Consider the following 102036-nt stretch of genomic DNA (forward strand, 5'->3'; position numbering starts at 1 on the left):
CTGAGGATACACTTCTCGTGAAATTGATTTCGTTGGTCCGCCAGTGCTTGAAGAAGGCGCTGAAGAATGCTGATGCACCTTTCCAGCAGCAGACGCAGCAGAAGAAGCAGACAAAGACGATGAGCCTCCAGCACCATTGGACGACAGCTAAGATGAAGCGGAGCCACACACAGGACTTCGTATCTTTGCCACATTCGAAGCGGCGTGTGCAGCCTCAGTAAATGACGATGGGGCAGACGATGCTGCTTGTGGGAATATTGTGTCGTCACTCATTCGGCGACTTGAGCTGTCTCTGCTGCCCTTCATAACAACCTGCCGGGAAACCTGCAATGTGGCTGCGAGGCCTTCTCCTTCTGAAGAAGAAGAAGAAGATGATGATGATGATGATGGAGCAGGTGATGCAGAGCTTGAGATTGATTTGGGAGTGTGTGCACGAACAGACGAGGATGATGCACCAAAAATGGCAGGCGGGCGTGCAGATGGTGGATTGGAAGATGAGACATTTGTTGTAACTCCCAATGCAATTGGCTTTGCACACATTTGAGATGCTTTGCTTTCAGGGAAGAACTAGTCGTCTTCACCCCCTGTGGATGATGAAGATGCATTTGATGCGCCTAAGCTTTGCATCTGAGGAGAAGGCGTTCTCCTATTTCTGTGGGCAGAGAGGGTGTGCATCGTTGTTCCTGGCGCGAGATAGGCAGGCGCAGGCAATGAAGACGAGGCAGAGGGCATTGTTGGTGTGGGAGAGTAGATGGAACCAGAACCAAGCGATGAAAAAGATGTGGCTGATGTCGACGAAAGAGGAGTGCTGAATGCATCGGATGAAGACGATGGCGAAGAAGATTTGCGTTTGGAGGAAATTGTTGAAGAGCCAATCGATGTGAATGAAGTGGCTGAGCTGACAGGCTGTGCTGGTGAGCGAGAAGAAGTCGACGACGAATGTCTCGATCGTTTGGATGCTTTGCTTTCGGGAAACATGTCTTCAGAGGCAAAAAAGACAAAAGGCATTGACGAGCTGAACAAACGAATAGAATAATTTGAATCAACAAACATGAAATTGAAGCAATCAAAAAGTTTTTTTAAAAAAGAAACATTGTAATAATTCGTTCATAAAATGAATGAATATAAAAACACACGTCTGAACAATCGTCACGTCTTTTTCTTTCTCCTGCAATTCCCTCATTTTCTACTCCACTTCCATCTGATGCTCGCTTTTCTCGACCTTCTTCCTTTTTCTTCTGGCAACTCTTTCGTCTCTTCTTCCTCCTCTTCCTCTCATCTTCCTCTCTCTCGTTCCGCTCTTTCCTTCTTTCCTTCCATTTGCAGACTTCCCCGTCTTGCTGCTTCTCCCAGCTGCTGGAGTCGTATCTTCCTCTTCTTCTTCATCGTCCTCTTCTTCCTCGTTCTCTTCCTCATCTGTTTCACTCTCCGCATTCCACATCGTACTTTCTGACTCTTCCTCTCTTTCGTTCATTCCAATCGGCTTCACAATCTCCCACTCGCTAACATTCTCACTGCTCTCTTCTCTTCCTCCTCTGCTAACAGCATTCTGCCTCGACAGCCCACCAGCTGAAGACTTCCCTTCTTTTCCTGCCATCTTCCTCTGCTCTGCCCCTTTCTCTCCTGCGTGCTAGTCGATGCTCTGCTTCATCAGATACTCCATTCCTTTCACGTTGATCACTGAAGGAAGAACAACATCTCCTCTATGCGCCTTCAGAAGAGTGAACTCGTCCTTCTCTGTATCATATACGGCCTTTCCTTCAATTTTCTTTTAATGCGAAACAGGAAAAATGTCTCCATAATGAACCGCATCTCTCGCATCTTCTGTTCCATCGCCTTGTTTTCGTAGAGCAGCTGCCGAATGTTCTCGTTCAGCTCTTCCTTCTCTCTCTCTCTCTCTGCATTCTCATTGATCTTCTGTATTTCTGTCTTCGCTTCCTCGAAGTCCCTTCACAATTGCCAAAGCAGTTTCTTCTTCATATCGAGCGAGTCCTGCAGCGACTTCGACTTCCCCACCCATTCCCGCTCCCTCTACTCTCTCTCCTTCATCTCCACTCTATGCTTTTCTCACAGCCATTTTATCTGCACTTCTTTCTCCTTTTCTTCTATCTCAATTGTCATCATCTCCCGTTCAGTCTGCTGCTCTTGCATCTCCTGTTTCATAATACTCAGCTCTTCCAACTTTCCAGATTGCATTTCATGTCTGTTTCATCATTTTCTCCTACCTTTCCTTCTTCTCCATCATCACCTCCTCCTTCTTTTTTCCTTTTCTTCACACCATACCTTTCCATTTCATCCCCCACCCCCTGAACATGCTGATGACAAATTAGATTCTTCTATATTCACATTCCCATTCACACACATCTCCACATTCAAACATCCTCCTCCTTCATTTCCACCTGTTACTTCCACTCCACTCACTTGGCTATTATTCATCTCCAATTCAACTCCATTCGAAATGACTATTGGTGACTTTCCGGTTATTCTCACTCCTCCTTCCATCGCAAATCCATTCACAACCAACCCTCCTCCCTCAATGCAAATCACATTGAATCCAATCATTTCATCATTTCCAAATGTGACTGAACTGCTGGTGATTGTGATGGTTGATGACAAGAAGTGGATTTATCCACTTCTCCTCCCATTCATTTCCTCGTTTAACACAAATGCCAAATTACACATCTCAAATGATTTTGTGCACTCAATAAGGTTATTCTGGGTTATCGATCCTTCATCCCTCACAACCACCCTCATCCCTTCTTCTTTTCCTGAAACACTCAAATCAAATGATTCCACTTTCATCTCATTCTTTATCCATGATTCTGAGGCAACTTCAATTTCATTCACATTGCTACGCGCACTCTTCCCAACACAATAGTCAATCGTCAAACACCCAAACTCCTCAAACCCACAATGGCTCTGATCCAATGCCCTCTCTCCTCTCCTATCAACTCTCAACTACGTCCCAATTGAGCAAAAAGAAATGTGAAGTGAAATCACTTCCCATTCTCTCACATTTTCACTTCCGCTCAATCATTTCATATCTGTAGGAATGAATCTTAAATCAAATAATTTTTGTGGAAAAAGATTCATTTTTGATTATAACATTATACAATCCAGAAACAATTTAAACATTCTTTGAAATTTAACTTTTTTTGTTTCTTTTCAGAAATCTTCGAAAACAAAAACTTAGATAATACTCTCTCCTTTTTTTTCATCTTTATTCAATTCTAACCTCCGTTTTCTTTTTTTTCCAAAACGAATCTTGCTCATCTTTGTTTTGCATCACAACATTTCAAGATGAATTGCGATTAGAATAATTATTTTCTTATATACGACTTTTATTTCAAAAGAAAATCATTTTTCAATGAGAAAAAATTTTAATATTGATAATGTGCATATTGTTAAAATCCATTGTTTCGAAACGGAGGCAAACATTTATAATTAATTTTCGACTTCAATTAATTAAACAAAAAGATTGAATGTCATTATCACAACAAAAAATGCAGTTCACATCATTAACCACAAAGATCAATATTAAGCCTTATTGTTCATCACTTCTTTGAAACAAAACGAAGTATTTCAAATGAACTTTTTCTTGAAATTTGTCTGAGCTTCTCATACATTCATTAATTTTTGTATCGAAGTCCAAATGTCTGGAAGGCGTGAAATATCATATTGCTTTTCCCAATCCATCAAAGCCGAAGAAAACATCCTCGTTTTTAAATATCTTGATGATCAGCGTTAATCGAATATCTGTTCGCAACTGCAAAACATTGAGCTTATGCAATGCCGCATTGAAAGATGCCTAAGTTAACACTCTGATAATGGTTGATTCGTTTTCCTTAACCTGGGCAGTGAATGTATTCATGCAATTGAAAAAGATCATTTCAGTGTTGCTTCGTATCTTCTTCAGTTGGTAAAGATGATGGCTGTTTTTTTTGCCTGAGCACAAATGCAAGTTTATTATTTTCTTTCTGTGTCATTCAATAAAAATTCTGGAAGACAGGGAAACGACTTGTTTGTTCAATCCCCAGAACTGAAGGAATCGATCACAAACGAAACGCTTCCTTTTGCTTATGAGCTTGGGCACGGCTCCTTTGATGATTTGCGCGGGTTCCTTGGAAATGATCACGAGCATTCGATTCCGTTGGTTCTGTTTCTGGAGAAAGTTGGGAGAACAGTCCATGTCAGAAGCAACGATGGGGCTGATACTGTGGTGTGTGGGTTCTCAGATTATCCGTGCCAGTCAGTTGATTATTGCGTGAAAAGACTGGCAGAATTAAGTGCAAAGACGATTGCTGTTATCGACTCAGCAACAATCAAAAACGAAATAAATCTGCATAATGTGAGCTTGAAATCATCAGATGCTTTGCAAGCTGGAATAACCTGTGCCAAGTCGCTGAATGCTCTGACTGGAAAAGTGATGTCAGCCACTGGGAATGTGTCAATCGATTCAATTTTTTTTTTTTTACTACCATCTTTGTTCGATGCTGAGATAGAAACATTGAAATTCTTGAATTCTGAGAGCAACCTTTCGCTGGTAAAGTGCGCATTCGATATGCAGGTGGGAGAGCTGAATCAGATGAGCTATTGGCTTTTTCAGATGTGCGGAGGAAGTCTCAATATGGACTACTGCCAATTGAGTTCAGCGAATCTTCAGCATGCGCCTGTCGCAGTGAAGGAGAGCACGGCCAGCACACAAACAACGGTTATTTCATTGAATGTGAAAACCGCAGACATTGGCAATCAACCTCTCATCTGTGTGATTCCATCGTCAACATCCAAACAGCTGAACGATGGTGCAACGAGCAGTGGGATCATATCTCTTGTGCAATGCTCTTTTGAAGGGATCACCAACGGCGATACAAACAGCGCTGTGCTAATTGCAACCTCAATTTCGAGCCAGGTTGAGTGTTTGCATTGGAACGTCACGAATGCCAAAGGCGCTCAGAGCATCGATGGAGGCTCAATGAAAGTTGATATCGAAGCTCAAGGGCAATTTACGATGGAAAACGCCACATTCACGAAATGCTGCGCGGAAAATGAAACAGCTGGAAAAGGAGGAGGCATCTATTTCGACTGCTCGGCTTCCAACGCGTTCTCCTTTTAGCAGATGGCTTTCGATCAGTGCTCTGCAAAACACGGGGAAAACATGTTCTTTCTTTCATCAGATCTGAATGTTTCCATTACAAAGCAGACATTGGCATTTGAAGTGAGTGAGACAGCAGGCGATACAAATCTGCTCGTCGGGAGCGACTCCACAAAAACAAACTTCGATCTTTGCCGATTTCTGATTGGATTTGCTTCTCAGGAAATCCATCTCAGCAGGAACAGCGGGTGGGATGTTCTTCGGTGTGGGAGTGGAGAAGAGCCATGTGCAACAATGGAGCATGGGCAGAAGCACTTTCGTGCTTTGGATGAGCCAGCGCAACAAAACATGAACACTTTTGTGATAATCGATGAAGCACAGGCGAACAGCGAGGTCGATATTTCAAACGTCACTGTGATTTCAGTTGATGCCAAGTCTCGCCCTGCCCTGACTTTTGGAGCAGCTATCTCTCCTCAGGCAGAAAAGCCAGAAGAAAGTGATTCTGTGTTTGCAAACGAAGGGAAATGTTCCTTCATGAACATTGAGATCTGCTGTGGGGATGGATCTGGATGGAAGCAAACGAAGCTGATAAGCACAGCTGGCAGCTCTTTTGCAGCTCAAGGCTGTTCCTTCACCAGCGCTTCTGAGGCAGCCATTCCTTATTGCATCATTACCTGCTTGTCGGGAGCATGCGAAATGTCATTCTGTTCGTTCCAATCCATCAAATGCAAAAGTCACATTCTGATGGCATCTCATGAGAGCAGCATTGACTTGACGAATGTCTCGATGAGCAACATGGAACCGATGGGCAAAAGCCTTGTGACAGTGTTGGCGCAGGCTGAGTGGGGAGGCGAGTCGCAGAGATTGAATGAAGGTGACAGTCCAACAGTGCAACTGAAATGCTGCACGCTCCATTCGCTTCTCCAAAATGCACCATCTGAGCCCTCCATCATCAGCTGCACTGGCAGTGAGCCTTGCAGCGTGTCTGTGCAAAACACATCGATGAAGAACTGTGGAAGCAGCCAAAGCGAGAAAGGTGGAGGAATGATCGTGAGCCTGATCGAAGGAGGCTTTTTCGAGTGCCGTTTTTCTGCTCTCTCGGGGTGTTTCTGCTCGGCGACTGGAAGAGGAGGCGCAATGTTCCTGGATTGCTCATCAATTGCAAGCGATGGGCTGCTTCCTTTCCTGCTGAAAAACACCACGTTCATGGAGAACAAAGCATTTGTGGGAAGAGACGTGTATGTGAGATGCACAAATATCAGATCTCAAATCAGCATTGAGCTCTTCCAGCTCGACTTCAGACCTCCGTTTGTTCGGGATCTTTCCATGTGGGTGTGCACAGCACAGAATTATTGTGACGAGGAAGATTTGTTGGAGCTGATTGTTGGGTATCAGAAGAGACAATATTTGCGTCTTCTTCAGCTGACAACGCCTCTGATACGCGCAAGTGCGGTGGGATGAGCGATCCTTGCATTTCGCTAAATGTTGCGTTGTCACACATCATTCCTTCAGTTTACAGCAACTTGCTGATTGACAAAAGCGCTGAGGTGACAGGGGAAGCAAGCGCTTGCGATGTCTCGATCAAGTCGCTGGATGCAGAAGGCGCCAGGGGGAGTGTTGTGCTGAACAGCAGCATCGGAAGCAAGACGAAAAGCCTCGTTTCGTGCTCGTCGAGAGTGAAAATGGAATCTCTTTCGTTTTTGTTTGGAAGCGCTTTTTCTTCTTCTCATTCAAGCTTGTTATTGCTGGCTGATGGCAGCTTGTCTATTGCAGATACAGCATTTGCTCAAGAAGATTGGATCAGAAACTCCGAAACGAGACTGAACTGCTCCATCGTTCTCGTGGAGAATGGCAGGCTATCGATCAACGGATGCACTTTTACTTGCCTTCGTCTCAGTTCTTCGTGCGTTGCAGCAAGAGGGGGACAATATTGCTCATTTATGAACTTGAACATTTCTGACATGAATTCAAGTGCGTTATTGGACTTCAGCAATCTTGCAAACCTGTCCATGAAGCAGTTGCTTATTTCCAGTTGCACACTTGAACAATTCTCCCTTCTCATTCACAACTGCAAAGACTCCCAGCTGCACTAGGTTCAATTCAGAAATGCAGAGAGCATAGCAAGCTTGATTGTGTTTTCCACAGATGGTTCAGGAGTCCATTCAAACATCCAATGCTATCATTCGTAATTCGATACCATTTCTGTGCTGCCTAGTTCTTTGCTTTCTGTTGAAAGCCAAGATTTAGATTTTGAGATGAATCTCTTGGCTATTTCAAACACACTGCTTAAGGATGTGTGTGCTGCGAACCTTGCATCTGTAAATTCCTCGTTAAGTATCAGGCAATCGTCGTTTCAAACCATAACCAGGAATTCGTTTGGACCAAGTTGTTTGGCTGCTTCTTCTTCATCTTCGTCTTTGTTTGTGGAATTGGAGAACTGCACCAGCCACAAATGCATCTCATCTTCAGATAAAGGAAGAATTGCAGCTCTGACAGATTTAACAGATGTTAACTTATCTTCATGTGCATTTGATGGAAAAACTGACTCACAATATCCAAGATCCAACGCAGATTCATTCAAGAATTTGTGCAAGTGGAATGGCTCCATGATCGATCTTCTCAATTGCTCGGGAGCAATAAAAGATACCACAATTGCCAATTCATCCAAGGGAGGGCCGTCAATCTCTGGTGGAAACAATTCCATTCAGTTTGGACTCTTTTCCGGCAACAATCCAAACGCAGCTGGATACCCATCCATCAGAAACAACTTCATCTTTTCCCACAATGCACTCCTGAACATAGTCAATCTCAAGGGAGGAGATGACGTTCTTCAAAACATCTCAATGTGGATTGCAGGCGATGATTGTACACTTGCGGGCTTGGCATCAGAAAGTCTGTACAAATTCATCAATATTGAGCTAACTTCAATAAAATTTTGAAACAAGTTAATGCTCTTTTTCGATATTTCATTGGTTCTTTGCTCCTTTCTTGCTGCTTGCGTATTTGCATTGATTCAATCGATGGTACCATCAGTTAGATCATAGCATATCTTCTCTCGGTAGAATATTTCTAAAACAAAACTGAAATCCGTGTAATAGTTCCAGCTTCAATAATAACTTCAGTGCCTGACACCTCAAAAGCGGCCGTAATCATCCTGTTTGGAAGCTCAAATGCTACAGTTTCAACGGTGCGATTTCTTTTGAAGAGCAGGAGCGAGATTGCGCAAAAAGAAGATGAAAGAATCACAAAAAATGGAAAAGAAGGAAAATCCACAAACTGATAATTACTATTGTATTAATGGCAATTCAGAAAATTGATTTTGTTGGGATTATTACGCTTTTTGTTAGATAAAGATGGCAAAAGAGAAGAATAGAGTAATTTGATGAGAGATTGTGAATAATTTTGATAAGCAGGCTCCGAAAATGTTTGAAAAGAAAACAATGAAGATATAACTAGAAGTGCATTGGAGGTTTAAAGAGAGGGAAGTGGAGAAGGAGAATGTTGAGTAATTTGATGAAAAGAACTGCAAAAATATTACAAAAACCACATTCAGTTAACTAAAAACATACTGAACGAAATAAATGTGACATACCATGTTTTCATGTTTGTTTGTGCAGAAATCTTCACCTAGTTGATGTAAATAACTTCACATGAATAAATATCAGCAAAATATTGCTTCAAATTCCAAATTACACAATGATCAAATGAACTATTATTTGAAATAATAAGATCGAAAAAATGATAATTAGTATTTTCAATCACATAATTTGTCTTTGGAAATTTTTTGAAAAAAAGTTCAAAAACAAATCACATATTTTGTGTGAGGTGAGTAAACTTTTTGCTATTACGCTTTTCATTTTAAATTTTTTCTCAAATACAAGCACAGAATGAAAAAATTTTAAAAATATGTGTGAATTCAGAATTGAATTCGTAACCTTTTCGAAAAGTTATTTGATTAATATTTTAATGAAATATATATATCCGCATCATATCAATATATTTCATTTTTCAGAATTAACAAAGAATGAACACTTCTTATTTATTGTCAAACATTAAAATACTGAAGTCTTTTTTTTATTTTCTTTCCAAAAAAATATTCAAGTGTCTAATAAAATGTTCTTTTTAAATAAATTGCACATAATAATGAAAATTTCGGTAGATTTTATTTAAAATTACAACTATTTTGGTTGTTGATTATTCAGAAAATTCAATCATTTTCCTTAGAGTTGGTTGAAAATAATATATTATTTCAATATTTTCAAAAGTCAACAGTTGATTAAATAATTGTCAGAAATGAACGTGATTGGAACTGTCACTTTTCTTTGTTCATTAACAAAATTAAAATACAAAATTGTCAAACAAAAATTTTCTCATGAAAATATCTGATATCAAATATAATCACCCTGTCATATGTTATTTGATGAAATAAAATTCAGTTTGATTGATGATACATTTTTTAAAAAAATAAAACAAAATAATTAACAAATATTGTAAATGTTGATATTTATTTGTGTTTAAATTGACTGTTTCAATATCACAAAATCCTTTTTTCCAATAAATATATGATGAACATTTTTAATTTCATATTCTTTCATTATTTTCCTTTCTTTTTCAAATATATTTTTTTTAATAGTAAAGTGATTTACAGAAAGTGCAAAAAAAAGAAATAACAAATATTTAACAATTCGTTTGCATTGATAATTTAATTCACAACATTGTTCCATCAAACACAATGAACATCACAAATGCATAATTTCCAAGCTTTTTCATTACTCTCAATAAATTTTTAATGATTTCAAAAATAATCACTCATATTATTGAAAGGAACTGACTTTTCAATTTTTCTTTCAGTTTCTCCCGATATCAAATACATTGAAACAAATGTGTAACAAAGTTATTTTATATTGTTTCAAACGAACAAACAGATGAATATTCAGCTTTTGAAAAACTTTTTTCTTTCAAAAATTTCTTTCAAAAAAAAGTGAAAAGAAAAAGTTCAATGCGGACTTCCAAGGTCAAAAAAGAATCAAATTGTGATTTTCCAAAATTGTCATCCAACACTTTCAAGATGTTTATTCTTGTTCCAAATAAGCATTTTGAAAAAGAAACAATTTTTAAAACTTAAAATAAATTCATTGAAAACAAAAACATGATAAAAATTTGTTAAAAATTTTTTCACCCATAATTCATTTTTTATTTTCATAAATAATATATCATCATATTCATTCATCGTTAAATTTCTTGTAACATTCTCAAAATGTCAAAAACTTTCAGATGAAATCCTCAAATGATGATGAATAAGAGTTCTGTGATATGTTTTTCTGTTGATTTGCATTTTTCCATCAGTTGAGTGATCTTCAATAATTCCAAACATTGTTTTGACTTGAAAACATTGATTCATGACCAATAGGCAATATCTGATGTTAGGGTACACTTTGCAAAAAATAACCTAGTTACACCTTTCAGAACATGGATGGCTTTCAACATATATATGATGAATTGTGTTGAAACAGAATAACCAAATGAACACATGACTTAAAACGTTTTGCAGACATGTTGTACTTATCTCACACGTGCAAAAAATGTTAGGGTTGCGGTCAGAAGAATAGACGCTGAAGATCTAACCCTAACCTAACCCTAACCCAGCACCAGGGGAGTAGAGGTTGATATGGGAGAGCGTGAAAAATAAAGCAGGAAGAGCACAAAAACAAGAAGCTGAGATTATAATGTTAATCGATCAAAAAACATAGCGAATATTTCACATCAAAAAAACGTTAAAAAAGGTGAAAGAAGGAAGAGCAGGATGATTTAAACAATGAATGAAAGGAGATTGCAGTTTATGAGGATGCAGTTGTTAAAAGGTACATACACTTCCACCGCCTCAGCCATTGCATATACAAGGGGTGTTTGAGAAGTCAGCATTGAAAAGGAGCAGCTTGACAAAAGCAGATTAGCTGAAAGAGAAGCGATAAAAGAGGGACTTAGTTTCTCTTTCAGCTAATCTGATAAAAAAAGATTTAAGAGATGAGAATGGTTATGTGACAGAAGTTTTTTAAGTTAAAAAAAGTGAAAATTCCCCAATTTCCTTATTTATTTATTATTTCATTGCAATTTTTTTTAACATTGTTTGATCAATTTTTTTAATAACTTCTTCAAAGTATTATTTGCTTTTATAGAAAAACAAACAGCAAACATTTGTGTATCTGATAAATATCTTGTTTAACTATAATCTTTTTCGATGTTAATTTTTGAAAATTGTTTATTTTTTACAAATGTTTTAAGATCTTCAAAATTAATTAAATAATTTCTTTGTAATAACATCATAAAACTAATTTTCATATTAAAAAATTATTGATTTCATTATGTTATTATTGTTTTCATGCTTCAAATACCAGTGAACATTTGTTTCGTACTGTTTGCTTCAGTTTTGTAATTTTTTGAATAAAAATTAATACTTTTTTCAAAATTTGTGATAAAATCAATTGGAAACAAATTTAAATCAACAAATAAATAATTATAATAATAATTTTTGCTATATATTCGTGAGATCATCACTTTCATTTTTCTAATCAACCCCACCCTTAATGGAAATTTTTTATGATCAAACTTCGTAATTTTTTATGATATCAAAAAAAATCACCCAATTGATAAAAACAGTTTCTGATTATGTTTCACGATGGCATGGAATTATAAACTGCGTGAGTTCAAGAAGTTCATCATTCCTTTGAGAATGAAGCAGAAGATTCAATGAAATTAACCAGAAGTTACAATACCGTTTCTGAATGTGAAGAATTTGTGAATGCGACACAGATCTATAACAAAAAAAGAGCAATGAATCAAAAAACAAAAATTATGATAATTAAAAAATTAAATATATAATTTTGAACATTCTAAATATTAATGAAGCAGTAAAAGCCCTTCTGAGAACGTATTTTCTTATATTCACATGCATACATCATATGTTTTTTTTCTTTTTTTAAAAAAAATAAGAAATCACATTCTCATAATAGTAATTTTATTTTTGAATGAACAATATCTCCAAAACTTTCGAAAAATACATATTTCAAAATTTTTTGGAATGAAATGAACACTAAAATAATTTCACATAAATTTCGGCCGAAAAAGTTAATATAAAAACAATTCAAAAATATCAAATAATAAACTTTCATTTAATTTTGAATTGGTTCAAAAATGTCTTATCAAGCGTTTGCCCTGGGAGGCTGATTCTGGACCCAAAGCCTTCAAGGGACTGTGCTGGACCGGTCACAGCACAGTCCCAGGACGGAATCAGCCTAGCCCCTTCATTTTCTGCACACAACAAAAAAAATCCGGGGTACTTTAATTTTTTTGGAAAAATATTCCAAAAAAATTGAAGCTTGAGCAACAAACAACTTGAAAAGTTCATTTTCGAAACAAAGACAAAATTATTTGAAAGCAGAAAACAACAAATCAAAAAACTTTTGCAAAACGAATTCAATAAACAACAATGTTTTTTTCTTTCAGTGAACAATTTTAACGTATTGCTTCCAATTAACTCAACTTGTGGAACAGACTCACGAATTGAAAATTGTTTTTTATTTTTTTCATCTCTCACCCTTTCCTCTTTAAAATTCATCTTGACATCCCCTCTTGAATTCGATGGAGAAGCAACAGATCTGTAAATATTTTCATTTCGCTTTTCGTAAAATAAGAAGGTTTTCACAGCATCTGCCTTCAGCTTTTTCCAAAGAATTTTATTGGAAGCGTTGTACCTGAAAAAATATGTTATTAAAAAATGAAAGAAGATCAACAATCATCAAAAGAAAAAATAAAAAAATATAACAACCTTAAAAAATACCGATATGTATTTTTTAGTTTATTAACGTCAAAATCATTCAGTGAATGAGAGTTGTGAATGATCTTATTGAAAAAATTAATTAGTTCATCTATATTATTTATTGAGATATCATTGTTCAATTCGTAATTTAGCAGACGTGTCAAACTCCCTAACTCCCCGTCACACTCACATTTACCATGTTTTTCACAAAAAAATGATAAAGTGGTGGTTTTATTTTTTGCAAATGAAGAATTATTAGACAAAAGGAAATGAAGGAGTTGTGAATTGCGAAAGTGTGGCCCATTGTCACACATGAAATTAAATTTGTTTTTTTGTTGAAGCATTGGCAATGAAAGAACGATTTGCAAACACTCAATGGTGAATCGATAATCATGAATGAGAATCTTCGAAAAGAGATTGAAAGCGTGTTTTGTTCTGTTATTTTTATCGTCCAAAACATAAACAATTACACAAAAGTGAGATGCACTTTCTTTGGAATAGAAATCTTTGCTCAGTTGATTTCTCCGAAGTGGAAAAGTCCAGTTTTCTTTGAAGTCAAATAGAATTAATGCTTCGTTTGGAGTTAAGTTGTTCTTCAAAAATCTGAAGTGACTTTGTTGATGAGATGCAAGAAGTCGATGATCTTCAATAAGTTGCATTGTTTCATTTTCTTTTTCTGAAAGATCAGAATTCTTTGATTTGAGGTTGTCTCGTTTCTTTTGAAGAGAGGAATACATTTCGCATAAATGGCATAAATCTGTTCGGCGCTTAGCCTGCTTTATATGTTTGGTTTTTTTATAGAAAGTGCTTTTGGACATTTTTATATGGGTTTCTTTAAATTTTTCAAACAACTTGGCTTTTGTCATGTTTATTATTCGAGTCGGAGGTTTTTTCATTTGAAAATCAATCTGCTTTTGATGATTCTGTGTGAAGTTCTTTTTGATTGAGGAGTTTCTTCGTTTGAAGCAATTTCTAGTTTCCGATGAAGATGTTGCATTATTAAAGAAAGTGCGTTGTTTTGAATGAATTGGCTGATGCAATGAAGTGGCTGAATATTGTTGAATTGATGAAGAAATTGAGTCATTTGCATGAGGAGTGTTGTTTGAAATGTTTGAAGAAATTGAAGTGAAACGGGAAGGTGATGATATGTAATTTGTCGTTGATGATAGGCACAAAGAATTTGTTCCTTCATCTTCACTGTTCTTCATGCTATTTGCTGCATGCTTCTCGAACGAATTAATTCTGATATCATCGTGATGATTTTGAGACAAGAAAATATCGCGTCCAATGTTAAATAAGTCGGGGGAGAATGGATTCTGAAGATTATTGAAGCGCTGTTTATTGTTACGAACGTAGACAAATAAAAATGGACGAGAACCACCATTTATTTGTCTATTTATTTCAGATTGCACATTTTGTCCAACCACCGAAATATTTTCATCGTTGCATAATAACCATTCATCATTCGACAAATGAACGTTGCCCTCTTTTTGATTCAAGCACAAAGAGAAAAAATGTCCAGATTCATTATTCCCTTGAAAAAACAATACAGAAATCAAACTGAAGTTACAAGCTCCCTAAACATGACAATCACCACATTTCAATCCCTCCATTTCATTTGAAAATGACAAACAAAAAGGAACATTCAACGTGTTTTCTCTGTTGTTATTTAGAGATTCAAGTGAAATGGCTAAAATATTTGGAAACTGAATGATATTTAAAATTGCCAAATGATTTGTGTTGTGTTTGCATTTTTCGCAAAATGCATCTCTATTGTTATGATTTGATGTGCTAAATTGAAAAGATTTGTTCAATGATTTGATAATATTATCACCATTCAAACGAATAATTGGAGAGGTTTCTGAAAAACCAAATGAAAAACTGCCACAAACTGAGCACTTTTTGGGGAAATTAATCTGAACACACATTTTTTTTGAAAGGTCTGTAGTTGTTTTTGATAAATCACTGAAGATGTTCATAAATGCCTCATAGAATTCTTGCTGATCACCTCTGAATAAATGGTGTTCATTTTCCCATTGTTTGACAAATGATAGTGTCCATTTTGAGTTGATATTTGAGTTGAAACAGCATTTATTGCTCTTGAAATTAGAAACAAGCTGTAGTAATTTCTCTAAATATGAATTCTTTGACACGTTTGTAACTTCGATGAGATCAAAAAATTGATATATTGTTCTGAATACTTGAATTAAAGAAGCCAAATAACATGTATTCCCAAAATTTTGTAATGGATAACAGCTTGTCTGCGCTGAATTCTGGAAGATCGATGTGTCTTTTGATGTTTTTGGCCATTGATCACGATCATCACAATTTGATCCATATGTGCCTTTTAGATCTCTGAATGATGAATGAGATAAATTTTCGTTGATGGATTCCATTTCTATGTCACCATCATAAACATCATATGAATTGTTTGAACAATCAAAGTTTGATGATCCAATGTTTAAAGCACCACCATTAAATGTTAAACCTTTGATTTGCTGATGTGATCTGCATTCGCAGTCAATCCATTGATCTATTCCTTGATGAATGTTATTTAACGTGGGTGAATTAATATCATTTATTTCTATTTCAGGTGACCCAAAGTCCAAGTCTACAATTTGATCACTTTGAAAATAATTTTTTAGAGGGTCGATATCTTCCTCCATGCAATCATCTGAATTTAAAATTGAAAAATCATCATCTTCACAATCCATTGAGCCTTTTCCGAATTAATTTGAAATTCAATTTGTTTCATATGAAAGAATAAAGCATACATTCGTTTAACTGTACTGTTCGTCTCGAACCTTCCGAAGATTCAGTTGAGTTTTCTATTAGAAAATTCAAGAATTTTTCCTCGTCTGTTTTGCTGAGCTCTTGGTTTATCCATCAAAATATATAGAAAAAAAATGAACAATTTTATCATAAAATGAATCCAAACTTGATTTAGAGGGTGGAAGAGTAGGTTTATTTGGATATGGAAATCAAAAATTTCAGAAGAACTGTTTTGCTTTGCATGTTTATAACTTCCGATTGTGCAGTTAAATCCAAACATAAGGAGCTGCTGATAGCTGAATTCGTGGCATAAACATTTGAGAATAGAAACTTTTGAATGAACATTGAGTTCATTATTGTAAACAGATGCCAGCCTCATAACAACATATTTGTTTTTGTCTGTTGAAAGAGATTGAAAGATTATTGATCAAATAAAGAATACAGTAACAGAAAACGAAAAACCATTGAATATCTTCTGAATTTGAGGAAATAACTTTTTTCCTTTATTTGTATGTTGAAACATGTATTCCATCAAAATAACAGGGTCTCCGTATGACTGTTCTTCCAAAAATTTCCATGATTTGCTGCACTTTTCACTTTTCCTGGAACTTGACAATTCAGAAAACACTTTTCCTTCCATGATCATCATCCTATATTTCCTATTCGTTGGTCTTAAATAAAGAATCGATCTTTTCATTATTTACAAAATGCTGAATGACAGATGAAAATATAAAAGCTGATATGTGCTTTTTATGAATTTTTTGACTTTTTATTTCAATTTTTCTAAGAAAGCTTCAATTTTTAAGTTTTTTCTTCCAATGAATTATATGAAATGTTCTGATGACTTTGAAGGCATGTGATCAATATGATAAAATTGAACATATTAGAACATGCATTTAAAAAGAAAAGCAGAAGCATTTCGGTTCGTGCAGTTCAAATAAAGATGCATATGAAGAATTGTCCACATTATAAAGATCAGAAATAACAAATCATCAAAAATACAAGAACCGAGAAAAAAATGTCAAAAAAACAATTTGAATTGAGTCGTCTGTACAGCAAGGGAGGATGATTATGTTTGAATTTGTTAACTTAGCTAATGAAATCGGATTAAATTAATTTTTGGAGATGAATATGTTGAAAAAAGAATTAGAGGAAAAGGAAGAGGAAAAAGAAGGAGGAGGAAAATTTAAATTGGAAGGTTTAATCTGGACAACTTCTGTTCGAACGATATGTTGTTAATTGCGAAGAATAGCTGAGGAAGAAAAGGTGGAGGAATACGAAGAAGATGGATGATGAATCATTAGGCGATATAACCTTCTTTACTCCATCTGAACTCAGTTCAGGTGAAATTGCTTTCAAATCTCCATTCGATTCTCCTTCTTCTTCTTCTTCTGCTGCTGCTGCTCTTCTTCTTCCTTCGCCTCGTCCTCCTTCTCCAAGAAAAAAAAGCAGCCATTTAAATAGCAATTCAACAGCATGTCCTCAAAACCCATTGAGCAACAGAAGAACTGTTAATGATGATGCAAAATACTCTCTTTCTTTTTCTTCTTCAACTTATTCTTCAACTTCTTCTCCTTCTCCTTCTCCTTCTCCTTCTTCTCACATTAACTTCGGACAAAGATGCAAAGCTACAAAGAGAACTGCATTACCTGAGCAGTCGTCGCCTCTGCGGGAGTGGTTTGTTCTTTTTTTGCAGGAGTGAAATGAATTCTAAAATAACCAAATTTCGTTACGTGCCTCTGCATCTTTGTATTCTTCCTCTTCTTCTCTCCATCCTGCCCTGTACCTCCTCTCCGACATCTTTCTCCCTCCTTCAACAAAAAAAGAAACATTGAAAATTGATGTTTCTTTGCTTCGCTTTTTCCATCCTTCAAAATCTTGAAATAAAAAAAATAATAAAGAAGATAGAAGATAATCTCCAGCGAAAATAAAAAAAAAATAGCGTTTGCAGACTTTGGATGCTTGTGGCTTGAATGGACACACTTTGTGCTTTTGGGCATTCGCCAAACTCGCTTCACAGAAGAAAAAGGGGAATAAGAAATAGACGACAACGATCTGCAGATTGAAGCAGACGAAATGGGGCTGCAGAGGAAGGAAGAGATGCTCATCTTTCTGTGCTTGAAGGACATCGCTCTTCGGCCTGCGTGATTGGAAGGCATCAAATGCCAACGAGATTGCGGATGAGGAAGATAAACCCTGATGAAAACAAAGAGAATGAGTTGGCTGTGCTTCAACAGCGAAGAGGAGGAAGATGGATGGAAAGGTTGGCATTCATTCATCAACACTCATGATGCAAATGACAATGCTTCTGAAATGCATTCTCTGATGCACAATGCACAAAATTCAATGGATCATGTACAAACATAGAAGCTGAGCGAAACAACAGCTTTGTTGAAAAACAGATGATGAAAACAAACAATCAAATTCTATTTCATTGGCTGTGGTGACAAAGAAAGCAAACCTCGAATGATAATTGCCATTTTGAGCAAAAATGGCTGTCCCTTTGAAGAATGAAATCCAAATGCAACTGAACATTTCGCTGTTCGACTACTAACAAACATTCCATAAAGGTTATATATCCGATAGAGTTCCTCATTTTTTTTGAAGCAAAAGCGGAATCATAAATAGAAATTGGTCACTATCCATGTCTACCTGGCGCAGTCCGAGAAACAGGAAAACCTTATAAATATAATTGATATTTTGGGGTTCTCCTTTTTTCGTTGATTTATTGCCTTTTTTGTGATTAATATCCTTCTCTCGATATTGCCAGCCACTTTCCTTGCCAAAAAATTCCGCAAGCTGCTCCACTGCATTAAATTCCAAAATGCTATATTATTTTGTGCAGATTTTGTCCTTTCACAAAATTCTATCCATAAATCTACATTTTATAATATTATAGTTGAATTTGTTTTCACCTCTTGTTCCAAATAAAAATCATGGCCTTTGCGTAACTTCATTTATTTCCCAATGTCTATATAATAATCTGCTCCATTCTCATCGAATTGCTCTCCAAAGCGGAGATTGGCCATTTCAACAATAACTCATATTTCTGCACTTTGGAAAGGATACAAATGGTAATACCTTTACAATATATAGAACAATACAAAATACATACACTATGTCTTTTTGTTCTAAAATAAAATTGTTGTATTTCGTATGTCATCCAATTTTCAAAAATAATCAGACAGAATTTCAAAAATATTGTATTGCCTCATTTCTTGTTGCCTTTACAGGAAATAATATTCTAAGTTCTATAGGTGATGTTCACTCACGGAATTCTCATTCTATGAATGGATAATTCCGTTCTTTCAAATCTGATGATCATTGAATCCATTACAAATAAAGATTAATAATGAATCGTTATTTTATCCACAGTTGCTTATAAAAAATGTCAACAAAAGAAAGAATAGAATAAACACACATATTTTTCTATTGCTATTTTGTGATAAAATTTATTCATCTTTCTTCTATCCAAACATTTGTTCATTCAACGTGAATGACGAAATTTTTTGTGTTTTCCGAATGCAATCTGTTTTCGAAAATGCAGGAGATGGAAAGCTCAATAAAATTCAATGGTGTCCAATTTTTTTATGGAATTCAATTCTTTATAATCCGTTTCTTTTCTCATTTTTATTTTTGAAGAGTTGTTTTCTGAATAAGAGCGAAGCTTAGAAATTGAACAGAAAAAATAATCGAAGGGATTAATTTGCTAATGGAAGTAATGAATGAAAAAGAATTTGGTTCTGTAGTCTCAACAGATCTGTTCAAAAAATTGACAAAATGATCGAAGAAAAGAAACTGTCAATGGAAAATGTCATTGGGTTGTTGAAGCATATTGGATTTTGCGTCGTTCTTTTGTTCTTGTGGAGTTATGACTTTAATAATTCTTTGCTGCACAGAAAATTTAAAAAGATGATTATTGAAGAAGAAAAGAAAAAAGATGAAAAGAATGAAAAGCTTCTGACTGATCTTTGCGAGTGCTTTGTTTTGCTCAAGTGTGGAATTTCATCGGATTTGTAATCAATTTGTGTGCCTTATCTCCTGAAAATTGCCTTGAAGAAAAAAGAAAGCGAAGAAACTCAAATGGAAGTGGAAATGGCATTGCTGACTTTGAGCTACATCAGATTTAATGAATAAACATTATTATTTCCTTTTACTATAAACTTTTTTTCTTCCTTTTTTGCATAGGAAATGAAAAGAGAACTGTGTTTAAAGCAAATCAAAGAAATCATCGAACATCATCAGGAATATCAGAACATGACAAGGCTTGTCTATCAATCAATTTGGCAATTTTTGATAGACAGATTTTACAAAGACAAAAGCTTGGAAAGAGTTATTGTGAACGAATTACACTTTGCTAGAGAAGCAGCAAGAGAACTGGAAGAGCTAACAAAGTGCTTGAATTGGAAAAATAAATTTGAGAAAATGAGCAAAGAAGAAGCGAATGAAGAGCTAGTAATTCGGAGATGGATCAAAACACTTGAGATTTTTACCAGCAGTTGTCGATTGTGGAATGAAGAATACGTTGGACTTATCAACAGTCTTGTTCAGTTATTTCGAGCAGCAAAGGATAACCACAGGGGAATTTGCTACGGGTGCATTTTTTCCTTGAGAAATATGGCAGAAAGGAGAGTTGTCGAAAATGAAGACTTGGTGAACATAGGAGCTTTTGGTCTCTTTTTGGATGGGATTCAGAGGCCAACATTGGATGATAGATTGACATATCAATTTTTGGTGTTTTTCCTGAATATTTCAATGCTATTGAAAAGAAAGGAAAAAGATGAAATTGGAGAAGTGAAAAGAAAAACGATAATGAGGAAAGTGTTTTAAAAGATGGAAAAAGAAGGACGCGAGAATATTATCACAAGCTTTCATGAAATATTTGATTTTTTTACAGAAAATTTTATGATGATAATTTTTCTTTGAACATTTCATATTATTTTGCATTCGTTTGAATCAAAAGAGCTTTTTCGAATTCAGATTTTTCGGAAATTGCATTTGTTTAGTCAGAAAAAGAAAGGAAACAAAAGAAGAAGAAGAAGACAAGAGGAAGAATTTGATAACAATCAGAAAAGAGTCTTTTTTAGCAATACGTGTAACTCCGATTCATTCATTCTTCAACGCATTTTCCTTCACTTTTATTCTTATCTTCTCTTCTTCCTTTTCATCTTCCTCTTCATATTCCTCTTCCTCCACCTCATCATTTTCCTTTTCCTCATTTTCGTCCTCTTTCTCTTCGTTCTTTTTTTATCTTTTTTTTCTTCTTCATCATCCTCTTCTTCTGTTTTTTCTTCTTCAGCCAAACAAAAAACGAAAGAAGAAACAAAAGAAACAGTCAAAAAAGTGAATACAAAAGAGAAGGAAAAGCAAACACAGCTAGTAATTGATGAATACAAAGAAGAAAAATCATTCTCTTCATGTTTTTCTTCAACGTCTCCATTGACTGCCTTATATATATACATGATAATCAGTGCAAATGAAGATGAGGATGATACAGAACAAAATTAAACATATAGCAAAGATGATAAAGAAGACAAAAGCTTAACCGCTTCAGAGAGAAATGCTGAAACAGGTGAATAAGGTTCCATTACGTTTCAGATAGTAAGTGACAAAGAATGTGAATTATTGAATGGAATGAACAGAACCTTTTTCTTCTCGTTAACAAGCTTCCTTTTCATGCACTTCATTTTAACATCTTCTCAATTTCTCCTTATGTTTCAAAGCCTTTAATAATTTACCCTTCTCTGTATTCGCCTGTTCTTTTTTGAATTTTCTTGATGCTTCATTTGATGGCAATAGATGAGAAAAGGAAGCTATTAGCTCTTTGATGGATGCAATAACTTTGAAATTGGTGGAATAGAATCAGAACCTCCATTTGAACAAGAGGAGGATGAGGAAGAAGAAAAAAAGAGGAAAAATAAAAAGAACAGCAAAATGTTTGAAAACTCTGATCAGATAAAAGGACGTTGTATAAGTTGAAAGTATTTTTGCAAATACAGGTTGTTGATTTTGCAAAACTTATTCACATGAATACATCTTATTGAGGAGAGTGTCAATTCTGATAGCACAAGACAAATGGATTGGAGACGAACAGGCGGAATGCACAGAACCAAAAGAGAAAGAAATGATGATGTGTCAATTTATGAAGCATATGAATCGAAAACAGTTGCAGCAATTGACCTTCAATTCGCGATTTAAGAGTAACTGCAAATTTGTTAAAGCACAAATGTGTTTCATGATTCCTTTCTTCTTTTTCTTTACAATTATTGTATCATCGCCTTTTTTTCCCAATCAGATGTTTTAGTCACCATTCTTTCAATCTTCACTGGAGCTAATTTTCCGAATGGCATAATGATATCTTCTTCTTCAATAATCTTTAAAAAGATTTATCAGGAGTTTTATTCCAACTTTCAGAGCAGTTTTTTTCCAGTGAAAATTCAGAAAACCAGTTGAAAACAGACTTGTCAAATGGAAGAAAAAATGAAGCATGCGAAAGCGATCGAAGAAGCACAGAAAAAGGCAGCAAATGCGAAGAAGATGAGAAAAAAGTGGAAAGAAGTGGATTTTGATAACTTCATTTGGAGTTTGTTTCATAATTAGAGGTAAGCAAGAATTCAACAACAAGTTTTCAATTGTGCAGTTTGAAAGCTTTTAATTCTGTTTGATCGCGAACTAAATCATCAGATGCTTCAAAATTTTCAAAAGTTCAATTGTTTCTTTTGAAATCCTAAAGCGCGTCATTCTTCGATCAGCTCCACCTCTGGATTCCTACACACACAAACCCATAAGAACAAGCAGGTTTTCTGAAAATGATGTGATGAACGAACTTTCGCAATATTCATCCACGGCATTGTGTGATTTAAGTTTCATGATTTGTGGAGGGATAGCCAGAGGTCTGGGAAGGAGAGGGATGATTGGATTAGCAGAACTGGAGTTGTGAATCGAATGGAACATCAGCACTTTGCACATTCAGTCCGATTGCAAATGAATACAAATCAGAATTCTCATGGAACTTGAATGAAAGGAAAATGAATGTGGAAAAAAAGAAAAAGAAAATAAAAATAAGGTTATCAATTTTTATTTTTCTTTCTTTCTATTATTTTCTTCTTCTTTCTTTCTTTTGTTTTGTTTTGTTTTGTTTTGTTTTGTTTTGTTTTGTTTTGTTTTGTTTTGTTTTGTTTTGTTTTGTTTTGTTTTTACAAATTCAAAAATGAAGCATTCTCAAAATATTTCAGTATCAAAAATCCAGAAGATTATTGATTATTTATAATATTGTGAAATGAGAAAATATAAAAATCACATTTTTGATCAGCTAATTTCAATGCATTTCCTCAGTCGATCATGGAATAATTAGACTGATTTTTGTGTGTGAGAAAATATTTGTTCCCAACTACTTGAAATGATTATGATTCATTGAAACTTGATATTAATTATTTATTTCCTTCTTTTTCCATTTGAAAAATAAAAATCCATTTTTGTAGGATTATTAAACGCTTTGCCAATTTGATTAACTTGTATTCCTTTCAATCTCCAAAAAACGTTCATAAAAAATTCCAGATATTTATATGTCACATTGAAATGCTATGCTGTTTGTTTTCACTAATCCAAAACAACAAAATAAGTTCGGTTTATCAGCAAGGCATCAACTGATATGTGTTCGGTAAAGCGGACTCTTCTCATCTGTTAAATGTTGTAATAACAGATTTCTATGAAATGATTAATAACCTTATTTAATGATAAAATCATACTGTGAGTGAATCCAGAATATTCTAAATTCCACAAACGGTGAATAAGAAATACAAAACAAAAACGCTCAAAACCTTTGTTTTCTTGTTATCTCTTCATTCGTTTCATTTTCTTATTCAAATGATAGATTCATCACCTTTTTCACTTTTATCAACAACTCAAACATTCTTTTTCTGTCATTCTTTCAAATTTCGAAATTTTCTCTTTCATATTCGATATTTCACCTAAGAGATCAATTTATTGAAAAAAATAGAAATAATTCTTCTTTCTTTTCAATAAACTCTTCAGTATTCAAACACAGAAAAGCAAATGATTTGGACAAACCAATTATTGCATTTTTAACAAGAAATCCTTGCTGAATCCAAATGCTCAATGTCAATTTCGCTTTTCGCATCCTCAGCAACCACAGAAATGATGGTTTCTTTTTGTCGTTCAAATGAATGACTTGAAGAAAAATATTTTCTGAAATGCAATACAGTCAAAACCGGATATAATCACATCGGTTTTTGCACGACTTTTTGTGACTATATCCGATTGTGATTATAAGCGATGTGACTTAACACAGAAAAATATGAAATTTAATTTTTGAAATAACTAATTTTGGGTCAATTTTTTTATTTTTGAAAAATTTACACAAATGCACTTTTTTCACTTGCGAAATTAATTTTTTGCGAAAATGCATATAATTTTGACTTATTTGAGCACATTTTTGAATAAGCGAAATTTTGAAAATTTTGATCAAAAAATCGATTTTTCATTGAAAAAATCACCCATAATGAAAAAAAATGTGATTATAAATTTTCATCCCTGTGATTATATTCGATGGGAAATGAATGAAAAACGAGCTATAAATGTTGGTGCATGGAAAAATGTGACTATAAACGAATGTGATTGTATTCGATGTGATTATATCCGGTTTTGACTGTATTTAGAAAAAAATTTTATATATATCATATTTGATCAAAGCCAAAAATAAATGATAAAAAAAAATTGAAAAACATCAAAATGAATAGGAAATGAAAAGAAAATACCAAAAACAACACATTGAATTCGATTGAAATTGAAAAACATTGTTGATTTGTTGCAAAATTCAAGGACCGAAAAATTGTATGATTTCAAAAATAATGACCCTCATATTATTCATTCGCTTTTAATGACATGTTTCTAATCATTTTTTAATAATTATCATTCATATTAAACATTTTTTTCTTGAGAAAAATTCTGATGTTTCAAAAAAATATGAAAAAAATCATATTAGTCTATGTTGCAGTTTTGATGTTTGATCGAAGTGATAATCAAAAAACGAAAGTTGAAAAAGCTGAAACAAGATAAAAATGAATATATAATTTTGTTTTTTTTTTTGTTGGCACGATCTCCTTCGTTCAAAAAAAAAATATTTTTATCCAACTGATTCGATCCGAATCAGAAACACTTGTTCAATTTGATAGTTTGTAAAAATATACAAAAAAACATTGATAATTCGTTTGAAGAATGTCAAAATACATCAAAATGCAAATTTCAAACGATAAAGAACAAACATAATTATTTCAATCGAAAGTGGTATACAGTCTAAACCGGATATAATCACATCGAATACAATCACATTCGTTTATAGTCACATTTTTCCATGCTCCGACATTTATAGCTCATTTTTCATACATTTTTCATCGCACATAATCACAGGGCTGAAAATATATAATCACATTTTAAATTATTATGGGTGATTTTTTCAATGAAAAATCGGTTTTTTGATCAGAGATTTCAAAAAACCGATTTTTCAAAATAATGTTAAAATAAGTCTGAATAACATAATAAAACAATAAAAATTGTAATTTCTATTGAAAAATGAGTATTTGTCAAGTTTTTTCAAAAATAAAAAAATTGACCCAAAATTAATTATTTCAAAAATAAAATTACATTTTTTTCTGTGTTAAGTCACATCGCTTATAATCACAATCGGATATAGTCACAAAAAGTCGTGCAAAAACCGATGTGATTATATCCGGTTTTGACTGTATAGCAAAATTTGAAAGTGATCAAGATTCTGATTGAGTAAAATCATATTTGATTCAATCAAATCAAATTAATCTTTTCCAATTCTCAATCACTTATTCTTAGCAAATATCATAGATAGATACGAAAAAGGTCTATTATTTTAAAAGTGTAATTCTTTGTCAAAAGATATAAATTATATTTCTCTGATCAATTTTAAAGTTATGTAAACATTGATCAATATAGTGTTTAATTGAAGAGTGCTTTTAAGAATGTTTTGGGGATTAATTCTTTTCAAAATTGTAATAAACATTTATGCAAATGAAGAACCATCTGAATCAATTACAACAGTGTTTGTAAAGCAAAGCGGGAAAGATGAAAACAGCGGATTGGCAATCGATCAGGAAAAGCCATCATTGAAGGATGCATATAAAAAGTTGGGGAATGACATTGCGTGCAACATGAAAATTGTTTATGACGATAACCCATTGACTGCAGAAGCGATAACCTTCGAAAAGAACAAAGGAATTACGATCGAAGGAGTGAATAGCGATGGAAATGGGAACACTGAAGTGGCAATAGATTGTGACGTTCATCCAGGAAGAAATCTATTTGAATTCATTTGTGATGCGGAAATAAAATACTTGACATTTCTTTTTCCAACAACGTTGAGAAATGAAAGCCAAGAGTATGGATCGTATGTTTTGATACTAGGTGAATATGCTTCGTTGTCAATTAGCAACTGCAGATTTATTCGGCCAAAAGCTGAAGGAAGCGTGGCTGATTGTCGTCTTGTTTACCAATTTCAAGGATCATTGACAATGGACTCAGTTGAGTGCTCGGATGAATCAAAAACATTAACATCGAAAAGAGAATTATTTTATACCATGGGCACACAAGCAGTAATGTTGTCTAACTTGACTTTGAAGAAAGTTGAGACAAATACGTATGCTGTTTTCGATGTCTCAAGTGAAGGAAAATGTGATGTCACATTGAATGGAAGCAATTTTATTGAATGCAAAACAGTTCGTTTCGGAGCATTGCGTGTTTGTTTCAACAGTGACGAAAGCACATTTACTGTTGGAGATGGAGGCGTCACCACTTTTTCATCTTGCAGTTGCAATTATGATGATGGTTCTGGAGGAATATATCTTCAAATACCAGCTATTGAATCAACAAGTCAACTTAACTGGCCCGAAGACGGAACGAATCTGATATTTGACAGATGTTCAGCAGGAGAAGGAGAGTCAAAAAGGAATATTGGATTATATTTGAAGATGGCTGATGATTCATTATTCGAAGAAATTGCATCAGCGATGAAGAAGAGTTTTGCAGCTAATTACACACGAAGAGGTAACAAGTGGAATGTGGCTGGATTTGAAAATAATAGTTACATAGAAATTGATTTTGTATCCAAGTATTTAGATCCTTTACTGCCTCCATCGCAAGATGTTTCAAAGATTTATGTGAAGTCTGGAGGCACTGGGAATGGCGAAAGCTCAGAAAGACCAATTTACAGTTTGAAGGAGGCCAATGAATTGTTGGGAATGATCGCAAGAGAAGACATATTTGGAATTACAATATTGAAGTCTGACGATCCTATCCAAGCCGAAGAAATTTTATTGAGCAAGAGTCGTGGAATAATCATTGAAGGAGTGAACAGCGACGGAAATGGAAATGCAGAAGCGACTGTCAATTGTGATGTTAAAAGAACGTATGATTTATTCACATGTGAAAAAGAGGTGGAATTCAAGTATTTGGCATTTAACTTTCCCACGTTGGAGAACAAATGGAATTCTTTAATATTTGGAAATGATTTGTCTTCGTCACTCACGATCAGCAATTGTCGATTTGTCAGAATTGGAGCTCAATCACCAGATGAAATGACAACAAACGATAATGAAGATGATTACGTTGTGGGCAATCTTGTGAGCGTTTGGGGGGGAAAAGTCGCTATGAACACTGTCACATGCACAGATAGCAGCAACACAGTTTCATTTTCTTCATGTCCGTTTTCTTTCAGTGGAACAAGGGAAGTGTCTTTGAATCGAGTTGAGATCAGCAATGTGAAAATTTTATACAGTCCTGCAATTTATATTTCGGATTCAAAAGACGAAGCTGTGAAAATTTCCATTGAGGGATTGAATATCAAAGATTCAAATTCGGAGGAAGGAGATACAGCTGGCTTGGACATTATTTTGAGTTCGGAAGAGTCGAAAGTGGAAATTGGAAGAAACGATAAATGTTCATTCAAGTCATGCACAGCTCCAAAGGGGAAAACAGGGGCAATGTCCATTAAAATGCCAAAGGCAGCATCAAATCTTCAACTTCCTTCTGCAAACAATCTTGAGATTGATGGCTCAAACACAGCCAATTCAACAGCAAGATCAATATTCATTGTTGCACAAGACTTCGAAGAATTCTGCAAACAAGAAGGCTCATTCGAATTTGCGAATGATTATGACAATTCAACAGCTGGGTGGATTGTGGGAGCAAAAGACCATGAATCAGAGCCAGAAGATGTGTATGAGAAGTACGTGAAAGTGAGACAAGATCGAATCGCTGAGCAAAACAGAAAGCAAAAAGAAAAGAAAAGAAGGATGGTAATTGCCATTGTCATTCCGATAGTTGTTGTTGTTGTTGTTGTTGTTGTTGTTGTTGCAGTAGTTGTGGTTGTTATTGTTATTGTTGCCAATAAAAAGAAGGCCAAACACAATGCAAATGAAAGCAAAGAACAAGAAATGAGCACACAGGAGTAGAATTGAGATTTCCTATTCTTTCAGAGCAATTTTGCTTTATTTTTATTTCATTAAGCATATATTTGTGAATATCATAGAATTTTTCTTATCTTTTCTTCCTCATTAATCGCATTGAAAGTGTGATTATTTGTTGAAATGTAATTCAAAGATTTGTTTCATTTCACACACCAATTGTTATTCATCATCATCATTTTTTCGTTCAATTCAGTGGATTGTTTTATTGTCAAAGTGACATTTTAACTTTTCTGGTTTGTTTCAACAACTTATCAATATAAACGTCTAATAACATTAAAAAAAATTTTTTTTATCGAATTCTTTTTTAATGAACAAATTTTCAACAAATAATGCAACATTCAATTCAATGAACATTCCACTTTTTTGGAATTCACAACAAAATAACTCATTTTTTGAAAAAATGACTTCAAGTTTTTGTTATGGATTCCATGATCATCAGAAATGAAAAAACGGAATATTCCATTCATAGAATGAGAAATCCGTGAGGGAGCATGACCTGTAGAGCTAGAAATATTATTTCCTGTGGAGATAACAAGAAACGAGGCAATACAATATTTTTGAAATTCCATTTGATGATTTTTGTCAATTTAATAGCCAAGGGGAATACAACAATTTCATCAATAACACAAAAAGATTTAATGTATGTAATTTTTATTGTTCTATTGTTTGTGAAGATATTTCCGTCTGTATCCTCTCCAAAGTGCAGGAATCTGACTTATTGTTGAAATGGCCAATCTCCGCTTTGGAGAGCAATTCGATGAGAATGGAGCAGATTATTATATAGACATTGGGAAATAAATGAAGTTACGCAAAGGCCATGATTTTTATTTGGAACAAGAGGTGAAAACAAATTCAACTATAATATTATAAAATGTAGATTTATGGATAGAATTTTGTGAAAGGACAAAATCTGCACAAAATAATATAGCATTTTGGAATTTAATGCAGTGGAGCAGCTTGCGGAATTTTTTGGCAAGGAAAGTGGCTGGCAATATCGAGAGAAGGATATTAATCACAAAAAAAGGCAAGGATTCAACGAAAAAAGGAAAACCCAAAAATATCGGTTTTATTTATAAGGTTTTCCTGTTTTTCGGACTGCGCCAGGCAGGCATGGAAAGCGACGAATTTCTATTTCTGATTCCGCTTTTGCTTCAAAAGAGTGGAGAAACGCCAACCACGAGACATCCAATTATCGAGCATTTTTTAGCTATCGAACAACATTAGGACCGATTTTATTTGGATTTCATTCTTCGAAGGGACTGCCATATTGAACAAGCAAGGCGATTATCATTCGAAGTTTGCTTTCTTCGACGCCACAGGCAACTACAGAATAATACAGAATATTTGTGTCAACCTCTTCAAGCGCAGCCATCCAGAGATTTTATTGTTATGTTCCATTTGCGTAACATCGATGCGGAGTTTATTTGTGGGGACCTTGTTGCTTCGTATTGGGTGCTCTGAGTTGTTTGCAAACGTTAGACAAGACGGCCATGTTTTCTCAGACGAACATCGAGAGTGAGCAATTTCTCTGAAGACTGTTTAATTTATTTATTTCTGATTGTTATGATGTTGGTTTGTGTTTATCTTGTGTTGTGGCTTCTATTAGAAATGGTTTTTAAAAATGGAGAATTTCATCAGATTCTGTTTTCAAGCGAACATATTTTATGGAACTGGTTGAGTTCACTCTTCTCCTCAGAGGCTTGGCCTTCAACAAGAAGAATAAAGTGTCATTCATTTATTCATCTTCTTTGCGAGTTGCAGCAATTATTGAAGCAGTGGCTTTTTTCAAATGTGAGGGTGCTTCCATAGCGCGTGATAGCTAATGTAATGAGACAGGGAATTCAATTGTTTATTGGCTGGAGATAGCAGCTGTGGTGCAAGAAGAGAAAAGATGCCCAAATTAGAAGCAACTTAAGAGAGATATTTGTTGCAGAAGCAGAACTGCAGAGGAAACAAACGAACAAGAACAAAAGAAGAAGGAAAGAAAGGACAGAAATGAGAGGAAGAAAAAAACGAAGAAGAAGAGGAAGAAGAAGAGGAAGAAGAAATAGAAGAAGATGATGAAGTTATTCCAATCACTTGTTCTGTGTGAACAGTTGCCCCTTCTCCTCTTTTTGAAGTTTTATTCTCATTTCCTCTTTTGGCACTATTTCTTTTTCTTTTTCTTTTATTCTCACTTTTTCTTTGACTTTTTCTTTGATTTTTTCTTTTCTCGCTTCTTCTGCTTGTTTCATTCCTTCCTTCCTTCTTTCTCGAAGGGAACAGATTCTCCATCACCACTTCTGTTACGTCGCTCTCCACACTCAACGAACATATCAAGGTTTCTCCGCTGCTTCTTCTGCTGCTGATACTGCTTCTTCTTCTTCTTCTTCTCCCACTCTCTTTCTCCTCTCTTGTTCTCTTTCTCTTTCATTTTCTTCTTCTTCCTCTTCTCTTTCTCCTTCTTCTCTTCTCCTTCCACCTCAAACATCATCTAACCAAAAGCAACCTTCTTTCATTTCACCTCCAATTACACTAAAAAGATCAATTTCATCATCATCTTCTTCTTCTTCTTCAATGCCAACTGATTCTAATATTTTTAATCAAGATGCAAATATCGCTAAAAATAAGAAGAAGAAGAAGAAGAAGAAGAAAAACACCAAACTTTCACAACAACAACAATCAAATATTCATTCATTCATTCATTCATTCATCATCATCATCTTCCTCTTCTTCTTCTTCTTCTTCTTCTTCTTCTTCTTCTTCTTCTTCCACTTTATATTATTGCATTTCTTAATTATCTGATTCATTTACAGAGATTGAGAAGAAAGAAAAGAAGAAACGAAAAAATATACAGATAAAAGAAAGATAAGGAACAAAAAACGAAAAGAAGAAGAATGAAAGAAGATAAGAAAGAGAAAGACAAAATAGTATTCAACTTTATTGAGCATGATGAATGGAAATGAAATTGAAAAATTATAAAGGAAGAAGATAAGGATGAAAAAGAATAAAGTACATATGGAGAAGTTTCCAACAACTGCAACAACTATCAATACGAATTCTGCAGTCTACATTGATAAGCACAGGCAATTTACAAATGCTTTATGAATTACCTGCAGGGATGTTCCTGCAAGGCTCTTTTCTTCACTAGGAGCTAAACAGCACTGTTATTGAAATAAACAGATTTGCTCATCACATAAATAGCGCTGTATCTATTTTCAACTGCAATACTCTATTGAACAAAAGCCATGTTTTTTTGGAAAGTTTCCTTCGAAATGTGTTGTCGAAAGTGAACAGTGACATTCATTGCGTTATGAATGAATCGGTGTAGAACATGAAAAACGCGACATACAGAAAATGGAACAGATGCGGTTGAGTCGTCTTTGTGGATTTTGAACGTGTGCCGTGATCTTTCTTTATTACGAGACTGAAGGGTACGACAAGCAAAACCATTGGAGAAAGTTGTGAAATAGCAAAGAGAAATTCTCCTGTTATTCCGTGTAATCATTCGTTCCATATTATTTGCAATCAATCGTTGGTGAAATAATTAGTCACAAACACTATTCGTTAATTCAAAAGCAGAGATAATTGGAATTTTTTCAGAAAGTGATATTGCTGAAAGAAGAAATAAAATTTCTAATACGGTTGAGCTTGAATCAAGCAAGTTAATATCAGATGCAAAAACAATAATATGGAATTGAGCTTCGGAATTCAACTTAGGATATGTTTGAAAATATGCAAATGATTTGAACAGTCTGATCAAGGAGGTGGATTTGTGATCTTGAATGTTTACCAGTTCTGAAATCCAACATTTTTCTTTCGGACAATGTGAAGATTGAACAATTCAAGCATTTCAGAGAAGCTGGTATTTATATTGTCGAAAATAAGAATTTAAAATGCTTCCTTTTTTGGTAATTTCTCAACATTTGCATGTGAAATGCTTGAAAAGAAAAATCTTAAATTCTCTTTGAAAATATCAAAATATCGGAAATATAACAACAAAATTAAAAATGATATACAACTAATCTTTTCGTGTATGAATAGATAAAAACAACATTTAGCTTTTGCAAATATTTAGAAAAGTATCGGAAATATGAAAAAAATCTGAAAACAAAATAATTTTTTAACTATTTGCTATTAATCTTAATTGTATTGTTGATATTTTCGAATCCCCATTTCTTTTTAGAATTTGATATTTTAAGTTTTTTAAGATAGCGCGATTCAAATGGTGCTTTTGATTGCGAAATATGTGATGAATTGTTTGACCCATTCAGCTTGTGATGAACATTTTGCGTTGCTTCTTCGGATATTAGTTTTGTCACAACAGAAAGACGATTAGAAGATTGAATAGACTTTAATGATTGAGATAATAAAACAACATTTGCTGTTTCTGTCTCATCAGCTTCCAAAGGAACAATTTTTGGGTAAACTGAAGATGAAACGCTTTCGTCATCTGAATTTGATTATTCATAGATAACCTTTAAGTGCATTGAAGTTGATTCTGTTTTTTCCATTTTTTCTTTTGATATTGAGCCAAAAATCTTTTCTAGTTGATTTGTGGTGTTTGCAGATAAGGAATATTCTTCATCTAAATCCTTCTGATATGCTTCGCCCTCATAGGGAGTAAATGAATCATCTTGAAGTATGCAACTTGTCTCGTTCAATTCCAATTCTGTTGAACTGTCTTGATTTGAAAGATTCGGAAATGTAATTGCATGAGGAAGGTCATAACACTGTGAGATTGGAAAGTATGATTGTAAGTCACAAGTATACGACGATCCTTCATCGCTTTCCTTTAAATAAACTTCAATAAAGCATTCCATAAATTGAGGGTCCGGAAATGCTTTTGATTCTTCAGAATCTTGATGCTGCTGTTGCTTAGAGCCCGCATCAGAATAAGAATCTGAAAATGTTAAAGTCTCTCCAAATGGAAGAGACCTTTCAGAAGACCTATCAATTTTCTGAATATCCAACAAAGTATGTGTAGCATCAATGATATCTTGTTTTTTGTTCATAAAAGATTCTTCATTAACTTCAGAAGAAGGAATAGAATGAGAAGAGCCTAGCAACGATGTATTTTCTTCTGTTTCTGAGGCAAGTGAGTCAAAGCGAAGGAAATTAAAAGAGAATTTCGAATGCATTTGTTCCTCTGATTCAACAAGAATCTGTAGAAAGCTTTCGGATGCAGGCAATGCAAATTCCAAACCTTCAATTGTAACTTTCTCATATTTCGGATTCAGCAACTCGCTTAAGCGTTTATCCTGCAAAGCCAACGAAGAGATTAAATTTTCAGATGAAGCATCATTCAGAACAAGTGAATGAGTATCGTCTGGTCGTACAGCAGATGTATTTGAAACAGAATTTGTTTGAAAACCAATCTTGAGTAACAGCAGAGTAATGTTGGAGGGTTCTAACTTTTTCTTCTGAATACTTATGACTTGATCCGCCTCGTAGTCATAGCTATTGTTTGCTGATATATCTGCATCCTGTCGCAAAGACGACCTTGTGAGTCTTCCATAAGAAAGAAAATTGCTTTGCTTGACCGGATGAAACTCCGCAATTTCGAAGAAATCGTTGCCAGTTCAATGAGGAAAAGCGCTTGTACTGTTTTCAGCACCAATTGTTGGATAGTACGAACCTGCAAATTTCTCTGCAATCAAATCTTCGTTTCTGTCTTCGGCTGGTGGATATCTCGTTGAATTTGCAGGAAAATACTTTTCTTCTTCCAGGAAGTGATTCTCCATCATCTCGTCTGCATTCTCCATTCCATGAGAATAGTCAAAATTCGTCCTGGAAAACGTAGATATTGGGATTGCAAGTTTTTCATGAAATCGTGTATGGTGTGTGGATAAGCCATCATTACTGCCAGATTTAATATTTCTTGGCTCATTTGAGAAGGCGAGTATCAAATGCACCAGAAATTGGCAGTGTCTGCGTGTGCATCAATTTGGCTGTCTCGTCTGTTTTATTAGCAAATCCCATCGGGGGGTATCCGCTGGTTTCCTAAGAAAGCAGGTGAATAAGAGCGTGTTGGTGTGATCATTGGCTGCGGAGTGGGATTCAGCATCGCCACATTCAGAGACTGCAAAGGAACGAATGGCTTCGGCTTCAGAAAAGGAAGTGGTGCTGGTGTTAATGAAGCTTTTGGTTGTTCAATAAACTGATTGACGGGTGCAGGCGAAATTCTTTCAGGTGTAGCTGTCATTGGACGCTGTGTGAGCCGAATAGATGAATTTCCACGTTGATTTTGCAGCTGCTTTGCTTCTTTCTGGTTGGCTTCTCTTTCCTTTTTTTCTTTTTCTTTTTGCTTTTTCTTTAGTTCTTTGGCTTTTGCCCGTTCTTTGGCAAGCTTTCTTTCTCTTTCTTTTCTTTTCTCTTTTTCTCTGGCTTTTGCGATTGCAAGCTCTTCTTTTCTCTTCTTCTCCAACTCTTTCTCTCTTTCTTTTCTCTCCTTTTCCAGCTGAAGCTGACATTCAATCTCTTTTTCTCTCGCAGTTGCTCCAATCTTTCCATTCTTCTTCTTTCTTTCTCTTCTTTCTCTTTCTTTATTCTTTCTTGCTCCTCTCTTCCAATTCTTTTTCTTTTTCTTTCTTCTTTTGCTCTCTCCTTTCCTTTTCCTTTCTTTTCATTTCTTCTTCTTGTTTTGCCTTCTCCTTTTCTCTCTGTTCTCTTTCTAATCTCTCTTCTTCAGTTTCCTCCTTTCGTTCTTTTGCCTTTTCTTCGCGTATTCTCTGCTTTTCCTTCTCCTTCTGAATCATCTCTTCCTTTTTCTTCCTTTCATTTTCTCTTCTTTCCCTTTCTCTCTCCAACTTTTTCTTTTTCGCTTTCTCCGTCTCTTCTTCTCTCTTTCTTCTTCTTTCTCGTTCTCTCAGAAGTTCGTCTTCTCTTTTGCGATATTTCTCTTTCATTCTCTCGTGAAAGCGATCCGATTCCAACAGCCTAATTTTCTCCAGCATTTCAATCTCATCCAAATCTCCGTCAAAGTCTCTGTCTGAATCGTTATCGTCACTGTCGTTTCTTCTCCAATGGTGATGAATTCTGCTTCTCCCCATCTCGTCCATCTTCATCGCTATTTGCATAATCCTGTCGCTCGGACTGTTGCCTCTCTTGTTCCCCCATTCGCCTTCATTCAGAATCTTCTCCAGCTGACTCAGCTTTCTTTTGTCTCCTTTTGACAGATTCCCTCTTGATTCTGTGCGCAGTCGCTCGCTCATCATCTCCAACAGCCTTTCTGCAGCTCTTTCGCGCTGCTTTGACCCTTTTCCGAGTCCAGATCTGCCTTCTCTGTGTCTTCGTGACTTCAAATAACTCAAAAAGGGGGGAGATGGAGGAGAAGGAGGTGAGGGCTTTCTGGGCGAGCGTGAACGCGGTGGAGAAGGGTATTCGCTGCGCGGCTCAGAAATCAACGTTGAGAGAGCAGAGAAGAAGGATGCCTGTGTTGATGGAGAAACGTGATCGTTGCTGCGATTCATCGAAGCGACGATGGAAGATGTGAGGCAGGACAAAGTGTGCAGCCTCGTTCGCCTAGAGGCTGTCCCATTTCTCAGACGAGAAAATGGAAGTTCATCATCGTCGTCTTCGTCATTGTCTTTTGGAGACGTAGAAGAACGCTTCGAAGTCTTCAAACTTGTATCTATTATTTCTATGTCTTCTGATTAAGAAGCTGCGCTTGTTTTGCAAGTGGCTTCTTCGACAGAAGCTTCATCCGCTTTAGTTAATTTTTGCTCTTCTTCTGGCTCTTTCTGAGTTTGTTGTGATGGTAATTGATCCCCTTTGCTAAGAATAGAGCTTTCCTCATTTCCCTTTTCCTCCTCAGTTTGCTTTGTTAGCTCTTTTTCTTTGAGCTTGTTTTCTTCTTTATTTTCTTCCAATTCATCTTTTGATTTTTCATCTGTTTTCGTTTCATCATTTTTGGAATCGTTTTCTGCTTCTGCAACCTTTTCTTCCTTCTTCTCTGCTTCCAAAATGCTGGCAATTGTTGCAAGAGGAATAAAATTTATAGTGCCTATTGGTTGTATTGTTGATTGCTTTTTTTTGTCGTTTTTGGCCAAATCGCTTTTTGTTTGCTCTTCATCCATTTCTCTGTCCATTCCTTCTTCACAACTCCTACTCTTTTGGAAGACTTTTTGTTCCACTTTCATCATCTTCTTTTCATCTGGCTCTTTCTTTGGAGAAGTTGACAAAGATAGTTTGTTGATTCTCTTTCTCAGCTCAACAATTTGATCGATCAATTTCGAGCGCTGTTTTTCGATTGAAGTGTGTTTCTTTTGCATTTCTTCTTTTTGTCGCTTCAGTCTATCAATCGCTTTCTTTTCCTCTGCTTTTGCTTCTCTGGAAATAGGCTTCCGTCGCTCTTCTTTTATCTTCATCTTTGCTCTGATGTTGTCGTTGATCTCGCAGAGCTGGCTCACATGCTGCATCCATTTAAGATGAAGCATCTGCTCCTTTCTTAGCTTCCTCCTCAGTCTTCTTTTCAGCTCTTGTTTTCTGTCTCGCTCTGCTATTTTTTGTTGCCTGATGGTTATTCTCTTCTCCATCTTTCTGACGTGTCGTTCCTGGCGCACACATTCTTCGTCTGACTCTGAATATTCTGCAGCCTCTTCCCACGGAAGCTCAACACACGAACGAGTGGAACAGATGGACGAAGTTGACTCATAGCTAGTTGAGAATGAGCGAGAAGGAGAAGTGTATGATGAGTACGAAGATGAAGGTGATAAGGAATTGCGATCCACTAAATTGAGCATGGTAGATCTCACAAGCAAACTAGTTTCTTTATTTGATGCAATTTTGTTGTCTCTTTCATCACTATTAAACTTCTCCTTTTTCTCCTCGTCTTTCCTCTCCAATCGTATCAAAAATGTCTTTTTGCTTAGATGATCCTTAATCTCTCGCAGCTTTTCTCGTTTTAACTTCCGAATGATTGCTTTGTCATGTGCTCTTTATGCAGACTTCTCTGCCGTTCGGTTCGGCCACCGATACAACTTTTGCTTCTGTTCAAAGGCCAGATAGTTGAGAATTTTCATCTTTAGGTCAAAGCTGGCTGGTATTTGCGTGCGGATCAACACTTTGTGCTCTTCTTTGAGAGGGCACAAATGACACCACATCATTCTGTCATGTTCCTTTTTTCTTTCTGCCTCTTTCTGCATTGCTCGTCGCATTGGCCAATCTTGTCTTCTTTTGACAACACGCTGAATTGTCTCTCTATTTTCTTTCAGTCCTTCAGCCTTTCAAACATCTTCCATCCTTTTTCCCTCTTCTTTCAATTCGATATTTCTCCCAAAATCCACACTGGCTTTAACATTCCAATGAGAAATTTTGTCAGTGCTTGAAGTTCAGCCAAACATTTGAAGAAGAAATTATTCGGGTTGATAGAAAAGAATTCTGTGATTGAAATGCGATCGTCAAATGATGTTTGCTTCTCTTTCATCGCATCTTTGATTCATTCCCGGTATTCAGCTTTTGCATTCCTAACAACAGGTCCAACAATGAAAAACTCTCTTCTCCAGTTGTTGAAAAGCTGTTTAATCTCATCCTTTTCTTCTTCAATGAAATATTGCAGTGAATTTCAGCTATCCTCTTGTTGACTTTTTTCCGCTTTGTAAATTTTCAGACAACTTGTGTTGCTTCTCTGAAAGAGTTTGGAATGCTTCAACTGTTGATGAAGAATTCGACTCTGCAAAGTTTTCTGGTAGATAGCAAATGCATTGCATATCAAACTCGTTCTGATCGCTTGTCCACAGAACAAAAGAGCCTTCAAAACAAGTCGCATTTTTTTTTCTTCTTTGTATTCGACTTCTTTGTGTGGTTGTTGTTGAGGCTTTATTTCAATTTTGCCTCCATCTTCATTTCCAATGCCTTCCTTTTTTCTCTTTTTGGATCGTTCTTCTTCTCCATCTCTTACTCTTCCTTCTTGCCTTTCCTCTTCTATTTCGTCTTCAAAGGCTCCCTCTTCAAATGCTCCTTCTCCTCCTTCTCCAACTCCTTCTTCTCCCACTTTCTCTTCGTGATGGTATCCATCGACTTCTTCGTTGCCATCTAGTTGGTTGTTGTTTTCTTCGTCTTCTGTTTGGTCATTTGGGAGCCCTTCGATATTAACAACCATGCTCCTCATGATATGGATGAAAATGATGTTTTAAACAATCAAAATGAGAGTAGCCTCAAAATATGATACTCTTTTTTCTTGTTCTATGAGCATTGATGACGATATCTCATACGCGCATGCATCAATTGGATAGTCAAACATGTCAAATACGGAAGGCGAGAAAATGACTTTGAATGAGCAAGAATCGGCACCTGGAGACTGCTGCAATCTTTCCTTTATGTATTTGAACGCATCCTTCTCTTTTTGTACCAGTTCCATCAACCACAACGCAATGTTTATCTTGTATTGTGATTCTGTCACTTTTCCTGAATGCACACTTTTTCCATCAGAAGATGTGGCTTTCTCATTCTGTGGTGCTTCGTCTGACTCGTTTAGAGTGCCGTTTCCTTCATCGTTTCTGTTCGTCTGCAAAGTGCTCCTCCTTGTTTTCATTTCTGTTTTCGCTTTTGCCCACTCTGAGGATATTTCGCAAAACCATTTGTAGTCTCTGCCTTGTGCCATCATCAGAGCGCCTGTCATTTCTGAAAATTCAGATATCTTCAGCAGAGACACACACAAGTTGTCTGTTGTAATGTTCACAAGAACATCGATAACAATGACGATACTTTTGCGTCAAGAAAAGCTGGAAATGAAGCAAGCAAATCAGCTTTATCAGTTTCTGAATTACATTTTTGGGACCATCTGTTCATCTCCATTTGTCAGCAGAATTAAGTTCAAACAAGAATTGCAGTTGGGCAAACTTTGCTTTGACGAAACTTTTCACAATTTCATTTTGTGGAATGGCTCTTTTCAATTCTTCCTCCTCTTTTGTAAAGCGAATTTGGAGGACTTCACTCAAATCAACTAATCTGAACCATTCATTCAGCGTCTGCATCTCATTCATTATTTCCTCTTTTCTCATCACAAGCAGCTCTGTCTGCTGCTGCATAATTCGAAGCATTGTTTTTCTCGCTAAAAATAGCAGTAAATGAGTCTCGAGCATTTGAACCATTGAAAAGAAGAGGTATTCCTTCGAAAGAGGAGAAAGAGGAGTAGCTTAATAGTGAGAAATGCACAACAACTGCAGCGAATGAGAATATTTCTTGTGGAATGCTGTATGACAAGTCTGCTATTGGAGATGACGATGAAGAAGAAGATGCAGAAGGGGATGAAAAAGTTGATGATGTTGTTGCCATCGTCGTTGTTAGTGATGTTGTTGCATTTGAATCATCTTTTGAATCTGAATTGAGAAAAGTGCAAATCTCCGTCAAATTTGTTGTAACCAACTGGCTTGCGTTGTTCAAAATTTCCAAAGAAATGACAAATGAAGAAATGTCTGGAAATATAATCACAGACCAGGAAAGTGTTGATAGAATATGTTTTGTCATTTTTGGTATGCTGCCTATTTCAGTGCTAGAGATGTCATTCTGAGTATAAGCGTTGCTTCTCTCTCCTTTCTGTTCAACATCTCTCTGAACAGATACAATCAAAGCACTTTCTTCTCTCACATTGCTTTCATTTCCTTCATTTCCTGCTGCTTCATCTTAAGAAGTGTCTTCTGCTGTTGTGTTCTCAGTGTGCTCAATGTTCTTGTTATCAATAGTCTCTTCTCTATGAATGATGTCGCTTCTTGTTTGTTTGTTCTTAAAAGAATGCGAAGTTGGAGCATGAACAAACAAATATCTTTCTGTGCCTTTTTCTCCTTTTCTCAACACCAAAAAGACGTAATCAGGAGCAAACGATGTGTTATTCTTTGGATTGAAACAGGCGTTATATAAAATGTGCAAAGAATTAATTTTTAAAACGGAATCAAAGGTGTTGGTGTATTGTCATCTGGTGTTGTGTTGATGTTTGTTGAGGAAGTATGTGAATCAATTTCATTTGGTTGTGTTTTAACCAATGAAACGAATCTTATTCTTCCTCCTTTGAAATTAAGCTATTCACTTATATCAACTGAGTAATATTTTGCATTTTCTCCTTTTGATGTTTTCCTTGTTAAAAAGCATGTGAGATCACTTGTTATAAGCTGAAGAATTTTGGAGAATAGCGTCATGTCCGCCTTTTAAGCATGCATTGTGATGGAAAAAAGCAGTAATTAAACAATGTTCCACATATATAATTTAGAAATTAAATGTCAGCAAATCCTCTTCCACATATGAAACAGTAAATGCAGAATAGTCCATTTGAAATAAAAACTTGATTCGTCCGTACCCAACGCAATCGCTTTTCTCGAGATGAAGATAAACACAATAACTACAAAATCTTGTATTTGATAAATCAAACTGATTTTTCAATTCGTAAACTCTTGAAATCGATTTCACAAAAATGTGTTGCAAAGGAGCAATAATGATGAAAAACAACAAACACAATTTCACGAGAAAATTTAATTTTTAAAATTGATAAAAAAGAAGCATTCAAAAATTTTTGAAATCAGTTTTTTATATCAATCCTTTTGTTTTTCATGATTAAAAAAACACAAATATGAAATTCGAAAAACAAAAGTTGAATATTGGTCACGGAGTGTTTTTGAATAAACTGCAAGGGGACAAATTTTTGATCTGTAGCGACTTTTCAAAAATAACAACCCAAATCATCAGCAGAATTTTCTTCAGCTTTCAATAATCCATAATCGTCCCTTTCGTCATCATCTTCATCACTGTCAAGTAATTATTCATTTCTTTTTTCATTTATTTCTTGATCATCTTCTTCTAATTGTTTTGTCAACAAAAGGATATCTTGCAATTCGTTTTTTCCTTCTAATAATATGAAAAGAATCAAAATAATATTTATCATTATTAGAAAAAAGTGTTATCAAACCTGTATGAGTTTTTGATTTGTTCAAAAATACATACGGGAATTGGCATTCATCATCTATCCTGTAAAAAAACAAAATATAAAAAAACAATGAGAAAAAAATTAAAAGAAGAAGAAATATAAAAACAAAAATAACTCATTTGTGTGAAAATCGACAGGATACGGTTAAGGATGAAATAAAGATGATGCAATCTATCTGGATTCTGAAGAATAAGTTGAGGAAGATTGGATAGATGTTTCTGTTTCTTTTTCTAAAAATGAAGAAGTTGAAAATTTCCTGAGAGGAAAGAGTTGTTTTCGAACAAGTTGAACAGCGTTTGGCGTCACAGCATATGAAAGCACTATGTATTCTCCACGCGTTCCAACAAAAAAAAATAATTACACATCAATGTTAAAGAGTTAGTGATAGAATTTCTCCATTTATCTACTTTAAAAGGATCTTGCTTTAATAAATTGAAAAAAAGCTCAAAAGCTTTTAACAAAATAGGGAAAACTTGGCTCAACTTGGTGTTATCATTTTCAAAGTGCATATGAAGCAAATGAAAAGGGAGTAAAAATGCTTCTGCTTTGATGATATCCACAAGGCTATCCGTGTCTATTAAATTTTCCTTTTGAATGATTTGATTTTTCTTTCTGATGAATGAAAAAATGTTAAATAGAGAAAGCCATCTTGTTGAGACAAAAGTGTGTGCATGCTTCTTCAGAAGGTTTTTTATTGGACGAGTATGGGCCTTTTGAGAAAAATTCAGCATTTTTTATTTGAGATCACAAAGAAATGGAACTTTTGTGAATAAATTTGTGATAATAAAATTTGTCAAGTGATTTCAACAAAAAACATAAATGAGAATAAATGTCGGATGTTTCTCAACAGGTGTCTTTTCATTTCTGACTTTAGAAGATAAATTCTCAATGGCTCTTTTCTGAGATGACAATCCATCGGTGAAAAAACTCCTGATAACCGTATTGAACTGAGATAATTAGGAAATCAAACTTTTGACAAGCGACTCATATTCGTTTGAAGTTCCACATGGAGGATATAATCCCCAAAACATGGGCTTGCTGTCCAATGATAATTTTGAGATTGTCACAACAGTAATTTTTCGATTACCAACACATGCACCATCCAACATAATACTCACTCCATTGTTTCTAATTGTTGACTCCTTTTCCTTCAAAACTCTAGATTTTTATTTGAGAACCATGTGGGCGATTTTCTTTCGAGTCAAATATAAGAATATTGATGTTGATGAAAGCGAAGGATAACTTTGGCCAGCACTAATTAGTGAAGAAATAAATGTGCAGACAAAATAGGACATAATCACGTCGAATATAATCACATTCGTATATTGTCACATTTTTCCATGCATTGACATTTTTTGCTTGTTTTTCATTCATTTTCCATCGCATATAATCACAGGGCTGAAAATTTATAATTACATTTTTAATTATAATGTGTGACTTTTTCAATGAAAAATCGAATTTTTGATCAAAAATCTCAATTTTTCGCGTTTTCAAAAATGTGCTCAAATAAGTTAAAATAATATGCATTTTCGCAAAAAATTAATTTCGCAAGTGAAAAATGGGCAAGTTCCAAGAATATGGACCATCGATAAAAAATATTTTTTATAAATCATACGAAAGAAAACGTTATATTAATTAATTTAAAATTAGTTTTATTTGTCGAAAATGCACTATTAATAACTTTCTGTTTTTCGTTCGATCTATCCCATAAATATTTTTGAACAATCATCGTTTTTTATTCATCACTTTATTCACAATTGAGCACGTTATTCATTTTTCTGTTTTTATTTTTGTTGTGATCGAATTTTGAGAAATACAAAACCGTAACATGTTAACTCTTTTCAATGTTTTTTCGAACAAGATAGACACAATTGAGTTTTTTTTTCATACAGGTTATTTCGAGCACAAAGGAATACATAAACTTCATTGAACATCAGAAAATTTTCAATTGTCATTAGCGCACCGTCATATGCAACTTAAATAAAGGATAAAACTAAAAAAAACAAAATTCAGTATTTATGTTTATTTCATCGATGATATTGATTCCTATTCATATACAACAATCAGAATCTTTCGCAAAATATCATACATAAAATTCTTTATTTATTCGTGTTTTCCGTGAAAAAGAAAAGATCAAAAAAGGAGAAATTTTAAGACAAAGAAGATTTTTTAACAGCAGTTCGTCTGTAGAGATATTTTTCATTCAGTAGCGTCAACAACGGAGCAACGTATTGGTGTTATTCGATATTCTTTCTTCTGAACAATTACGAAATGGAAGTTGTTGGATGCACGTTCCAAACACTCGGTTCGGAAGGATGCAAAAAGGGAGGAGCGATGTCTTTTGAGCTGAAATGGGCAGTTGTGCAATTGAAAAAGATGAATGTGGGGGTGGAGAACAGCATCTGTAGCAGTTCTGAAGGATGTGGCGGTGGAATCAATTTGACATGTGCAACAGACAACAATGATAGACATTCATTTTCAGAGATAAGGGTTGGAGGAAACACGGTATACCATGGAAAAGACATGTTCATTGTGGTGAATGATCCAAAGAAGTGTGTGAATTCTGAGTTGTTTGCATTTGCAACGCAATTTTAAGTCAAAACGAATGCGCTGGTTGGGTCTGACAGGAGCTGTTTCAACGAGGTGGTTGATCTGATAATGAATGCGGTCTGTTTTCTGAGCGAATCTGTTCAACATTATATGCGTCTGTTAATTGCAAGCTACTGTTTGGATAGATTGACATCTTCATTGAGTGATAAAGGCTGATTCACAAAAATCGAAATTGGTACAAAACGAAGTTTCTGTCTGATAGGAGAAAAATTCAAAACCGATGAGTTCTGAAAATCATTAATTTTGATCGAAACATAAAAGAAACGTTCGAAAAACTGCATTAAACTGCCTGGACGATCCAGAACATTCAGATGCTCCGTCTTCGGAGAAAGCGAAGGCGCTGCCAATCAAATTTCGGCTGATTCGGTTTTCTTTGAACAGAGCGAGCGTGGAGAAGGATCTTTTCATTATCTGCTTATCGATTGCTGAGCAGATCAACGAGGCGCTGTTTGTGATGGACTTCAGTGAGTTGGCCTTTGACAAAGAAAATGCCATCTACGGGATGGACAAAGAAAACGAGGATCCGATTGATTTGGTTCCATTTATTGTGTTCTACAAGTCAGAGCGGATATTTGTGTCAGGAGAAAAAGGGAAGAACAAGAAGGACTGTGGGCGAAGGGAAGACCCATGTGAGACGCTGAGCGAGGCAGTGCGGCATCTGAACGACGAGCCGTACCAGAACGTGCTGGTGGTGAAGAAGGCAGCTGTTTCAACAGAGACAGCCATTTCATCAGCGACAGTGCAGACAGTCGGAGGCAGCCCAGCTGTTTTCGAGTTCAACTCCGAAATCGCTCAGACGGATGGAAGTGCGGATTGTGTGGTGTCTTCGTCTGAGGAGTGCAGCATTTTGGGGATGGACATCGTCTTCGGCCCCAGCTTCGCTTCGGCGCATCGCTCTGTCTTTGGGGTGAGGAGCGGAAATCTGACGCTGGGCGACTGCACAATCACGTCAGAAGAGCCGGCGCAGCTGGCAAATACTGTAATTTGTGTTGATAGTCATAGTTTGTGTTTGAGCAATGTTTCGTTCTCAGACATACGCTTGAAGGAATCGAGGCAGCAGCCATCAGCAGAAGCATTTGTAGCAAAGCAATTTGCTAAGTCTTCTTCTTTATCATCATTGTCTTTATTTGAACCAGAGGCAGGGTATTAATTCATTGAGGCCTGCTCTGGTGCTGCTGTGGAGTTGATTGGTGTCTGCTTCAAAGAGCTTTCTTTATTTGTCGTGTCGGGATATGCCACACAATCACCAAATTCATAATCAAGTGCAAGCCAAACTTATTTCAATACTCACACAAGAGCAGAGACTTGATCGCTGCAATTTTCTGGATTTCTTCCATAAAAGTTCATGATTATATTCAATTTGAAAAATTTACCAATAGTTCAAATATTGTTGAACATCAGTTAATAAAAGTTTGCTCTCATTCAATGTAATTCATATCAAAATTTTAGAAAAAGAAACAAACAAAATTGAATTAAACACAAAAAGTTAATTTATTTCGAATATTAACAGTCAAAAATGAAGAAGTGAAAATGCATCAAAAAGTTTAAAGAAAATAATAATAAAATTAATCTGTTAAATACCTTGCAATGGAGGATAAAGCTCCAAGTCTTTATAAGCAAGATTAAATAAAAACATGAAAATTTGAAAATATTTATGGGATAGATCGAACGAAAAACAGAAAGTTATTAATAGTGCATTTTCGACAAATAAAACTAATTTTAAATTAATTAATATAACGTTTTCTTTCGCATTCTTAATGAAAAGAATTTTTTTATCGATGGCCCACATAATTGGAACTTGCCGAAAAATGCGTTTTAATGAAGAATTTCCAAGAATAAAAAATTCGACCCAAAGTTAATTAATTAATTAATTAATTTTTATTTTTTTCTGTGTTAAGCAGCATCGTGTATATCACAATCTGATATATTCATAAAAAAGTTGTGTATAAACCGATGTGATTATTTATGATTTAGACTGTATTCATTTCTTTCGAAGAAGATGATAAATCGAAGAATTTAATCGACATATCAAAGAAATAAACAGTTTTCGTAAATTTTGCTCAAAAAAAGGGATATCATTTTTGGAAAACAATTTTGAATCATTGAAAGAAAATTTTTGTTCAGAAAACTTTTTGTATCGTGCAATGCTTTTGTATTTCAAGAATTCACAGTTGTGGTTCACTACCAAAGAATAACTTCTGCTGCGAGATATACCACTAGCAAATACATCCTTTGTATTTAAACATCAATAATATTTGTGACAATCTTTTTTTGAATTCTGTTTTCATCAACGAGAGTGTGAGAAATCCACAATGATTCTCCAACAACTTCAAACGAAAGTCAAGAAAAAAATTCATTTTTTCTTCGAGGATGATCATACGCTTTCCATAAAAAAAAACACAGGGATATGAACATTGAAGAATTGTAATTTATATATGCACACCTGGTTTATATTTTGTTTCGCAATGTTTTTGCAATATCACAAATTGACAATCTGCATTTTCCAATTTCTTTTTCATCTTTTCAAAGATATCTTTCTGAAATAAATGTTAGAAACATTCTAATTGGTATTATAATGGTTATTGTTCACACAATATAATCATTTGTCAAACATTTTTGTAATTCTTTTTGTCAGTTTTCATTTAAGCCTTTGTGACTTACTGACTTTCAATGATAAAAATTACGATTCTGACTGACTTTTTCATTTTTAGAAGTCATAGCAATATTTTTTTTATTTGGAATATATTTCGTTCAGTTAGAAAATATTTTCACTCACAATATTTTTTTGAATTTCAAATATCCAAATCATAACTTCATGGAAAAAAATCAATTTGAATATTTTGTTAATGATGGGAAATGACCAGATCAACAATTAGGGAATTTCCAAGTCAGTGACTTGTCGATCTTTTTGTGTCTCAGTCAAAAAAGTCATATCAATACCCATCAATTAAATCAAAGATTTTCTAATCAAAGAGTTTCAAGATATATTAACAAATTCGAAAGTTGTTTAACTGTTTTTTTCTTGCTTTTATTTATTAAACATTTTATTTTTTTTCAGTCAATGAGCTATTTGAGTAAACTCGATGAATGAAAAAATAAAATAAAATAAAAAATAAAAAAATAAAAAATAAAAAAAAAACGGATGTGATTATTTGAGCCTCACTCTGGCAGAACAAAATGAAAAAGTAGCAATTGTGCTTGTGAATGTTTTTAATTTTGATTCTATCATCAATTCATCTTCATCATCTTCATCATCTTTATCTCTATCATCATCTTCGTCTTGTTCGTCTTCCTCATCATTTTTGCCTTCTTCATCATCTTTTAATATCACAATCATCAAAACCATCTGATTCATTTTCTGATACGAATGAATCTTTAGATGTTGCAATTGAATCGGAAGATGAAGTTGAATTGCTTTTTTCAAGCAAAGTTTTCAATATCATCTCACAAAATTCGAATGACAAAGAAGACGAAATGTGCCTCAATATTTCTTCTTGCATCACGTCTGATTGGAGCAATAGGATGGAGCGAATGTTTGAAATATTAATAAATTCAGTTTTATTAAAAGATCATAAGCTGAAAGAGTTATGTTTGAAAATAATCCAAAGTGAGATGAGTGCATCGCCAAGTTCTGTTGTGGAAGATAATGCTCAAATCTGTTATACAAAATTCATCAAAAAAAGTTTCAATCGCACCATATATTCGAATATTTGTTTTTCTTTTGTTTCATCGCTGTGCAGCGAAGCAAGCTGTGAACGTATTTTCTCGAGGATGAAAAGAAGTACTGAAGACAACAGACACTTTCTTTCATATAATACTCTCAATGCGTTGCTTTTTTATTGTTTTTCTTTATTCATTTTTTTACAATTTTGTTCAGCTAAGTTTCTTTTGACACATTTCATTTTCCGATACTTTCAAATATATCTCAATAAACAAGGAAAAAAATACATTATCTCTTTCATAAGTTCAATTTTGAAATGAACCCAATAAAAAGAAATAACAATAAAACTATTTTCGTTGAACAATCCACTTCAATCTTCATTTCCGAAGAGGAAAACGAAAAAGAAAAGAAAGAAGAAAAAGAAGTGGAAGAAGAGGAAGAAGAGAAAAAAGAGAAAGAAGAGAAAGAAGAGGAATAAGAGGAAAGAGGAAGAAGAGTTTTCATCTTTAAAAAGAGTAAGCGCAGATGGAGAAGCTAATGACAGCAATGCAAGTGAGAATAAGGTGAGATTTTTATGTCTTATCCAACATTCAACATCACATTCAAGAGGCTGAAACCAAATGCGCTGCTTCATCACTCCGTGATGTTTCAGGCGAAGTTCTCCATTTCTCCACTTCTCCTCGAAGACTTGCTGAAGCGCAGAAGAATAAACCAGAAAAGCTAGAAATGGTGAACGAGGATGTTGTTGAAGAAGGACGCGCGCAGGAATTGATTGAGCTAAGGAGGATGTAGAAAGGGAAGCCAAAATTGAACAAAGGAGTTCAGATACTATTTGAACTTGTGGGGATCAAACTGAGCAGGAGAAGAGGAAGAAGAAGAATAAGAGGAAGAAAAAAGGGCAGAAGAGGTTGAGCGAAGGCAGAAGAGCTGAGAGCTCGTTGTTGTTTAATTTGATGGCGGTCTGATGATCTGTGTGCAAATGCGAAAGGGGTGCGCGTAGATAATGAAGCGATAAATTGCAGATGGGCAGTCGGAGACGATGCTGGACGAGCTGAAGATGCTGCAGCCAAGAAGCCAGGAAGCAGCGTGGGTGGATGGGCAGAGATACTGTGGAAGAACAACACCGAAGAGATATTTAGCCCTAAAGTATTTAAAAAGCTTTGTTCAGCATGTGATAAGAAATGGTGTTAATAAAAAGAAGTTCAAAAAGGAGACCTGTGCGATCAGTTCTGTGCGCTTGTCGAAGCGTACGAGGAAAAGCAGAGAAGTGCGACTTTGATCACTTCATCTGAATAGGTCTGAAGGAGCTGATATGTCATGCGAACACACATATCCCGTTTCATCTTTGGAAGCTGTGCTGTGAAGTGGCAGCGTCGGTCGTAATGGAGCACAGATGGTTCGGTGAAGGTGAAGTCAACAACGGGGTGGGAAATTTGCGCAATCAGTTGAGCGTAGAAAAAGCGGAAGCAGGCAAAGCGAAGAAGATTCTGACCAATTGTGCAGCGATGACATGAGTACATGAGTTTGAAAGTGTGTTTGATAAGGCACATGATCCGGAGAAGCTACTGACGGGTTTGGAAGAGTGGATACAAAAAGAAGAATGACTAGTGAAGACATCCAGCCCATTCAATTTTTCAAACAACAGATCGGACTTGGAAGAATTGATTGCTCAGAGAAGGTGGCAAAATGCTGTGAAGATGGTGATCAATGCATCTGTGAGACGTTATCGGTCATTTCAGAAAGTCTGTGCATTATCAGGGCTTATTCCGATGAGTGTTTAGAAGGCGTTGAAATTAGCGGTTGAGAATAAACGTTGTGACTCCTTTCTTCTTCTTTATCTTCTTCTTCTTCTTCCTCTTTTTCTTCTTCTTCCTCTTCTTCCTCTTCTCATCTCCATTCATACACCCTTCCTCTCTGCTGTATCAACAAGAAGTCTTTACTCTCTTCGCACATCAGCATCTTCGATTTTATTCCTCAACTTTTTCTTTCCAGCCATTTTCATCAGGCAAATTTCACAAATTTCACAAAAAATCCAGATAATCCAGAAAATGACAGCAATTTCAATGTTTTGCCTTCATCTTTTCTTTCTGTTCAATTGTCTGCTAATTCTTTAACTTCGCTGGAGCTTCTTTTCTTGCTGTCAATTGCAAAATCTGATGATTTGATGAAGGGAAATAACAATAAAGATACAAAAAAATAACTCAAAAAACTTCTTCTTCTTCTTCTTCTTCCTCACAAAATGCTTCCATGAAGTCAGCCGCTAACTCATCATCATCAACATCATCAACATCATCAACAACAACATCATCATCATCATCATCCTTCTTTTCCTCTTCTTCTTCTTCTATTTCTCCCTCATTCTCATCTCTATCTCAACAAACCAAAATCCCACTGACACAAAAGCGCTCTTCATCAAAACCAGTTTAAAGACCGAAATCAACAGCATTCAACGAAAAAACAAAAAATTTGAAATCCACAACAGGAAAACCTTCTTCTTCTCCTTCCATTTCATCGTCATCATATTCTTTCTCCTCCTCCTCTTTTTCTTCCTCTTCTTCAACATCACTTTCAACTTCTCCACTTCAATTGAACCTTTCTCATTATAACTCCATGAAAAACACTCTGTTTTATTTGCGGCCTTTCATTTCATTCAATTCAACACCTTTTTCCACATCTGCATTTGCCATTCGCAATTCACTTCTCACTTCATCTGCTTCTTTTCTTTCTTCTTTTTATTCTTATTCTCCTTCCTCGTCAATTTTGAGTGAATTAATCAACAACTTTTTTTATTGGTGTTATCATCTGTTTCTTCTTTTGCATCTTCCACATCTTTCAATTCAAAACTCCCCATAACAAACATCTTAAAACAACTTTCTCACACAACCTTTTCATCGAATTTGTCTTTTTCCTCAATCATTGTCAAACGATCAACTGATATTTACAACTGCTCCACATCTCCAGTTCTTTCAATTCAACTTTTAATCAGAAAAATACTCAAACACTCATATTTTTTCCTGCTGAAACATTCTTGAATCTTGCCTTTTTTAATGTTACACAGCAGGCACGCAAAGTGCGAACATTGTTCGGAATATGCGGTACGTTCCACTGAATGCAACTTGTCTGCCCATGTCTCCGCCTTCACAAACCTCAGCTCACTCAGCCCAAGCTCCTCCACAACCAGCGGCAGCATCGCTTCTTCCAGCTTCATCTGGCTGTCTTTGATTTTCTCAACGAACTTTCTGTATGTTGTTGGATACACGCCTTCAGCCTCATTCCCATCTCCTCCCTCTTTTCATCCATTTTCCTCTCCCTCTTTGCCTCCCCTTTCTCATTTATCTGCCTCTTCCCACTCCTCCAGCACCGCCAGCGCAATTACTGCTGGAGAAAGAACGATATCCTTCATCCTCACCCCAAGCAGCATCCAGTGCTATCTCCACAATATCTCCAACTTCACATACTCCAATCACTTCTCTTATAACTTCGTCGCCCATCTTCACCACCACACGCCTCGACTGCAGCGATCACCATATCTGTAGTGAAGTGTCAAACAGATCGTAGATCGACAAGAACGCATTCGAACAACCGACACAAAATTCTGTTTTCCTTCTGGCTTCGTTCCCACAGACGCCGCAAGCGACGGAAGAGGCCCCACAAACGGATCTGATAACATCTCTGAAAATTCCACATCTTAGGCACACACAAAACACTCCCACGCTTCAATGCTCACAGCTCCTCAATATGTCCCCACAGCAGCAGAAGCGACTGTAGGATGTGCAGCGCATTCACCCCAGCTGCCTCTGGCACAACAATCCACAACCACCTCTTTATATCGTCCATCACTGCATCCTTCAAGTTTGATGAAGCCACCGCCAACGCATCCGAAGGGTTAATCGCAGGCGCTGATGAAGATGATTGCAACTCATTCTCTGAAGATTTCTTCTCTTCGCTTCTCTGCCTCCGGAATGATTAAGTGAATCAGCGTGCTGTCCTTGAAGAAGAAAATAAAGACGCAGAGAAGAGACTGCTGCTTCACAGAGGAAACAAAATGGATACTGTTTGAGAAAAGTCATTGAACAAGTTGGAAGCTCCTTCTCTGGTGCAAAGACAATATCTTCATTTGAAAAAAGATGTCGATTTGCTCAAAAAGCTGTTCATTTTTGAGTTATGGAATAAGAAGGAGATGAATTTCTATGAAGATAAATCGAAAAGAAAAGAAATATTTTCAAAAAAACTGATGAACAAGCCAAAACATTGAAGTATATGAAAGATGATTGCGTCTCATGAAAGAGATGAAAGTGCTATTTTGAATTGTTAACGAAAGAGCATTTCTGGGAAAAATGGATGAAACTTCTTATTTTTTTAATCAAAAATTCTTTTATAGTTCCATATGTTTTTCATTTTGAATGTTGTTCAATAACAATAAGCAATGAAATGTTGAATTTTTCTTAATCTTAAATTTCATAAAAAAAAAAATTCCAAGATAAGAAGTTTTTATCTTTTTGTTACACAACAAAGAAGTTTGTTCAAAAGAAAGAAAGTCTTTGAAAAATCAGAATGAAAAATCAAACGGATGAAATGAAAACAAAAAATTAATAACAAATTGTCATTTTGTCCAAAATGGCTAGAAATCAACAGTTATCAGAAGATAAAAAGGCAAAAAAGTTAAATTTTAATATGATATAATACCTATTTTGAATTATTATCACAGTATTGGCGGAAATAAATCTTATTTATGTTTTTTCACTCTATATTATGGTACCGGAATGATCATTATTTTTTGATCTTTTTTGATCAATTATCAATAAGTCACTGACTGACTTGAAACAAAATTTCATCTTAAGTCACAAAGGCTTAGTTTTCATTTTCCAGGTCTGCTTCCAACTCTAACATTTTATGTGACTTGGCGTCACGTCAATGACTTCAGTGACGTTTTAAATTCCGATTTTGACTTAAGCGTCAGAAAAAAATAATTACGTATTATTTGATAAAACATATTTTCGAAATTTTATTTGTCATTATATTTCGAAAAATAAACAGTGTTTTTAAAAGATGCAAAATTTTAAAAAATAAAACTTAAATAATTCATTGATTATTATTTTTGATGTGAAAATTTGCATGACGTCCTTCAAAAATCGAAAAGCACACGTCAGAAGTCACCACGTCACGCAGGGTTAATGTTAATATTTTCATAATAAACTTTAATTTCATATAATTCAAATAAAATTTTTCTTATCAACACCCTTCATGAAAAATTTTTTGATCAATCATCAGAATTTTTTGTGATGTCAAAAAAAAAAAAAAAAAAAAAAAAAAAAAAAAAAAATAAAAAATAAAAAATAATTTCAATTCAATCTTTAAATAACTTTTGTAACATTTCTCATATCAAAATTTTAATTGATAAAGAAACTTTTAATTTTCATATAAATATGGAAGAGAAACTGATAATTTTTTTTTAACTAATTGCGATGTGGTGTTTGAACATTAACTGGAACTGTTTTTATTTTTGATCAGTTGCTACTTTTCAAAAAGACTGAAACATTTTTAAATATTTTGTTTCTTCACTTTATCAAAATGAAGCGAGATAAAAAATTGAATATTGACAGGGGAAAAATCAAAAAATGTTCGTTTGATTGCGAAATGATGAAAAAATATAAAAATACATTTGAGTGACAGAATAAATTTATACTCTTTTTTTCAAGCATTCACAAAATAATCAGAAATATTCAAAGATAGCGCATAATAAAATTGTTTACTAAAAAAATCAATTAATTCATGAAAGCTTGGAATGATATCTTCGTATCCTTTTTCTTCCATCTTTTCAAACATTTTCCTTTTCACTTCTTTTCTTTTTGCTTTTTCCATTTCATTATCTGTTTTTTCTTTCAAGCGATTTGAAACATTCGCAAGGAATTGTAAGCAATCATATACTATATCTTTATCCACTGTTCGTCGCTTAATCTCCTCTAAAATGAGATCGATGGCTCTTCCTTTCAACAAGTCATCAATTTTCACATTTCCTTTTTCGGCTGCTCCTTTCAATAAAAAAAGGCTGTTAACGTAAATATCTTTGAAACCATCTCTTGATGCTCGAAGTATCTGAACAATGCTGCTGATTAAATCAACATATTTTTCATTCCAAATTTTGCACGAGAAAAAATATGACCTTATTATTTCAAGCCACTTTATCAAAATCAGAAGTTCTTTTGCTTCTTTTCCTCGTTCCTCTTCTTTTTCTCTCTTCCAATCAATATTTTTTATCAGTTCTTCCAGTTCTTTTGTTGCATCTTCGATAAAATGCATCTTATTCACAATCACTCCTTCCAAACCTTCTTCGTATTCGAATTCGTTCATCAAAAACTGCCACGCTGACTGATAGGCAAGTTGAGTGAGATTGCGATGCACCTGATGATATTTGATGATTTCTTTGATTTCAGTCAAAAACAGCTCCTGCTCAATTTCCTAATAAAAAAAGAAAAAAATGCAAAAATATCAAAATGGTAAAAATGCTCTCAAACCTGATATCCAGCATTGCCCAAGACAAGAAGTGCCATTTCCACTTCTTTTTGAGCTTCCTCGTTTTCCTCTTTGCTCAAAGCTACCTTCAGAAGGCAAGAAACACATATTTTTACCGGTCATCACTGATAGCACAACCTTTTTTGTGCAAGAATAAATAGCACTCACATAGATCAACCAGAAGCTTTTCATCCTTTTCTTCTATCATCATCTTTTCTTCAATGATCATTTCCTGAAATCGATTGCTCAAAAAAGAATAATTAAATGCAAAATCATAAAAGCATTTCAGCGTTTGGCAATATCCAACATGCTTCACCAACAAAATTGCGCTTCCCCTTGACAATATCTTTTCATCAATCATTTTGTTCAATGAATCAAACAGCTCTGTCGTGAAAACAGACTTGAATTCTTCTTCACCCATCTCTTCCATTAGTTCATTCATATCTTCAATTTTCTGTCTTTGCTCATCAGCCGAGCTGTTGCTCAACTTGGAAAACAATTCTTCAAAAAACAAATAAAGAAATAAATTTAATCAAAAACAATTCAAGTATAATAATATGCATATACCATTGAACATTTTTGTGTTGTCTGTCTCCTGCATTTTTGAAAATTTGTTGCATTCAGAAAACAACATCATTAAAATCATTCATATTGAAAGCGCGTATGTGTGGATAAAAGAAGTTTGTGAAAAACAAAAAACTCAAAAAGACCAGAGATAAATATGTGTTTATACTGTTTTTTCTTCAGTTGACATTCTGGCAAAGGATTATGAAGATAAACAATGCTTTTTCTATTTCTCGTTTTTTGTAATGGATTCAATGATCATATTTTTATCTTTGAAATGGAATATTTATCCACAGATTGAGAAATCAGCAAGTGAACATTATTTGCAGAACTAGAAATATTATTTCCTGTGGAGATAACAAGAAACGAGGCAATGCAATATTTTTGAAATTCTGCCTGATGATTTTTTGTAATTTGATGGTCAAGGGAAGACAACAATCTATTTTTAGAATGAAATTTTCTATTTGCGTTCGCTTTATATTTTTCTATGAATTGTGAAGATGTTTCCATCCTTATCCTCTTCGAAGTCGTGATTCAGACAAATTATATAAAATGGACAATTTATTCTTTGCAGAGCAGAACAGAGAGGAATCGAGTCAAACGTTATCTTACAAATATATTAGAGCCAGAATGTATTTTATCATAAATATTTATGTGACTTATTATGGACTTACCACACAAATGATAGAAATGCGATGAAAAATGAATTTTGATGGAGCAGAAATCAACAGAGTTGGAAGATATTCAAGACAAAAAGGAAGAATGATAGATTTGCCCGAATAGGGAACCTTTTTTAAAAAGAGGAAGAGGATATTTTCAGAAAAAATTGTTGGAAAGATTGGAGCAAATAACTGAAACAGGAGATTGAAATTGGTTGGGACAGAGCAAGACGCATTTCTTGAGATAAGAAGGACAGAGCACTAATTTTATGGACCGAGGAAAGGGGAAGAATGGCACTTGATTGCTTGGCTTAAGAACCAAAAATGAGTGAAAAACGGACAATTTGGCGTAATACAAGCAGCTTGGGGTGGATAACAGACAAAATTGATTTGAGTCATTTTTCAATTACCTTTGCCATTACGTCATCAAAGGGTTATCCATTGAAGCAGAGAACGAGGCTGTGATGTTGAGGTTATGTTCGACAGAAAATATCCGACATTAAAGATCTTAAAAGCCTCTTCTACACCTTCAGCCTCATCGTTTTCTTCATCTCCATCTTCATCCCCTTCATCTACTTCATCCTCTTCATCGAATCTTCTTCAGAATTATTTTCAAATGCACCTCTTCGACAAATGAAATTATATTTTTTTTCCTTCTTGGTCATATCATTTTCTTCTTCTTCAACAACTTCTTCTTCATTTAATGAGAAGGAAGCATTATCATCAGTGTTTTTCTCCTTCTAATTGAACTATCTTTTAATTCTTCAAATGGAAGCTGAAGAGAAGAGGAAAGAAATATGTCATTTTGATAAGCTGAATAAAAAATCTGAAAAATTTCATTCGAAAAATTGGAAAAGGAGCTTTGTGTTCGCTTTTGATGAACAGAGAAAGAAAGTAATTGGAGAAGAAGAAGAAGAAAGAGAAAGAAATGAGGATAAAAAGAAAGAATATCACAAAGATGATGAAAGAAACAGTCAAAGGAATTTCACAAAAGAACAGTGGAAATGCTATTTTGGATGAGACAAACAACAGATTTCATTCAGATGGAGAAGGGGAGGTGCAGCAAAAGGATCCAAAGAAATGGAAGAAAGAATGAGAGAAAGGGTTTTTTTATTGGGAGAATCAGGAGGAAGCGGGGAATATATTTGATTATTTCTAAATTAAATATCATAAAATAAGCGCTTTTCACAAGAAAAAGAAAAATCTGACTCTTTTTGTTTTAATTCTGCTCCATTTTTTATTCACTTTCAATTGGAAACAATAAAATATAAATTTATTCTTCAATGCATTTTATTCAAAAAGTACTTCAAAGAATCTCTTCAAAGATACTTCAAAACGAAAGAATGACTATAAAATACAAACAAGATAATATATCATTGAACGAAGGCAATGAAAAACAACACAATAACCATCTCTATTTTCCAATTATCTTCAAGAAAATTGCTTCACAATTCATTTAGAAAACAAAGAAATCTTTTCTTTAATTGAATAAATAATAATAGTGTTGAAAAATAACCTTTGTTATTCTCTTTTTTAAAAAAAATTCAATGAATTTCAAAAAGAAAACAAAAGAAAAGAAAAAACCAAAAAACATAAAACATAAAAAAATAGACGAATTACACAGAAGGACAATTAAGAAAGTCATTCAATGGATTTTTTTTTTTAAAAAAAATGCAATTTCAAACAAATTAATTGAGAAAATAATTCTCAGCTTTCATTTAAAAAACAGAAGCATAAAGGTGCTAATTAGTTTAAAAAAGCATGAAGAGGGAAGAAAAAGAAATAAAAATTTAAAAAAAAATTATTGTTTCAATGCAAGCATAATGAAGAGATTCCTCAAAGATAATCTGTTGATATTTCAATGAGAAAAATCATTTAGAAAAAAAAAAGGAAGAAAAGAAGAAGAAGAAGTTGAGTTGATGTTTTCTTTTGAAAATCAGAAAATAATCAAAAAGGAGAAGAATCACGTTTTCTCAGAAAGAAAATGTTTAAATAAAATTATGAAATAAAATTAGATAAGATAAGACAAGATTAGAAAGAAAGTGTGATAAGACAATAATAAAAATAATCTATTTTTGTGTGTGTGTTTATTCTTGTTTTTGTTCTTCAAATGAAATTTCTTCTTCTTTGTGACTTTTTTCAATATAAATTCAATTCTTCTTTCATTTTTCTTTTCTTTTCTTTTCTTCTTTTCTTTTTATGGAATCTTTCAATTTCTATCAATTTCTTTATTAATTTCCAGAAAAATCGTCTTTTCTTCAAATCTTTCTCTATTTTTCTTTCTTTCTTTCTCTTTCTTTCTCTTTCTTTCTCTTTCTTTCTCTTTCTTTCTCTTTCTTTCTCTTTCTTTCTCTTTCTTCCTTTCTTTCTCTTTCTTCCTTTCTTTTTTCTTTCTTCCTTCCTTCCTTCTTCTCTCTTTTCTCTTTTCTCTTTCTCTCTTTCTCCTTCTTTCTTATTCCATCTCATTCAATTTGTTTTTATTCTAAAATTTTGTCATTTTGCTCTTCATTTTTCTTCTTCCTCCTCGTTTCCTTCATTCTTCTTTGATTTCTTCTTCTTTTTCTTCTTCTTCTTTCTCTTCTTCCTCATCTTTTTCATTTTCCAATTCATCATTCTCTTTTAAATGTGTTGATTTTTTTGCTTTCTTTCTTTTTTTCCCTTTCTTCTTCTCTTTCTCTCTTTCTTCTTCTTCTTCTTCTTCTTCATTTTCATCTTCATTGATCTCTTCATCTTTCATTCTTGTTTCTTCATTTTGTTTGTTTGATTGCAATGAAAATGTGTTTGTTTCTGTCACAAATTCTTTCAAATTCACATTCATTTTGTTTGCTTGCAATTCTTCTTTATTCAAAATTGAAGAAGAAGAAGAGGAAAAAGAGGAAGAGGAAGAATAAGAAGAAGGATAAGAAGGAAGTGATAAAGCCTGACTTAATGTTTCTTCAATGAATTCACTTCTAATTCCTTCTTTTCTCTCATCTTTCTGAAAATGTCTGTCAGATTTGTTATTTTCGTGTGTTGTATCGTTCAAATGCTGAATGGTTGTTGTATTTCCATTTGAATTTGATTTTATTATCACTGGATTGTTTGTTGTTCTGTATTCTTCTTCCTCTTCTTTTTCTTCTTCTAGTTGTAGTTCTAATTTTAATTCTCTTTCTCCTTTTCTTCCTCTTCCTATTCCTCTTCCTTTTTTCCCCTCATACAATCCATCCTCTCCTTCTTCTTCTTTTCCTCTTCCTTCTTCCTCTTCCTTCTCCTCCTCAACATTCACCCACCTCTTCTTTGAGCTCTTCTTCTTCTCAGCAAAAAGAAGAACAGAAAATACAACCACAACCACAACAATCATACAAGCTAACACAACAATCACAACAATATACCAAGGAAATGCCTTTTCTCCTTTTCCTTCTGTTTCCTTCTCTTCCTTCGGATTCTCTTTATCTTTATCTTTATCTTTATCTTTATCTTTATCTTTATCTTTATCTTTATCTTTATCTTTATCTTCTTCTTTTGGCTCATCTTTTTCCTCTTCCTTTGGCTTCTCTTCCTCTTCCTTCCTCTTCAAATACTTCTCATACGCATCTTCTGGCTCTGATTCTTCATCTTTTGCTCCCACAATCCACCCAGCTGTTGAATTGCCATAATCATTCGCAAACTCAAATGCGTCTTCTCTTTTGCAGAACTCATCAAAATCTGGCGCAATGATGAACAGAGAAGATGTTTGCGAGCCAGCTGTGTTTGAGCTGTCTATCTCCAGATTGTTTGCTGCGGGAAGCTGAATATTCGATGCTGCCTTTGGCATCTCAATGTATATTGCCCCAACTTTCCCATTCGATGCTGAACAAGATTTGAATGAGCATTTGTCGTTTCTTCCAATCGCGACTGTTGATTCTTCTGAACTCAAAGAAATCTCCAAGCCAGCCACATCTCCATTCTCTGAGTTCACTTCCTTCATGCTCAGCCCTTCAATGCTCACTGTTGAAGGTGAGCTTTCGCCATCTTTAATGGCAATCGCTGCTCCATTTTGGACATTCACATTGCTCACCTCCACTCCATTCAATGAAATTTCATTGACTCCTTCAAAATAAAATGGCGAAATCGAAAACGAAACACAAATTGAATCATCTGCACATGAAACATTGTTCAATGTTACTTTCCCACTTATAACCTTCACTAGATTGCCTGCAACAGAACTGTCTCCATCAACACATGTGCCAATTCCTCCTCCTGTTGATGATTGTGCTCCAATTCTGACAAATCGGCAATTGCTGATCGAAAAAGACGCTGACCTTTCATTTCCAAAAATCAAAGTTGTCCATTTTGAACTTGAAATTTGAAAGTTGAACGCCAAATACTTGAATTCCACCTCTTTTTCGCACGTGAATAAAGCACTTGAAGCTCGAACATCGCAATCAATAGCCACTTCTGCATTTCCCTTTCCATTGCTGTTAACTCCTTCAATGGTTATTCCCTTTTCGTTGCTAATTGTCATTTCTTCTGCTGAAAATGGGTTGTCGTCTTTTACAATCTCCATGTAATATCCCTCTGGACTTGGAATTCCATTCAGTTTGCTGAATGCTCCTTTCAATGAACTCAATGGCGAATTGCTTGTCAATCCGTCTCCTGTTCCTTTGTTCTTTATAAATAATATAACAGATTGATCTAAATACAAGTACACAAAATCGAAAAATTTATCTGTTTCATCAATACATGCTGCAACATTCCACAAATTATCTCTTCTATTGTAATTAGCTGCAAAACTCTTCTTCATTTCTGCTGCTAAATCTTCAAATAATAAGTCATTTGCCATGCACAATAACAGTCCAGTGTCTCTTTTTGACTGACCTTCTCCGACTGTGCATTTGTCAAATATCAGATTCTTTCCATTTTCGGGCCATTTAATCTGACTTGCTGATGTAATAGCTTTCATTCGCAGATATAATGCAGAGCTATATTCAAAATCAGTATGAAATGAAGAAAAAGTTGTGACACCTCCATCTCCAACAGTAAATGTGCTTTCTTCGTTACCAGTTTTGAAAGCCAAAGCCATGCGAAAGCCGTTTATCTCCGAAAATGTACTCCCATTCAATTTAACATCACCTTTGATGCCTTCCATGTCAACGTTCATATCGACAACTGCTTCTGCATGTTTAACACCATTTGAATCAGCAATTAAATCAATTTTCTTCAGAGCCAAATTAGACAATATCACTATTTCACATTCATATGTAATAAACAGTTCTCTCTTCGTTGAAAATGTATTTTCTTCATCTGCGCATTCAACCGAGTCCATCGTCAATGATCCTTGATATTGGTAAACAAGTCTACAATCAACCACGCTTCCATCTGCTGGTCGAATAAATTTGCAGTTGCTTATTGTCAAGCTTGTACGTTGTGCGTTTATCAAAGCTAATGAAAATCCTGATTGGCTCGCTTCATTATCCAATGTTATTGGAACGTGGAATGCCAAGTATTTGAATTCCACAGGACAATTGCAATTAAATAGATCTGAACTTTGATGCACTTCACAGTCTATTTCCACTTCAGTATTTCCACTTCCATCACTTTTCCATCCTTCAAGTGTAATTCTTGTCTTTTTTCTTGCTGTAAAGACTTCCGCAGGAAATGGATTTTCATCTTCAACAACTTTCATGTAGCATTCTGTTTCATCACTCAGGAGTATGTATGCTAAAAACAAACTTTGTTTTTCCTGGCCAATATCCAATCCGCTGTTGGAATTGTCCCCGCTTTGCTTGACAAACACTGTTGTAATTGGCTGTGATGGCTCGTCTAGCGAGTAAATCGATTTTACAATTTGGAAAAGAATTAATCCCCAAAACATTCTTAAAAATACACTTTTTTCAAATTTTCAATTTTGATCAATCATTGTATAAAATGAAAATTGATTACAAAAATATAAATAAATCAAAAAACGAAAGCAAATGGAAAAAATTATGATTGTTCAATGAAATAATAAGCACTTTATTTTAAATCCGAAAATGACTAATTTTAAGAAAAGAAAACTGAAAAAAATCTATTTTTTGAAAAAAAATCTAACAAAAGAGTTAACAAGAACATGTAACAGCTCTTCATCTTGTTGGATTCCTCATTGTTCAGATAATAAGAATACACATATTTCAGATCAGTTTTTCTTCGAATTCTCATTCTTCTCTTTCTCTTTCTTTTCCTTCTTTTAATTCTTCTTCTTCTTTCTCTTCTTCTTCATCATCATCATCTTCTTCTTCTTCTTCTTATTCTTATTCTTATTCTTATTCTTCATATTCGACAGTTATATGAAGAGGATATATTTTATCTAATAAACATCTGAAAGCCTGTTTCCAAAAGTCTGTTTTGATAAACTTCTTCTCTCTCATCTTTCTTCCAATCAAAAGCAACAGCACATCACATGGAACAAGAAAGATACCAGTGATTAGCCCAATAATTGACAAGAAGCACAATTGCTAACAATTAATCATTCTTCTCTTCTTCAATTGTATATCCAGTTTTGTCAAGAAAATCTCTCAAACATTCAATTAAAATGAATAACATTTTAATTGTCAAGAAAACTTCCATTCAATTTCTTCTCTTCTTGTTGAGAGATGCCACTTAATGGGTCATGTCACTTGAAGTGATAAAAAGGCATGATGATATGTACTGAACCACTCAACAACCTTCAGCTTCTGGAATTGCGCTTTCTACTGACCAAGCAGTGCTTGGGAGTGGGCCAACAATATCCTCAAGCAATACGAGTTCACCATCCTCCACCTTTCCTTCAATTTTTTCGCAACCTTCATTGACCACTGAACAAAGCCAGGAAAGAAGACAGACCTCTGAAACTGAGATAGAAAGCGATGGACAAGAAATTGTAACGTCGGATGTTATTTTTTCATCAGTTTTTAACGCTGAACCAACAATTTCACTTTTCGATGTGAAATTGTTAAGATCCGATATCGACGAAATATCAACATTTTATAATAAGCTCGATTTCAACCCTGTTGTAGGTCACAGTCCTCCAACAGCTGTGAGAACGGAATATTGGTATAGAGATGCATTAGAAAAAGCAGGGGAACAAGTTGAGAGATATCTATTCCCTGCTTTCAAAGCTATTTTGTTATCAATTCAAAATATCAAGAAGAAGGCCGAGACTGCTGAAGAAGTTGCAAAAGACGCCTTGATGCTTATTACACAGGCAATGCAGGAAGCTAGAAAGATGCGAATTCAAGGAAGATATGGATTTACAGCAGCAAGAAAGATGGAAGCTGAGGCGACTGGTGGATTGCTTACGAAGAGGCAACAAGATATATTGGAGGAGACAATACTGGAATTGAAACAGACTCAAAGAGCTGCAATTGACAGTAAATTGACATGAAAAACAGATGATTATCATAGAGAAACACATCGAGCGGTGCAGTCAAGAAGTTTCAGCGGAAGGCAGTTTTTTCGGAGGTGGCCCCGGACGCCAGGAAGTCAGTATCGCTTCAGAAGCTCCCAGAGAAGAGCAGGGGAGACTTGGAAGAAGGGTGCTTCAAGACGTTCCGGGGGAGACAGGAAATATTAATGGAGACCCAAGAGAGGATTGGAGGCAGGACAGCTCAGTTTTTGGAGGAATGGGACAAAATCTAAGGAGGAAGCCTTATAAGACTGGGCGCACACGCTTCATGGATAAACAGAAAAGCAAAGGAAGCACTGAGGAAGAAATCTTGGGAGGATGGAGCTACGCGCATGAGCATGGAACAGCGATTGGCTTTCAGAAACGTGTTGAAAGAACAACTGGAGACAAACATTGTCAGCGCAATACCTCCAGAACAGGTCAGCTTTCGGAACAATGTCTTTCTCATCAGGAAGAAGTCAGGCGCCTGGCGCCAAATCCTGGATTACCGTCATGTGAATGCTGCAATGAAAAAGTCGCATTTCAAATCCGTAAACGAACAGATGGAAGAACATTTGATAGAAAAGAGAGACTTTGCGATAACATTGGATCTTTCCCAGGCGTATTTCTTATTACAAGTATCCGACTTCCTGAAGCCGTTTCTTTGTTTTTGGTTCGAAGAACAAGACTATGTTTTCGAAGCCATGCCCTTCGGCTTTACAGATGCCCCTCGGTTTTTCACAAAGATAATGAGGAAAGTGACAGCAGCGATAAAGGAAAAATGGAAAGTCAGAGTGGTTTCTTTCTTGGACGATCTTATTCTGTTGCACTAAGACAACAGCTTACTGAAGAAAAATTCAGAAGAAGTAATTCTGTTTTTAAAAAGACTAGGATTACTCATCAACATAGAGAAATGTCAGCTGGAACCAACACAGAAGTTTGTGTTCTTGGGGTTCCTTTGGAACACAGAAGACTTTTCAGTTCAATTGAGCGAGGAAAGGCGTTCTTCTCTCAAAGCGATGTTGAGTCAATGGAAAGTGAAGGCAATAAGAGCCAAAACAGTTCGAATAAAGGATTTTGCCTCAGCAATTGGAAAGCTCAGCGCAGTAAGATTCGTATACCAGGATGCGTCACTTCACCTTACAGCTCATCATCGTCTCCTGCAGAGGAACGTGAAGACATACGGATGGAGCTGTGTGATGAGGATGAATGCTTCAGTGTTGAGGGAGATTCAGGAGTGGCAATGGATATTGAGCCGGAATCGACAGAGAATATTACAACCAGTGTTTATTCCCCAGGCTGTGTTAACGACAGATGCTGCGGAAACAGCATGGGGTGCAACATTCAGAGTGAACAACAACATTATGGATTGGCACGCCAAGTTCCCCAACTATGTCCGAAGCCAATCATCCAACTTCAGAGAACAACTAGCTGTTTTGCAAGCGCTTCGCCATTTTTCTCGAACAATTCAAAAAAACAAAATAACTCGTCTATTGATTCGTTCGGACAACAGCTCAGTTATCTACAACGTGAATCGTTGGAACGCAGGCAAGAATCTTCGTCCAGTGCTTCGCAAGATATGGAAATGGGCGGAGGCGAGGAATCTGACAATAAAAGCACAACATCTCCCAGGAAGAAAGAACCACAGAGCGGATGCGCTGTCTCGATTGGAAAGGGCAGGCGAATACGAAATAAAGGACGAAGCACTCAAAGAGATTCTTGCACAGTTGAAAGTGAAACCGACTCTCGATGCTTTTGCATCGGAACACAATCACAAAGTGGAAAGATGGTGTGGAGTGGGCAGTCCAATTGCCGAAGACGGATTGACAGTTTTTTGGAGCAATGAGTGTGTTCTTGCTCATCCACCGATACCTCTGATTCCGATGGTAATACGAAAGGCTCTGATGGAGAAAGCTCGAGCGATTATACTCCTGACGAGCTGGAAGGGTCAGAATTGGGACATCCTTCTTCGAACGAGCAGTTATTACAGCTTGGAATTGAATTACAGCTCCAAGATTCTTCAGGAGGGGCAATGGATGAAGAAGACGGGAGCCTGTCTTCCTCCAGGGAAGATGAAAGTAATCCTGCTGAATCCATCAAGGAGAGAGGTGAAGCCTGGTGGCTGCATGCCCTTCACGAAAGAGGTGTCTCCTTGGAACTCGCAGAGGAATGCAAGGCTGGAATTTCAAAGACAACATGGGATGGATATTTATTCTGTTTCGCGCACTTTTCAGATCAATGGAAGAAGTGTGCCCATGGACATATTCCAGACAACTTACCGGACTGGACCATCAAATGTGCGGATGTATTTTTAACAATGAAGAATAGAGGATTCAAGGTTTCAGTTATACAGATGGAAAGAGCAGCTGTGTCATTTTATTCAGTTCTTGCTTTCAATTCTGCATTGGGAGATATTGCAATCATCAGGATCCTATTCAGAGCATTTCGAAGAAACGACATATCAAGAAAGAAGATGGCTCCAGAGATTTGGAATCCGGATGTTTTGTTAAAATACTTCACCGAGTTAGGCCCAAACAACAAGTTATCTTTCAAGACATTAACAATGAAGGTTATCACCTTAACAATGCTCTTCTCTGCCTGCAGATTTACAGAATTGGAGCGTGTCAACATGGAGAACTCTCGGTTTGAAGAGGAAGGTGTATATTTGGACACAGTGTTGAAAACATCACATACACGGTCAGAGATTGCAGTTCCTTTTCTGCCCGATCTCCCACTTATTTGTCCAGCTTCTGCAATTAAGGATTTGTATTTCCTGGTAAAACAAAAACAGAACAGCAACAAACTTCTGCTCAATACTACAACATTCGAGCCGCTGACTGCTTCGGGTATCCGCAAGTTAGCTAAGGAGGCAATGAAGCTGACAGGAGTTCCTCAGAGATTCAAGCTGTACTCTTTAAAGGCAGCAACCTTGTCAACATTAACAATGGCAGGAATCCCGCCTTTACAGATTGCTAAGTTTGCAAGGCTATCGCCGAAGACAAACACTCCAGCTAAGCACTATTTCAGGACTAATCTGGCATCGTCGATGGCACAAGAAATTGCTGGAACAATGAAGGCACAGAAGACTGGTGACTGCGAGAGGGATGAAAGGCTGATAGTTAGTGATGAAGAGGAGGAAAAAAGAGAACAAGCCAATGAAGGAACTCTTTCGGAAAAGGAATCCATGAGTGAAGAAATTGAGGCTTCTATGCAGGAGTTAGTGGAAGATGTGAAAACGAAGACTGTCAGGCTGAAGAGGACAAAAGGAAAGAAGTGGCAAATTCAAGGAGAGGACGATAGAACCAGTGATGTATTGAATGTTGAACAGCACAAACAAGAAGAAGAAAATGACATTTTCATTATTCGCACAAGGGCACAAGCCAAAAGAGAATCCAAGACATATGATTTCCGCTCCTTCGATCGAAGTCCAAAGGCCAAAGCAACAGCTTCCAACTAAGTTTTTCTCTCAACAAGAAGAGAAGAAATTAAATGGAAGTTTTCTTGACAATTAAAATGTTATGCATTTTAATTAGAAAAGAAAACAAACATTCAATTTCTTCTCTTTGCCCACCCCTTTTGTTACCCAACCCCTTTTGATGTTTTTTCTCTTCTCGCGCCAATACGGTTTTTTAGGGCGCAAAGTATTTGAGATCAGTACATATCATCATGCCTTTTTATCACTTCAAGTGACATGACCCATTAAGTGGCATCTCTCAACAAGAAGAGAAGAAATTGAATGTTTGTTTTCTTTTCTAAAAAAACATCATTTTACTTGCCTTTTGTAGTTTTTCTTTTCTCATTCAGTTTGTAAATCGGCTGAATATGTTCAAAATTCAAACATGTTATAAAAATTACCAGAAAAGATCCAATCGTCACCTCTCCGCACCAGAAAGACCATTCAATCAGTGTTCTCATTGCAAACACACACTGCAAAAATATTCAAGAGACAAATTCAAACGCTTTCCACAGCGCACTTGACGATCGAAATAATCCTCATTGCTTCAAATTGTGATTGTATATCATGTTGTTTATAAATATTGAAGAAATAATCAGAACAATAAGGTTAAGAATTGCCATTAGAAACCCTTAAATCGAAAAGAATGAACCAGAACAACTGCCTTCAAATCTCCGATGAACCTTTTGAACTTAAGTTTAATAGCAATCAAATATTGTTATGCATATTGAAGTCAATGGGATAAATAAAATAGAGAATGAAAAGTTCACAAGCCAGCACAAAAGTTAAATACACATGGTACAGCGCAGAAATCACTCCTTGAAAAATCTCCGTTCCCTCTGTGTTTATAATGAGCGATGCCAAATATCCTGTGCATCCTATTATTACAAACGAAACGTTATTTCATTCTAAATATCCAAGAGACGTTTCATCTGGAAAACCAACGCACCATCAAATGTTTGAATTTTTAGATTTTTCAGTCAAAAAATGATTGTGTCACTATTAGAATAGCGAAATAAAATATAAATCACAAAGGAAAAAAGTGAAAGTTGAAAATCGCAAACCAAAGAAACTGTATTCACTTTTTGTGTGGAAACTTCAACTCGAAAGAAACTATGCTTAACCATCTGAAGCACAGTTAATTCTCATTCGAAAATCTCCCATGGTAAACTCGGATGTTTCATTTGATGAAAAAGAGTGTGGAAACGGAAATTCAGCTGGTTATTGAAAGCATTAGTTTTCTTCAAGTGAATATCCAACTGTAATTCCATGAGATATCGAAAACATAAAAATGTTTTTCTTAACTTGCTACAATTGAAATAATTATTCTTTTTGGAAGGACATTTGAAAAAACACTTTCTGAATGATCCATTACAGTTAATTGCGTTTGTGGAATTATGAAATAAAGATAAAACTTTTATTTTTTGAATCAATAAGAACAATATTTTGTAAATCGGTATGACCTGAAAATGTGGATTTTTCAGAAATGTTTTAAACAACATATAATGAACTGAATAATGAAATTTGACAGTCTCATCAGACATGATTAAAGGTGAGTGGTGAGTTGTTCGTTTTGTTTCTTTTCATTGTTTTTTTTTTAACACATAATAAAAATAAATTGAATATTTCATTTGAATGGACAATTATTGTTTATTTTTGAACGTTAAAATAGAAAAATACAGATATCGCACAAAATACAGAACAAGATCGATTTCACAATAACTGCAAAAGGAATAATTCTGACAATTTTCCTCAAAATATATCTCATCAACACAAACTCAATTGATGTCCAAAACTTTCAAAACAAACTCATTGGGATTCAAAAAAAAACTGTTTTTAAAATCTTGGAGAAATAGGATTTTGAGTTTCTCCGAGATTTGAAAAACAGTTTTTTTTTTGAACCCCAATGAGTTTGTTTTGAAAGTTTTGGACATCAATTGAGTTTGTGTTGATGAGATATATTTTGAGGAAAATTGTCAGAATTATTCCTTTTGCAGTTATTGTGAAATCGATCTTGTTCTGTATTTCATGAAATATCTGCATATTCGAAAGAAAAAATCAATAGTGGGCATTTGTGAATAAAACTTTTTTTCATGATTTATGTGATTATTTTTTGTATTAAATATTTTCTATGTAAATTTTCGGTTTTATTATTTTTTTGAATATTCAAAAATGTACATAGAAAAGAGGTGGATCTATTTAATTATGATTCCACATTTTTTTCTAATTAAACTTTTGCTTTTGTGATAACTTTTATGTATTTAACATTTGGAAAGAAATTTATTTGGCGAAATACAAAAAACTTTCAAATTTTCAACATTAATGAAAAAGTTATGATTCCAAAAATAATCACTCATTTCATTATTCAAAAAATCTCGAAATAATAAATTTTTGCTTCATGTGCTTAATGCTGGAGCGTTTCGAATCAGTTTTTTTTTAAAAAAAAATATTATTGTTGATAAAGAACAAACTTTCATAAAAGTTGAAAGCAGAAATCAATTCACATTTATAATTGCTTTCATATTTCTTTTTGTGTAAAATACGGTTGCTTGTGGAAAATCTGAAAGTGGGTGATTAAAAATTGTAATATTACACATTTATGTGTTTTATATATTTTTTTTTGCACAAAGTACAAAAAATTGAAAAACTTTTAAATTTATAAGACTTTCTCAGAATATTTTCAAATTAAATATGACAACCTTTGTACATGAATTTAAAAAAAAAATGAAAAAATAAAAATAAAAAACATCTTCGTATATTTTGTCTCACACACATTCAAAAAATGAATCCATTATTTTCCATTATTTTTTGATCACAAAAAGTTAATAAAAAATTCATAATATTTCAATAAAAATGCCTGAAGTGAAATATTTAACCTTATATCTTTTTGTTCATGAAATACTTATTATTATTATTTTTATTATTAGGTTTACCACAAATTTTTGATCTTCAAAAATGCTCTTGGAAGATCAAAAACTTTTTCATGATTATTAAAATATCATGATAAATTTCTGAGAATGAAATATTTGATAAACAGAAAATGTGATAACTTTGAAAACATAGTGAAAAAAACCAACAATCTGATTTTATTGAACTTGACAAAAACTAAATAAAGAAAAAAGGAAAAACTATTTAGCTCAGAAAAAGCTTTCGACATGATTTTGATCATTCAATTTTCGAGAACAAAAATACTGTAATTCTCATAAATTATTAATAAATGGGGCAAAAGGGGATTATACGGCCAGTAATGATTTTTTTCTTGAAAACACCTAAAAATGTATCGAAACTGGGCTTGAAGAACTCATTAATAAAGTTCAGTCTATAAATTCTATTCAAAAGTTAAATTATCTATGAACGTAATAAATCTTAAAGAGATAATAATCTTTGATCAAACCCATCATTTAACTTAATCATGTTTTCTTTTTGGTTTTTTTCCCCTATTAACTAATTTTAACAACAGAACTCAATGAATTAGGGTTTATCCTAAAAGAAATTTCATTTTAACTTCATTTATAAAGATATTAGGGCTTCAATACGAAAATAATTTTTCTATCATAATTCAAAAATTGATAAATTATAAGTTTCTTCAAAGTCAAATTTATTAACAAAAATAGACTTTATCTTCTGTGCACTAATGATTTCCTGGTAGGAATATGAAAATGAAATCGTTCTGATATGAATTTTCACTGGTCGTATCATACCCATTTGCCATAAATGGATGTGATCGCTTTTTTTCCCCGACGTTGTCTTTCTTGTCTATTTGCACAAGTGATTTATCATGTGAATCACGTTTTTTGAAAAAAATCAATTATCCCATATTTATATATCGAAATAGAGAGTTTTCGAAGAAATTGAGAATATTTGTTGTTGCGGATTTCCGGTGGAGGCCGTTAATGAGATTGCTATGCTGTATTTTTTTTGGACTAACATTGTGCTTTGCATCTGTTTCAGATTGCAAAGATAGTGAGCAGTTTCTGGTGTTGAATGTTTTTTTTGATTTGCAAATCAACATAGGTCCAGACATCAGCAATGCGAGTGTGTCTTTAATCTTCATAAAGATTTTTTTTGAAATATGTGCGTTTATGTATTTTTCAAAAATAAATTTCAATCTTTAAAAAGAGAATAATTCGCAAAATGCTCTTCTTTCGCATTTCACACTGGACAATTCGTCGTTAGCGACATTTCACTGCAACATTTATCATTATTCTGCTGATCCAATTTTCGTATGCATTTGCGAATCATCTCTGTATATTTTTCAGTGTTCAATTCATTTCAAAGATACAATATGTTCAAGCCCAATCTCCTTGTCCGAGAGCGCGACAAGCTTGTTGAATATCAGTATTTGCTGTAGCTTGCCAACATTTATTGCTCCTCCCTTGATGGAATCCGATTTGCCAACTTCAGGTGCTTGCTGCGGGCTATTGTCGATATCTCATTGCTCGTTTTCCTCAATGACGACTTCGTCTGCACCATTTCTTTTTGCAGAAGGTGTCACTAGTGTCTCTGCTTTATATTCTGCATTTGAAAATATGACGAATAACCAAGCAGCGTATTCAGTTCATCATCCTTTTACAACCCCCTCTTCACATCATTACACGTCAATCAGCCACTGCTCATTCTTTTCTGTAAGTAATGTGTATGATGGAGGGCTATTTCAATCTGTAAACTGCCCTCGCACATCACTAACTTCGTTGAACAACACATTCAGTTCTTGTAATCGATCATCGAACACTGATTTTTATGGAACTGAAGAAAGTCCCTTATCTCTGCAAAGGATATCCATTCCAGATGGAGGAGAGCATTCATTTGTTTGGTGTGAATGGAAAAATGCATCCCCAAAAGAAAATGGAGGAGCTATTTGTTTTGGTGGTGTTAATGCATCGGCTAACATTAGCTTTTGTCTTTTCGATAATTTGAATGACACAGATCCAGGGAATAGGACTCATGGAGGGGCTTTGTATTTTTACAAAATAGCAAGTGTTTTCATTAATGCATCAAATTTTAGCAAATGCAGTTCGGGCCATGGAGGAGCTATTTGCAGTTGTGAGCAATGGATTAGCGAACAATTCAAATATCTTTTTTTTGAAAATTGCTCCATTTCTGGTTCTCATGGAATGGTATGTTACTTACGCCCAAAATATCTTCCACCATCAGGAATCTTCATTCTTTCAAACAGTCAATTTGAAAAGAATTCTGCTGGAGTCGCTGCAGGATGCATATTTATAAATGAGCCTATTCCGAACATTAACCTCTCAACACTTTTAATCACAGAAAACGTTTTTCTTTTCAACACCTTAGATGGAACAACCATTCAGAATAATCGCAATGGAGGAACAGGAATGTGCTTCGATGGACTTTCAGACCAGGCTGTTAGAACATCCTTCATTAAATTTTGCTTTTTCCACAAAAACATTGCAAAAAACGGAATGGGAAATGATGTGAATATTAATGGAGGAGTAGTAAATAACAATCCATTTTTTGAATCTTTTTCTACGACGATAGAAAAGCGAGTTTGGTACAACGGCACAGCGGATGGCGAAGTGTACAATGGATGGCTTCCTGTAAAGGTGATGCTTCTGACCCGATATGTTCATGAGAATGGAAACGACATGGAAGAACTTTGTGGGATGAACGACTCAATTCCGTGCAGAACGATTGGGCATGCATTTGGAAAGGTGAGGAACGATGTGGAGTGCAGAGTGATACTGCTTGAATCAGCCTTTGCTCCATCTTCTGTGCTATCCATCAACAGAAACGAAGTCAAAATAATTGGAAATGGAACAGACAAGACTGTCATTCGGACAAGCATGCTGTCAAGTTCCTTAATGTTGTTCACTATCAATACCGGATCTTTGAGTGCATCTTCATTGACAATTGACCACAACACTGCATCAGAAACAGTTGGGATATTATCTATTTCTGGTTCATCTGGGACAGCTCACCTGAAGCATCTTCTCATCACTTCGGTGAAAGCTCAGCCCACTTCTTTTAGCAATCTATTGTTTGACATTGCTTTCGGAAGCATTTCAATTGATTCCTGTATTGTGTCTTCTTTGAAAATAAGTACTCAATTTATCAAAGCTCCAATTTCATCTTTTTCCGAGATATCAAATACACGCTTCACAGAGGTCATTCGAAGCTCAGGAAATGGAGGAGTCATTGAATGCAACCCAACAAATGAGGAGTCATTGAAGTTGAATAACATCTCGTTTTCCGGGTGCAAGTGCGAGAATGGAAATGGAGGATGCATTTCCATTATAATGCAACCTGGCTCAAAAGCGAGACTTGGAGAAATTGATTAGCTGACTTTTGCTGACTGTGGCTCACAGGGAGCAGGAAACAACGGATTTGGAGGGGCAATATTTCTGAAATTGGAGAACTCGGCCAATGATTTTGTCTTTGACAAGATGACATTCACAAACTGTCGTGCTTCGCAATTCGGAAACAACATTTTTATTGAGGCGGCGAACTTCAGCCAAGTGATCAATGCAGAGCGGTTGAAGTTCAATCCTCAACTGAACGTGCTCACTGATCTGTGCGGGTATGAAAATGGTGATCGTTCGTTTGCGATTCCTCTTGTTCTTTTTCTCCGAAGCAAACCGAGCGAGTTTTATGTTGGAAATACGAATAAACGAGATTGGTACATGTGTGGATTTGTTGACGAGCAATGCTCAACAGTGGATTATGTGTTTCTGCAGCACAAAACATCAAGTGGAATGTCAATTGTTGTTGATGGAAGTTCCACCCTTTCGCGAGAGATATTTTTGTTCGATGGCTCCACAAATGTTAGAGGGATTGGATCTCAGACACAGCTCATCGTTAACAACAATTCGACAAAAAAATCAAGACGGGATGATTGTTAGCAGAGCGACAGTTTCTTTTTCGAGCATCAAGTTTTATTTGCCGAGTTCGCTGTCTGGAAGAGAAACTCTATTTCTGGTGCAGTCAGGATCTTTCTCGTCTGAACACTGTGCGCTGATGCTAATGTCAGACACAACATTGTCTTTTGGATTTGTTGTCAGCACTGGTGGAACAAGCATAGTGAAGTCGCTTGTGGTGAAAGGATTCAAATTAGCAGAAGCACCGCTGATGATTTCACACACAAACGGGCAATTGATTATTGATCTTTGCAACATTTCGAATACAACTGCCACATCAAATGAAGGAATAATTGAATGCACAAACGGAGGTTCGCTCACTCTTCAGAATTCAACGCTGGAAGGAATTGTGTGCAGCAGAAAGTCCCCCATATCGATTGAAAGTGTGAAAACAGTGAAAGTGGCAAAAATCAACATGAAATCTGTCGAGCTTGCAAATGGAAATGGAAGTGCAATGAATATTGTGGTGAATACTGGAAATATTGTTGAGATTTGTGAATCAACGTTTTATGATTGTTTGGCTTACTCGGGTTGTGGAGGAGGGATATATGTTTCGTTTGCTGGAAGCGGAAAGCTGAGTATCGGAAAAGAAGAAACACTCACATCATTCACCAAGTGCAGAGCAAGTGAAACAAGAACTCAATGCGGATGTGGCGGAGGGTTGTTTGTGAAGGCTGCTGGCCAGTTCAATGATTATTCGATTTCTTCAGTCAGCTTTATGAGCGGAGTTGAAAAAAACCATGCAGCGAAAGGAGGAAACAACATGTTTTTTGATGAGGGGAATTTGGCAGATTTGGTGAATTCTGGAAAAGTGAATGTGACGATCTCTACAAGCACAGCAGAATACGATGATGCAATGGGCTTCGAAAATGGAAATGATAATTATGCAATCCCTCTGGCTCTTTATTTTTTTGATCCATTCCCTTTGCCAGCAGTCGTTGGAGGAAACAACAAGAGAGATTTCAGTGGATGTGGCCATTCCGGTTTTCCATGCTCAACAATCGCATTCACAGCCAATCTTCGTTTTTCTTTATCGGACAAAGACATTTTTCTTGATCCTTCATTTGTTTGGAGCGAAGAAACAGAAATGACGTCTGGAGAATGGAAAGTGAAATGTGCGCAAAAGAACACAAGAATTGTGATTTCTCCTCCACTTCCAACAGATTCTCCCTCATTAATAGTTGCAACTCAGCCAGCAACAATCACGAATATCACGTTTGCATTGCCATTGTCGCTCAACTCCAGAACATCCTTGATTCAATGCAACGGAAATAGCCTGATATTGAACAGTTGTGGATTTTCACGAATTAATTCTGAAGAGAGAAGCGAAATCAGTTATATCTTTGCAAGAATAAGTAGTGGAACATTTGTTGCAAATGGTTTTGTTGTTGTTGCAGAAACAAATAAAATTGCATTTTCAGAGAGTCTGTTTTTGTTTGAGGGAGGAAGTTCGTTCACGATGCAGAGCTGCGAATTCAACGGAATAACCGTGAAGAACGGAAATGGTGGACTGCTTTACTCAAACGCGATTGGAGGAGACTCCGAGATTGTGATTGACGGATGCCAAATAAGTTCATCATGCGAAGACGGAAACGAGCTGAAAGGAGGAGCTTTGTTTGTCCAGAAACAGGGGAATATGGATGTCACTGTGAAGAACACCAGATTCAACATCTGTTGTGTGCCAAGCAGTGAAGAATTAAATGGAGGAAGAGGATTTGGAGGAGGGATATATCTGCATATTACAGATAATAATGGAATTTATTCACTGAAAAACCTGACATTCTTTGAGTGCAAAGCGTGGAAAGGAAACAACATATTTGTGGACGCCAACAACTTGACTGAAGCAGTTCGAGCGGATAACTTCCAAATAGCTTGGAGGGGGATGGACAAAACGGATTTGATGGGGTATGAGCGAATCTCCTGCAATCGAGAATATGCGATTCCTTTGGCTGCATTTCTGACTTCGTTTTCAGGAAGCGGATATGTTGTGGGTGAGGAAGATGGAGGATACGATCACTCAGGATGCGGATTTCTATTTGCACCTTGCCATTCAATTGGCAGACTTGTGGAATTGAAATTTGGATCAGTGCAAGAGCAAGGCGTTGCTGTGGTTCTTCCATCATTCCAGTTGGACAGCTGCACAAGGCTTGCCTCGTGTTCTGTTTCAATTTTGGCAACAACAAAAGGCACATCAATTTTTGTCTGCAGCAACGGAAGTGTGGATAGTGATGGATTAATCGAAACAGCAGCAGATGCATCGATTTCAAATATCTCATTTTCGTTACCTTCGACCTTCGTTGAAACTCCTCGTTTGTGTTTAATTCTGTGCGAACAATTAACTTTGAGAGTTTCTAATTGCTCAGCGACAAGGCAAGTGGAAAGTGATGCAATTCAATTCAGCATTCTTTGTGCAACAGGAGGTGAAGTGCATTTGGTTGAATTTGAGCTGAAAATAATTGATTTTGGAGGAGTTGCTTCCGTTGAGCTGAGCGGACAAGGAACATTATTATTCATAGCAGGATGCACTTTTGAAGGGATTGAGAGCCAGACTTCACATGGGCTTATTCACTTGAGTGATGGATCCTCAACCGACATCAAAAAGCTAAAAGTCGATGGCTCATCACTGGAAAGTGGCAGTATTATTTCGATTGGGGAAGGATGTGGAATGAAAATTGCATCGAGCGAATTGTCGAACGTGACTCGCAACAGCGGGAATGGCTCAGTCTTTTCAGGAGTTGTTGGGCAAGGAAAGCGAGTGGAGATCAGCAACTGCGTGTTTTCAAAAGATATGTGCCAAGGAGAGATTCCATTTGGCGGGATGGGGGCATTGAATGTGTCGGATGGAGGAGAGCTGATATTCACTCTGAACAGAGTGGAGAGCTGCACAGCACTGGGAGCACAGGGATATGGAGGAGGGCTGCACCTGAAATACGATGCAAATGCACAGTATTCGATGAAGTCAAACACTTTCACAGGAAATCTTGCTTCAAAGGGAAATGACTTATTGCTGCTTTGCGGGAATCCAGAAACTCTGATCAAAGAAGATCTGTGGTTTGGAACAATCGACGAACTGAACACGCCCGAGCAAAGTTTCTGGGTTATGGACTCGGTTGAAAGCCTAGTTATTGACTATTCAATCAAGAAATATTTGTTTTCTGGAACAGGAGATATTATTTTTGTTGAGGCAGGAAAAAGCACTTTGCCAAACTGTGGAAGCGATGCGAATCCATGCGATCGATTGGAAGTTGGGATGAGCAACCTGAAAGAGAACCAAACGACTGTCCAGATCAACAACTACAACTGGGTTTCTGGGGAGATGAGAAGAGATGGGAAGTCGCTGACGATCCGTGGGGTTGCTGATAAATCTGAGCTGAGAATCGAAAGCAACGGATTTTTCAATGTAGTCGATGACCTAACACCAACAGTGCTTCTGCTCAACAGACTTGTTTTCAGACTTCCTGCCTCTCCTGCAGAAGGAAACGTTGGAGTTATTCGGATGAATGGCGGACGACTGACAATACTAAGCTGCAAATTTGGAGGGAGTGAAGGTTCTGAAGAAGCTGGAAAGCTTTGGATCGTTGTTGGAGGAGGTGGAGAGATTCATTTTGAGAGCGTTGCCCTTTCACATATGACTTTTCTGTCGAGCTTCGGAATTGCTCGTATGGAGAGAGGGAAAATGTCCATCAATAATCTGAATGCGTCTCATGTTACATCTGAAGGAGATGGATTGATCCAGGAAATTGAAGGTAAAAGTTTTGAAATCAATGCTGCAAATATTACTGATTGCTCTGCTTCTGATGGAGGAATATTTGTTCTTTAGAATGTTGAGCAGACTTCAATTTCTGGAGGATGTGAATTTTTGAGATGCAAATCGATCAACAATGATGGAGGTGTTGCCAAATGTGAGCTTGCCTTCGAGAATAGATTCGATATGGAAAACGTTGAAATAAGTGAATGTGAAGCCAATGAGACAAGCGGAAGAGGAGGAGGCATTTTTCTTTGTTTAAGTGATGATTCCACAAACAACTTCAAATTTGGAGAAATGGAGTTTATCGAAAATAATGCTTGGTGCGGGAGGGATTTGTTTATCAGCTGCTCTGACCTGAATCAAACAGTTAATAACAGTCGCTTCATATTTGATTTATTTGATGAAAATGGAGCATCTGTAGTGGATATGAAAGGCATGGACAGCACGCTATTTGATGGCGAAGCAGCTGATCTGCTTCTGTTTCTGGTTAAATACGAATCGGATGAGGTATTTGTTGAACAAAATGGCATTGAAGTGAGGGGATGTGGCAGTTTGAGTTATCCCTGCTTGTCTTTCTGGAGAGGTGTGAAAAACGCAAATTTGAGTTCTCCGAACAGAATTATATGGATCGGATCAAACGTTGTCATTCAAGATGAATATGATCTGTCCAATTTCGAGGTCAAATCTTCAGTCTCTGAAAAGCATGCAAAACTTGATTTTGTTTCTGAAATAATTGGTTCTGGATCTTCTTCTGCGATAATTGCCAATTCGAAGAATCTTCAATTTTTCCTTGTAAAATTCTCATTGCCATCTGAATTCAGCACCAATCGTGAAGTTCTGATATCTTCTTCTCCTGAAAATGGGATGCTTCATTTGATTGATTGTGCATTTTTAGCGAGACAGCAAGGCACACTTTCATATTCTCTGATTTCTGTGAATGGAGGAACATTTTCGCTGATTCGTTGTACAATTGAAGATGCGAAGTTTGATTTCACGCCTATTTCTGCTTCTTCGGCTGTAATTGAAGCATGCAATATTTTTGGATCCAAGACAGAGAATGGGGAAGAAGGGGGAGCACTTCGAATTTCGTTGAAAGCAGAGCAGCAATTGATTCTCAACCGAACAACAGGAAAGAACTGTGAATGCTCATCGACAATTGGAAAAGGAGGTTTTCTTTTTGTTGACAGCACAGATTCAGAAAGCTCCTCTCCTTTTGTTTTTGATGCAATCACTTTGGAAGCCAACAAGGCGAGAATTGGGGAGCATATTTTCATTTTGTCGATTGATTTGAACTCAACAGTGACGTCATCTTCATTCATGTTTGATTATTCTTCAATGGAAAATACAACAAACCTTTTTGTGGGGAATGATGATTCCTGCAATTGCACTGACTTCTTCAGATTTCTTGTGGGCTATTCAAGTTCCCAAATATATATCTCTTCACTTGGCTTTGATGTGAAGAGATGTGGAAGTGAAGATGATCCATGCTTTTCTTTCTGGAAGGGGATACAACAAATTGATCGAAGTGAGACAAAGAAGGAGATAATAATTCACAACAAAACAGTTTTGAAGGACAGCTTTGTTCTTTCTAACTTCAAGATATGCTCTGGAACAACAACTGAAGTGGAAACCAGCCATTCAACGTTGGCTGTGAACCAAGAGGAGCCAGCAGAAGGCAAAGGATTGATAAGAAATAGCAAGACGCTGACATTTTCGTGGATAATTCTTTCAGCAGAGTTTATTTGTGAAAATGGAGAGAAAGTCATTGTGAAAAATGAAGAAGGCACTTTGTCTTTTGAAGATTGTTGGTTTTCTTTAACAAGCGCGGGCAATACTGCGCAAAACTACTTGTTTGTGGAAATGGTGAAAGGAGAGCTGAATGTTGATTATCTGAAGGTGGAGAGAGTCCACACAAAACGAGGTGTTTTCGATGTGTGTGATGGATGTGAATGCAGCGTGAACAAACTGAGCATTCTTTCATCCACAATCGAGAGTGGAAGCATTATTAATGTGAAGGATGAAGACGTAGCAATGAGAAATAACGCGAAAACAACAATTGGAATTAACGGATCAACTTTCTTTTCAGTTTCAAGGGCTGATGATGGACCGTGTGTTTGCATGAGCGATTGCAGCAACAGTGGTTGTATCGAAATGACCGTGAAAAATTCTTCGATCGAGTCGTGCAAAGCTCTTTCGTCTGAGAAAGGAGGTTCATTTTTCTCTTTGCTGAGCTTAGATGGTTCACTGAAAGTGGAAGAGACACGAATTGCTCAATGCTCTTGCTCCGCTGCTCGCGGAAGAGGAGGCGGAGAATATTTGGAGTTTTTGCAAAGAGGAGAATTGCTGTTTCTGTTCAAAAATGTGACATTTTCTGGAAACGAGGCATTTATTGGAAGAGACATTTTCATTGAATGCACAAATATTTCGAATCAAATCAACGAGACACAGTTTGCAATGGATTTGAGGGCAGATTCTTTCATCCGTCTCAATGCAATTTATGGGATTGACCCAACGCTCTCCGAGCCTGTTGATCTGATGGATCTGATCACGATATACCAGTCAGCCACGATTGTTGTTTCGAACATTTTTGGAAAAGGAGGAGTGAATGATAGGCAGTGTGGTACAAGCACCCATCCTTGCTTATCCCTTGGATATGGTGTTGGCCATCTTGTGGGAGACTTTCTGAGGATTGTAGCCATTGACGAGCAAAGCGAGATTGAAAAGGAAGTTGAGCTGAATGATATCACCATCCAATCGAAGAGTTTCATAAAAGCTAAGCTAATTGTTTTATCTGCAATTACTGCAGCTGATTTAACATTGATTAAAGCAAAAGGAAGAAATCGCCTTGAATCAGTCGACTTCCTGTTTGCAGACTCATTTTCATCAAATCACGAAACAATTCTGGAAATTGACGAAGGAAACATGCTGATTGCCGATGTTACATTCAAGCCGGAGAATGCTAATACAAAAGCTTCTTTGAATGAGCTTATCCGGATGGAAGGCGGAATGTTGTTGCTCAGTCAAGTTTCAATCGAAAGAATTGATGCAACGACTCTGTGCACATTCAAAAAAGGAGCGTGTCAATTTCGTTCAGTTTCTTTAATAGATGTGACATCACTTCGAGATCTGTTTGTTGTGTTATGCGAAAGCATCTCGATGAAGGAAGTGGAAATAAAGAATGTGGAAAGCCAGAAGAGCATCCTCAGTTTGGATGGAGCTGAGAACAAAGTGCAGAGAATCTCAATGAGTGCTTCTTTATCAGAATGTATTGTCTCCAACGCATCTTGCAGAGGAAATAGTCCGATGATTTGTATCTGTAACAGAAGAAATGTGAGCTTGTCGAATTACTCTGTTATTCTTTCTCTGTCACAAGTTGAGAAAGGAATGATGATATCTTTGCTTTCTTGTTCTGAAATTTTTATGGATTCGTGTTCTTTCAAAGGAGAATTGGGAGCTTCAAAAGAGAATCGAACGAATGAGAATTTGGCAGCTGTTTGCAGATGGAACGGATCTCTTGTTAACTTCGAGCAAAGCGTCGCCTTCATGAAAGACACAACGATCTCCAATTCATCAGTTGGAGGGTTGTCAGTGTCAGGTGGAAGTATCGAAATAACAAAAGGAGAATTTCTCGACAACAATCCCAATATTGAGGGATACGCATCGGCTCGAAGAAACGTTCACTGTTCAGATTCCGGAGTGTTGAATGTTGTAAGCTTGAAAGGAGGAGATGGAGTGAAGGATAACTCATCTCTTTGGATTCTGAGCGATGACTGCAAATTAGATGGGATAGCAGGTGAACGAATTTCTCCATTCTTCATTCCCATTTTGGATTCCGCAAAAATGGAAAAAGAGATTGATTCGGCAAAGATTGTTTTTGAGGGTTCGTTGCTTCTTCCGTGCAATCTTTCGTTCCAGCTTGTGGTGTCCATTGGTGATGAAAAGTCGATCACTACGTTTTATTTCAAAGAGGATTCATTTGAGTTGGAAACATATGTCTTCTCTTTTATCAATTCAGACTTAATTAATTCAGCTCCCAATGAAGCAGAGATTTCAGTGAGAATTCTGTTTGGAACGTCAGATGCTCCTTCCTTCACTTCTGCAGCTGTGCTGAGGAACAGAAGCGAACCCGAAGCAAAAACAGACGAAATCACTGTTGAAAGTGGAAAAGGATATGGTTCTTCTTCAACAGTTTTAATAATTGTATTGGTAATAATTTTGTTGATTGTTCTTATAGTTGCCATTGTTCTGGCTGTTCGATGGAAGAAGGTGAAGAATGAAGCAGAAGATCTGAGAGAGATTGTGAATGACAACATCAGAAAAGATCCGAAAGCGTTTGAGATGGTGACGATGGAGATGTCACCGGAGGAGCAGTGGCGAAGAGCAGAGAGGGAGGCAGAGAAGAAGAATGAAGAAAGGATCAAGAAGAGAATACATGAGACGAATATGGAGCACTCAGAATCATCAGAGCATCTTCTATCTGAAAGTGGATCCACTGAATATATCCTTGGAAGAGACTCAGATAAGATTCCTCAATGGATGTTAGAAAAGGTAGATGAGAAAGAAGAAGAGACAAAGAAGAGAACTCCATCTCCGTCCATTTCATCCACTTCAACAACAGACACTTCAGACACAGATACCACTTTTGTTCGATCAGAGAGCATGTGCCCCACCACCTCTTCTATGTCGAACCTGGTGGATGCAATGGCCTGTTCATCGCCTCATGAGAAATTGATTGTGGATCTGAGGGATTCATTGTTCATGCTTCTTCATGGAAGGAACAAGACAAAGGAGATGGCGATTGGAAGTCTTCAGCAAAGAGAGCAGACAGCTGCTCAGATCCTGTTTTGGGTGGCGAATGGGGCTCTCCATTCATTTGATGAAATGGAAAGTCCTTTTCAATCATTGAACAATCTGAGTCCTCACATTGTTCTTTTCTCCGAACACATGGTGATCTGCATTGTGATGCATTCAGACTTATTGTCAGATGATAACTCAGATTTTTCATCCATTTCTTCATCAACGGTTGTGACTTCTGCAAGTGATGATGAAGATTCTCTTCCCTCGTCTGCCTTTGAGGACGAGGATGCCTTCAAAAAAGAGTGCATGAGGTGGAAGGCTCCTGAGCTACTGATGAACAAGAAGTTGGGAGCAACAAAGAGCTCTGTGGCATTTTCAATTGGGATGATGTTGTGGGAGTGCCTGACTCTGCAGATCCCGTTTGGGGATTTTGAGGGGGAGGTGGCAGGCCAGAAGATCGTGAATGGAGAGAGACCGAATATGAAAAAAGTTGAAGGGTCTCGATTGAAAGGAATGGTGGAAACAAGTGTGCTGGCTCAGATGCCAGACAGAATGTCACTTTCAGAAATGAAGAGAGAATTCATTGGATTATTTCCAGCGAATGCAGCAATACTGACAGCTTCAGATGCGCTGTGCTATGCAAGGGGAAGCAGAGAAGGTAGAGGTGAAAGCTTTGCTCGAAGAGACAGCAGAATAGTGGAGTGTGTTTTAATTGATGAACACAAAGACATTATAATTGTTGGGAAAGGAAACATCCCCGAAAATAAAAATGAAAAAAATGAAAAAATGAAATAAATGTGAGGAGAGATCATATCAAAAAGATTTAAAAGAAGAGTAAAAAAACAATGAATATTCGATTTGAGTAAATAATGTGTGTCTGATTATGTACACACACTCTTGGTTTATTGGAAGCACAGTTACTGGGCATTGTTTCAATTTATGCTTATGTAAAATGAGAATTGTTCATCAAAAATTAGTATTTATTCTTGATTCTCAATCATTTCTGAAGTTTTCTGCAATTATTTGTTATTCGTTCAATTTTTTGCTTTATTAATCTATCCAGTATTACAAATTCTATTTTCAACTTTATTACAAAACTGGCTTGAGTGTTTTGTTGGAGCAGCTATTCAAAACTTTCAAATATTCTTCATTTTTATCAGACATTTTTTGGGAGTGAAGAATGAGTTTTTTTTTTCTTTTTCACCTTTGAAGTCAATTATTTTTGCATTTTTTTAAAAGATAATTCTATTTTCAAGTTCAAATTAAATTTTCAAAGTTAATATTCAATTTGTTTGTTTGGAAAGTGAAATTTTCATTTAACTCGAAGCAAACTGTTTCAATTTTGCATTTTGAGGCTTTTTTCTTTGACAATCGATTTATATCTTCAAAATTTTTTGAAAATTATTTTGTTTGAAGAAAGTGGAACGAAGTGAAAAACAATTCATTTTGGTTTCATTTTTGTAATTGAGAATGAAAATTCGATAATTAATTTGTTCAATTCGATAAACAAACAATCGAAAAGCTTTGTATCTTTTTAATTATGTTTATTTCAAAAAACATAGACAACTTCAAGCAAATATCATGAAGTGAAAATTTATCTTTTCAAAGAAAATACTTAATGAAGATAAAAAACATATAATCATCGTTGATAAAAACAACACACATACACATACATAAAGAAAATAATAAAAATATTGGAAAAAAAAGAAAGAAAATAGAAAAAAATTAGTTCTTTGAAAAAAAAAATAATTGGCAACTTACTTTCGAAAATCACACTTTCATGAGTGTTTTGATCAAAAAATAATCCTTTTTGAAATTCTTGAAAAATAGGTTGGAAGAGAATAACAGTCATTCTCCACGAATCGAAAAAAAGAAACTGTTTTGCCAGAATTTCCAAAAAGAGTTATTGTTTGATGAAAACACTAATGAAAGTGTGATTTTTGAAATAAGGTGCCAACTGCAATTGATCATGGCTGTCATGTGAATGTTATTGTAATTTGAAATCAATTTTTATTCCTTTTTTCACAAGCAGTCTCACATACAGGATAAATGTCGGTACAAAATCCAATCCCATTCCAATGCCAAACATCAAGCATATTCCGTTCAATGTTGGCTTGTACACACCAGTCAAATAAAGAATAAACAGAATTCCATAATAAAATCCATCAATGCATATTGATTGAATTAGCATATATCCTGTTTTCCCCAAGCCGTAAAACGTGCTGTCGAAAACTGTCGAGTTGAATATGAATTTGACGTAGAAGCCTGTTTCAATGAGCACAACATTGAAGACTTTGATGTATTCAGAACAGTTCAACACATAGCGCAAAAACAGCTTCCACAAAGGGATGCTCACCAGCCATAACAAGGCGAATAGGGTGGCCATGCACAAATACCCGAAAGTTTTCGCTCAGATATTATCCTCAGATTCTCCAACTTCTTTTTTCACAACATCTGCAAGAGCCAGCGAAGGAATTAGCAACCATTGCCAAATAAAATTGTTTGCAACCCAATAAACCCCCTGTTCAGCCACAATGTTCACCATTCTGATGACCATCACCATGAAGACGACATTTCTTAATAATGATTCCAAACCGGAATACTTCCCAACACTGAGCCACTCCTTCAGCAAACCAAAATTCCATTTGGTTTTCACAAAGAAGCTTATGCTTTCTCCTCTCAACAAGAGCAATGCAACAATAAATATGACAAAATTGACAATGATATTCGAAATGGCAATTCCGTTAACTCCAATATTCAATGAAACTTTCAAAGTGCTCACCAAAAATGTGTCCAGAATGATCATTAACAGCATCTGAATAATCAGCAAGATGAACATGTATTTTTCCTTTTTCAATGTCACAAGAACAAGTGAAATAAACCTCCACAGCGTTGAAAAGATTCCTCCAACAGTTTCTATTCTGACATATGTCACTGTCACATCAATAAGTTCATTATTTTGCGCCATGAAAACCACAAGAGGCTTTGCAGCAGAAACCAAAATTATGGACACTAAAACATAAACCGCTGCTGTGACAGTTATTCCTGTTCTGACCTTGTTTGCAAACTCTTTCGAATCGTTCAATGACTTTCCCAAAAGATGGAAAAGAGGAAGGATCAAGGCTTCCTGGGCCACTTCATAAAACAAATTCACCCATGACATTTGGCTTGCAATATTCACCCCCGAATCGCTCGGTAACTCTCCAAGAAAAAAGATTCTGACTGTTTGATAAATTGTTGGCAAAATCATTGAAATGAATATTGCTGCCCAAAGTCTAATGTTCACAGTTTTGAAAGCTCTCAAAATTCTCATGAAGGATAAATCGAATTTCACTTCTTTGTTGATTTGAGAACTTTTCAGGCAAAGGGCAAGAAACGAGCACACAAATCTATTGAATGGTTTTGTTGATCAAAAAATGCAAATCACTTTTTGAATTATAATTGAAATCGAAATGATTCAAACAAAATGACAAAGCCAGGCGTTTGTAACAAAAAAAGCAGAAGCGATGTATGTCAGTCGAAAGACCAAATCTATTCCGATTGTTTGACATTTTTTTCTGTAATTCGCATTTTTATCTCTTCTTCTTCTTCTTCTTCTTCTTCTTCAAGTGGTTCTGTGCTTTTCATTTCTCTTCCAATTGTTTTGAGAAAAAAAAATAGCACTCAAAATCTATTCCTACTTTCGCGGTTGTTTGAAACTTTGCAGAGTTCAGATAAGTTATGGAAGTGACAAGATTCATAACATATTGAAAAAAGAAGAATAAATAAAGGCACAAAATGTGAAGATGAATGAGGAGAACAAAAAAGAATATGAAGAAGAATATGAACATGAAGAAGAAACGGATGCTAAATGATCAGAATGCAACATAATAACAGCATTTGCAAACCAAATTCTTGCAATGGCATTGCTGAAGAAAGAATAAAAGAAGAAATAGAAGCTGAAAGAGAAATGAAATGAAATGAGTTCGACCATGCTCTTTGGGCGAGCTGGGTGACAGAGGCGAAAAAGATTCATCTGAAGAAAATGCAGATCAAATGAACAGATTTGAATTTCATAATAGTCAATAGCAGCAAGAGAAGGTAGATTTATTTTATGTTGCCTCATGAGAATATGATGGCTGTCCAAACAGCAAATTCTCAAACACGATAAAGATATTCTTTCCATCAACCAAATTAAAAAATATCGTCGATAAAGAGATCGAAGGAGAAGGAGAAGAAATCACATAAGCTGCAAAAAATCTGCATGAAATGGATTGTCCCCGTGAATGACGCTCAACACAAAAAATGCTGTTAATTGTAATGGGAAAATGATTATTATCAAAAAAGAAATTTGTTTTGCGTTGATTATATGAATTTTTCAAAAGAACACACATGCTCTCCCTTTCGCAAAAGAAGAAGATTGCTCAATCACCAATGCTGCCATTCTCCTTTTCCCTTATTTCTCAGTGCCCCTTTCTCCAACATCCTTTTTTCTCACATAAATATCATGTTTTCGATCTTCTCATCCACTATTATTTTTCGAAAAAAAAAATATCTTTTCATTTTTTCTTTCCAAGTGCTGTTCAATTGCTGTCATTTCTTTTCGCTCTCATCCATATGCTTTGAAATCGAATTTGCTTTTCCACCCCCCTGTTCAAGATGAATACAAAAAATCTTCAATTCATATCTTCTGCTTGTATCTCGAAATCCAGTACTCTTCTGATGCTCTGCTCAGAAAAACAAAATAAAGTGCATTTGTATAATTTTTCGGATTCTTGGACTCTGAAAAAAATATTTATAAAATCATCTTTTCAACGAACAAGAATGATAAAAAAACGCATCCATCACAATTTTCATATGTCATTTTGGAAAATGAATTTCCTTCAAAGATGTTTTTAACAAAAAACCATCTCGTCCAATTCCATCATCGACACTTTGCTAACGCTATCTCATTTCAGTGTTGAAAATAAAATCTCCTATTCTTAGCAAAAAGTTCGCTCACCGATCTCTCATTTTTGGAAAGAAAATTTGTGTTCTTTCAAATCTGATGATCCGAATATCCATAACAATAAACTTGAAAAAGATTAAGCGTTGCTTTTCTCCTTTATTCCAACTCAAAAATATTTATGCAAAAAGCTACGGTGTGAATTCTTGTATTTTCATGATTATTTTTGGGTTAAATTTGTGCAACTTTTTTCTATCCAAACACATTCGAATTCAATGTGAATGATGTAAATCGCTTTGTATTTTTTTGAATGCAATGTTTTTTCAAAAATGCAGGATATAGATAACACAAAAAAGTTCAATGGCGTGCAATTGCAGTTGCATGTGAATTCTTTTTGATTGGATTTCTTTCTTTGTTTTTTGAAGAATTATTTTCCCGGTTGAGCAGCAACTCAGCTGATGAGCAGAAACGGGCAATCGAAGAGATTAATGAAATGATTATTGAAATGAACGAAAAAGATTCCAATTTAATTTTCACAAAAGAACTGTTCGACAAAATGGACAAAATGATTGAAGAAAAGGAAATATGTTTGGAAAATGCGTTTGTGTTGCTGAAGAGCATAGGATGTTGGAATGTACTGAAAAATGTATTTAATTACGGTTTTTATGAATCTTCATTGAATCAACGATTTAAGAAAATGATTATTGAAGAAGAACTGAAAAAAGAAGAGAAGGAAGAGAAGCTTCTTGTTGACCTTTTTGAGTGCTTCATTTTTCTTAACTTTTGTTTCCCGCCAAACTCGCTTTCAATTTGCGTTCCTTGCCTTTTGAAGTCTTCATCAAACAAAGAGGAAAACAAAGATGCCCAAACAGAAGTGGAAGTGGCTTTGATTGCATTAAGCGGAGCTGGATATTGCGTATGAAAACTTCTTTTCCAATTGTGAGACTAATATCCCCCCTCCTCTCTCATTTTTTTAAAATTTATTTTTTTGATTTTTTTTCTTCACTTTATTTTATTTTATTTATTTATTTTTTGCATAGTACGTGGAAAGAGAACTGTATTTGAATGAAATCAAGGAGATCATCGAATATCATAAGGAGCATCATAATCTGACACGAATCGCATATCAATCGGCTTGGATGTTTTTAATAAAAAGAATAATCTTTGAGAACAGTTTGGAAGAAATTATTGTGAATGAGCTGCATTTTGGAAGAGAAGCAGCAAAAGAACTGGAAGAACTCTCGAAATGTGTTGATGGGAGGAGAAAAGAAGGATGGAAAGGAGGAAAAGAAACGAAAGAAGAGCTTCTTTTAATGAAATGGATTGAAACATTGTGGGTTTATTTTTTCCATTGCAAATTGTGGAATGAAGACTTTGCTGATCTAATTAACAGCCTTGTTCGGGTATTTCGAATAGCAAAGGATAATCACAGAGAAATAAGAAAAGAATGCATTTATGTGTTAGAAGAAGCAGCAAGAAATAGAAGTGTGACAGTTGGTGATTTGTTAGTGAGCGGAGGAGCTGTTGATGCTTTTCTGGAGGAGATTCACAAATCAACAATGGATGACAAAATTACAATTAAAAGCTTGGAATTCTTCTTCAATATTTCAAATCGTTTGAAAAAAGAGGATGATGAAAGGAAAGAAGCGAAAAGAAAGGCAGCAAAAAGAAAGGTGCTTGAAAAAATGGAGGAGGAAGGATACGAAGATACCATCTTTTGCTTTAAGGGAATGTTGTATTTTCTTTGTATGAATTATGAACACAGAATGGCATGTAATGTTTCATACTATTTTGTGAATGTTTGAGTAAATGAAACAATTGTTCTTTTTTCTTTTCTTTTCTTTTCTTTTCTTTTTTCTTTTTCTTTTTTCCTTTTTCATTTCACAATTCAGCAAGTTTAAAATGTTTTTTCAAAAGCTATTTTTTCATAACTTCAAAATGGAACAAAATGAACAGGAAAAAAAAAAAAAAAGAAGTCAAGAATTACTTATCAAAGTTAGCATTTTACAAATTTGAATGGATAAAGTGGAGGCAAACAATCCTTAAAATTCACAATGACAATGTCAAAGAATAAATGGGAAATACAAAAGAAATTTGACAGAAAAAAAAGAAAGTTTGAAAGAGAAATTAAATGACGAACGTGGGGAGATACTTATGAAAATAGTCAATAAACAATTTTGATGAAAGATGGAACAAATTAATCAGAGGAAAAGAAAGACAGAAGAGAAACGAAAATTGAACAATCATTTAATTCATTTTTTCACAACCACTTTGCTTCCATTTGATGGAGCGAAAGAACTCTTCAATAAAAACATGAAAACTTGTTGAATTGTGAAATAGAAAAAAATGAAAAAGAAAAAAAGAATAAATAAAAAATAAATATATAAAAAGAAAATTTAAAAAATGAAAAGAAAGAAAAATTGAAACTTTGAGAAAAAAAAAGAAGAATGAATGTTTCATTCACTCAAACATTAACAAAATAGTATGAAACATCACATGCCATTCTATGTTGATAATTCATCCAAAGAAAATACAACATTCCCTTAAAGCAAAAGATGGTATCTTCATATCCCTCTTCTTCCATCTTTTCCAACAACTTCATATTATCTGCCTTTCTTTTCGCTTCTTTCTTTTTAAACATACTCTTTTCTTTTGCATTTTTTAACATGTTCATAAAAAACATCAAGCTTTCGCCTACCAATTTGTCATCCAATGTTGGTCGCTGGATCTCCTCCAAAACAGCATCAACAGCCCCTCCGCTCAGCAAATCACCAACTGTGACAACTTCTCCATCGGACGCATTTAGAAAGGAATCAAGGCATGTCTCGTGTATTTTCATGAAATTGTCCCTTGATGCTCGACACACTTGAGCAATGCTGCTTAAAATCCCATTTAATTCTTCATTCCACAATTGGCATTTGAATAAATATTGCTTTAGTGCTTCAAGCCATCTCATCAAATCAAGCTCTTCTTTTGTCTTTTTTCTTCTCTTTTCATTCTCTTCCTTCTATCTCTTCCAATCCACAAATTTTGATAGTTCTTCCAATTCTCTTGCTGCCTCTCTTCCGAAATGTAGCTCATTCACAATAACTCCTTTGATGAGTTCACCTTTGAGTATTCTGCATGCCAAAAACTCCCAAGCTGATTGATAGGCAATTCGTGTCAGATTGTGATGTTCCTGATGATATTCGATGATCTCCTTGATCTCATTGAGGAAAAGTTCAGTTTCAAGATCCTTGTTAAAAATTGCGAGGAAAAAATGTTATCAAAAATGAATAATATGTGCTCATACAAAACTTTTTAAATGGTTCAACCCAATCAAAGCAATTTCCACTTCTTTTTGAGCCTTTTCGTTTTCCTCCTTGTCCAATGCCGCTTTCAGAAGATAATGAACGCAAATAATATTAATTTCTTTTGGTAATTCTTGATAGATTTCCCCCAATATAATACAACTTTCGCAGAGATCAACCAGAAGCTTTTCATTTTTCCCTTCCTTTTTCTTTTCTTCATCAGTGATTATCTTTTTTAATCTTTCATCCAAAGAAGTTCGCTGAAATCTAGAAAACCACGGAAATTTCAACACCTTGCAATATACAACATTCTTCAATATCAAAATTGTATTTTCCATCGAAAGTTTCTTTTCATCAATCATTTGATCCATTCTATTGAACAGATCTACTGTGAAAACAGAATAGAATTCTTTTTGTTGCATCTTTTCCATCATTTCGTTCATTTCAAGTATTTTAACTTTCTGTTCAATTTCATCGCAATCTTCCAGCTCAGAAAACAATTCTGAAAGAATTTTTAAAATAAAATTCATAAAAACACACAAAATATCACAACAGTTAAATCAAAAGTGAAGGTGAACAAACTCAAAAACTTAGACGCAATTGGAGATTCTTGGGTTTCATCTTCGATCTTGTTATCAGAGCCCGCTTTCATTCTAATTGCCAAAACGTCATGTTCAATTTAACAGGCAAAGTACTTCAAAAAGAAGGAAAATGAATAAGCACATACGATGTACTTGCATCAGAAAGCAAAGCGGAAGCAGTGTCAACCGCATGTGCTTTTCGGAAAGAACTGAAAATAGAATTGCCCATTGATCAATTTACCTTAATATAAGTCATTTTTGGCTTTTCACATTATGATTTCTTGTATCATAAAGTTTGAAAAGATGCTCAAAAGTTTGTTTCTTGTTCCTTTTCATAAAAAGAAAATTATTATCTTGTTTGTATTGGTGAAATGGATAATCAAATTCTGTTTTTGTTGAGAATTAAAAAGTATTTTTTTTTTTTTTTTTTTGAAAAAGTGAACAGGCACCACAATTAAATTTCATAGCTAAACACAGAATTTTCTTCCTTGCCGTTGAATCAAAAACGATTCTGTGAAATGCATTTGAGGCAATTGGAATGTTTTGTCATGAATGACTGAAATCGCTTCGAAAACATCAAAACATGATTGTCGATGAAGATAAAAAGATAGAAAGAAACAGACAATAGATAAATTGAGAAATAAAAAACCAATTGTTGGAAAGAAAAAGATGCAAATAGCAAAATCAAATCCATGTTTTTCCTCTTCTTGCGTTCTCGCCTTCAATTCAATCCTTTCGCATCAAATCGAAATGAATACTATGGAATGGTAATACGATGCACTCCTCTCTTTCTTCTCCTTCATCTTTCTTATTCATCGCTGGCATCATATTCGTTGCTTTGCTCAACAAAAGATGCTGACTAAGTGACTATTCTGCTTGTCGTTCGAAGACTATCTTCCTGCCTTGCAGCATCTCCTTCTGTGAACGTATTTTCAATTGCTTGTTGCCTGGCTTTTTTTGAGCGTAGCTTCAAAAGAAGAAATGCTTTGATTCTTTCTGCATGCGGGAGTTGTGACAGAAAACTTTGTTATTATCTCAAATAAAAAAATTTTTTTTGTTTCTTCTTCTTCTTCTCTGCTTTGCTTTGGGTGTTGATGTGTCATTGCAATGCGTGATTGAGTTATTCGAGACGAAGTGAAAGCGGAGGAGGAAGAAGAGATAAGTGAAGAAATGTCGCAGGAGAAGAATTTGAAGAAAGAATTATTAAATCAGAAAGCACTTCTTCACGTATTTTCTGTTTTCTATTCATCTCATTTGCATCATTTTCTCATTCTTTTTTTTAATTAATTCTTCTTCAACTTTTCCTTCGTCTTCTCCTTCTTCCATTTCTCCCCTTTTCTCCAATATCGCTTCCTCTCCCTCTTTTTCTTCATTTGTTCTCATTCGTTTCCTTCCTCTACAGTTCTGCTTCTGCAACAAATATCTCCCTTGTCCTGGGACCGATCAAAGCATTCTTTTGCTTTTCTTGCACCACCGCTGCTTTCTCAAGCCGACAAACAATTGAATTCCCCGTCTCATTGCATTAGCTACAACGCGCTGTGGAAGCACCCTCACATTAAAAAAATGCCTCTGATTCAATAATTGCTGCAACTCTCCAGAAGACGAAGGAATACAATAACACATCAGACGACTTGCAGGTAGTCGAAAAGCAGAGTGAACTCAATCGGCTCCAGAGAATATATTCGGTTGAAAGCAGAATTTGAAGAATTCCCCATTTTTAAAAGCCATTTCTAATAGAAGCCGCAATGCAAGATAAATACAGGCCAACAGCATAACAACCAGAAATAAGCACATTAAACAGTCTTCACAGAAATTGTTCATTCTCGATGTTCGTCTGAGAAAACATGGCTGTCTTGTCTAACGTTTGCAAACGCTTCATCAAACCAAAAACAAAGCAACAAAGTCCCAGCAAATCAACTCCGCATCGATGCCACGCAAATGGAGCATTACAATAAAATCTTTGGATGGCTGCGCTTGAAGAGGTTGACACAAATATTCTGTATTTTTCTGTAGTTGCCTGTGACGTCGAAGAAAGCAAACTTCGAATGATAATCGCCTTGCTTGTTCAATATGGCAGTCCCTTCGAAGAATGAAATCCAAATAAAATCGGTCCTAATGTTGTTCGATAGCTAAAAAATGCTCGATAATTGGATGTCTCGTGGTTGGCGTTTCTCCACTCTTTTGAAGCAAAAGCGGAATCAGAAATAGAAATTCGTCGCTTTCCATGCCTGCCTGGCGCAGTCCGAAAAACAGGAAAACCTTATAAATAAAACCGATATTTTTGGGTTTTCCTTTTTTCGTTGAATCCTTGCCTTTTTTTGTGATTAATATCCTTCCCTCGATATTGCCAGTCATTTTCCTTGCCAAAAAAGCTTCTCCATCGCTTTATATTCCAAACTCTATATCAGTTTTTGAAGATTTTATTTTTCAGAGGAATTCCATCCTCTTTTGTCTTCATTCAATAAAAAAACAGTTGAATAAGTTTTTTTCATCTCTTCCACCAAATAAAATATAATGAAAATCATGTGTCTTGCGTAACTTCATTTATATCCTAATTGCTATATAATAATCTGCTCCATTCTCATCACATTCCCCTCCAAAGCGGAGATTGGCCATTCCAACAATAACTCATGTTCCTGCACTTTGGAAAGGATACAGACGGAAATATCTTCACAACATATAGTACAATAAAAATTACATGCATTATGTCTTTTTGTGCTATTGATGAAATTGTTGTATTCCCCTTGACCATCCAATTTCATAAATTATAAAATAGAATTTCATTTTCAATTCATTAATGCCATTGCCTCCTCTCCTCACAAAAAATAATATTTCTAGTTCTATAGGTAACGTTCACTTGCTGTTTTCTCAATCTGTGGATAAATATTCCATTTCAAAGATAAAAATATGATCATTGAATCCATTACAAAAAAATCAATCTTTTAAACTCACGCTTTCTTAGTTATTGATTGCCAAAAATACAAATGCAAAAAGCAACGATAAGAGTGTTGATATTTTTATTTCTGTATTGAATTTTAAATTTTACACATATTTTATATTTCCAAATATAAATGTTTTGAATGTGAATGATTAAGATCTCTTTGTTTTCTGAATGCAATAAATTTTCAAAAATTCAGGAGACAGACAACACAAAAAAGTTCAATGGTTTATATTCACTGTTTCATCGAATTCTTATTGATTGGATTTCTTTCTTTGTTTTTCATTGAAGAATTGCTGAATGAACTTGAAGATTGCGGCGAGGAAGATCAAAGACAGAAAATCATTGAAATGAACAAAGTGATGGAAAGAATGGACAAAGAAGAATTCAAGTCTGTTTTCACGGTTGAGCTGTTCAATGAAATATTTGAAATGATTGAAAAAAAGAAACTTTCGGTGAATAACGCACTCATGCTGTTAAAGAGTACTGGATATTTCACAGAATTTAAAGATATACGTGATGGTGGATTTTATTACTCTGAATTGAAAAAAAGAGTTCAAAAGATGATTTCTTCCGAACATAAGAAAAGAAAAAGAAAGAACGAAAAGCTTCTTGTTGATCTTTGCGAATGCTATATTTCTCTAAATGATGACAATCAACCTGAATTACTTAGTATCTGTATGTCTTGCCTTCTGAATGCTTCATTGAACAAAGAAGAAAAGGAGGAAACTCAAAAGGAAACGGAAATGGCTTTGATGACATTGAACAAAATTGGATATGGTGTATGAGAATTTTTATTTCATTTTTGACGTTTTTGAATTTATTTCTCGTTTTTTTTAGAAAATAGAAAAAGAACAGTGCGTGAAAGAGATCAAGGAGCTCATTAAATATCATCAGGAACATCACTATCTCACTCATCTTGCTTATCAATCGGCTATGGAATTTTTGGTTAAAAATTTAAACAATGAGAGAAATTTGGAAAGAGAAATAATGAAAGAGCTGCATTTTGTTAAAGAAGCAGTAAGAGAATTGGATGAGCTTTCAAAGTCTGTTGATTGGAAAGTGGAAAAAAGAGAGGAAAGAGGAAAAGAAAAGAAAGAAGCGATCATTATAAAGAGGTGGGCCCATACAATTACGCTTTTCTTCAACACGTGCAAATCTTGGAATGAAGAATATATCGAGATTTTCAGTTCTATTATGAAAATATTTGGAGTGTCAAGGGATCATTTCAGAGAAATTAGCAGAGAATGCATTTGTGTATTTGAAACAGCAGTAATAAATAGAGCCGTGAAGATTGATTACTTGCTCGCAAGTGGAGCTGTTGAACTTATTTTGGAGGAAATAGACAATTTAATTGGAATATGTTCAATAATTGAAAGATGCATGTATTTTTTCATTGGTCTTATTTGCAGATTGAAGAGAAAGACGGAAAAAGAAAGTGATGAAGCAGAACGAAAAGCAATGATAAGAAAGTTGATTGAAAAGATGGAAGAAGGAGGATATGAAGATTGCATAGTTAGGCTGCGCTATTGCAAATTCTATATTAGTTGTGCTTCTTATTTTCTAATTCAACAATTGGATGATTATTTTTTGTATTGCTGAGGAATATTCAATTTACAAATATTTCCTCTTCATTTGTCTTTGAGAAAGATATTCGTTCTTTTTTCTTTTATGTTCATTTGAGATTATTATTTTTAAACTAAACATCTTCTCTTGGAATAATAACAATTTTAAAGAATAGTTTGTTTGAAAAATAGAACTTAGCAACGATTAATTTTCTTGTTTTTTCTTTCTCTCTTTTTGAATTTGTTTTTGAATTTGCTTTTGAATTTGTTTTTGAATTTGTTTTTGTGTGTGTATTTGTTTTTGTTTTTGTTTTAGATTTTAATTTTTGTTTTTATTTTACCATCAAATATTTAATTATTTCCTTTTTCAATCCATTTTTGATATTCTTGAATTAGGTTTGTTTCAAACGTTTTTGAAATATTTTTGAAATAAATTCATAAATCTAAAGCGATTTTTTAAATGCAGTTCTTTAAAATAAAAACTTTTCCAAAAAAGATAGAAAGAAAAGAAAAGAAAAGATAAGATAAGATAAGATAAGATAAGATAAGATAAGATAAGATAAGATAAGATAAGATAAGATAAGAAAAAAAGGACTTGAAGCAAAAAGACAAACAGAAAAAGGTAAGATGACAATCTTAAATGTTTGTTTATTTTATCTTGATTATTGTCGATGTGATTATATATTTTGTGTTGACTAAATAATGAAAAGTGTGAAAAAAGAATTACAAATTGAATTACAACACAAAAACTTTGATGGGCAGAGATGAAAAGACAGCTTTTCCATCTCTGATTAGTGCCTTTCCTGAGGAGATAAAAAAATTGCAACGTCGCTTATAAAGTTAGAATTTAAATGAGATTTTATTATTTCGATTTGTTTTTCATTTCAGAAATAAATAATAAATTAAAAAAATTTTAGATCATTGCCAATTTTTTTTGTGTGATATTCATGAAACATATAAAAAGAAAGAGGATTAACGAAATTGAGAGATTTGAAAAAATCCACACATTACTGTCAAATTTAAAATAGCTTTGAACTTACTAAAACAATCTTTGAAGATGGAAAATGACATGTAACAGACTCTGAAAATCTGAATGAATTCTCTCGTTTTTCGATTGATCGAGCTGAAAGTGCTGTTGAAAGGGGAAGAACTGTTGGAAAAGTTGGTTAGCCAGAGCTTTTTACACAAGAAGAAAAGAAAACGGCAGAGGACGGTTTTCTTTGCGAAAGTTCTTGTGGAGTGAGCATTTTGATCACTCGAATAAAACAATTGGTTTGTTTTTTCTATCATCAACATTCATTTATTTATTGTTAATTGATTTAATATGGAGTCTGTCATTTCGAAAAGACAAAAGAAACTTTTTAAAGATGAAAAAGAAAAAGTTGAAATTACGAAGTCATTTCCTCACTCATTCATCAAAAGGAATCCACATTTTAAAGTATCTCTTCGACGAAACGTTGATATTCAAAATTTTTCTGTATCAAAAAAGCAGTCTCTTCAACATTTCTTCTCTCTTCTTCAATCACTTCATGACTCTCACAAATACTCTCCTTCTCTCATCTTCAACACCTACGAATCCTCTTTTCGTCTCTTCGACTCCACAAAACAACTAGCCGTTCATCCTTCAAACGTTTAAGTTGGGTTTTCAAAAGCTTTAATCAACATGTTAAACTTCACTCTTGTGGTTGCAGCTGCTGCAGATGGCTATTCTTTGATAAGCATCGTTTTATAGCCTTCATCGAAAATTCAAGCCGAAATGCGTGTGATGCTCAGCTCTTCAATAACTATTTGGAAAGACAACGATGGATGGATGACTGACACAATATTTAAAAGATATGCAGAAAATATACTTTTTCCAGGAATCTTGGAAAGATGAACTCTTTTTATCTTTGATGAAGAAAGATACATTCTTCTGCTGAACTCTCATTTATCAAGTGCTCAGCCCTACACTTGACAAATATTCGATGATTCCTCCATCGACGTGGTGACTTTTATCCAGCACAGCACACATCTCACTCAGCCTCTCCACCGTGGAGTATTTGCTATCTCCAAAAAATGTTTTAACACAAAATATGTCGTTCCTTCTTCTTCATCTATCTCTTTTCGAAGAAAAAGCAATTGTAGATACCCTTCCTCAGTCTCTGCAAACAGCATTATTGCATGAAACAATTGTTTCTTCCTTTGTCAAAAGTGGAGTGATATCAAATCAATGGCATGCTGTACTTTCCACGTTGCCAGATGAACCTTCTGTCACACTTGAGAAAAAGAACTACAGATTTGTTTTTCATGGAAAAATTACAACCGACAAAGATTTTTTGGATGAATGGAGAAATCAAAAGAAAATGAAAGAAGAGAAGATAATGGATGATGATAATGAAAAAACTGTGGAAAAAAAAATTATTTGAGGATGAAAAACCAAAGAAAAGGAAAAATCCACGAAAAAATGTTTTTTTAATGATAATTCTGGAGATGAAAGAATACAAGAAAATTTCAGAAAAATAATCAAGAGAGAGTTGATTGATTTGATTTATTTCAAGTGAACTTTTTTTTAAGAAACAAACATGCTACAGTGAAATAAAAATTTTTTTATTTTTTCATTCCCATATAAAAAAATATCCGGATAAAAAAACTTTCCTTTTTTTTTTAAACACTTCAGTGCAGCGCGCGAAAAAACACGGAGTCATTTTTTTAACAAAAATAGAAATTTCCATTTTTATCAGTTTATGACATTTCAGAAATAATTAAAAACACAATGTTTATTCAGCCAGAAAAGCTTCAGATGTCTTTGGGACATGTAGTGGTGAGATGGATGATGCTATATGAAAGGAAATTTTTTTTCAAACCTCCTGGTGCTTTCGGTGCTGTTTGCCGTGCATCCTCCTTTGTTTGCTTTGTAAACACGCTCCATGCAAGGAAACAAGCGGATCTTTGGGGAGACAATGGGAATGCCTTTCCATTGATCAACTATCTGCTTCTCCGTAACTTCTTTCATTAGTGATATCGAGGGTGGTGTTGAGATCATTTCAGTTTGCACAAGTCAATCGAAGTTGGAGAATAAAATGGTTTGTGTATTGCTAAATTGTGGAATATTGGAAAAAATGAGGAGAAGGAGGAGAAGGAGGAGAAGGAGAAGGAGGAGAAGGAGAAGGAGGAGGAGGAGGAGGAGGAGGAGGAGGAGGAGGAAGAGGGAGAAGAGAGAGAAGAGGAAGAAGAGGAAGAAGAGGAAGAAGAAGAAGAAGAAGAAAAAGAAGAAGAAGAGGAAGAAGAAGAAGAAAAAGAAGAAAAAGAAGAAGAAGAAGAAAATGAAGAAGAAGAAGAAGAAGAAGAAGAAGAAGAAGAAGAAGAAGAAGAAAATGAAGAAGAAGAAGAAGAAAAAGAAGAAGAAGAGGAAGAAGAAGAAGAAAAAGAAGAAAAAGAAGAAGAAGAAGAAAATGAAGAAGAAGAAGAAGAAGAAGAAAAATAGAAGATATCAGCTTTTCCAATTCATAATGATCGATAGAAAAAGATGAATTTGTTGTGAATGTGAATGCCTAGCCAAATCATCAGCTCCAAAAAAGCGTCACTTCTGCCAAACACTCTCAACAAATGAGTCAAGCTAACTGCTTTTCTCTTACAAGCTCATCTTAAGCATTGCCTGGTTATGTTGCATGCATAACAGATGGCAGAAGTCACGAATGCCATCGTTGAATGCAATCCAAACAAGAATAATCTCACAGTTTCTGAATCTTTTGCGAAATGTTAAGAACGGTTCTTTCCATGCCATTCCTGTTCGTGACCAATCTGTATTCATTCATAGAACATCTTAAAAGAAAAATGAACGAAACAAAAAAAGTCAAACCATACTTTTGGTCTTGAAATATTTTCCCATCTCCAAGGGATTGGTAATTGTCTGTCAAACTGGTTTTCTTGTTTTTAGAATCCATTGTGAAGTTGGCTGTTATATCAGATAAAAACACATATTCTCTAAATGAACTTCTTTTCAAAGCCCAATTCAACGCCAAATCTTCGCTGATAGCTTTCCAAAGGGTTTTGTGCAAAAAGCAAATGAGATTGTAATTGAGGCCTACTGAGTGTTTTGCTCAACTCGCTTCTTCCATTATCCAACCCCTAATTTCCCTTTCCTTTTCCACAAAACAAACCTTCTGCCCAAAAAACTACGTCAAACAAATCCTGTGCAAAAAAATATATCAAGTGAAACATATTTCCCTCGAATTGAACAAGTGGTGCAATTCAAACTTTCTGAAATTCTCCTCGCTTTTTCTGCATCTTGCTTGAATTATTTTTCATTCAAAATATAGCAGCCTATGTTGCTAAATATGTTTTGTAATTTATTACCAAGTTCAAATCTCATACAATTTTACCCACCAATTCACTTTTCGCAAGCAACCGATGCAAAAAGTCCCTGCTCCTCCGTCTGTAAGAAAAATCCATGTTCTTCTGCAGTGCAATTACTCGCATGGATGCATCTGTAATCATGCACATAAGTAGCTCAAACATGCTCTGGCAGCTGTAAATCATCAATCAAAAATCTTAACCTCAAAATTTATGGTTGCTCACCCTTATTTATTTTCTCGATCAGAAGATTATTTTTTATCTTTGATTTGCTTGTTTTGATGCAAAAGACATCAAAGTCACATGAAAATGTGCGGATTTCAGCTTTATTAGATATTTTATTTTGTATTTTTAATTCTTTTGATGCGAATTTTACACAACAATTCTGAAAATGAATTTATTTCCTGTTTTGAAAACATTTTGCGATTTTGCAGTCAACTTCAAAAGGTCAAATATTTCTTGGTTTGCAAAATGTAATATGAAATTGTTGGATTAAAAAACAAATGCTTCTTTTTTCTTTTTTGATTTTTTCACTTTTTTAGAGAAACTTTCACAGTTGGAACAATTCCCTGAAGCTGAACAGAAACAAATTATCGGAGAAATGAATGAAATAGTTGATAAAATGAACGAGAATGAAATCAAATCAATTTTCAACAAAGAAATATTCAACAAAACATCCAAAATAATTGAAGAAAAAGGATTATTAATTGAAAATATATTATTGTTGCTGAAACGAATAGGACATTTGAAAGTGTTGAAAGGAATACTTCTTTATGGCTTTGAAAAAATTTCTTTGAACAAAATATTTGAAAAGATGATTATTGAAGAAGAAAAGAAAAAAGAAAGAAAGAACGAAAAGCTTCTGATTGATCTTTGCGAATGCTATATTTCACTTAATTATCTCCTCTCGCCTGAAATTGTTTCAATTTGTGTTCACTGTCTTCTGAAAGTTGCAATGAGGAAAGAGGAAAACGAGGAGATTCAGAAAGAAGTTGAAATGGCTTTATTGGAATTAAGTTGCATTGATGAATTTAATGTTTGAGCAATAATGTTTCCTTTTTGATATTTTTGCATATTTTTCGATTTTTATTAGGAAATTGAACAAGAACTGTATTTGACTGAGATCAAAGCGATCATCAAATATCATCAAGAGTATCATAACCTCACTCAGCTTGCCTATCAATCAGCTTGGCAGTTTTTGATTTACAGATTGCACACTGACAAAAGCTTGGAAGAAGTGATTGCGAATGAACTTCATTTTGCGAGAGAAGCAACAAGAGAACTTGAAGAGTTGACGAAATGTGTGGATTATCAGATAAAGGAAGAGAAAGAAAAGGGGAAAAATACGGAAGAAATGTCTCTTTTGTTGAGATGGCTCCAAACTTCGGGGAAATTCCTTTTCTACTGTCGATTGCGGAATGAAGAGTATTCTGTGCTTATCGAAAGCATTGTTAAGGCATTTCGAGAAGCAAAGGATAATTGCAGAGGCATTAGCAGCGAATGTATTGAATCATTTAGTAATTCTGTGAATAACAGAAATGTGAAAGTTGAAGACTTGCTGAAAAGAGGAGCGGTTTGTCTCATCTTAGAAGAGATTCATCGACCAACATTGAATGACGAAATGGTATATGAAAGCTTGACGTTTTTTATGAATATTTCTGAAAGAATGAAAGAAAAGGAGGACTTTCCATTTGAAGAAGCAAAAAGAAAAAGGTTGAAAAGGAAAATGTTTGAAAAGATGGAAGAGGAAGGATTTGAAGATATCATAACAAGTTTTTATGAATTACTGGATTTTCTCAACGAAAGTTTCCATCATGATTTACAGTTGGATATTTCAGATTATTTTGTGGATGTTTAGCCAAATTCTTTTCATTTGACTTTTTTTCTCAAATTTTCAATTTTTCTTTTTTTTTCTCATCGTTTCACATATGCCAAAGATAATTCAAAATGAAAAGCATATAATATGTGTTCACTTTTTCTTCTCCTTTTAATTTATTACTTCCCTCCATCTTCATACACACCTTGAAATATCTCCGCAACATCTTTCTTGCAACGCGGTTGGAATCACATCCGAATGCTAAATCAAAACAGCATCAGAAAACTTTTCTTTCAGCTCTTTTTGAATTAATCCCAACATTTCTGTTGAAAGAGCTGTAAAAACATAAATAGCATTTTTTCAGTCAGTTTTGCGTCTGTCTTTGTTCTTTTGATGTGTCAAATTGCTACTCGCTCGCAAAATGTGTCATATCAAAAACGAAGACCCACCGAGTCCAAAAATTTTCCGGATTGCATATATCTCCAATTGCTTCCTTGAAAAGTGTTGTTTTCCTCTAAAAACGCATTTAACTGCTTCAGAAGTCTTACTGCAGAAAAAGTTGATAGCAGAAAAGACAAAACCGAAGAGCAACGTGAATAAAAAGAAGGAAGCGAAGAAATGATTTTGAGTGGAGAGGAAGGAGAAGTTGCAGTGGGCGAAGGGAGGTATATGCCTAACTGAAGGAGAGAGAGAGCAGAGTTGGCTGTGACCAATGCACCGGAGATGGTATTGGAAATTTTGAGATTGAATATGTTATTAAAAAAGAAAAATTTAAAAAATATTTTTTTTAATCAAAAATGCATATAAAAATACAGTATTTTGAAAATGAAGATATTGCAATAAATAAATAAATAAATAAATAAATAAATAAATAAATAAATAAATAAATAAATAAATAAATAAATAAATAAATAAATAAATAAATAAAACCAGAAAAAATTGAGTAACAAAGCAAACCTTGGACACAAATGTACCTTCTGGAACAGCTGTGCAAGCTTCACAAGGAACAATGGTGTATCTTCGATTGACAACATACTTTCATCCCCATCAAATATAGAAGTTTTTTCAATCACCACTCGCTGAATTAATATCAACGGAACCAAAGCAGCACTTTCTTCTTCTTTTGTACTTTCAGCCATCTCTTCGCCTTCTCCCTCCTCCACTCTCCCATCGCATCCACCTGCTCCATCCAATTCACATATACAAACGCTTCTTCCACATCCGCTTCTGCTTTTCTTTCTCCTTCTCCTTCTGTTTCT

General features: G+C 35.1%; 28 protein-coding genes across 28 annotated transcripts; 13 read left to right on the forward strand and 15 right to left on the reverse strand.

Annotated features, from left to right (window-relative positions):
• Window positions 1-147: 147 nt before the first annotated feature.
• Window positions 148-540, reverse strand: MONOS_15641 (uncharacterized protein; the record flags this gene model as incomplete). The annotated part of the gene is made up of 1 exon (XM_067868532.1): window positions 148-540. The coding sequence occupies one exon, from the start codon at window positions 538-540 to the stop codon at window positions 148-150; it is 393 nt and encodes a 130-aa protein (XP_067722224.1).
• Window positions 541-567: 27 nt separating this feature from the next.
• On the reverse strand, window positions 568-1053 carry MONOS_15640 (uncharacterized protein; the record flags this gene model as incomplete). The annotated part of the gene is made up of 1 exon (XM_067868531.1): window positions 568-1053. One exon carries the CDS (start codon window positions 1051-1053, stop codon window positions 568-570), a length of 486 nt encoding a protein of 161 aa, XP_067722225.1.
• Window positions 1054-1186: 133 nt separating this feature from the next.
• MONOS_15639 (uncharacterized protein) lies at window positions 1187-1597 on the reverse strand (the record flags this gene model as incomplete). The annotated part of the gene is made up of 1 exon (XM_067868529.1): window positions 1187-1597. One exon carries the CDS (start codon window positions 1595-1597, stop codon window positions 1187-1189), a length of 411 nt encoding a protein of 136 aa, XP_067722226.1.
• Window positions 1598-1630: 33 nt separating this feature from the next.
• On the reverse strand, window positions 1631-2020 carry MONOS_18011 (uncharacterized protein; the record flags this gene model as incomplete). The annotated part of the gene is made up of 2 exons (XM_067870990.1): window positions 1631-1768; window positions 1955-2020. The coding sequence occupies 2 exons, from the start codon at window positions 2018-2020 to the stop codon at window positions 1631-1633; spliced, it is 204 nt and encodes a 67-aa protein (XP_067722227.1).
• A 1935-nt stretch (window positions 2021-3955) lies between these two features.
• Window positions 3956-5113, forward strand: MONOS_15638 (uncharacterized protein; the record flags this gene model as incomplete). The annotated part of the gene is made up of 2 exons (XM_067868528.1): window positions 3956-4444; window positions 4499-5113. The coding sequence occupies 2 exons, from the start codon at window positions 3956-3958 to the stop codon at window positions 5111-5113; spliced, it is 1104 nt and encodes a 367-aa protein (XP_067722228.1).
• A 42-nt stretch (window positions 5114-5155) lies between these two features.
• MONOS_15637 (uncharacterized protein) lies at window positions 5156-7185 on the forward strand (the record flags this gene model as incomplete). Its single annotated transcript, XM_067868527.1, has 2 exons — window positions 5156-6539; window positions 6605-7185. 2 exons carry the CDS (start codon window positions 5156-5158, stop codon window positions 7183-7185), a joined length of 1965 nt encoding a protein of 654 aa, XP_067722229.1.
• A 162-nt stretch (window positions 7186-7347) lies between these two features.
• On the forward strand, window positions 7348-8031 carry MONOS_15636 (uncharacterized protein; the record flags this gene model as incomplete). The annotated part of the gene is made up of 1 exon (XM_067868526.1): window positions 7348-8031. The coding sequence occupies one exon, from the start codon at window positions 7348-7350 to the stop codon at window positions 8029-8031; it is 684 nt and encodes a 227-aa protein (XP_067722230.1).
• Window positions 8032-16965: 8934 nt separating this feature from the next.
• On the forward strand, window positions 16966-17382 carry MONOS_8080 (uncharacterized protein; the record flags this gene model as incomplete). Its single annotated transcript, XM_067878461.1, has 1 exon — window positions 16966-17382. One exon carries the CDS (start codon window positions 16966-16968, stop codon window positions 17380-17382), a length of 417 nt encoding a protein of 138 aa, XP_067722231.1.
• An 8308-nt stretch (window positions 17383-25690) lies between these two features.
• Window positions 25691-28177, forward strand: MONOS_8081 (uncharacterized protein; the record flags this gene model as incomplete). Its single annotated transcript, XM_067878462.1, has 1 exon — window positions 25691-28177. The coding sequence occupies one exon, from the start codon at window positions 25691-25693 to the stop codon at window positions 28175-28177; it is 2487 nt and encodes an 828-aa protein (XP_067722232.1).
• Window positions 28178-30422: 2245 nt separating this feature from the next.
• MONOS_8082 (uncharacterized protein) lies at window positions 30423-30665 on the reverse strand (the record flags this gene model as incomplete). Its single annotated transcript, XM_067878463.1, has 1 exon — window positions 30423-30665. One exon carries the CDS (start codon window positions 30663-30665, stop codon window positions 30423-30425), a length of 243 nt encoding a protein of 80 aa, XP_067722233.1.
• A 1969-nt stretch (window positions 30666-32634) lies between these two features.
• MONOS_8083 (uncharacterized protein) lies at window positions 32635-33936 on the reverse strand (the record flags this gene model as incomplete). The annotated part of the gene is made up of 2 exons (XM_067878464.1): window positions 32635-33500; window positions 33810-33936. The coding sequence occupies 2 exons, from the start codon at window positions 33934-33936 to the stop codon at window positions 32635-32637; spliced, it is 993 nt and encodes a 330-aa protein (XP_067722234.1).
• Window positions 33937-34139: 203 nt separating this feature from the next.
• Window positions 34140-34376, reverse strand: MONOS_8084 (uncharacterized protein; the record flags this gene model as incomplete). The annotated part of the gene is made up of 1 exon (XM_067878465.1): window positions 34140-34376. The coding sequence occupies one exon, from the start codon at window positions 34374-34376 to the stop codon at window positions 34140-34142; it is 237 nt and encodes a 78-aa protein (XP_067722235.1).
• Window positions 34377-34458: 82 nt separating this feature from the next.
• On the reverse strand, window positions 34459-35643 carry MONOS_8085 (uncharacterized protein; the record flags this gene model as incomplete). Its single annotated transcript, XM_067878466.1, has 1 exon — window positions 34459-35643. One exon carries the CDS (start codon window positions 35641-35643, stop codon window positions 34717-34719), a length of 927 nt encoding a protein of 308 aa, XP_067722236.1. The 3' UTR covers window positions 34459-34716.
• A 183-nt stretch (window positions 35644-35826) lies between these two features.
• Window positions 35827-37437, reverse strand: MONOS_8086 (uncharacterized protein; the record flags this gene model as incomplete). Its single annotated transcript, XM_067878467.1, has 1 exon — window positions 35827-37437. The coding sequence occupies exon 1, from the start codon at window positions 36913-36915 to the stop codon at window positions 35827-35829; it is 1089 nt and encodes a 362-aa protein (XP_067722237.1). The 5' UTR covers window positions 36916-37437.
• Window positions 37438-37740: 303 nt separating this feature from the next.
• MONOS_8087 (uncharacterized protein) lies at window positions 37741-38273 on the reverse strand (the record flags this gene model as incomplete). The annotated part of the gene is made up of 2 exons (XM_067878468.1): window positions 37741-37844; window positions 37889-38273. 2 exons carry the CDS (start codon window positions 38271-38273, stop codon window positions 37741-37743), a joined length of 489 nt encoding a protein of 162 aa, XP_067722238.1.
• A 30-nt stretch (window positions 38274-38303) lies between these two features.
• MONOS_8088 (uncharacterized protein) lies at window positions 38304-39213 on the reverse strand (the record flags this gene model as incomplete). The annotated part of the gene is made up of 2 exons (XM_067878469.1): window positions 38304-38877; window positions 39014-39213. 2 exons carry the CDS (start codon window positions 39211-39213, stop codon window positions 38304-38306), a joined length of 774 nt encoding a protein of 257 aa, XP_067722239.1.
• Window positions 39214-39362: 149 nt separating this feature from the next.
• MONOS_8089 (uncharacterized protein) lies at window positions 39363-39683 on the forward strand (the record flags this gene model as incomplete). Its single annotated transcript, XM_067878470.1, has 1 exon — window positions 39363-39683. One exon carries the CDS (start codon window positions 39363-39365, stop codon window positions 39681-39683), a length of 321 nt encoding a protein of 106 aa, XP_067722240.1.
• Window positions 39684-43358: 3675 nt separating this feature from the next.
• Window positions 43359-45656, forward strand: MONOS_8090 (uncharacterized protein; the record flags this gene model as incomplete). Its single annotated transcript, XM_067878472.1, has 3 exons — window positions 43359-43639; window positions 43959-44512; window positions 45637-45656. 3 exons carry the CDS (start codon window positions 43359-43361, stop codon window positions 45654-45656), a joined length of 855 nt encoding a protein of 284 aa, XP_067722241.1.
• A 7737-nt stretch (window positions 45657-53393) lies between these two features.
• Window positions 53394-54100, reverse strand: MONOS_8091 (uncharacterized protein; the record flags this gene model as incomplete). Its single annotated transcript, XM_067878473.1, has 4 exons — window positions 53394-53467; window positions 53685-53817; window positions 53874-53957; window positions 54050-54100. The coding sequence occupies 4 exons, from the start codon at window positions 54098-54100 to the stop codon at window positions 53394-53396; spliced, it is 342 nt and encodes a 113-aa protein (XP_067722242.1).
• Window positions 54101-57490: 3390 nt separating this feature from the next.
• MONOS_8092 (uncharacterized protein) lies at window positions 57491-60927 on the reverse strand (the record flags this gene model as incomplete). The annotated part of the gene is made up of 1 exon (XM_067878474.1): window positions 57491-60927. The coding sequence occupies one exon, from the start codon at window positions 60925-60927 to the stop codon at window positions 57628-57630; it is 3300 nt and encodes a 1099-aa protein (XP_067722243.1). The 3' UTR covers window positions 57491-57627.
• A 774-nt stretch (window positions 60928-61701) lies between these two features.
• Window positions 61702-65911, forward strand: MONOS_8093 (uncharacterized protein; the record flags this gene model as incomplete). Its single annotated transcript, XM_067878475.1, has 4 exons — window positions 61702-61736; window positions 62028-62356; window positions 62475-64283; window positions 64353-65911. 4 exons carry the CDS (start codon window positions 61702-61704, stop codon window positions 65909-65911), a joined length of 3732 nt encoding a protein of 1243 aa, XP_067722244.1.
• A 4376-nt stretch (window positions 65912-70287) lies between these two features.
• On the forward strand, window positions 70288-72210 carry MONOS_16325p1 (uncharacterized protein; the record flags this gene model as incomplete). The annotated part of the gene is made up of 1 exon (XM_067869240.1): window positions 70288-72210. One exon carries the CDS (start codon window positions 70288-70290, stop codon window positions 72208-72210), a length of 1923 nt encoding a protein of 640 aa, XP_067722245.1.
• A 241-nt stretch (window positions 72211-72451) lies between these two features.
• MONOS_16325p2 (uncharacterized protein) lies at window positions 72452-76606 on the forward strand (the record flags this gene model as incomplete). Its single annotated transcript, XM_067869241.1, has 1 exon — window positions 72452-76606. One exon carries the CDS (start codon window positions 72452-72454, stop codon window positions 76604-76606), a length of 4155 nt encoding a protein of 1384 aa, XP_067722246.1.
• Window positions 76607-76717: 111 nt separating this feature from the next.
• MONOS_13421 (uncharacterized protein) lies at window positions 76718-82126 on the forward strand (the record flags this gene model as incomplete). Its single annotated transcript, XM_067866121.1, has 1 exon — window positions 76718-82126. The coding sequence occupies one exon, from the start codon at window positions 76718-76720 to the stop codon at window positions 82124-82126; it is 5409 nt and encodes a 1802-aa protein (XP_067722247.1).
• Window positions 82127-83741: 1615 nt separating this feature from the next.
• MONOS_13420 (putative na+-driven multidrug efflux pump) lies at window positions 83742-84494 on the reverse strand (the record flags this gene model as incomplete). Its single annotated transcript, XM_067866120.1, has 1 exon — window positions 83742-84494. The coding sequence occupies one exon, from the start codon at window positions 84492-84494 to the stop codon at window positions 83742-83744; it is 753 nt and encodes a 250-aa protein (XP_067722248.1).
• A 1894-nt stretch (window positions 84495-86388) lies between these two features.
• On the forward strand, window positions 86389-88060 carry MONOS_18012 (uncharacterized protein; the record flags this gene model as incomplete). Its single annotated transcript, XM_067870991.1, has 4 exons — window positions 86389-86451; window positions 86591-86618; window positions 86681-87171; window positions 87296-88060. Exons 1-4 carry the CDS (start codon window positions 86437-86439, stop codon window positions 88058-88060), a joined length of 1299 nt encoding a protein of 432 aa, XP_067722249.1. The 5' UTR covers window positions 86389-86436.
• Window positions 88061-89482: 1422 nt separating this feature from the next.
• On the reverse strand, window positions 89483-90355 carry MONOS_13419 (uncharacterized protein; the record flags this gene model as incomplete). Its single annotated transcript, XM_067866118.1, has 4 exons — window positions 89483-89490; window positions 89553-90047; window positions 90128-90198; window positions 90273-90355. 4 exons carry the CDS (start codon window positions 90353-90355, stop codon window positions 89483-89485), a joined length of 657 nt encoding a protein of 218 aa, XP_067722250.1.
• An 8850-nt stretch (window positions 90356-99205) lies between these two features.
• On the forward strand, window positions 99206-100933 carry MONOS_18013 (uncharacterized protein). Its single transcript, XM_067870992.1, has 3 exons — window positions 99206-99423; window positions 99504-99997; window positions 100055-100933. The coding sequence occupies exons 2-3, from the start codon at window positions 99563-99565 to the stop codon at window positions 100817-100819; spliced, it is 1200 nt and encodes a 399-aa protein (XP_067722251.1). The 5' UTR covers window positions 99206-99423; window positions 99504-99562; the 3' UTR covers window positions 100820-100933.
• The last annotated feature ends 1103 nt before the right edge of the window (window positions 100934-102036 follow it).

The sequence above is a fragment of the Monocercomonoides exilis genome (genome assembly GCF_001643675.1).
Source record: "Monocercomonoides exilis strain PA203 chromosome Unknown scaffold42-869251, whole genome shotgun sequence".
Classification (NCBI taxonomy): domain Eukaryota; phylum Preaxostyla; order Oxymonadida; family Polymastigidae; genus Monocercomonoides; species Monocercomonoides exilis.

Excerpts from the sequence above, each read along its gene's own strand:
- MONOS_18013 (XM_067870992.1), top strand. The coding sequence starts at position 99,563 with ATGAATGAAATAGTTGATAAAATGAACGAGAATGAAATCAAATCAATT. Across the intron at positions 99,998-100,054 it reads GTTGCATTGATGAATTTAAT|GAAATTGAACAAGAACTGTA; the intron begins GTTTGAGCAATA and ends GATTTTTATTAG.